The sequence below is a fragment of the Mobula hypostoma genome, chromosome 1, assembly GCF_963921235.1.
Source record: "Mobula hypostoma chromosome 1, sMobHyp1.1, whole genome shotgun sequence".
In the NCBI taxonomy this organism is placed as follows: Eukaryota; Metazoa; Chordata; class Chondrichthyes; order Myliobatiformes; family Myliobatidae; genus Mobula; species Mobula hypostoma.
Genome location: NC_086097.1, coordinates 4628162 through 4772340, shown reverse-complemented (window position 1 = coordinate 4772340; position 144179 = coordinate 4628162). Strand labels below are relative to the sequence as shown.

The following is a 144179-nucleotide window of genomic DNA, read 5'->3' as shown; positions in this document are numbered from 1 at the left end:
CACCTGAACTTGACGGAGTGGGACCCAGGACTCGTGCTCCTCCCACCCAACGTCAGCAGTGAGAAGAGAGGGAAACCGATCAAACGCAGGCAGATGGCACTGAACCACTCTCGGCCTCAATGATTCCAATCTTGCTCAATGGTTTAATCAGTGCCAAGTATTGGAGCTGAGCTGGGGTTTGTCTTCCGCTGTCAGGCCTCAGTGCAGTGACTGCCCCCAGCGACGGCCACCCCGGCCATACCTGCGTTCTTGAGAATTAACCTTGCCAAATCCCTCTGGAGTTCACGTTCCAATGATTCAAAAGTATGTGCATCACTTAAAAGGAAATTACAAGCTGCAGACAGCAGCGTTTGTGGTTCAGAAGAAGTATGTCAAGTGGAGAAGCTAGTAGTTTGCATTGTGTATTGTGTAGTTTACCACTTTGAACTGTACCTGCCATATTCTTGCCTATTCACTCAGCTACCCAACATTCGAGGTGGTGGGGTGGAGATACGTCTCTACCAAAGGAGGTGTACACTGCTCCTTCCTTCTGCCGGCCTGCAGTCACCCTTGGGCAAGGTGTCGCACCTGCTTAGCCCGCCCCCCACGGTCAGGGTCATGTGAAGCTGTAGGAGCAAGTGGAGAAACCCCTTCCCACTCTCAGTCCACAACAGAGACCCCTATCAGAATCAGGTTTATCATCACTCACATAGGTCATGAAATTTGTGTTTTTTTTTGTGGCAGCTGTACAGTGCAATACGTAAAATTACTACAGCAGTGTGCAAAAATCTTAGCCACCCTAGCTACATATATGTGCCTAAGGCTTTTGCACAGTACAGTATGGACTCACTTTCAGGAACCCTTCATCCTTATGTTCACAATATTTGTTGCTTATTTATCTATTATTGTGACTTCGCTTGTGAAAATGAATCACAGGGTTGCATATGGTGAGATATACTGTATGTACTTGGATAATAAACTTAGGTTGAATACTGAGTTTGTATGTTCTCCCCGTGGCCGGGTGCTCAGTATCCTCCCACATGTCAAAGGTGTATGGGTCAATGTGTTAACTGGTCTCATGGGTGTGACTGGCCAGTGTGGGCTCATTGGACCGGAAGGCCCATTACTTTGCTGTAACTAGAAGTAAAATAATGCTCACATTTCTGTAACACAGTTTTGTATTACTCTCACAAACAACCATATCCTTGTGCCAAGGCCAGTGTGGTGCCTGTGGGTTTATTGTCGCAACCACTATAACTGAGATAACTGAGCACCAGATAACAATAAGTCATCGTTTAATGCAGGAAAACCTTCTGAAACCAAACAGCAGAGCCTTGTTTGACAATGTATGAAGATCACCGCAGTGGAGTGGTGGTTACAGCAACTCGGTTACAGCACAGCGCACTCTGAAATTCCAGCACCATTTCTAAGCAACTTGTATGTTCTACCCATGAAACGCATGGGTGTCCCACGGATGGTCTGGTTCTCCCCCACGGTCCAAGGACATACCGGTTATTAGATTAATTGTTCATTGTGAACTTTACTGCGATTAGGCTAGGTTTGAATAGATGGGTTGCTGGTGGGGTGGCTTGTTGGGCTGGAAGGGCACTGTATTGCTAAATAAATAAATGAACACTCTTCTGAAGAAGGCTCTCAGTCCAAAACATCCGCTGCTAATCCTTTTCCTTTGATGTCGTCTGGTCTGCGGAATTCCTCCAGCATTTTGCGTGTGTGCTTCTGCAGGCTTTCTTGTGTTAATAACTGAAATCATATAATTTTATGCAGTCACGTCTTAAAGACGTATCTATAATCTGGAAAAGTCAAAGAATACTTACAAGAATGTTGCTAGGACTCGAGGTCCTGAGTTATAGGAAAAGTAACAGTTTTTGAGTCTGGTGACTCTGGCGTGGATGTTACGTAGCCTCCTTCCTGACGGAAGTGCGACAAGCAGTCCATGAGCCGGGTGGGTGGGGTTCTTTATGATGTTATTGGCCGGGTGGGTGGGGTCCTTTATGATGTTATTGGCCGGGTGGGTGGGGTCCTTTATGATGTTATTGGCCGGGTGAGTGGGGTCCTTTATGATGTTATTGGCCTTTTTCTGGCAGCTTTCTGTAGACATGTCCTGATCGATGTGTGATGAATTCAACAGAGAAAGCAAACACCTCAACACCTGATCGCTAACAGAGATTCCTGGCTTTAACCTCCCCAAAGACAGTGGCCAGGACTCAATGGGATTGGCAGAGGCCATTTGTTCGACATGTGGAACATGTAAGATTGTCCATATTGTCGCCATCCGTGCCAGACCACAGAACAAATCACAGCAAATTTCACAACTTCACAATAAGATTCCTCTCAGAGATGTTATATTTTTCATCACGCACAACCACTTATACATATTCTACACACCAACACCTCTGCTTTCTGAGCAGGCTGAAGAGAGCTGGACTACGCTCAAAGTCTTTCTACAGATGTGCGGTAGAGAGTACCCTAACGTGCAGCGTCACTGCGCGGTATGGAAACTGCACTGCAGCGGACAGGAAGGCTCCACAGTGGGTAGTCAAAACTACTCAACGCATCACCCGCTCAAACCTACCCACCATCAAGGACATATACACAGAAATATGTCAGAAAAGGGCCAGTAACTTCATGAAGGATGGTGTTACTCCCACTCTCATCAGGGAGGAGGTTACGTAGCATCCATCCAGGACCACCAGACTCAAAAACAGTTATTTTCCCCAAGCAGCAAGGCTGATCAACAGCTCCACCCGCTAACCTACCCACCACATTCCCAATCACCACTACTTTATCATTTCCTGTCAGAGTCACCTTATGTACAGACACTCCTGCGTCTAGAGTCACTTTATGGAATACAATAAATCTAAGTATATAAGCTATCTGATATATTTATGTTTATTGTGTTTTTTTATTATTATGTTCTTTATCTTATTGCTTTTTTTTGTGCTGCATCAGATCCAGTAAACAATTATTTGTTCTCCTTTACTCTTGACATTAAACAATCTTGAATCTTGAATCACAAACAAAAGAAAATCTGCAGGTACTGGAAATCGGAGCAACACACAAAAATGCAGAGTCCCACCGAAGGATTTCGGCCTGAAATGTCCACTGTACACTTTGCCTAGATGCTGCCTGGCCTACTGAGTTCCTCTAGCATTTTGTATGTGCTGCTTGAATCTTGAATCTTTCTTTATACTTACATGAAAGAAGAAGACAAAATCTGAATGTAATCGGAAGTAGTTTATTAAAGTTCTTTCTGGGTGTTTCTTCACTCCTTTAGATTCACTTGATAAGATTTGGCGGTAGAAAAGTCAAGTATAAATTGTGTTCTGTTTTCTGAAGCATCAATCCATGAAGTGCAATGCAGAAAATCAGCAAAATGGATTGTGAGGTTTCCAGGTTTCAGGATACAATAAATGAATCTTCATTCTGGATCCACCAAGAATTTATTTCTAAATCATTGTCTGTGACATTAAACTAATGGCTTGCCAGATGCGAATAGATTAACATAATTACCGCACCCTGCCGCTGAGGAGTCATCTCCATTTCTGTCAGCTGTAGTAGTTTCCTTATAACCACTGATTAGATCCTTACCAAATGAGCCTTTAATAGAAACTGAGAAACACGCGAGATAAACTGAAACGCTGATTTTGTAATTTTCAAACTTAACGCCAAAAGTACTTCATTGCAGTAAACCAAACCTGCATGTTCCTGATGAAGGGTCTCAGCCCAAAACATCAACTAGTTACTCTTTTCCATACATGCTGCCTGGCCTGCTGAGTTCCTCCAGCATTTTGTCTGTTTTGCTTTGGATTTCCAGTACCTGCAAAATTTCCTGTGTTTGTGACATGCACCTCGATGGGACACTATGGTGGCGTTGTAGCTAGCCCAATGCTACAGAGTTCAGAGTTCAATTCTGGCTCCATCTGTATGGAGCTTGTATGCCCCTCCCTGTGACCGCGTGGGTTTCCTTCCACAGTCCAAAGCTGTACCAGTATGCAGGTTAATGGGTCATTGTAAATTGTCCCGAGATTAGGCCAGGGGTGAGTAAGTGGACTGCTGGGCGGGGCGGTCCATTGGTCTGGAAGAGCCTGTTCCACACTGTATCTCTTATAAACATACATAAAGTTTGCAAACTTTCAACTGTTGCAATTTACACTGAAGTTGTAACACATTTGTTGCTATAAATGAAAGAAAAATATAGGCTGAATTTTCATTAAAAGTTTCTCATAAAAAACTGGTACAATAATATTTTGAATCTGTGTATATGATGAGGTTTCGTTCCAATCAAATTCATTACCATATTGAGCCATCTGCAATCTTGGTCAGTATTTTAAAATTTAGAAATAGTAATTCCAAACCTGGTTCTTCATAGTGCCCTCAAATGAGGGCGATAGGGTAAATGCAAGAAGGCCTTTTCCTCCGAGATTGGGTGAAACTACAACTAGAGGTTATGGCATAAGGGTGAAAGGTGAAATGTTTAAGGAGAACCTGAAGGGAAACTTCTTCACTCAGATGGCGGTGAGAGTGTGGAATGAGCTGCCAGCACAAATGGTGGATGTGGGTTCAATTTCAACATTTAAGAGAAATTTTGATAGGTGCATGGAGGGCTGTTGTCCATGTGCAGGTGAATGGGACTAGGCTGAGTAATAGTTTGGCATGGACTAGATGGGTCGAAGGGCCTGTTTCTATGCTGCGGTAGTCTCTGACATCTCTTGTCAGTGTAAATTATCATTCAGTTATGTTTCTACTCTGAGAAATTTGTCACTATCAGGGATGCTGATCTTTCTCATTGGCATGGGACTGATTCCTATTACACCTTCAAACATTAGTAACACAATTATTTTCAACCTTTCTTCACTAAGATGGTCTAAATATACTCCATTGGGTGTACCTGATATCACTACCTCCTTTTCATAAGAATAGGCTACAAAATTACTACTAAATAAATAATTCAAGATATATATTTGCTTGGTATAACCAAATTATTTGTTGTTAATGTTATCTGGGTTAGATCCAACAGAGCACTAGAAGCAACTGGCTGCTGTAAAACTTTCAGGAAATTACCAAATTATGCATACATTTAACAAAAGCAGTTAGAACACTGTTCTTTCTGACAATAGCTAGGGGCAACATAGAAACTCGTAGGGAAATCTGTCATTCATTTCATGTAGAAACAACAGTGCGCCCTTCCTGTCTTCAGTCACTTCATCCACATGAGGACAATAACTGTACAGGTTTATAGCACAGATTTCCCAGGAGCAAAATAGATTATATTTAATTACCGTTTCTGCAGTATTATTTTCATTTATTTAAATTTGGTCATTAATGCAGAAAATTAAAAGCCAAAGAAGAGTGGTTAAACCAGGAATGTGAGCAAAGAGAAAGAATCCCTATTACTCATCTAAAAAGGTTGCATCAAGAAATCAAGAATATCACAGGTAAAAAGCTCCTCTGTTCTTCAAGCAACACACATCAAAGTTGCTGGTAAACGCAGCAGGCCAAGCAGCATCTATAGGAAGAGGTGCAGTCGACGTTTCAGGCCGAGACCCTTCATCAGGTCACCTCTGTTCTTCAGGTGGATGTTTGAAAGCAAAGGACGGTACCATTATTATGGAAAAAGTTGACATTAGATTATGAAGACACGTAGTCCCCTTTTATTGTCATTTAGTTATGCATGCATTAAGAAATGATACATTATTTCCTCTGGTGTGATATCACAAAACACAGGACAGACCAAGACTGAAAAAACTAATAAAACCACATAATTACATATATAGTTATAACAGTGCACAATACCATAACTTGATGAAGAAAGTCTGTGAGCACAGTAAAGTTCAAAGTTTCTCAAATGTCCCACATCTCACGCAGACGAGAGAGGGAAGAAAAACTCTCCGTGCCATACCGACCACAATCCGATTCTGAGTCATCCGAAAACTTCGAGCTCCGATCAGCCCTCCGACACCGAGTACTGAGCGCAATCTCTGTCCGAGCGATTCGACCTCTTTCTTGGTCGCCAAAAGCTGGCAAGGCCGGGGATTTTGAGGCCTACCCTCCAAAGATTCCCGACCACACAGTAACGACAGCAGCGAACGGGCATTTCAGAGATTTCTCCAGATGTTCCTCTGTGGTTTCACATCCATTCTCCATCAAATCAGAATTGTCCACGGCCCCTATTTAACTGATACAATATCATTTTCACCGGAGAGCTGCGCACGCGCAGGCATGCCGCCATCTTCTCCTCCCATTGTGAACAGATGGACTGAGTATATTCAGGAATTGTTTGAAGACGACCGAGGTGAAAAACCAGCAATTAAGAAAAACATTGAAGGTCTAAGTATCTTAAAATCTGAAGTTTGTAATGCAATAATTAAGATGAAGAAAGGAAAGGAAGCAGGTCCTGATGAATTAGTAATAGAACAAATTATCGCCCTTGAAGATTATGGAATTGAAAAACTTACTGATTTAATCAATGACATTTATGGGACTGGAATAATACCAGAAGAGATGAAAAAATCAGTATTTATCACTCTTCCTAAGAAACCTGGAGTAATAGAATGTGAATTACATAGGACCATAAGTTTAATGAGACATATCACCAAGATACTTCTAAGAATTTTGATGACAAGAGCTAAAAGTAAGATACAAGCTGAAATAGGTAAAGAACAATGTGGATTTGTGAAAGACAAAGGTACAAGAAACGTAATATTGATGTTAAGGATACTATCAGAACGAGCTATTCAAGTGCAAAAAGATTTGTTTGTTTGTTTTATCGATTACACAAAAGAATTTAATAAAGTGAAGCACAATAAGTTATTTGAAATATTACAGAAAACTCTAGATCTAGATTCAAAAGACCTCCACCTAATCAGAAATCTGTACTGGGAACAAACTGCCGCTGTAAGTATAGATAGAGAAGTGAGTCAGTTTACAAAAATCAAGAGAGGCGTTAGACAAGGGTGTGTTTTCTCCCCTGATTTGTTTAATGTGTACAGTGAAACAATATTACAAAAAATAAGAGACATCTTGGGAATCAAAGTTGGCGGTGAAACCATCAATAATTTCAGATATGCAGATGACACTGTGTTAATTGTAAGTATGGAGGAAGAACTGCAAAACTTAATTGATATAATTGTTCAAGAAAGTGCAAAAATGGGTCTATCTATCAACTGCAAAAAGACAGAATGTATGGTGATATCCAAAAAGAAGGAGAATCCTATCTGCAGGCTAAGCATAAATGGGGAAGACATAAAACAAGTACAGAACTTCTGCTACTTAGGAAGCTGGGTGACATCAGATGGCAGGTGCGACGCAGACATTAAAAGAAGAATAGGGATGGCAAAAGACACCTTTACGAGAATGAAGAGTATACTGACCAATACTAAACTAGGCATGACAACCCGCCTCAGAGTACTGAAATGTTATGCAAACACAAGGAATTCTGTAGATGCTGGAAATTCAAGCAACACACATCAAAGTTGCTGGTGAATGCAGCAGGCCAGACAGCATCTCTAGGAATTGGTGCACCCTTCGTTAGTCCTGACGAAAGGTCTCGGCCCGAAATGTCGACGGTACCTCTTCCTAGAGATGCTGCCTGGCTTGCTGCATTCACCAGCAACTTTGATGTGTGTTACTGAAATGTTACGTTTATCCAGTTATGTTATATGGCTCAGAATGTTGGACAATATCTAATAACATGAGGAATTGAATTGAAGCAGCAGAGACATGGTTTTTGAGGAGGATACAAAGAATATCATGGACGAAACAAATATCTAATGAGGATGTCATGAACAGAGCAAACACAAAAAGAGAAATAATGTATGAGATCATGAAAAGGCAACGTAACTTCATTGGACATGTGATTAGGAAAGAGGAGGTTAGAATGCACAGTAATTATGGGAAAGATTGAAGGGAAGAAAGCAAGAGGAAGATAAAGACAAATGATGATGGAGACAGCAGCCAGAGAACTGGAAATGAATACCAATGAATTGATCCACTTGACCCGAAACAGGAGTGTGTGGGCCATGGCATTCAAAGCTCAAACTGGGCACGGCACCTGACTATGATGATGATGAATGCAGAAGAGATATTGTGTATTGACTTTGGTTTTCCTTGAAATTTTCATTGAGAAATAGAGTTTTGGTTTTGCTATTGCATTACTTTTATTTAAATAATCTATTTATGTGTAAGAAATTCCCTTCTGGGACAGTGAAATCATCATCTTCCCACCACGGTCTGTGTACGTTCTCCTTGTGACTGTGTGGGTTTCCTCCCACAGTCCAAAGACGGATGGTTTACTGGGTGAATTTGTCACAAGGGTATAATTGGTGACGCAGTCTCGTTGGGCCTGAAGGGCTCGTTACTGTGTTGTATCTATAGAACATAAGTGAATGATGTCTCACTTGATGTTACATCCCATCTACACAATTAAATACCATCTTCCCTGTTCATCGACACAAGGTAGAGGTAACTTCAATCCTGCTTTGCAAATATTGATATCCATACATATTTTTCTTTTTCTGGAGTCTGAAGAATGCGAGGAGCTCCAAGACAACTTCCCATACACCATCAATCTACCGGCCATGCCACTCAGGGACTTGGATACTATTATTTTTTTGTGATTGTATGTATTTTTCTGCCATCATAACTATATGTGCTGTGTGTGGTGTGTGACTGTAGGTGTTTAGCAGCCTGACTCCAGGGGAATGCTGTTTCATTTGGCTCTACTCATCTACGTGGTTGAATGACAATTAAAGGTGAACTTGAAGCTGAACTACAAATTAAAAATGAGAATGACCTCAGTGCATAACTTATAGCACTGTCACATTTCAGGTCTTCTGTTAACTCCTCCATAGGCCATACACTGTTACATCTCAATTCTCCGAAACATGTCAAAGTGATCAATGAAGCTGATTTGGAGTCCATTGATCCTCAGGGATATTCTCTCCACAGCAGGACCATAATCGATCCATTGATCCTGAGAGATACTCTCTCCACAGCAGGACCATAATCGATCCATTGATCCTGAGGGATACTCTCTCCACTGCAGGAAAATGATGGCCCATCACTTCAGCTGGAATAATGACCCCCATTTATATCTGAACTGTTTACCAGAGTGTCAACTTTGCCATAAAATCAATCTGGAGTTGCTACACTTCACTTATCACCTTCTAGCTTGTCCCCCCCACCCCCCCCAGCTTTTTATTCTGGCATCATCCCCCCTCCTTTCCAGTTCCGATAAAGGGTCTCAGCTCGAAACGCTGACTCTTTATTCATTTCTATTTAAAACAGCACACACAAAGTGCTGGAGGAAATCAGCATGTCAGGCAGCATCAGTGAAAACGAACAAACAGCGGGTATGTTGCCCGACATGCTGAGCTCCTCCAGCATTTTGAGTGTTGCTATGGTTGTAATGTGGCATCACAGTGTAAGTTCTAATGCAGGCCTTAACTGTGAGAAAACACTGTGTTTTCGCCAAGACATCTTGACATACAACCTGACAGCAATCAGCCAGCAATAAATACAACAGAAATTCACCAGGTATAATTCAATACATAATGAATTAGATGTAAATAAAGTATTAGAGGACGACTCACTATAAATGGACTAAGGCAATGCCTCAACAAATAAAGACAAGCGTGCCTACACCTTCTCAACCACCCGATCGACCTGTGCAACCACTTTCAGGAACCTATGAACTTGGACCCCAAGGTCTGTCTGCTCATCAACATTGTTAAAGGTCTTATTCCTAACAGTGCATTTTCTCTTTACACTTGACCCACCAAGGTGCAACACTTCACATTTGGCCAGGTTAAACGCCATCTGCCATTTCTCTGTTCATATCTGCAACTGATCTATATCCCATTGTATCCTTTGCCAGTTATCCATAGTATCCACAATACCACCAATCCTTATGTCATCTGCAAACTTATTAACTCACCCACTTATTAGCCCTCTCAACTCATTCCGCTGGCTTCTCCTTGTAATCTTTGACACCCTGACTAATCAAGTACCCATCCACCTCTGCCTTAATTATGCCCAGTGACTTGGCCTCCACAGCCGTCTGTGGCAATGATTTCCACAGATTCACAGCCCTCTGGCTAAAGAAATTCTTCCTCATTCCTCCTCCAAATTCCAACAGAGAGAGAAACAGTCAGTTTCAGGTGTGTAACCGTTCATGAAATGTTGAGTCTTTCTAGAATTTTCTGTTTTTATTTCAATCCAGTCAGTTTCCTTGCAGTATTCTTCCCCATAATCCTAAAGTTTATTTTTCTCTTAAGTATCATGAACATCATATGTATCCTTTCCTGACTGGCTGAATATCAATTAATTTATTTTCCATTCACCATTTCTTGGATGCTTGATGATTGGCCATGCACCAGAGACATAAATAACAAAGAAGAGTAAGTAATTTTTGAAAGAGTAAAGTTAAAACACTCAAAGCTTGAAATATTCAGTAAGTCAGACAGCATCGCAAGGGAGAAAAATAGGTTATAGTTCAGACCCATGGCGTTTCTTCAGAAGATGTGAATGAAAGATACATCAGAACTAATTTGAAGATGAGTTCAAATTCAAGTTCAATTGTCATTCAATCACAACCTTGAATACAGCCAAATTAAATAGTATTCTTCTGGGGCCAAGGTACAAAACACATCACACAAACACAAAACACACAGCACACAACAGACAGCACAAATAGTTACAGTAGCAGAAAAATATGCAGTCACAAAAAAATATATATAGCCCAAGTCCCTGAGTGGCATGCTACATCTGGTATAATCAGAATGTCAGTTTGCAAACCATAAATGTCATCATAAAACTTAAATCTCGTTTGAAATGTATCGTAGCAATGGTAAACATAAATACGCGCCCTTGTGATACTTACCATAATTTCTAAGATGGCTATTCCTGGCTGCTGAAATAATGGCCTGCAACATCTGAAAAGGAATAGGCATCACAATCTACCAAAGTAAAACCTTCTTATTCTGGCTTCTTGTTGGGTGCTGTTCCCTGCATTTCACTTGGAGTTTTCATGTGTAATGATCATGTCTACTGTGCCTCTGTATGGGTGGATTTACTCTCTGTGTCAGGGACAGGATCACTGACAGGAGACAGATAAGGAAATTCCTTCTATCAGATTCCTAGTCTCCAATCAGATTCCTTCTTCTCTAGCCTTTTACCTTTTCCAACTATCACCTCCCAGCTTCATACTTCATCCCCCCCTACCCTACCCACCTGGCTTCACCAATCACCTTCTAGCTTGTATTTCTCCCACCCACCCACCTTCTTTTCCAGTCCCGATAAAGGGTCTCAGCCTGAAATATCGACTGTTATTCATTTCCATGGATGCTGCCTGACCTGCTGCATTTTGTGTGTATTGCTCTGGATTTCCAGCATTTGCAGAATCTCTTGTGTTTTCAATCTGCAAGGTATTTCTGTTAAAAATAATGTCTACATTAAATAGAGCAAGTCAGCTCCTTCAATATAGTACAGCAACACGAAGCATTTATGAAAGAAATCGTCAGACAGATTTGACAGGGAGCCAAAAATGAAATTATGAGGATAGGTTTTCTTTTTTAAAAAAAATTATGGAGAGGCCACTGCAGAGGATCGGAAAAAGCTGCAGAAAGTCGTAAACTCTGGCAGCTCCATCGTGGGCACCAGTCTCCCCAGCATCCAGGACATCTTCAAAAGGTGATGCCTCAGAAAGGTGGCATCTATCACTAAGGACCCCTTTCACCCAGGACACGTCCACCTCTCATTGCTACCATCACGAAGGAAATATAGGAGCCTGAAGACACACCCTTTGTGTCTTAGGAACAGCTTCTTCCCCATCACCATCGGATTTCTGAATGGACAATAAACCCATGAACACTACCACACTATTTCTTTTTTTAGCTCCCTTTTTGCTCTACATATTTATTTTTGAGAATATATTTCTTATTGTAATTTATAGTTTTAAAAAGTTATCATGTATTGTACTGTACTGCTGTTGCAAAACAACAAATTTCATGGCCTCTGCCAGTGATATTAAAACTGATTCTAATTCTGATTGATTTTTCAGGATGTGGATACCATTGGTCAGGCTGACATTCATTACCTATTCCCTACTGCCTTCCAAAAGTTATTGCCTTCTTAAGCCTCTGCAGTCTGTCTGGTGCAGTTACCCTTTCAAAGCTGTTGTACAGGGAGCTCGAGAATATAGATCCTGCAAAGAAGATGTGCCTGTGATTCAAGGTCAGGATGGTGTGTGACCAGGAGAGAAATTCAGATTCACATTCATTTATTCATTTCATGTACATCAAAATATACTGTAAAAACCTATCAAATAGTGAAAGGCCTAGACAGAGTGGATGTGGAGAGGATGTTTCCAATAGTGTAGGGGTCTTAGATCAGAGGGCACAGCCTCTGAATAGAAGGACCTCCCTTTAAAACAGAGGTGGGGATCAATTTCTTTAGCCAGAGGATGGTGAATCTGTTGAATTCATTGCCACAGAGAAGGTTCTGGATTAGTTAATAAATCAGGCTCGATGGACTGAAATTCCACAGTCCAGGATGTAGGTTAATTGGCCATTGTGAATTGTCCTGTGGTTAGACTGGGAGTAAATAGGTGGGTTGCTGGGAGGGGGCCACTCATTGGTCCAGAAGGGCCTGTTCCACACAGTGCCTCTAAATCCACAGACATCTGGGTTAATGGTAAGGCTCATTGGCATAAAATTGTTTCAGAACCCCTGATCTAAACAAGATAAAAACAGCCTCGTGTGTGTGTTGCTGAGATAAAAACAATGTTGGGAATTAGTGCGGGAAGATTCTTTAAGGCTTGCACACCAGACCAATTTGAGGCAAGATCCTGTATTTTGCAAAGAGAGTTATAAATCCATGCAGAGGACAAGAGATTGAAAAGAGGGATTGGCCGGAGCCCAGCATTCTTCCACTCTTCTGCTCTTCATTTCCATTGATTAGCTAATGATAGATCAGAGAGCAAAGTAATTTCTTGTACTAATCCACCTTTCCAAGAAAGTGATAGACTTCAGCAGCTGGTTGACAGATGCTGCCACTTGTCATTTCAAGGTTTAAAAGATTCCAGAGACATAAAAAGTGAGAGTGAAAATGACCTTTAATGTAATCTTCAGTGCACAATTTGTGGCACTGTCAAATTCCTAATCTTCTTTAAACTCTTTCTATAGGTCATGCAGTACATCAACGGTTTGTTAAATCTAAATTCTCCAAAACATGTCAGATGAATCAATAAATATCATTCGGAGGCTGGAGGCCCTTGAGGGTGATTTTTTTTCCTTAGCGCAAGCTCTTCACGCCTCTCACTATTATTCAGCCTCACCAACTGCACACATCTCAGCAGCTCTGTGTGTTATTGCAGTCACTGGGGACCAAGCCAGAATGAAGCAGTGGTAAAGCCATGAGCTGCATAAATCTTACATTGACTGATAGTTTTAGAGCATTTTATTCTGCTCTGAGTATTGTGGTAACAGCAGTGCTGTCTATGTCAGCCTTAATCAAGTCAAGTTTATTGTCATTTAACTATATACATGTATACCATCAAACGAGACAACATCTCTCCGGACCAGCATATTAAGCACAGTTGTACACATAACACACAATAATATAACACACAATAACTCAGGAAAGTAAGAATTAAATCTACAAATGAATTACACATAAACACATAAATTAAATATTGTAGACTACAGTGCAAATTATCTGGTGACACTTTGAATGTGATGCGGCAGGCAGTTCAGAAGCCTATTGGCCTGAGGGAAGAAACTACTTCCCATCCTGACCATTCTAGTCTTTATGCATCAGAGTCTCCTGCCTGATGGTAGAAAGTCAAAGAGGATGCTGGATGGATGGGTGGGATCCTTGCTAATAATAAGGCCCCTGTGTACACAGCGCTCTTGATAAATGTCCTCGATGGATGATAGGGAGACCCCTATAGTCCTCCCAACCGTGGTCCGATGCTCTGCTGCTCCCATACCAAATGGAGATGCAACTTGTCAGGACCTCTCAATGGCCATTCAGATTTTCCAGAAAATTGGAATGAAACCCTTGCTTCACATCAAACTGACTTAGGTAATTGACAGGAGAGAATTATGAGGTAAGCCATCATTTGCTTTAAAGTCCCTTACAACCAATGATCAAGCCCAGCATTGTAACTATTCTATGGTTTCAGAATCACATCCTGTAACAGAAGTTTTGAAATCTGACAGTCAAATTGTACACAGCAAGCTCCCACCAATGCAACACCATAGTGATCAAAGCAATATGCAAAATATGCTGGAAGAACTCAGCAGGTCAGGCAGCATCAGTGGGACTGAATGAACAGTCAACGTTTCAGGCTGAGACCCTTTTTCAGGACTGGAAAGGGAAGGGGGAAGATGCCAGAATAAAAAGATGGGGGGAAGGGATAGAGGGCAGCTAGAAGATGATAGGTGCAGTCAGGTGGGAGGGAAAGGTCAAGGGCTAGAGAGAAAGGAATCTGATAGGAGAGGAGAGTGGACCATAGTAGAAAGGGAAGGAGGAGGGGATCCAGGGGGAAGTGGTAGGCAGCTGAGAAGAAGTAAGAGGCCAGAGTGGGGAAGAGAAGAGGATTTTTATTTACTGGAAAGAGAAATCAATACTCATGCCATCAGTCTACACAGACGGAATATAAAGTGTTGCTCCTCCATCCTGTGGGTGGCCTCATCTTGGCACAAGAGGAAGCCATTTTCTGACAGGTTGGAACGGGAATGGGAATGGGTATTAAAGTGTTTGACCACTGGGTAGTTACACTTTTGGTGGATGGAGTAGAGGTGCTAGACAAACGGGTCCCCCAATTTATGATGGGGTTCATTCTCACTGCTTTTATAGAGTTATAAACTTACTACTGTCTGTTTTCACATCTCCCAATAACTTATTCTCATAATCTATTTTCTCCCTCTATTTTTTATTTTAAAATTTTTGAAGATTCCCAGTTTCTGGTCTGCCACGATTCAGTGCCCCGTGACGCCAGCATGCTCCATCTCGAAATGCACCACAGTTGCTCAGCAGGAGATTTCCAATAGCACTTGTCAAACCTGCGAGATCTGTCTTCAAAATGGAAAGGGCAGCAGATACATGGGTACACGCCGGAATTACTCCAAGTCACAAACTGGAAAAAAAAATCATTGTCCCTTCATCACTGAGAATGCAGCAAGGCTGATTTTGCATGATGCACGAAATCCTGGTCACTCCATCGCATGAAGGAAGTTCAAAGTAAATCTACTAATATATTGTATGCCACCATTTACAACCCTGAGATTCATTTTCTTGTGGGCATTCACAGTAGACAGAGAATCACCATAGAATCAGTGAAAAGCCACACACAACAGGACGGACAAACAACCCATGTGAAAAAGACAACTAAGTGGGCAAATATGCAAAGGAAAAATAATAATATTAAATAAATAAGCCTCAAATATCAACCTGAGAAGAGGAGTCCTTGAAAGTGAGTCAACAGGTTGTGGGGGCTTTTCAATGATGGAGTGAGTGGAGTGAAGTTATCCCCTCTGGTTGAGGGATAAAATCTGTTCCTGAGCCTGGTGGTACGGGTCATGTGGGTACTTTATTCCAGCTGGCAGCAGTGAGAAGAGAGCATGGCCTCAGGGACATTAGGACCACGTGTGTCCTTTGTTTCATGGTATCCTGCTTAACCCATTCAGTACCAGATGCAGCGATTCAGATCGATGGGTTTACTATACACCATCAGGATAGATCTATAGAGTCTCTCAAAAGCAGAGATGGAGGAGTTTGCCTCATGATCAACTCTTCTTGGTGCACAGTAAGCTACTAGGACTTGATGTTTCAATCCCTATGGTAAGTCAGTACTCTCGATGTTGGCAGTGGACTTGGAGTGGTGACAAGGAGGGAGGGTAGGTACATCATCGGGGTCATCAGGTGGGCACCCCCCTTCTTTGACATTTCGTTGATAAGCCCACAATGTCTCCAGAGGGCTCAATGGTGCTACCTGGCATCCCAGATACACCCCCTCAGTTCCATACCCTCCTGTCTTCATCTTGCAGCCCAGTTGTTGTCTTTCCTTTTAATCCAAATCCAATTGCTGCTTTCTTCTGCTGCGTTTGACAAGGATTTGATTGCTTTTTGGAGGGAGTGACCCCTCACCCCCATCTTCTTCAATAGACTGGTCGTAGATGTAGCAACGAATCCCCTGCATCCCACTTCTACAGGGAAAATCTTGGTCTTCCAGTGCTGTCCCAATTCTGCTCACCAGGCCTGGAATATCTAGCAGTCAAATGTCATCTGTTTTACCTACCACGGGAGTTCTCCGGGGTTATTTTGGTAGCAGTTTACATTCCACCTCAGGCCAATGTCAAGCAGGTTTTAGATGATCTGAGCAATGGAATCAACATGCACGAAACAGCACACCCTAATGCCTTCACCATCGTTTTGGGAGATTTTAACCAGGCCAGTCTGAAAAAAATTACAAAGCATTTACCATCAACAGATCACTTGCAATACCAGAGGTAACAACACACTGGACCGTTGCTATACCACCATCAAGAATGCCTACCGTGCTATCCCACATCCTCACTTCAGGAAGTCTGATCACCTGTCTGTACTTCCACTCTCTGAGCAGAGATTGAAGACTGCAGCACCAGCAGTGAGGACCAAGAAGGTATGGACAAGGGAAACACAGGAGCACCTACAGGACTGCTTTCAATCGGTGGACTGGACTGTATTCAGGGATTCATCTTCGAACCTGGATAAATATGCTACAGTTGTTACTGATTTCATTACAACCTGTGTGGATGAGTGTGTGCCTACAAAGACTTACTGCACATTCCCAAACCAAAAGCCATGGATGAACCAGGAGGTATGTTATCTGCTGAAGGCTAGATCTGGGGCATTCAAGTCTGGCGACCCAGGCCTGTACCAGAAAACCAGGTATGATTTGCAGAGGGCTATTTCAAGGGCAAAGAGACAACTTCAAACAAGTTTGGAGGCAACATCAGATGTATGGCAACTCTGCAGGGTTTGTAAGACATTATTTTCTACAAAGTGAAACCCAGTAGCATGAATGGCAGCGATGCTTCACTACCAGATGAACTCAACAGCTTCTATGCCCGCTTTGAAAGGGAGAACACAGCTGCAGCTGTGAAGATCCCTGCTGCATCTGATGACCCTGTGATCTCTGTCTTGGAGGCAGATGTTAGGCTGTCATTAAAGAGAGTGAACCCTCGCAAGGCAGAAGATGCTGACAGAGTACCTGGTAAGGCTCTGAAAACCTATGCCAACTAACTAGTGGGAGTATTCAAAGACATTTTCAAACTCGCACTGCTACGGTTGGAAGTTCTCACTTGCTTCAAAAAGGCAACAATTATACCAGTGACTAAGAAGAATAATGTGAGCTGCCTTAATGACAATCACCCAGTAGCACTCACATCTACAGTGATGAAATGCTTTGAGAGGTTGGTCATGACTAGACTGAACTCCTGCCTCAGCAAGGACCTGGACCCACTGCAATTTGCCTATCGCCACAATAGGTCAACGGTAGATGCAATCTCAATGGCTCTCCACACGGCTTTAGACCACCTGGACAACACAAACACCTATGTCAGGATGCTGTTCATCGACTATAGCTCAGCATTTAATACCATCATTCCCACAATCCTGATTGAGAAGCTGCAGAACCTGGGCCTCTGTATCTCCCTCTGCAATTGGATCCTCGACTTCCTAACCGGAAGACCACAGTCTGTGCGGATTGGTGATAACATCTCCTCCTCACTGACAATCAACACTGGTGCACCTCAGGGGTGTGTGCTTTGCCCACTGCTCTACTCTCTATATACACATGACTGTGTGGCTAGGCATAGCTCAAATACCATCTATAAATTTGCTGATGATACAACCATTGTTGGTAGAATCTCAGGTGGTGATGAGAGGGCGTACAGGAGTGAGATATGCCAACTAGTGGAACGATACCGCAGCAACAACCTGGCACTCAACGTCAGTAAGACGAAAGAGCTGATTGTGGACTTCAGGAAGGGTAAGACGAAGGAACACATACCAATCCTCACAGAGGGATCAGAAGTGGAGAGAGTGAGCAGTTTCAAGTTCTTGGGTGTCAAGATCTCTGAGGATCTAACCTGGTCCCAACATATCGATGTAGTTATAAAGGAGGCAAGACAGAGGCTATACATTATGAGAAGTTTGAAGAGATTTGGCATGTTAACAAATACACTCAAAAACTTCTATAGTTGTACCATGGAGAGCATTCTGACGGGCTGCATCACTGTCTGGTATGGAGGGGCTACTGCACAGGACCGAAAGAAGCTGCAGAAGGTTGTAAATTTAGTCAGTTCCATCGTGGGTACTAGCCTACAAAGTATCCAGGACGTCTTTAGGGAGCGGTGTCTCAGAAAGGCAGCGTCCATTATTAAGGACCTCCAGCACCCAGGGCATGGCCTTTTCTCACTGTTACCAGCAGGTAGAGGTACAGAAGCCTGAAGACACACACTCAGCGATTCAGGAACAGCTTCTTCCCCTCTGCCATCTGATTCCTAAATGGACACTGAACCCTTGGAAACCTCACTTTTATTTAACATACAGCATTTCTGTCTTTGCACGTTTTTAATCTATTCAATATACGTAATTGATTTACTTGTTTATTTTTTCTCTCTCTCTGCTAGATTATGTATTGCATTGAATTACTGCTACCAAGTTAACAAATTTCACGTCACCAGCTGGTGATAATAAACCTGATTCTGATTCTGAGATAAAGATAAAACTAAGTGGGCATGCGCCGGTCGTGCACGCAGCCTGTTACGGCCGTTCCGATCAGTATTCTTACTTTTTTCTTCTTACTTTTTAACTTACGTTATTTTTTTGTATTTTTTTTTCATGGTAACACGTCGAAGCTGCACCCTCTCTAACATGCTGGTAGAGAGAGTTTTATTTGGTTTTTAGCGCTGGAAATAGTTACATCCCAACATGCGGGACAGAAGCAAGGTCGCATTGTTCATTCCAGGGACCAGCTGCTTGCGCTAATGCCGGCCGGTTTAGCGAGCAGAGCGGTGGACACCCCTGCTGAAAACTGGAGGAAAACACACAGAGGATGCAGAGGGGGATCACAAAGTCGGGTTGAGACAACAGAGACTTATGGAGAAGAGACGTTGGGTGGGTAATAAAATGGACGAGTTCATGGCGCTAGCCAGGAGTCAGAGAACATTTCGGGAGTGCAGTGTTATGTGTTTTACTGGAACGGGGCTGCTCGAGGACATACCCGATCAAAACTTCTCCATGGACGGCTTCCAGACCGTTCTGGCTGACCGGAAGTGCACTGAGAGTGGTAAGCGTAAAGGAGTTAGGTGCTTACTGTTCTGGTTAACAATGGATGGTGCAATGCGGGTCATATTACGATCGAGGAACGTGTTTGTAGACCGAATATTGAACTTCGGCCGTATTCCACCGAGATACAACACTGGGGGGCACGGGAGGTTGTTCCTACCTGTGGCCCTCGAACTTGCAGCTCCTCCCGTTGAGGGTCAGACACCCTGAGCCAATAGACTGGTCCTGGACTTATTTTCCATCTGGCATAGTTTGCATTTTGTTGTTTGATTGTTTGTGGTTTTTGTATTGCTATATTTATGCTCTATTCTTGGTTGGTGTGGCTGTAACGAAACCCAATTTGCCTCGGGATCAATAACGTATATCTATCTATCTATCTATCTAACCTAATGCACACCTGTACTCACATCATTCTGCAGGTGTGCAGTGCAGAACATCCGAACAAGCAGCATCGCTGCATGGTATGGAAATTGCACTGCAGCAGCAGAAAAGCTCAAAACAGGTAGTCAGAACTGCCCAAAGCATCACCTGCACCAGCCTACCCACCGTCAAGGGCATACATACAGAAAGAGGCCAGAAAAAGGCCAGTAACATCATGAAGAACCCCACCTACTCTGCTCACGGACTGTTTCTCCCACTCCCATAAGGGAGGAGACTACGTAGCATCCACACCAGGACCACCAGACTCAAAAATGTTTATTTTCCCCAAGCAGTAAGTCTGATCAAACCTTCCACCCACTAACCCACCCCTCCACACCCCCAACCACCAGTACCATTTCCTGTCAGTCACCTTGTGTGAGGATACTCGTGTGCCTATTGTCACTTTATGGACTAAAATCATCCCATGTATATAAACTACCTTATGTATTTATATTTGTTGTGTTTTTTATTATTGCGATCTTTATCTTATTGTGATTTCTTTGTGCTGCATCGTATCCTGAATAACAATTATTTTGTTCCCGATTAGACCCGTGTACTAGAAATGACATTAAACAATTTGTGTGTGTTGCTTGGATTTCTAGCATCTGCAGATGTCCTCTTGTTTGTGATAAAACAAACCTGAAGTGTGTGGAGCATGATGAAATTTCTTAGAATCATGCTCTTGGTAGAGTGGTCTCCAAATTTCAATTTCGGAGCAGTGTACAGGACTAGACAAGTGCAGGAATCAAGTATCTTAATTTGATAGGATCTTATAACTCCTTCAGAAAGGCTGCAAATGGATGTCTTCTGGCTTGCAATTTGACCTTTTAACAAATACATAGGGTATTTACAATAACTTGTTGATTATGAACAGGCTGTTGCCTAACTAATTAGCAAGTAATGGGAGACATTTAACAGATGGTTGATGCTCTTATTTTGAGGAGGGAAAACCTATAAGTGACATACCCTTGATTTTATATTTAACTGACAACTGTGTTTTATTTTGTCATACTTCAAAGATTACTTGAATTATTTCTATGGTCCTAAAGGATCTTCTCATTCAATTCCTCAGTGTGTACATGAAACAGATATATGTGCTTACTGCATAAGAAATTAACTATTTAAGATTGAAATGGTGGGATCTCAATTCTCATATTTATCCTGATGTAGGGGAAAACCATTCAGCCCACTGAGTCTAAACTACATCTCATACAGTCATAGAGTCATAGAGTCATGGAATGCTACAACACAGCAACAGACCTTTCGGCCCATCGAATCGATACCAAACTCTTCGAGCAACCCCATATATTTCCTTCAAAAGTATCACAAAACCCTTCACTTCAAATTGATTCACCTACCACCAGAAATAAATGACATAAGATGTAGCCAATTAACCCATTTCCTAGCAAGTTGGAATGTGAGAAGTATCAAAAATTCCCTAAGAGAAGACATGGCCACCAGGAGAACGGGCAAGCTCCATGCACACACAGCGCCAGAAGTTAGGATGCAGCCTGAATTGCTGATTGGTATAGTGGAGGTAGTTATGAGAGTCTGACTCCTCTACAAGCCCACTGACTCTCATAACTACCTCGACTATACCTCTTCCCACCCTGCCACATGCAGAAATGCCATTCCTTATTCCCAGTTCCTCCGTCTCCGCCGCATCTGCTCCTAGGATGAGGCTTTCCGTTCCAGGACATCGCAAATGTCCTCTTTCTTTAAGGATCGTGGTTTCCCTTCTGCCGTCATCAATGATGCCCTCAACTGCATCTCCTCCATTTCCCGCACTTCGGCCCTCACCCCATCCTCCTGCCACCACAACAGGGACAGAGTTCCCCTTGTCCTCACCTACCACCCACCAGCCTCCGGATCCAACACATTATCCTTCGCAACTTCCGCCACCTTCAACAGGACCCCACCACTAAGCACATCTTTCCCTCTCCACCCCTCTCTGCTTTCCGCAGGGATCGGTCCCTCCATGACTCCCTGATCCACACATCTCTCCCCATGGATCTCCCACCCGGCACTTATCCCTGTAAGCGTAAGTGCTACACCTGTCCCTACACCTTCTCTCTTGCCACCATTCAGGGCCCCAAACAGTCCTTCCAGGTGAGGCAACACTTCACTTGTGAGTCTGTTGGGATCATCTATTGCATCCGGTGCTCCCGATGCGGCCTCCTCTACATCGGTGAAACCCGACGCAGATTGGGGGACCACTTCGTTAAGCACCTCCGCTCCGTCCACCACAATAGACAGGATCTCCCGGTAGCCACCCACTTCAACTCTGCTTCCCACTCCCATTCAGATATGCCCATACATGGCCTCCTCTACTGCCATGATGAGGCTAAACTCAGGTTGGAGGAGCAACACCTCATATACCGTCTAGGTAGTCTCCAGCCCCTTGGTATGAACATTGAATTCTCCAACTTCCGGTAATTCCCTCCCCCTCCCTTCCCCTATCCCTATTTCACTCTGCCCCCTCCCCCAGCTGCCGACCACCTCCCTCATGGTTCCGCCTCCTTCTACTACCCATTGTGTTTTCCCTTATTCCTTCTTCACCTTTCCTGCCTATCCCCTCCCTGCCTCCCTTCCCCACCCCTTTATCTTTCCCCTTACTGGTTTTTCACCTGGAACCTACCAGCCTTCACCTTCCCACCCTCCCCCCACCTTCTTTATAGGGCCTCTGCCCCCTCCCTCTTCAGTCCTGACGAAGGGTTCTGGCCTGAAACGTCGACTGATCTTTTCCACGGATGCTGCCCGACCTGCTGAGTTCCTCCAGCGTGTTGCGAGTGTTGTTTTGACCCCAGCATCTGCAGAGTATTTTGTGTTGACTGTGTTGTGTACTCTTTTCCATCAATGCTGCCTACTCTGCTGCGTTCCTCCAGCGTTTTGGGTGTGTTGTTTAGATCTCCAGCATCTGCAGATTTTCTCATCTCTGGCATATTTTGTATAGTCTGGTCCACGAGCCTGAGAAAATGTGTTCCTGTCATAAGATCACAGAAACAGAGCTGTACCGAACAGAAACAGAAGAAGGGCTTTGGACCAATCGTGATGCCTCTCCATACTAACCCCATTTCCTCACATTAGCCCTGTGTAGCTCTTCCACTTCCTATCCACGAATATCTCTAAATACCTTCTAAATGCTGTAATTGAACAGCACCATGCAAAACTCTTAGGCACACACTTATAGATAGCACCTACTCTAAATTGGTTCAATAGGAAGGTGGTTGGGAAATAGAAATAAGAGTATTTAGCTTTGTATTAGCTCAGTAATATTAAGTGTTATTTGGTAACTGGAAAGACATAATATACAGTAACATGCAAAAGTCTCAGCCACCCTCGCTAAAACTTTTGAACAATACTATAACCCTTCCTCTGGCAGCTCATTCTGTATAACCATCGCAATCTGCCCTTTAAATGTCTCACCCTCACCTTAAACCTCTTATTTCCCACATAATTCAAAGATTCAAAGTATATTTACTATCAAAGTATTCAAGCGAATTATTTGCTGATGGAGTGGTATAGTGGGTGAGAATCAGACACATGAGAGTTTCTCAGAGTGTACAGATTTCAGAAAATTCTCTCAGTTCAAGGCAATTTTCAATCTGAGGTCACAAAGAATATGTCATTACATTCCTGTAGACCATTAGATCATAAGACTGTAAGATTTTGGAGCACAATTAAGCCATTTGGCCCATTGAGTCTGCTCCACCATTTCATCATGGCTGATCCATTTTCCCTCTCAGCCCCAGTCCCCTGCCTTCTCCCCGTATCCCTTCACACCCTGACTAGTCAAGGATCTATCAACCTCTGTCTTAAACATACATAAAGACTTGGCCAGCAGAGCTGCCTGTGGCAATGAATTCCACAGATTCACCACTCTCTGGTTAAAGAAATTCCTCCTCACCTCCACTGTGTCAGAGAGAAGTCATTTCTGACACAATGATATCAAGAAAACAACCTCTCCCTGGCTACATCACTGCCTGGTATGGGAACTGTACCTCCCTTAATCGCATGATTCTGCAGAGAGTGGTGCAGACAGCCCAGCACATCTGTAGATATGAACTTCCCGCTATTCAGGACATTTGCAAAGACAACTATGAGAAAACAGCCCAAAGGATCATTGGGGACCTGAATGACCCCAACCACAATCTATTCCAGCTGCTACCATCTGGGAAACGGTACCACAGCATAAAAGCCAGGACCAACCAGGGGACAGCTTCTTCGCCAGACCATCAGACTGATTAACTCACACTGATTTGAGAGTATTTTTATGTTACATTGACTTTTCTATTTATTATAAATTATTATAAATTACAATGATCACACATTGCACATTTAGACAGAGACGTAACATGAAGAGTTTTATTCCTCATGTATGCGAAGGATGTAAGAAATAAAGTCAATTCAATTCTAAAAGAACATCACTCTATTCTGAGACCGTGTCCTCTCGTCTTAGGCTCTCCTACCTTAGAAAACATCCTCTCCTCATCCACTCTATCAAGGCCTTTCAACAATCAATAGGTTTTAATGAGGTAACCCCTCATTCATCTGAATTATCGTGAATACAGTCCCAGAGCCGTCAATTGTTCTTCATATGACAAGCCATTCAATCCTGAAAACATTTTTGTGAACCTCCTTTGAACCCTGTCCAATTTCAGCCTTTCTAAGATAAGGGGCCCAAACCTGTTCACAATACTTCAAGTGAGGCCTCACCAGTACTTCATAAAGTCTTTATGTATTCTATATATAGCTTTTATATTCTAGTCCTCCTGAAATGAATACTAACATCCCAAGTCCCTTTGTGCCTTGGATTTTTGAATTTTCTCTGCATTTAGAAAATAGTCAACCCTTTCATTTCTTCTACTAAAGTGCATGACCGTACACTTCCCAACACTGTATTTCATCTGCCACTTCTTTGCCCTTTCTCCTAATCTGTCTACGTCCTTCTGTAGCCTCTCTACTTCATCAAAAAAAGCCAACCCTCCACCAGTCTTTGAATCATCTGCAAACTTTGCAACAAAGCCATTAATTCCATCATCCAAATCATTGACATATAATGTATAAAGAATTGGTCCCAACACAGACTCCAGCAAAACACCATACTCTCCCTCTATTCCCATTCTTTGCCTCCTGCCAATCAGCCACTGCTTTATCCATGCTAATTTCTTTCCTGTAATACCATCGGCTCGTAGCTTGTTAAGCAGCCTCATGTGTGGCACTTTCAGGAAATCCAAGCACACAACACCAACTGATTCTCCTTTGTCTGTCCTACTTGCTATTTTTTCAAAGAATTCCAACAGATTTGTAAGACAAGATTTTCTTGAGGAAACCATGCTGACTACAGCCTATTTTATCATATACCTCCAAGCACTCTGAGACCTCATCCTTAACAATTGACTCCAACATCTTTCCAACCATTAAGGTCAGTCTAACTGGCCCTTTCTTCTGCCTCTCTCCCTTTTTGAGTGGAATGAGTGATTCCTGAAAGATCATTACTAATGCCTCCACAATCTCTTTAGCTACCTTGCCAAGAACCCTGGGATGTACACCATCTGGTCCAGGTGACTTATTAACCTTACAATCTTTCAGTTTCCCAAAGTTACTTAAGATAACTTCAGACACTTCATGGCCCCTGACATGTGGAACTTCTACCATACTGCTCATGTTTTTCACAGCGAAGACTCTTGCCAAATACTTATTCAGTTCATCCACCATTACTACCTCTCCAGCATTTTAGTGCTCAAATATTCACTCTTGCCTCTCTTTTACACTTCACGTATCTGAAGAAACTCTTGGTATCCTCTTTAATATTATTGGCTAGCTAACGTTTGTATTCCATCTTTACCTTCTTAATGACATTTTAGTTGTCTTCTGTTGGCTTTTAAAATCTTCCCAATCTTCTAACTTCCCATTATTTTTTGCTCTATTATATGCCCTCTCTGTGGCTTTCATGTAGGCTTTGACTTCTCTTGTTAGCCATGATTGTTTAATCTTGCCATTAAAATACTTCATCCTCTTTGGGATGTATATATCCTGTGTCTTCCGAATTGCTCCAGAAATTCCAGCCATAGCTGCTCTGCCATCATCCCTGCCAGTGTTCTTTTCCAATCAATTCTGCCCATCTCCTCTCTCATCCTTCTGTAATTCTCTTTACTCCACTGTAATACTGATACATCTGACTTTAGCTTCTCCTTCGCAAATTTCAGGGTGAATTCAATCACATGATGATCACTTTCCCCTAAGGGTTCCTGTACCTTAAGCTCGCGAATCAGTTCCAATTTATTGCACAACACCCAATCCCTTAGTGGGCTCAACGATGAGCTGCTCTAAAAAGCCATCTCGTAGACATTCTAGAAACTCCCCCTCTTGAGATCCAGCACGTGATTTTCCCAATCTACCTGCATATTGATATCCCCTTTAACTATTGTAGCATTGTCCTTTTGGCATGTATTTTCTATCCCACATTGTAATTTGTAGACCATGTCCTTACTACTGTTTGGGGGTTTGTAAATAATTCCCACCAGGGTCTTCTTATCCTTGCATTTCCTTTGCTCTATCCACAATGATTCAACACCTTCCGATCCTACGTCGCCTCTTTCTAATGACTTGATTTCATTTTTTACCAACAAAGCAACGCCGCCCCCTCTATGTCTGCCTGATATGAAAGATTAGCATCCTCCTGATTCATAAATTATTTGATAGCGGTCTTGCTTTTAGCCAGAAGGTGAAAGTTCAAGTCCATCCCTTGACTAACACATTTTTTAGACCGAAAATACTATAGTCCTGAGGGAATTAATCAAAATCTGAGATATCAATCTTCAGATAAGAGATTAAGCTGAAGTTCCATTTGCCTGCTCCAATAACATTTAGATTTAGATTTAAGATTTAAGTTTCAAGATTCTTTAATGTCATTTCCAGTACATAAGTGCAAAGGGAAACAAGGGCACCACAGTACCATAACAGTTATCACAACGCTAATACAGCTCCAGCGTTTGAATGTTCAGAGTTCACTTCTGGTGCCATGTGTAAAGGGACCTCCCCATTTCCTCCCACAGTCCAACGACGTGCTGGTTAGTAGGTTAATTGGGCATTGTAAGGTGACTTGTGATTAGGCTGGGTTTAAATCAGTGGTTACTGGGAGTTATGGGTCATTGGGCCTAAAGGGCTTATTCTGCATTGTATCTCTAAATAAAATGAAATGAAAATTAAGTTCATCTTAAGAACGGTCTGAGTCCAAAACTTCAACAGTTTATCCTTCTCAAGAGAATGAGGGGGGAATCTCATAGAAACATTCCAAATGTTAAAAGGCCTGAACAGATTAGATATGGTAAAGTTATTTCCCAAAGTAGGGGAGTCTAGGACAAGAGGGCATGACTTCAGGATTGAAGGATGTCTATTTAGAACAGAGATGCGAAGAAATTACTTTAGTCAGAGGGTGGTAAATCTGTGGAATTTGTTGCCACAAGTGGCTCTGGGGGCCAAGTCATTGGGTGCATTTGAGGCAGAGATAGATATGTTCTTGATTATCCAGGGCATCAAAGAGTATGGGGAGAAGGCAAGGGAGTGGGGATGACCGGAAGAATTGGATCAACCCATGATTGAATGGGGGAGCAGACTCGATGGACCGAATAGCCTGCTTCAGCTCTTATATCTTATGGTCTTATAGATGCAGCCTGACCTGCTGAGTTCCTCCAACATTTGACTGTGTTGCTCTGGATTTCCAGCATCTACAGAAATTCTTGTGTTTATGAGGGGGCTCCAAAAAAGGATGAACATAATATGATAGTTTCCAATTATTTGAAAGAGTTTCCGCATATATAGGTGAGACACAAAAAAAACTCAATTAGATAAAGAACACAACAATAATAAAAACACAATAAATCTAAATATGTAAGATGGTTTATATACATCAATTAATTATGTAAAGTTACACTAGGCACTAGAGTGTCTGTACATGAGGTGACTGACAGGAAATGATAAAGTAATGGTGGTTGGGGGTGTGGAGAGATGGGTTAGTGGTTGGAGGCATTGATCAGCCTTACTGCTTGAGGAAAGTAACTATTTTTGAGTCTGGTGGGTGCTGCATAGCCTTCCCCTGATGGGAGTGGGAGTAACAGTCCATGAGCAGGGTGGATAGGATCCTTCATGGTGATACTGGCCCTTCCCGCCACCTTTCTGATGGTTCCAGCGTTGCAAAGGGCAGTGCTGATGACCCGTTGTACAGCCTTCCTGTCTGCCGCAGTGCAGTTTCTGTACCATGTCGTGATACAGCTTGTTAGGATGCTCTCTACGGCACATCTGTAGAAAGACGACCAGAGATGTACACAGTCCAGCTCTCTTCAGCATCCTCGGGAAGTAGAGGCCTTGCTGAGATTTCCCGGCTGTATAGAATGTGTCTGGGACCATGAGAGGTTTTGCGAGATGTGTACTCCCAGGAGTTTGAAATTGATGTTTTCTCTTCAGATTTCCTGCTTTGGCAGGTTTTATGAGTATCATTTATTTGTTGATTGTGTGTCCATACATCTTTGAGGAATTCTGAATAGCTCTTTGTGCTTCATAATTTTTTTTTCAGTGAGGTATCTATAGTTGTATAAGACTGTCATAGCCATGATACAGTAGTCCTGCTCAAAGTTCAAAGTTCAAATTACAAAGTAAATTTATTTTCAAGAGTACACCAGATACAACCCTGCGATTCAATTGTTGTGGGCATTCACAGTAAATACTAAGAAACATAATAGAATCAGTGAAAGACCCCTCCCAACAAGACAGACAAACAACCAACATGCTAAAGACAGCAAACTGTGCAAATATGAAAGAAAAAAGTAATACTAATAATACATAAATAAGCAATTAATTTCCAGAACTTGAAATGAAGAGTCCTTGAAAGTGAGTCCATAGGTGGTGGGAACATTTCAATGATGGTGTGAGTGAAGTTGAGCAAAGTCATCCCTTTGATTCAAGAGCCAGATAGTCATGGGGTAATAACTATTCCTGAACATAGAAATACAGAGCGGTGTATCCTTTAGTCTAGACACATTATGCATTGATACAGGAGTGTCCCTGAAAGAAAATATGTTCATTAATACTTTGATAAAGGCCAATGCAGAATACATTACTGTAATCCCTCTGTGATATGTTGACCATCCAGCAATTCCCTGCTCATATTAGTATAGATTATATCTCCTTGCATATCTTTGGCTTTATGAAGCCACATTATTCTGCTGGAGATGTAACAATGGTGAGGATCGCAATACAAACACAAGATTAATAAAGGCTTATTGAATTACAAATATCCTTTTTATCATTGCTAAAGGTCAGCAGCTCATGAGTGATGAAAGCACTAATGAAAAATGACAGGAGATGATTGGTTAAAATGGAGATTCTTGGACCTCAAAATCCCTTCAAATGCAATAACAACGCTGGTCATAGAAATACGTATTATATATGATTAACATTCTGTACAAGGTGCTTGTATGAAGACATATGGTGCTTCACTTACCAACCAAAGACAATCAAAGCTGCAAATAGTTGTAAACTCAGCCAACTCCATTATGGGCACTCGCCTCCCCAACATCGAGGACATCTTCAAAAGGCATTGATTCAAAAAGGTGGCATTCATCATTAAGGACCCTCATCACCCAAGATATGCCCTCTTCTCATTGCTACCATCAAGGAGGAGGTACAAAAACCACAAGACACACACTCAATGTTTCAGGAACAGCTTCTTCCCCTCCGCCATCAGATTTCTGAATAGACAATGAACTCATGTACACTGCCTCACTATTTATTTGGCTCTCTTTTTGCTCAACTTATATATTTCTTATTGTAATTCATTTGTTTTTCAATTATTATATATAGCAATGTACAATAAAAAGATTGAAAAAGAAAGCAATGTACTGCTACCACAAAACAACAACTTTCATTATATTTCAATCCAGATTCTGATTCATCCACGTAAATTGATAACCTGCAGATTTTATCACAATACCTGATATTGTACTTAAAGTTTCCTTACTGCTAATCCATTTCATTTCCTTTAGTTTACATCCAGTTAATTGTGTACCAATATATTTAAATAAGGTTGCCCTTATCGTAGCTTGTAGTTCACAGCCTTGTCCAAGCAATGAATTAATCTGATGGGTCTTTTCTCCAATTGCAAAGACAACAGTGAAAGGCTTTCCCTGACTTCGGGGTCTTGAGTTAAAAATGAGCTCAATTTCTCAAACTAGGTCTCTATAAATCTTTCAGCTATACCTACACCATTACTTCAGACCAATCTTTGACCTGCTCCATCACTCACTGCCTCACGTTTAATCTTTTACACGACCTCTGTCCAAATCTGCAACATTCATAGACTCAGGGTCTTGAATTATTTCTTTACGTGTGACTGCATTTTACTGATACCTTACATGTGCTTGCTATCTTATGTGTGCCTTGTGCTGTGTGTTAGAACTTATTTCAAAAATGGGAAGGAAGTATTAATTGCATTGCCCCGAAATACTAGTTTTGCAAGCTATTTCTTCAGTGAATCCTAAGAGATTGCCACTGAAGAAAGTAATTGGGATGAGTTTAGAATCGAAAGTACAACATAACCATTACAACGTATTAGTTTCCCGTGATGAATTAGTAACTTGGAAGCTCATTAGTACCCAACTGTCTGAACAAGTGATAAACATTTACAATAAGCAAAAATCACAATAACCAAACAGTTCTTTAAAATTGCTTACTAAACTCTATGAGAATATTTATTTTATTTCTAAAGCTTTTTACTAAATCAACATTATCAAAAAGATAATAATTGAAAGCAAAGCAATGCTATTATGAAGTACAGAATTAAAGGACCCATGGAAGGATGCCTCACAAACACAAGAAAATCTGCTGATGCTGGAAACACACACAAAATGCTGGAGGAACTCAGCAGGTCAGGCATCATCTATGGAAATGAATGAACAGTCACCATTTCAGACTGAGACCCTCCATAAGGATTAGAAAGGAAGAGAAATGAGAGTAAGAAGGTAAGAGGAGGGGAGGAAGGAGTACAAGGTGGTAGGTGATAGGTGGAACTGGGAGAGAGGGAGGGGGTGAAGTGCAGAGCTGGGAAGTTGATTGGCGGACATGCACACCAATGGAGCATGAACATTGATTTCCTGAACTTCCGGTAATTGCTCCCACCCTTCACCATTCCCCAACCCTGATTCCCTCTCACACCTTCTTTTCTTCCCTCCCCATCACCTCCCTCTGGACCACTTTCTCCCACGGGCTTCTATCCCCTCCTATCAGATTCTCCCTTTTCCAGCTCTTTAAATCCTTCATTAATCAACTTCCGAGCTCTCTACTTCACCCTTCCCTCTCTCCCAGTTTCTCCTACCACCATATCTTTCTTCCTCCTCTCCCCCACCTTCTTACTCTGACTTTTCCTCTTTCTTTCCAGTCCTGATGAGGGGTCTCAGCCTGAAACATCGACTGTTTACTCTTTTCCACAGATACTGCCTGACCTACTGAGTTCATCCTGCATTTTGTGATAAAAGGATGTCTATTAGACCAAACAGATAAACGTATACAGACATTGATTGTTAGTAAGAAGGAAAGAAAAATATAGATTTAAAGTATTCTATGTGATTTGTTCATCACATCTACCCACATAAAGGCAGCAGTGAAATATTACCAAAAACTACATTTCCATATATTGTAAATTATACAAGCTCAAGTTTAATTGTCATTCAACCATGCATGGATATCCATGAACACAGCCAAACAAAACAGTGTTACTCCGGGGGCCAAGGTGTAAAACACGGTACCAACAGCACACAGCACAAGGCACACATATCAAATATATAATTACATTACCAGTAAATATACACTCTCACAAAATTATAATATAGCCAAGTCCTGAGAGGCATGTCCTGTATATTGATGGTGCACGGGATGTCTGTCAGCAAGAACAAGCCCATGACAGTCCGATCATCACGTGCCAGTGAAGCCGCAAACGAACGCAAACCAGCTTGTAAATTTCCTGTATGCAATTGTTATTTTATTTATTTCAAAGTAAGGGGAGCCATGGTAACATAATGGTTAGCACAGCACTATTACAGTTCGGAGTTCAATTCTGCCATTCTCTGTAGGTTCGTCCTGTGAGCGTGTGGATTTCCTCCGGGTGCTCTGGTTCCTCCCATAGTCCAAAAACATACCGGTTACTAAGTTAATTATAAATGGTCCTGCGATTAAGCTAGGGTTATATAGGTGGGTTGCTGGGTGACACAGACTGCTGGGCCAGAAGCACCGGAACCCTAATGCACTGTATCTCTAAATAAATAGATAGATAGAGAGGGACTTAGACTGATAAAAGCCTGTAATGCACGAGACATTCACTATATCAAAGCATCAGTATCAGACAACCAAAGAGAAGTTACATTGCCAGCCATCCCACAGTTTTACTGACATACAGTGATTTATATAACACCAATTAATTTCAGCTGAGATACCTTAAAATAGTCATGTGACATATATGTTGTTCAAATCCCTAAAGTCTCTGTATGCAACCTATATCTAACCCTACATGAATAATGCATTGAAATGCTTCAAAATATGCATATGTAAGAATGCATAATGAAACTCACCCAGTGGAAAGAGATTTGTATGCTTAATTTTCCAACCACTTGCCAAAGACTTCACATATCACTGGTATACTTAAGCAGATTAAATTCTAAGTAAATACAATAAGGTAAATCTATTAGTTCTTATAATGATAAATATAAATAATATTTTTCCATGAAAATTGCACACTGCTATCATCTGTTGATCATTAGAAGCAATACCTTGATGCTGTATTTTTCCACTATATAGTTATCACAAACTGGTGCACAGTGCCCCCTAGTGTAATCATTGGGAATTGAACAACCAATATTATATTCTAGTGCGAACATTGCAAGTTCCTTAAAATCAAAGTTCAAAGTAAATCAATTGTCAATGTACATATATGTCACTATATACAACCCTGAGGTTCATTTTCTTGTGCACGTTCACAGTAAATATGAAGAAACACAATAGAATCAATGAAAGACCACACCCAACATGATGAACAACCAGTGCCCAAAAGACAGTAAACTGAAAGTACCAAATTAATAAAATCAACAAAACAATAATAAGTAAGCAATAAATATTGAGAGCTTGAGATGAAGAGTCCTTGGAAGTGAGTCCATAGGTTGTGAGAACAGTCCAAGTGAAGCTGAGTGAAGATATCTCTGCGTGCAATTGCAATGTCTCCATGCTAAACACTGTGCACTGTGGCTCCTGATGCTTGAGGGGCAATAACCTGATAGTATGGGTCCTGAGACTCCTCTATCTTATTCCTGATGGTTGAGGGGTGATAACTGTTCCTGAACCTGCTGGTGTGGGTCCTGAGGCTCCTGTACCTTCTTTCTGATGTTGAGGGGAAATAACTGTTCCTGAACTGGTGGTGTGGGTCCTGAGGTTCCTGTACCTTCTTCCTAATGCTTGAGGGGTAATAATGTGGTGGTGTGGGTCCTGAGGTTCCTGTACCTTCTTCCTAATGCTTGACGGTTAATAACGTGGTGGTGTGGGTCCTGAGACTCCCATACCTTATTCCATATGGCAGCAGTGAGAAGAGAGCATGTCCTGGGTGGTGGGGATCCCTGACAAATGAAGCTGCTTTCCTCTGACAGTGCTCCATGTAGACGCGCTCAGAGGTGGGGAGGGCTTTACCCATGACGGGCTGGGTTGTATCTGCTACTTTTGTAGGATATTCAGTGCAAGGGCATTGATGTTTCCATACCAGGGCATGATGCAAATAGACAACACATATTCCTTCTGAAGACAATCATGTAAAAGCGTATGTTCCAGGTTTCCTGCCAGGCTGACACTGCGTTTTGTCCAGCGTGAGGAGGCACGGTGACACAGTTTGGGCAGCTCAGTGCCACACTTGTAGGGATGTGTTCACTGGGGTGCTGAGCTCCTGTCAGAATGGACATTGAACCCATGATCACTACCTCATTACTCTTTTATTTCTGTTTCTGCTCTGCTTATTTATTTTAATAATTTGATATATAAATAAATACTTATTTTAATTCAATTGTTTTCTATATTATTATGTATTGCATAGTGCTTCTGCTGCAAAGTTAACAAATTTCACAACATATGCCAGTGATATTAGACCTGATTCTGATTGACAATGAAAATTTCATTTCTTGATGAATTACTTTAGTTAATTTAAATGCATTCAATATTCAACTTATATACATACAGTTAAATGATTTAATTGTGTATTTTTATGTGATTTAATTTTCAGATAATTTCATTCACCTGGTTCTCTTGAATTAATTTTGGACCATTCCTCCATGATCTGACAAGTGATAACAGCTACAGCAGACAAGGCAATGCCTGCTATTTATGGCAAAATGGTTCTGCCCTCGTGAGTCTTGCCAATCTAGAGCCGGTCTGGGAACTTACTCCAGAAGAGCAAGCACAGAGCGCAAGGAGGTTGGATAACTGGCCATTCAATAGACTTTGGAGCACATACATCACAGTCATTATTATACACGTCACCAGCAAATGGCAATGTCCAGAGACATGTGAGAGGGAAATGTGTTGATATATTGTGATATTTTCTGCTCTAATTTATCAAATTGCAATGGTTTCATGTTTCAGTCTAGCAAACTAAGGCATATGATTTGCCTAGAAGTTTCCAGCTGGTCCTCTGCATGCATTACACAGCAGTGAGTGCAGGCCATTCAGCATGTAGAGGGTAAACATTCTCGTTACTGCTCAACGCCTGCAGCGTTACACCAGACCTTGGTTCTTTGATTTAAAACATTACAAAGAAAGCAAAGGAACTGGTTTCTTATAGTGTTTTGTAGAGATAGGCTGCACTAGTTAAAAGCTCATTCGAACACTTCACTGAGGAATACATTAGGTGCAATAACGACAGGCAAACTGAAGAATGCTGGAGGAGTCAGAATTGGAGGAACACACTGTACTGCTTGCAAAAAAAAACTCAATGAATCAGAACAGTCCATTTTACATATATCTACAAATGTGAGGGTTTTTTTTTACAAATGAGCTTGACAAAACTCTTTCTGTCACCATATCCATTGTCTAGTTACAAATATTCCAACCCACCAGCTCTAGAAATTTTAGTCATTTTCAAGTTTATTGTCATCAGACTGTACGTACATGACCAACATTCCTCCCGAGCACGGTGCTTCCATAATACATTTCTCCCAACACAGCACATAAAGCAAAACATTACCACAAATCAGTTTGTTGTTTATTCTGACCACAGTTTGTTTGAAGCACATTTTTTGACAATGGTTTAACGATATGGGAGTCATGGAAGACTACAGCACAGAAGCTGAAGTAACACACACACAAGATGCTGCAGGCAGTATTTATGGAAATGAACAGATGGTCAACATTTCGGTCTGAGATCCTTCATCAGGACAGGAGATGAAGAAGAGGGAAGACGCCAGTATAAGAAGCAGGAGGGAGGGGAAGGAGGACAAGGACAAGCCAGAAGGTGAAAGGTCAAGGGTTGGAGAGGAAGGAATCTGATGGGAGAGGAGCATGACCCATAGAAGAAAGGGAAGGAGGAGGAGAGCCAGGGGAAATGCTAGGCAGATGAAGAGAGTTAAAGGTCGGAACGGAAAGGAACTTACCGGAATTAAACTCCGAACCCTGACACCCTGAGCTATGATAACATTGCTCTAACAGCTACATTACCATGGTGTTCCAGGGTTTCCATAGATCGTGCTTGACCTGTTGACTTCAACCAGCATTTTGTGTGTGTTGCTCTGGTCATTATGTGAAAGCTGCCATGGTTAGCAGCATTCGAAGGTGAAAAGTCACCAGCCCAATTCTCTCCTTCCAGATGCCGACTGACTTGCCGAAAATTTCCAATGGCTTCTGCTTTTGAATTGAGTTCCCAAGTTCATGACAGGCATCAGAATTTTTATTATAAAGAGAGACAGATTGTAGCATGACACTGATAATGAATATCAACACTGCTGTAAGGCAGGTATTTTCAATTCTACATCCGTCTCTGGGTTATCATCAGATAGATTTCTCAATACCTGGCCAGCTTACCGCAATGAGGTTGTTATTGTCAAAATGAATTGACCTCAATCCCAGCCACTGGGGTTTTGGCTGCACGTCAGTCATGATCAGTGAAGTGTGATAAAGATCATGTCAATGAAGACCAGGTGCTTGCAGACTGTATCAAACTAATTATACACTAAAGGAGTGCTAAGCGATGAAATTTAACTGTTAAATACTGTGTTCAAAGAGCTTAGAGTCCCAAAATATAATCCCATGAATTTGTAAGTATCTTCAGAATGATTAAGGAAATGCTATATGGAATAGCATATGTAGTATATATAAGACTATAAGACATAGGAACAGAGTTAGGCCACTCGGCCCATCGAGTCTGCTCTGCCATTCCATCATGGCTAATTTATTATCCCTCTCAACACCATTCTCCCCGTAACCTTTGACATCCTGACTAATCAGTAATCTATCAGCCTCTGCTTTAACTATACTCAGTCTGTGACAATAAATTCTACAGATTCACCACCCTCTGGCTAAACAAATCCCTTCTCATCTCAGTTCTATATGGACATCGTTCTGTTCTGAGGCTGTGCCTTCTGGTTCCAGACTCTCCCACATCCGCTCTATCTACACCATCCAATATTCGATGGGTTTCAAAGCGATCTCCCATCATTCTCCTGAACACCAGCGAGTACAGGCCCAAAGTCATCAAATGCCCCTCACACTACATTAACTCCGTCATTCCAGGAATTATCCTTGTGAACCTCCTCTGGACCCCCTCCAATGCCAGTACATCTTTTCTTAGATAAGGAGCCCAAGACTGGTCACAATACTCCAAGTGTGGTCTGACCAATGAGTTATAAAGCCTCAGCATCCCGTCCTTGCACTTAGATTCCAGTCCTCTCAAAATGAATACTAACATTGTATTTGCCTTCCTCGCCACCAACTCAACCTAAAGGTTAACCTTTATGGAATCCTGGAAAGGTCCTTCAAGTCCTTTTGAACCTCTGAATTTTGAATCTTCTCCCCACTTAGAAACTAGTCTTTACCTTTACACTGTATCGATATGGAGTGTTACAGACACGTACTACCTTGGATAATACCTGCTGTGAGAGTAATCATTGGTATGTACAGGTGCACGATGATTCAGTATTGAATTTAATACTTATTCTACTTAACTCTCAGCAGTTTTACAATAAGGAGATTTCATTAAAAACCCTGAAAAAAAGCTTGCATCTTGGATGATTTTTGAGAAGTTGTTCAGCTCAATGCAGAGCTGTGTCCATGTGTACAGTGAGGGCAGTTGAGGATTGCCAAGGCCATCAGTCATATGTTGACAGTGAAATTTTGAAAGGAAGGAATTGTCAAAGTGTTCTGTATTGGGTTTACAAAACCTGCACTCGAGGGTTAATGTGACCATCACTGTGACGGATACCAAAGCAAGCCAAGTATTTGGAAACAAGAATCGAAAGCTCTGGAAATTATTCAGGATGCCAGTCAGCATCTATAGAGAGTGAAGCACATGGCGATAAACACAAAAGATTCTGCAGACACTGGAAATTCAGAGCAACACACACAACATGCTGGAGGAACTCAGCAGGTCAGGCAGCTTCAATAGAGAAGAATAAACAGTTGATGTTTCAGGCTGAGACCCTTCATCAGGGCTGGAAAGGAAGAGGAAGAAATCAGAATGTAGGAGAGTGGAAGAGTTGGAGAGCATTATCATTGAAGGCTAGGAACATAGGCTGTTCCACACAGCCAATGAAAAGACGGGCATAGTTGGGGCACACGTGAGAACCCATGGCAACACCTTGAGCTTGGAGGAAGTGAGAGGAGAAAAAGGAGAAGATGTTGAGTGTGAGGACCAGTTCTGCCAGATAGCGGAGGGTGGTGGGGAGGGGAAGTGCTTGAGTCTGTTGTCAAGAAAGAAGTGGAAAACCTTAAGGCATTCTTGATGGTGCAAGAAAGAAGCAGAGAGCTCTAATCGATTCTTGATGGGGTTGACAAAAAAGCAAAGAGCTTTAAGTCCTTTAAACATAGTGAGTTGTTTCAGCTTGCTTCTCTTCATCCCAATTGATCAGTGTGGTTGAACAACATATTTTATACATTAAGTTGACGTTAGCAAATGTAGAAAGACCATAGTTCCTGTGTGATCTTTAACTAGGACTATAAATAAAAATAATTATCCCATTGAAGCAAATCGTGAGATTTGTAGTGACAAATATACCAAAGCAAACTACTCATTCTGAATAAAAGGAGAATTAAAATCATACTCCGTCAAAAAAAATCACTTCTGTATAAAGTCTCACTTGCAGACTTATGAAATCATCTGACAAGCTCTCATTCCTGTGGCATGAAATATGACAACTGAGGCTTTCATCAATTAAAACCAACGTCCCCCCTCAGGCACTGGTCTCCCAAAGTTTTATTTTAATTGAGGAGCTGTGACTTGCAGGAGGATTAGTGAAACACAATTTAATCATAGTTGTATCTGACCCATTACTGCATTAGCAGACGTGTCTGCTGTAATACTTTTACTCACAGAATTCACATTGGCTGAGATTTAAATGCTAATCTGCTGCGAGGATTCATTTAATGGTTTGAACCTTTGGGGACATGGATTATACCCTATTAAGAATGCGGTTTAATATTGTCTGAATGGCACTTTCAGGCTCCTGAAGGATGACAGACTATCAGTGCTGCAGTTTAAATGGGTTGATTCAAATACCATCAGCCAACACAACTATTATTGGCAAAAGGGTCACAATAGTATAGTGTACTGAAATTATAATCTCATTCTGTAATGATATTACAATGGGACAATTCAGTGAGAACACAGACCCGCTATAGATTGATATTATCCTTGGTATGAGTAATGCACGAGTTGAATGTGGAATGAGCGCCCTCCAGTGTTCGATCTGTGGAAGAGCAAGCTGGACCAGGACAATCTACAGTCATGCCACTCAGAATCATGTTTAGCATTACTGGCGTATATCATGAGATTTGTTACCTTTGCGGTAGCAGTAAAATGCAATACATAATAGAGAAATAAAACTGAATTACAATAAATATATATAGTTACATTAAATAAGTAGTGTAAAATTAGAAACAAAAATGTAGTGTGGTAGTGTTCATGGGTTCAATGTCCATTCAGAAATCCGATGGCAGAGGGGAAGAAGCTGTTCTTAAATCACTCAGTGTGTGTCTTCAGGCTTTTTCACCTCCATTCTGATGGTAGCAATGAGAAAAGGGCATGTCCTGGGTGATAGGGGTGCTTAATAATTGATGCCACCTTTTTGAGGCATCGCTCCTTGAAGCATGTCCTGGGTACTACAGTGGGTGGTGCCCATGATGGAGCTGACTGAGTTTACAATTCTCTGCAGATTATTTTCATTCTGTGCAGTAGCCTATCCCACCCCCACCCCCCTCATTCCACAGTGATGCAGCTCAGGAACGTGGGCAGTATTCATTATTTTTCTTCATGACCATATCATTTTCTGATATTCGTAGCCATATATGCTATCTGTACTATGTGCTCTTTGCAGTGTGCTGTCTGCTGTTGGTAATGTGCCTTGCACCTTGGCTCCAGAGGAATACTGTTTTGTTTGGCTGTATTCACGTATGGTTGAATGATAATTAAACTTGAACTTTGAACTTTGAACTATGTTCATGTCATGAACAGTATGGATATGAGTCTCCTCGGGACTGAAATATGAGCAGTATGCCATCTTGATATCACCAGCCCAATAAGAAAGATCAAACCAAAGAAGCATCTTTGATGAATGTAGGAGTCACTACCACGGACCCCCATCGTCAATTCCATGCTCTCTTCCTGCTGCTGGATCAGGAAGAAGGTACAAGACCCTCAGGATCCACCCTACCAGGCTCAGGAACAGTTATTACTCTTCAACCATCTGGCTCTTGAACCAGAGGGGATAACTTCACTCACCTCAACACTGAATTGATTCCACAACTTATAGACTCACCTTTAAGAATCCTCATCTCATGTTCTCAATATTTCATGTTTATTTGTTTATAATTATAATTATAATAATTATTATTATTATTATTATTATTATTTATTTTTAAATATTTTTATATTTGCACAATCTGTTGCTTTTGCAAAATGGTTATTTGTCCATCCTGTTGGGTGCAGTCTCTCATTGATTCTATTGTGTTTCTTGTAGTTACTGTGAATGCCAGCAAGCAGATAAACCTCAGGGTCGAACTATATCTGCTGACATATACGCACTTCGATAACTAATTTACTTTCAACTTTGAACTTTCAGCGGACATCTGCTATTTTTGCTAGGATTCTCACTACGAATAGCAAATTAAATAAACAAAATATTAACTTAAATTGAACTACTTGTTAGGAGACTAAAACATACATATTGATCTTGTGTCATCTCAGAATGAAAGTGGTGGTATTTCTGTGAGAATACACATCAAATGCTGGAGGAACTCAGCAAGTAAGGCAGCATCTAAGGAAAGGAGTAAACAGTCTCCACTCCCGGCCAAGACCATTCATGGGTGAATCAGTGGAATTCATTATCACAGACAGCTGTGGAGGCCAAATCATTGCATATAAATTAAACTAAGTTTGATAGTTTCTGGATTAGTCAGGGTGTCAAAGGTCACAGGGAGAAAGCAGGGGAATAGGTTTGAAAGTGATAATAAATCAGCTATGTTGGAATGGTGCGGCAGACTTGACAAGCCAAAAGGCCTAATTCTGCTCCTGTTTCTTATCGTCTTAAGAAGGCATTTCTCAGTGATATACCTGTGTATTTCCACAGTTGGCTTTTATCGAGCTTTTATCGAGTGCATACTGACATACAGAATGACAGTATTCAACTGCAGAAAGACAGATCACAAGGCACTCCAATGGGTGATTAGGATTGCTCAGCACAACGTTGGGACTCAACTCCCGGACCTGGAGACAATCTACTAATCTTGATCCCTAAGGCGCACTCGTAACATCATTAAAGACCCAGTCCATCCCGGACATTGTCTGCACAATCTCCTGTGAATAGGAATAAAAGGATCCTTGTCTAGTTGGCTGCCAGTGACTAGTGGTGTTCCACAGGGGTCGGTGTCGGGACTACTTCTTTTTATGCTGTATATCAATGATTTAGATGATGGAATAGATTGTTTTGTTGTCAAGTTTGCAGATGATATCGAGATTGGTGGAGGTAGTGTTGAGGAAACAGGTAGGCTGCAGAAGGACTTGGACAGTTTAGGAGAATGGGCAAGAAAGTGGCAAATGAAATATAATCTCGGAAAATGCATGGTCATGCACTTTGGTAGTAGAAATAAATGTGAAAACTATTTTCTAAGTGGGGAGAAAATCCAATATTCTGAGATGCAAGGGGACTTGAGAGTCCTTGTGCAAAATACCCAGAAGGTTAACTTGCAGGCTGGGTCGGTGGTGAGGAAGGCAAATTTAATGTTAGTATTCATTTCAAGCGGTCTTGAATACAAGATCAGGGATGTGAGTCTTAGGCTTTATAATGCACAGGTGAAGCCTCACCTTGAATATTGTGAACAATTTTGGGCTCCATATCTAAAAACAGATGTTCTGGCATTGGAGAGGGTCCAAAGGAGGTTTACAAGGATGATTCCAGGAATGAAAGGGTTATCATACAAGGAACATTTGATGGCTCTGGGTCTGTACTCGCTGGAATTTAGAAAGATGAGGGGGGATCTCATTGAAACCTTTTGAATGTTGAAAAGTCTAGACAGAGTAGATGTGGAAAGTATGTTTCCCTTGGTGAGGGGAGTCTAGGATAAGAGGGCACAGCCTCAGAATGGAGGGATGTCCATTCAAAACAGAGATGCAGAGGAATTTCGTTAGCCAAGGAGTGGTGAATTTGTGGGATGTGTTACATGTGCAGCTCTGAAGGCCAGGTCATCGGGTGCATTTAAGGCAGAGCTCAATAGGTTCTTGTTTGGACATGGCATCAAAGGTTACAGGAAGAAGGCCGGAGAATGGTATTGAGGAGGGGATAAAAGAATCAGCCATGATGAAATGGTGGAGCAGACTCGATGGGCCAAATGACCTAATTCTGCTCCTATGTCTTACAGTCTTATGGTCTTAAAAACAAATTCCTTTTTATTTAGAATCAGTGAGATTCATTAGAATAAACCTTTATTACTCCAATTTCTCTAACTAATTAGATCTAGTGTAATTCCCTGTTTAAGGTTTACGGACTAACATTTGCATTTTTATTTATCCCTAGTTAGTTAGAATCTGATTGAATTCCTATTCTTTGGTATTATAGTTAACTTCAGTTTCAGTTTCAGGTCAGTATGCCTACAAAATATATATATACACAGCTGAACTACAAAGTAGTTTCACGACAAATTCTCCAACAACTCAACTTTTAAACAAAGTAAATCTCATTTGGTCACTTATCAAAGTCCTTGCAAAAGTAATCAGTTCTTGCAGAAAATCAACTTCAGATCCTTCAAATGAGAAATAAGTTGTATATTGAACTGCATTGAATCCTCTACATCGTGAAACGTTCTGTTCTCACATTGGTTATTCGATCTTGGGTGGCTCACCATCTTGTTTCTTGGTTTGTTGGAAGAAATGGTGGGTCCTCCATGGAAAGTCTATTCACAATACTTATACAAATAAACCCCTACCAAATCCCTTGGTATGACTTAGCAGAACTAATTCCCAGTTTCACAGTAGAGATCTTGGACGCTTCTCTCTGCCGATATCATCTCGCTATAGCTGGTGCTTGCTATAGCCGTAGCTTCAATAATCTTTTATCGATATCGTCTCTCTTCCAGGGGTTTCACCCTGAGCATTTCCAATAAGTAGGGTAGAAATACTACTAATTTCACTTTTAAAAGTTTATGTCTTTTGCAAATTTCTCTAGCTTGCTGCGTTTCTGTCCATACCTGCATCAGCCACGCCTCGTTCTCACATAGCTATTTTTTTCAAGTTCTCAGTTTTTTAAAATTTGGTAAATCTTGTTTTCATCCCTCCACAGGTGGCACTTTCTACCATTACATCTTTGGGTTTAATTAACCTGGGTAACACCCTCCTCCTTTGAATTTATGCAAGTCCCTTTGCATATTGCCAAGAAGGCCCACCAGCGCCTTTACTTCCTGAGAAAACTAAAGAAATTTGGCCTGTCTCCTAAAACCCTCACTAATTTTTATAGATGCACCGGAGAAAGCATTATTCTAGGGTGCATCACAACCTGGTATGGAAGTTGTCCTGTCCAAGACTGAAAGAAGCTGCAGAAGATCGTGAACATGGCACAGCACATCACATAACCAATCTTCCATCCGTGGACTCACTTTACACCGCACGCTGTCGGAGCAGTGCTGCCAGGATAATCAAGGACACGACCCACCCAGCCAACACACTTTTCGTCCCTCTTCCCTCCGGGAGAAGGCTCAGGAGGTTGAAGACTCATACGGCCAGATTTGGGAACAGCGTCTTTCCAACTGTGATAAGACTGCTGAACGGATCCTGACCCGGATCTGAGCCGTACCCTCCAAATATCCAGACCTGCCTCTCGGCTTTTTTGCACTACCTTACTTTCCATTTTTCTATTTTCTATTTATGATTTAAAATTTAAATTTTTAATATTTACTATCAATTTGTAATCCAGGGAGCGAGAAGCGCAGAATCAAATATTGCTATGATGATTGTATGTTCTAGAATCAATTGTTTGGCGACAATAAAGTATAAAGTATATTGTTACAGGTTGCGCTGTAATGGGTTTGGGGTGGGAAATCTGGAAGAGACTCTACGATAGCTGAACTCAGACCTTAGAAAAAGGACTGAACTACCGTCACTAAAGGATTTCCTAGTTCGGGATATGTTAGAGCTCTAGATTTTTATCTGTGTCTAGGAAACCTCCTGAGTTCAGGCTCTTCTCTGTGAGAATTTTTATTTGTCATGCATTTTCTTGACAACACTTCATCACGTGTCTCTTTTTCTCAACTAATTTCGGATTCTTCTGGAATTGGCGAAGGTTTCAGACTTCTTTCATCAGGTGGGATACCCTGATTCCCCATTTCCTCATTCGTTGTTTCTTCCGCTGGGTTTTCTTCAGGACTGACAGGTAAGTTACTTTCTACAGTGGATTCCTCTACATCAGGTGAGTAACTTGCATTTCTTTGGGATTCCAGCACTGGGTTTGCCACCAGAGTGGTTGTAATTGGCTAGATTGTGCTTGGGGTGGAGCCTCAGTACTTATGTGTAACTGTTCACAAGTTTCTCGACTTTTGGAAGGTTCATCTACATTGTCAAATCTTGGTCTGAAGTAATAAACCTCATCCTCATCCTCTTCAGAGTCAATTGGATTTTCTTCCTCTTCAATCGAGTATTCATTCTTAGTACTCTGGTGAGTTCTGTACTTGCAAACAGGGACTGGAGAAAGTTGTTCATCTTCTTGAAAATGAAGAAATCCACAGGAGAGCAATAGATCCCTATGTAATGTCCGTATGAGCCCAGACTGGTTCCCAGGATGTACCTTGTAAACAGGCAGATCACCAGCTTGGCTCACCACTACACAGACCATTTCTTCCCATTTATCGGCAAGTTTGGTTTTACCTCATGGGCACACATTCCTTACTAGCACTTGGTCTCCTTCTTTCAGCTCTGAAGCTGTCACGTTTGTCATATCTGGTCAGGTTCTTATCTGCTATTTTCCGGGAGTTCCCCTCTGCAATATTGAAACTTGCCTCAAGATGTGATTTTAAATTTTGTACATACAGAGAGTGTGATGTACCATGTTTGTCTTTCAGGGGCAGTCCAAAAGCTAAGTCAACTGGGAGTCTGGGTTGCCATCTGAACATCAATTCATACAGACTGAAGCCAGTCGTCTCATTCCTAGTACAATTATAAGCACAGTCTAGGGGTTTCACAAATTGTCACCAGTGACTTTTACTTCTCACTTCCAGGGTTCTTGACATATATAAGAGGGCCCTGTTAAACCTCTCGGCAAGCTTTCCTCTGGGATGATATGGTGTAGTTCTCACTTTTTGAATTCCAGCTAACTCACACAATCCTTTAATCGTTGGATTCAAAGTCTATCACTGTGTAGGCACTCAGGATTATCAAATACGAGATGAAATGCTCCCATAGGCACTTTGCAACTGTATTGGCTTTTTGGTTAGATCTAGGAATAGCCAAAGCATATCTAGTGAAATGATCAGTTATTACTAACACGTCCTTTGTGTTTCTTTGATCGGGTTCTAATGTAAGAAAATCCATGACAGACCAGCTGCAAGGTTCGAGTAGTCAGAACGTTCACTAACAGAGCAGCTTTCTCAGCCAAGGTCTTCCTCCATCCGCACTGACTGCATGTTATCTTGTGTTCCAGCAGCCATCTTGGGCCAATAGAACCGGCTTCTGACTAAATCCAGGCTACGATCAGTACCCATGTGACCAAAGTCATCGTGAAGATTCTTAAGTACCTCAGATTGAAACTTTTCAGGTAAAACAAGCTGATAAATTATTTTATCTCCGGTTAATCTTTTCTGTCTTTTAGCTCTAGATGATCCCATTCTCTGAGAAGGTAGGGTAGTCTGAGGACTGTGCTCCTCACTGAAAGGGATGGTTTTTCTCCAGTTTCCATCTGCTTAATGGCTTCCCTAGTACAAGGATCTGCTCACTGGGAGTCTGTAATCTCAGCATCAAAGAGGTGAGAAATGACTGGTAATCCCCCTCACTGATCTCCTTGTGCGTAACTGTCAGGTATAGCACTTGAATGCATCATTAAGGACCCAACAAATGCAATAAATGCAATGGCGACAACTGCGGCAAGTGTCACCCGAGTTCACCAGGTGACTTTCAGAGAACTTCAAGGTGCATTCCTGCTCTGACTGGGATGAGAGAACATCTGATAGTCTTCCATGTGGTTGTTGGGACAACCTGTCAGCATCACTGTTCAGCTTCCTGGACCAATACTGCAGCTTAAAATTATCAGTTGACAGAGCAGCTAGACATTTGTAACTGATTGTATCCAATCTAGCAGTGGAAAACACACATGTCATGGTCCAGTCCGTGAAATCCACATTCCGGTTTATGGTCCAGTCCGTGGACTCAGTACTCCGGGTCTTCCAGCTGTCCCTTGTTTTGGTTGAGTTAATCATAGGCACCTGATTCCCATCTTGTGGCTTGGAATATGAGTAGCCTTGGGGTTGAGTGTGAGCTGCTGGTTTGTCTTGTTGAGATCCCCTGGGAGCAACCTGCTGAAGGAAGGCTAGAGTGGCCACTTACCGTCTTTAGGCTGTGTTAGAAAACCATTGATTCATGGAGCCTTGCTGTCAGTAGTTGGAGCTGTCTTTGTGGTATGGATTTGGCTGTTTCCTGGGCCAGCTGAGTGGCTGTCAGCCACTCTGAGCTAAGTGGGGATCCGGCTGTTTCCATAGCCAGCCTAGGTTGCTGGCTGTAACTGTGACTTGGAGCAACCCTGATGCAGAGATGGAACTGTCTGTTGTTCTTTGGTGTTTGTCTCTTTTTGTCCTTGCCTCCATGGGGTAAGTCAGGCTGTTCTACTGTTGCCCTGTGGGGGGGATCTGTCTTGTCTTGTCCTCGCCTCTGTTGGGTAAGTCCAGCTGTTCTGCCATTACCTGACAGAGGGACCTGTCCCACCTTGGTGTGGAGATGAAGTTGAGTCCCAGCTTGTCTAAGGATAAGTCCCAGCTCTATGTCTATGTACTGTCTAGTCTCATGTTAGTATCATGTTAAAGATGAGTCCTGGCTTTTCAAAGGGTAAGTCCTGGCTCTATGTTGATGTACAGTTCCCAGTCTGTGTCTGAGCTCCAGCCTCTGAGTTATCATCCTCTGCATTCCAAGACCCCAGCCTGCAACCTCAAGCCTCAAGCCTCTAGACCCCAGCCATGTCCTGTCCTGTAGTTATGTCCTGTCCTTGCCTTGTTCTGGGTCCTTGCCCAGTCTCTGGCTTGGAGTCCATATCCAAGCCTTGAAGATCCCTAGCCTTGAAGAACCCAAGCTTCATCATGTCTTCGCCTGGTTCCAGGGTCTGAGCTTGAATCAAGACCCAGGCTCTGGGTCCTTGTCCAGTCTCTGGTTCAGAGCCCAAGCCCAGGCTCCTAGTGCATAGTTCCTTGTCCGGGTTCCCCGTCTTGTCCATGTCCTAGCCCAAGTATGCGTTCTTGTCCCTGCTACTTGTCTGTATCCTGTCACGTACCTACTCTCATCAAGTCCTGTTCCTTGTACTTTAGTGTCTGTGTCTTGTGTTTGGGTCTGTTCCCAATGCCCCCCCCCACCCTATTATGACAATGCAAGGTGGGGTTACTGTGTGTTATCACAGCAAATAAACTACCATAAAGATAATCATGAATTTTTTCAGTGACTGTCCATTTTAGGGCTGGGAACACTAATTTATGGGCAGGGTATCTTGATTTGTTTTAGCAGTCCCCTACTGTCAAAAGTGATGTCCCTAAGGTGGCCATCTTGCTCTTGGTAGAGGGCAGCCCCTAAGCCAGTCGTGCTGGCATCTGTGTGTAAGATGTATGGCAGCTGAAGATTAGCAAACACCAACACTGGAGCAGATGGAAGTTCCTCCCTGATTTGGTTGAATGCTTCTTGACATGTGTTAGTCCTACAGCCTCCAAGTGGGTCTTTCAGATTATGATACTGGCTATAGTACTTCACCTTGCAGTTCTTCCTGGTCAGTGGGCACCCTGATGTCAAATCACTGAGTGGCTTAAATTTGAGAAAAATCCTTGACAAATCGGTGGTAATATCCGATAAATCCAAGGAGGGACTCCAATTCCTTCAGATTTCGGGGAATTGGCCAGGTTTTGGCGGTGGATATCTTGTCAGAATCAAATGAACTCCTTGATGAGGCACAATATGTCCGACATATTTGACAGAGGTCTACGCAAAAACACACTTTCCTGCAGCTAGCTTTAGACCGTCCTCTCTGAGTCAATTCAGGTCTCTCACAAGTCATGCTCATCCAAGACTTTAGAGAACACAATGATGTTGTCGATGAAGACAAAGACTTCTCTCAGATTCATCTTAGCCATATATTTCTCCATGAGTTGCTGAAATGTGCTTGGCATGTTTGTAATTCCCTGTGACATCCGGCTGAATTCATAGAATCCATGAGGACACACAAAAGCAGTTTAAGGCTTGTTGGCTTCTTCAACCTCTATCAGGTAACGACCAGATTTTAGGTCAAAGACTGAAAAGCATTTGGAACCGGTCAAGGCATATTAGTGTCTTCCAGCTTCGAAAGTGCAGAGGCATCTCTGATAATCTATACACAAACAGACATCCCCATTTCTCTTTCTCACCACAACTGGAGAAGAAATAGGAGATTCTGGCTGTCTGCTCACTCCCGTGTTTAACAGTTCTTGGAGATGCTTCTGGTCAGCTTCCCTATCTTCTGGGTGAATTGGTCGAGGTCGGTGTTTGAACCATGTTTCATCAATAAGGTTAATTCGATGTTTCACTTTGCCAGTAGATCCTAAATCTAGGTGCTGATGGCAGAAAATATCAGGGATGCTTCGTAATTTCTGCATAGTGGCTAGAGTTATTTCTGGCTGGCTAGTATCAGAGGAGTCTGCTCTGAAATGAGCAGTTGTGTCTAATTACTCACACCTTCAGTGTTTCAATAGTGACTGTTTCCCTGCTCTGGATAGTAAGGGCTTCACTGATTCATGTTAACCACTCTTTCAGGATTTCATACATAATCTTTCCCGCTGAACTTCGCGAAGGTTCTCAACTTGCCCAGGTGAGTTTGAGTGGAGGCTTTTCCAACCTTCTGAGCATAAACACTGGCTAAAGTAATGGCATGGTAGGAAACTTATTGGCCACCGCTTGCCTGTTGAGTGTGCAGTAGAAAGAGCTGAAGATCTTGCACTGCAGAGCCAAAATTGTACTCTAATATGAAGGACTTGGGAGACTCTGCACTGGGGCCAGTTACAGGAATAACTCCGGCAACTGAGCCATATTCTTTTAGAAAGTCCAGTAGTTCCTCATTTTTCCTGTTTCTGTTATGCCACTGACTGAAAAACAGCATTTGGGATTTTGACACCCTTTTCCTCTATGACTTCCGTTTTCTTTTACTGCAGGTTTTAATTGAATAAAAGTGAGTTTGAACAATAAGATTCTTTTAGTGCTTTGTATACCAGTCGGAGTGTTAATGTGTATTTAATAAACCGCCAACTGGCTGGCTCACCAGGTTTTATGTAACACCTGTGCAGCACTGGTCTGGTCTTGGTGACTAGTGGCTGCACTTTATGAGAAAATCTACGTACATAGTACTACACTAGTTGCTAGTGGGCTCTAGATATCAAAAGGAGGCAGTAAATAAAAAAAAACACACTTCTGGAGGTAAGACACATAAAAGTTGCTGGTGAACGCAGCAGGCCAGGCAGCATCCATAGGAAGAGGTACAGTCGACGTTTCAGGCCGAGACCCTTCGTCAGGACCTTCTGGAGGTAAGATTTCTTTATAAAAATAGCAATATGTACAAAATATTTACTTGAGTAAGAACAACTCAAAACTCAAGCACTCTGTTTTAGGTTCCAAATCTCAAATTTCAAATGAAAACCAAATTCCTTTTTAGTTACAATCATCATCTTTATTACTCCAATTTCTCTAACTAATTAGATCCAGTGTTATTCCCTACTTAAGTTTTACAGATTAACATTTGCCTTTTTACTTATCCCTAGTTAGTTAGGGAACTTACTGAATTCCTGCTGTTAAGTATAATGGTTAACACCACTTTCGGTCTCAGGTCAGTATATTTACAAATTCAAATTCAACACAAAATATATAAACAGCTTAACTACTTTCACAACAAATTCTCCAACATCACAACTTTTAAACAAAGTAAATCTCATTCGGTCACTTATCAAAAGGCTTTGCAAAAATAATCAGTTCTTCCAGATAATCAGATTCAGATTCTTTGAATGAGAAATAAACTTGTACATCCAACCGTACTAAATCCCCTACATCTTGAAACGTTCTGTTCCCACTTGGTTCTTCGATCTTGGGTGGCTCAGCATCTTGTCTCTTGGTTCGTTAAATGAAATGGTAGGTCATCCACGGAAAGTTGATTCACAATACCTACACAAAAAAAACTTGACCAAATCCCTTGGTATAATTTAACAGAGTTAATTCCTGGTTCTACGACAGAAATCTTGGACCCCAGTCTCTGCTGATATTGTCTCATTATAGCTGGTGCTCGTTATAGCAGTGGCTTCCATAATCTTTTATCGATATCGTCTCTGCTCCAGGGGTTTCCCCCTGAGCATTTCCAATAAGTAGGATACTACTTACGAACTACTAATTCCACTTTTAACAGTGTATATCTTTTGTTAATTTCTATAGCTTGCTGCATTTCATAGAAACATAGAAAATAGGTGCAGGAGTAGGCCATTCGGCCCTTCGAGCCTGCACCGCCATTTATTATGATCATGGCTGATCATCCAACTCAGAACCCCGCCCCAGCCTTCCCTCCATACCCCCTGATCCCCGTAGCCACAAGGGCCATATCTAACTCCCTCTTAAATATAGCCAATGAACTGGCCTCAACAGTTTGCTGTGGCAGAGAATTCCACAGATTCACCACTCTCTGTGTGAAGAAGTTTTTCCTAATCTCGGTCCTAAAAGGCTTCCCCTCTATCCTCAAACTGTGACCCCTCGTTCTGGACTTCCCCAACATCGGGAACAATCTTCCTGCATCTAGCCTGTCCAATCCCTTTAGGATCTTATACGTTTCAATCAGATCCCCCCTCAATCTTCTAAATTCCAACGAGTACAAGCCCAGTTCATCCAGTCTTTCATCATATGAAAGTCCTGCCATCCCAGGAATCAATCTGGTGAACCTTCTTTGTACTCCCTCTATGGCAAAGATGTCTTTCCTCAGATTAGGGGACCAAAACTGCACACCATACTCCAGGTGTGGTCTCACCAAGGCCTTGTACAACTGCAGTAGTACCTCCCTGCTCCTGTACTCGAATCCTCTCGCTATAAATGCCAGCATACCATTCGCCTTTTTCACCGCCTGCTGTACCTGCATGCCCACTGTCAATGACTGGTGTATAATGACACTCAGGTCTCGTTGCACCTCCCCTTTTCCTAATCGGCCACCATTCAGATAATAATCTGTTTTCCTATTTTTGCCACCAAAGTGGATAACTTCACATTTATCCACATTAAATTGCATCTGCCATGAATTTGCCCACTCACCCAACCTATCCAAGTCACCCTGCATCCTCTTAGAATCCTCCTCACAGCTAACACTGCCACCCAGCTTCGTGTCATCCGCAAACTTGGAGATGCTGCATTTAATTCCCTCATCCTAGTCATTAATATACATTGTAAACAACTGGGGTCCCAGCACTGAGCCTTGCGGTACCCCACTAGTCACCGCCTGCCATTCTGAAAAGGTCCCGTTTATTCCCACTCTTTGCTTCCTGTCTGCTAACCAATTCTCCACCCACACCAATACCTTACCCCCAATACCGTGTGCTTTAAGTTTGCACACTAATCTCCTGTGTGGGACCTTGTCAAAAGCCTTTTGAAAATCCAAATATACCACATCCACTGGTTCTCCCCTATCCACTCTACTAGTTACATCCTCAAAAAATTCTATGAGATTCGTCAGACATGATTTTCCTTTCACAAATCCATGCTGACTTTGTCCGATCATTTCACCGCTTTCCAAATGTGCTGTTATCACATCCTTGATAACTGACTCCAGCAGTTTCCCCACCACCGACGTTAGGCTAACCGGTCTATAATTCCCCGGTTTCTCTCTCCCTCCTTTTTTAAAAAGTGGGGTTACATTAGCCACCCTCCAATCCTCAGGAACTAGTCCAGAATCTAACGAGTTTTGAAAAATTATCACTAATGCATCCACTATTTCTTGGGTTACTTCCTTAAGCACTCTAGGATGCAGACCATCTGGCCCTGGGGATTTATCTGCCTTCAATCCCTTCAATTTACCTAACACCACTTCCCTACTAACATGTATTTCGCTCAGTTCCTCCATCTCACTGGACCCTCTGTCCCTTACTATTTCTGGGAGATTATTTATGTCCTCCTTAGTGAAGACAGAACCAAAGTAATTATTCAATTGGTCTGCCATGTCCTTGCTCCCCATAATCAATTCACCTGTTTCTGTCTGCAGGGGACCTACATTTGTCTTTACCAGTCTTTTCCTTTTTACATATCTATAAAAGCTTTTACAGTCCGTTTTTATGTTCCCTGCCAGTTTTCTCTCATAATCTTTTTTCCCCTTCCTAATTAAGCCCTTTGTCCTCCTCTGCTGAACTCTGAATTTCTCCCAGTCCTCAGGTGAGCCACTTTCTCTGGCTAATTTGTATGCTTCTTCTTTGGAATTGATACTATCCCTAATTTCTCTTGTCAGCCACAGGTGCACTACCTTCCTTGATTTATTCTTTTGCCAAACTGGGATGAACAATTGTTGTAGTTCATCCATGCAACCTTTAAATGCTTGCCATTGCATATCCACCGTCAATCCTTTAAGTGTCATTTGCCAGTCTATCTTAGCTAATTCACGTCTCATACCTTCAAAGTTACCCCTCTTTAAGTTCAGAACCTTTGTTTCTGAATTAACTATGTCACTCTCCATCTTAATGAAGAATTCCACCATATTATGGTCACTCTTACCCAAGGGGCCTCTCACGACAAGATCGCTAATTAACCCTTCCTCATTGCTCAAAACCCAGTCCAGAATAGCCTGCTCTCTAGTTGGTTCCTCGACATGTTGGTTCAAAAAACCATCTTGCATACATTCCAAGAAATCCTCTTCCTCAGCACCTTTACCAATTTGGTTCACCCAGTCTACATGTAGATTGAAGTCACCCATTATAACTGCTGTTCCTTTATTGCACACATTTCTAATTTCCTGTTTAATACCATCTCCGACCTCACTACTACTGTTAGGTGGCCTGTACACAACTCCCACCAGCGTCTTCTGCCCCTTAGTGTTACGCAGCTCTACCCATATCGATTCCACATCTTCCCAGCTTATGTCTTTCCTTTCTATTGCGTTAATCTCTTCTTTAACCAGCAACGCCACCCCACCTCCCCTTCCTTCATGTCTATCCCTCCTGAATATTGAATATCCCTGAACGTTGAGCTCCCATCCCTGGTCACCCTGGAGCCATGTCTCTGTGATCCCAACCATATCATAATCATTAATAACAATCTGCACTTTCAATTCATCCACCTTGTTACGAATGCTCCTTGCATTGACACACAAAGCCTTCAGGCGCTCTTTTACAACTCTCTTAGCCCTTATACAATTATGTTGAAAAGTGGCCCTTTTTAATGCTTGCCCTGGATTTGTCGGCCTGCCACTTTTACTTTTCTCCTTTGTACTTTTTGCTTCTACCCTCACTTTACACCCCTCCGTCTCTCTGCACTGGTTCCCATCCCTCTGTTGTGAACTAACCTCCTCACGCCTAGCCTCTTTAATTTGATTCCCACCCCCCAACCATTCTAGTTTAAAGTCACCTCAGTAGCCCCCGCTAATCTCCCTGCCAGGATATTGGTCCCCCTACGATTCAAGTGTAACCCGTCCTTTTTGTACAGGTCACGCCTGCGCCAAAAGAGGTCCCAATGATCCAAAAACTTGAATCCCTGCCCCCTGCTCCAATCCCTCAGCCACGCATTTATCCTCCACCTCATCGCATTCCTACTCTCACTGTCGCGTGGCACAGGCAGTAATCCCGAGATTACTACCTTTGCAGTCCTTTTTCTCAACTCCCTTCCTAGCTCCCTATATTCTCCTTTCAGGACCTCTTCCCTTTTCCTACCCATGTCATTGGTACCTATATGTACCACGACCTCTGGCTCCTCACCCTCCCACTTCAGGATATTTTGGACACGATCAGAGATATCCCGGACCCTCGCATCAGGGAGGCAAACTACCATCCGGGTCTCTGGACTGCGTCCACAGAATCGCCTATCTGACCCCCTTACTATCGAGTCCCCTATCACAACTGCCCTCCTCTTCCTTGCCCTACTCTTCTGAGCTACAGGGCCAGACTCTGTGCCGGAGGCATGGCCACTGTCGCTTCCCCCGGGTAAGCTGTCCCCCCCCCCCAACAGTACTCAAACAGAAGTACCTGTTGTTAAGGGGCACAACCACCGGGGTACTCCCCATCACCTGTCTTTTCCCCTTCCCCCTCCTAACCGTGACCCACTTGTCTGCCTCCCATGGCCCCGGCGTGACCACCTGCCTTCAACTCCTCTCTATCACTTCCTCACTCTCCCTGACCAGACGGAGGTCATTGAGCTGCAGCTCCAGTTCCGTAACGCGGTCCCTTAGGAGCTGCATCTCGATGCACTTGGCGCAGATGTGGACGTCCGGGAGGCTTGGAGACTCCAGGGCCTCCCACATCCGACACTGAGAACAGCAAACTGCCCTCACAGTCATAATGCTCCTCTCCTCAAATAACAACAGAAAATGACTGTCAAACCTTCCTCGCCTCGCCCGCTTCCGCCTAAGCCCGATGAGCCGAAGCCCTTGGGTCTTCACTCTGCTCCCGGCTCACTCCGCCGCCCGCAAACTACGCTGCCCGCTCTATGAGGCTTTGTTCCTTTTAAATCTGCCGTGCTGCACTGCCCGACGTCACACGCCTGCGCAGTCCCGCCTCTCAGAAAGCCGTTGGAGAAAAAAAATAACGAAAATTTCAAAAATGTCTTTCTCGGCACTCCCACTCAGACACTCAGACTCTCAGACTCCTTCTTCGAATCTGTGGCTTGTCCATGCCTGCGTCAGCCACGACTCATTCTCGCATTACATTTTTTTTCCAAGTTCTCTTTTTTTTTAATGCAGTAAACCTCAATTTCATCCCTCCACAGGTGGAACTTTCTAACATTACACCTTTGGGTTTAATTACCCAGGGTTACACTACCGTGTATTGTCCTAGTGAATTAAATTCCATCTGCCATTTCAGCCCAATTTACCATCCAGTTGAAGATATTTGTCTTTGTTTTGATGTGCAATTATGTTTGAAATTAACCAAAGATTTCCTTTTAATCAAGCTTTTTTCATTTTAGTAACTTTAATATTTTATGTATGTTAATCAGTATTACCCTTGTTAATGTCTGATTATCAGAGTTATTCAAAAACACTGGAACTAAAGTTGGAGGACACCAGTGTGGGTCCTCAGGATGCACCAGTTAGTCACAGTCATACCTTACTGATCCCGAGGGAAATTGGGTTTTGTTACAGTTGCACCAACCAAGAATAGAGTATAAATATAGCAATATAAAACTATAAATAATTAAATAATAATATGTAAATTATGCTAGATGGAAATAAGTCCAGGACCAGCCTATCGGCTCAGGGTGTCTGACCCTCCAAGGGAGGAGTTGTAAAGTTTGATGGCCACAGGCAGGAATGACTTCCTATGACGCTCTGTGTTGCATCTCGGTGGAATGAGTCTCTGGCTGAATGTACTCCTGTGCCCAACCAGTACATTATGTAGTGGATGGGAGACATTGTCCAAGATGGCATGCAACTTAGACAGCATCCTCTTTTCACACACCACCGTCAGAGAGTCCAGTTCCATCCCCACAACATCGCTGGCCTTACGAGTGAGTTTGTTGATTCTGTTGGTGTCTGCTACCCTCAGCCTGCTGCTCCAGCACACAACAGCAAACATGATCGCACTGGCCACCACAGACTCGTAGAACATCCTCAGCGTCGTCCGGCAGATGTTAAAGGACCTCAGTCTCCTCAGGATTTAGGAGCCTGCCTGACAACGCTGAGATTCATAAATCCAAGAACCACAATAGAATCAAGGAAAGACTGCAAAATCGTGGGTGGACAACCAGTGTACAAAAGACAACAAACTGTGCAAATACAAAGAGGAAGAATAAGTAGTAAAAATAAGAAAGCATAAATAGTGAGAACGTAAGATGTAGAGTCTTTGAAAGTGAATCCATAGGCTGTGGGAATACTTCAGTGATGGGGCCAAGTGAAGTTGAGTGAAGTTATCCCCTCTGGTTGAAGACCCTGATGGTTGAGGGGAACTAACTGTTCCTGAACCTGGTGGTGTGAGTCCTGAGGCCCCTGTGTGGTGAGAAGGGAATATGTTCTGGGTGATGGGGATTCTTGATGATTGATGCTGCTTTCCTGCAACAGCAATCCTTGTAGATGGGCTCAGTGGTTGGGCAGGCGTTACCCATGATGTCCTGTGCTGTATCTGCAACATTTTGTGGTCTTTTCTGTTCAAGGGAGTGCACTTGTCAAGAAACGGTACAGCATAAGACTGACTATAAGACATAGGAGCAGAATTAGGTCATTCAGCTCATTGAGTCTGCTCCACCATTCCATCATGACTGATCCCAAATCCCACTCCACCCCATACATCGGCTTCTTGATGCCCTGATTGTTCAGAAGACTATCAACTTCTGCTTTAAATATACCCATGGACTTGGCTTTCACCGCAGTCTGTGACAGAGCATTCCACAGATTCACTACTCTCTGGCTAAAAAAATCCCTCCTTACCTGTGTTCTGAAAGGTCACCCCTCAACTTTGAGGCGCTGCCCTCTAGTTCTGGAAACACCCACCATAGGAAACATCCTCCCCACAATCAACTTATCTACACCTGTCAACATTCGGTAGGTTTCAATGAGAAACCTACATGTATTGTTTAAATGTAGTTCTGAGAGATCTTTGGGACAGGCACAATTTAACGTGAAAAGTTTCCTAAGATATCACTGCCAGCATATTGTATAAAGGTGTGTATATGACTTCCTGTAAAGCATTAGACTGTTTAATGATTTTAATATTTTTGAGGGGAGCGGGTGTATCTTTGCTCCACGCTCCATCTCGATAGGCAGCGGTAACACACAAAAAGCTGGAGGAACTCAGCAGGCCAGGCAGCGTCTATGGAAATGAGTGCAGTGGAAGTTTCAGGCGCAGACCCTTCGGCAGGACTGGGGATAAAAGGCTGACGAGTAGATTTAGACGGGGAGTGGGAGAGGAGAGAGAAGCTCAGGGAGATGCAGTATGTGAAACCTGGAGGGGCGGGATGAAGCTCAGAGCTGGGAAGTGATTAGTGAAAGAGACAGAAGGCCGTGGAAGAAAGGAAAAAGAAAATGCTCTCCCGTTGGTCTGCCCACGACATGCGGAAGTGCTGCTTCTTCGGGAAGTTGGTGACGCCGCCGCTCCCTCCCTTGTGACGGCTCTGTTCGGGTCAGCTGAGCGCGGCTTGTCCCTGCGGTGGTGTACGGTTCGAATGAACCGAGCCTGCCCCTTTTGGGACGGTTCTGTTCGGGTCAGCTGAGCCGAGCCTGCTCCCTTCGGGACGGTGACAATGGCCGGGCTGGCCCGGATCTCGGCTGCCGGGCTCGCCCTCCTGTGCTGCGCCGTGTTGCTGCTGCCGATGCCGGGGGCTGCCGGCTACGTGCTGGACGATCAGGCAGGTCTCGGCCCGGAGTTTGACGGCATCGGCGGCCTGAGCGGCGGAGGGGTGAGTCGTACTGGGAGGGTTAACTTGCTGCAAAGTTTTCAAGGTGCATAAGTACAGTTTTGGTGAGAATGTCTATATTACGCAGTTGCTGCAAATCTGTATCAGAATCAAGTTTAATATCATTGGCGTGTGTCGTGAAATTAACTGTTTTGCGGAAGCAGTACACTGCAAGTGAAATTATAAATTGCAATAAGAAGAAATTATATATATGTAAAATTTAAGTTGAAGTTCTTCAAAAGAGCGGGGAAGTAGTTATGTACGTACATCTACTGATGCCTCTGGACACATCTTCAGTGATGCTCCTGGAATCATCGGGTGTTTCGGGTCTTTCAACATCATACAACCTCCTCCAGGTGACCCAGCCGGGGCTGATCAGACCCCAGCTTGTGTCCAGATGGCTAGCTACTTATGACTCCATGGCTCCCCTCTTTTGAGCCACAGCCATCTTGAGGCCCTCTCTGCCGCATTGGTGGTACCGTGGATGGCTCTCCTCTTCCTCTCCCCCTCGATGCCCAAAATGCTGAAGGCTCTAACTAAAGAACAGGCTACGAATCCCCTACAACCAACCTCCACTGGGAGACACCTCGCTCTCCATCCAGCCTGTTGACAGTTGCTGACCAGTCCTGCATACTTGGAGAGCTTCCTTTCAAAGGCCTCCTCCAAGCTATCGTCCCATGGGACTGTCGGCTCCAGCAGCACCACTTGCTTAGTAGACTCAGACACTAGGACAATGTCTGGTCGCAGGGTGGTGGCTGTGATATGGTTGGGGAACTTCAGCTGCCCTTCAAGATCCACCAACAGCTGCCAGTCCCTTGCAGAGGTCAGAATGCCTGCAGATGTTCTTTTGGCAGGTATTGGCTGCTCCCCAGCTCTGACAAAGGCAATGATCTGCTTGGAGGGTCGGGACTGCTTCGCCCACTCAACTCCTGCGCTGATGGCTTCAGCGATGGTCTTCAGGACCTGATCATGCCTCCACCTGTACCGTCCCTCACCAAGTGCCCTTGCACAGCCACTGAGGATGTGCTCCAGGGTTCCTCGCTTGGAGCACAGTGGGCACGCAGATGACTCTGCCTTGCCCCATGTGTGCAGGTTTGATGGGCTTGGAAGCACATCGTACACTGCCTGGATGAGAAATTGAATGCGGTGTGGTTCGGCTTTCCAAAGATCAGCCCAGGTCACTTTCCTCTCAACTGCATTCTCCCATCTTGTCCAAGCTCCCTGTTGCTTCATTCCCACCGCCTTGCAGGCTCTCATCTCCTCCACTACTGCTCTCACCTCCTCCTGAACTAGACGACGCCTTTCCTTCCCTCTGGTGTCCATTTGGGGAGTTGAAAAGGATCCTAGCCCAGCTCGGCCTCGTGTGACCGCTGCCACCAGCCTCCTGTGACGCAGCCTCGCCTCTGCTTCCTGAACAGCATTACTACCTTACCTAGTGAGGTAGTATAGATGGGTTCAATGTCCATTCAGAAATCAGATGGCGAAGGGGAAAAAGCTGTTTCTGAATCATTGCGTGTTAAATTGAGTCATTTTGAGATGATTAAGGAGAATGCTACATGATTTTTTAATGTATTTGTTTATGGGATGTGGGAATCGCCAGCATTTATTTCCCATCCCTAGTTGCCCTTGAGAAGGTGGCGATGAGCTGCCGCCTTGAACCGCTGCAGTCCCTGAGGTGTAGGTACACCCACAGTGCTGTTAGGGAGGGAATTCCATGACTTTAACCCAGTGACAATGGGAATGGTGATATATTTCCAAGATAATAAGAGGAAGAGATAGAGTGGATAGCCAGTGCCTCTTCCCCAGGGCACCACTGCTCAATACAAGAGGACATGACTTTAAGGTAAGGGGTGGGAAGTTCAAGGGGGATATTAGAGGAAGGTTTTTAACTCAGTGTTCGGTGCGTGGAATGCACTGCCTGAGTCAGTGGTGGAGGCAGATACACTAGTGAAGTTTCAGAGACTACTAGACAGGTATATGCAGGAATTTAAGGTGGGGGGTTATATAGGAGGCAGGGTTTGAGGGCCAGCACAACATTGTGGGCCGAAGGGCCTGTACTGTGCTATACTATTCTATGTTCAGGATGGTGAGTGACTTGGAGCGGGAGTTCCAATTGGTGGTGTTCACAGGTATCTTCTCTTCTCTTTCCAGATGGTAGTGGTCATGGGTCTGGAAGGTGTATTTAAAATAAATAATATAAAATTAATTGAATTCTCGTTCACAAATAGCAATATGCTCTAAGATTTGAGATTGTTTAATGTAATTTCCAGTACACAAGAGTAAAAGAGAACAAAGTAATTGTTACTCCGGATCTGATGTAGCAGCAAAAGAGCACAATAAGATAAAGAACACAATGATAAAAATACACAATAAATATAAATATAGCTTATATACATTGATTGTCTGTCCACAAAGTGACACTTGGCACAGGGGTGTCTGTGCATGAGTCGACTCTGACAGGAAATGATAAAGTAGTGGTGGTTGGGGGTGTGGAGAGATGGGTTAGTGGGTGGAGGTGTTGATCAGCCTTACTGCTTGGGGCAAGGAACTGTTTTTGAGTCTGGTGGTCCTGGAGTGGATGCTATATAGCCTCCTCTCTGGTGGGAGGGCACTCCATGAGCAGGGTGGGTGGGATCCTTCATGAAACTTCTGGTCTTTTTCCGGCACCTTCCAATTTAGACAGTTGAATTGATCAATGATGGTCTAATTGCAGTCAGTTGGAAATTAAGTGATCTACCAAGCAAATCATTGCCGTTTCCATTTCAGTTAATGACTAAGAAATACATAATAATTTTGTTGTAGGCAACTTCCCGACTTCTTGTCAACTACCAAGAGCCGTATCGCAGCCAGATATTGGACTACTTGTTCAAGGTAGGGTTGATATTCAAGTCAATACAGTAGTGCACTTTATGATTGATACTGAGGATATGGGGAAGTTTGCAATATCGGACTATCTGAAAAGATGGTAATGCTGCGGATAACCTTTTGTTTGTGTAAAATAAGGGTGTAATTATGTTCTGATTTGGTGTCAAATTAAATAGACGAGTTACAGAACAGTACAACACAGGAACGCGCCCTTTGGCCCACTGTGTTGTGCTAAACCAGTTGCATTAGTAATGAAATGGCCAGCTAAACTCATCTCTTCTACCTGCACCATGTTCAGAAACTGGAGCCGAGATCGTCTTCTAACCATAAATTGCTGTGGCAGACTGGCACCAAAGTGGCAATGTGCCAGCTCTCAGCTCTAATTTGTTGTATTCCATTGTGAATGTGCTTTCAGATCTGATGTTGCTTCCCAGCAGAGAAAAGACTTCATCTCGAACATTGAACATGGAAGAGTACAACACAGCAACAGATCCTTCAGCCCACAATGTAGTGTTGAACCAAATAAATTAGTAATCAAATAACCAACTAAACTAATCCCTTATGCCTACACAATGCCCATATCCTTCCTTTTCCCTCACATTCATGTGCCTATCTAAACATTTCTTAAAAGTCCCCAATATATCTGCCTCGACCACCACCCTAGGCAGCACATTCCAGGCATCCACCACTCGGTGTGAAAACGAAAAAAACAACTTGCCCCTTATATCTCCTATGAACTTACCACAGCTCACCTTAAATGCATGCCATCTGGTGTCAGACATTTCTGAAATCTTCCACGAATCGGAACTTAAGATCCGAAAAATCAATGAAACCTTTAGATCGAGCGAATCGAAACAGTCTCTCCTTATCTTGAAAATAATGAAAACGTAAAATAACATGCCTAGGTCTATCTGACCTAGACGAGTATGATGGGATTCTGTGAACACGATCCAGTAGCGGTGGTTGGTCAGGAAATACAGTAGGGAATGCATCTTTTAAAAGTTGAGAGAAATATTTCATGGGGTTGTTAGCTTCAACAGCTTCCCTCACGCCAATCATTCGTAAATTCTGCCGTCGCATTCTAGATTCCAAGTCAGAGTTTTTAAAAGTCAGAAAGTCAAGTTTCTTCTTCATTACATTAATTGTTTCTTCGATTTTCCCCATCTTAAGCTCACTTTGTTGCGCGAATTTTTGAAGATCAGATATAGCCGACTGATGTTCCGCAATACATGTTTGCATCTTATCAATTAAATCGGCAATTTTCTGGAAATTAGTTGAGATTTCCGTATGAATCAGGTCTTTAACAGAGCCTGCAATTTCCGTACGAATCATCTCCCTAACAGAGGTTGAAATTTCCCTCTGAATTAACTCCGATATCGCTTTCAAAGTCACTGGTGATTCAGTCGGGGGGAGATCCGTAGCTTTCGGTTTAACCGGAGGTTTACCATCCTTGCCGTCTTTCCCGTTCTTAGACATAGCAGATCTAAGTATCATCCAATTGTCAGAGAATTCAGTTTAATTCAAAGTATTGTAAAAATTGATGCCTTAATGGTTAATTAAAGTATAGCTGACCATAGAGGAAAAAAAACTCAGAGGTAATGGAGCGAGTCAAGAACGCGACTTCACTCCATGAGCGCTACCGGAAGTCTCCAGACATTTCAACTGTGGGGGAAAAAGATACTCCCTGTCTACTCTGTCTATGCCACTCATAATCTTATAAACCTCTATCAGATCTCCCCTCAGCCTCCAGCACGTCAGAATAAACAGCCCTCTCATTATAGGACATGCTCTCTAACCCAGGCAGCATCCTGGTAAACCTGCTCTGCACTCTCTCCAAAGCCTCAACGTCTGTCCTATAATGGGGTAATCAGAACTGCATGCAGTACTCCAGATGTGGCCTCACTAGAGTTTATAAAGCCGCAACATAACTTCCTGACTTTTGGACTCAGTGCCTTGACTAATAAAGACAAGCATGTCACATGCCTTCTTAACCACCCTATCAACCCGGCAATATAACCATTGGGAACCTTGCACTTGTGGGTTGACGCATGCACGGATATCTCTCGGCTAAGAGCAATGAGTTTAAAATTTTGTGTGTGAATTCCTTGAACACATTGACAAATTGCTATGTAGAGAATCATTGTTTACTAGTTCACAAAAACACAAAATTGTAGCGCGAGGAGTTCTCTGTTGCAAGATGCTTGAAGTATAAAATAACCCAGCGTGCATTTTGAGATTTCTGTGAGTTCATGCCTGTAGTTCTCTGCATTTGAATTCTCCTTATTTAACAAAATGTGCTATTGTATGACGAGGTGTTGCGTCCAATTGGCCAAAGTAAATAGAGAATAGAAGGATGAGAGACGATTTCATTAAACTGTGAGATTGTGGGAGGATTTGATGGTGGAATTGCTAAGAAGCCATTTTATCTCATTGGAGATTATAGAACTATTACCATTGTTTCAAGGTAGCATAGTGGTTAGCACGACGCTTTACAGGACAGGCGACACAAGTTCAATTCCTGCTGTCGACTGTAAGGAGTCTGTATGCTCTCCTCGTGCAGTGTGAGGGTGTGGCTTATTTGCCAGTCGAATGCCACCCATAACTGTGTGCATTTCCTCTCACTGTCCAAAAATGTACTGGTTGGTAGGTTAATTGGTCATTGTAAATTGTCCTGTGATTCGCGTAGGGGAATTGCTATGCGGGCTGGAAGGGGTGATTCCATGCTGTAATAATAAGAAAAATCAATAATAAAAAGATCAAGTCCCTACTGCTCAGGAAATAGTTTAGAAGAAACTTCTTTCTGCAAAGAATTGTGAAACTTTAGAATTGTCTGTTCTATGAATCAATGGTGCCTGAATATTTGGTACATTTAAACCTGAAATTAATAACCTTTTTGCTACTCAGAAACCGGGAAATTGGACCTGGGTTAGTCAAGTAACTTTGATATTACTGGATAATGGAGCAGCCATAAGGGGCCTTTTGTCTAACCTAACTTCTTGCATTCTTATTAAACATGGTACTGCCTGATTGAAGTTAATATTGTGGCAGCCATCGACATTAGTTTAATGCTGAACACTGCACGGTAATATTGTTCTTTAGGGTACATTTTCATTGCCTAAAATTTCCTGATCAATGATTGAGCATTGAGACACTTGCATCTGGTATTAAAGTAGCAACTATTGTGTTAATTGTACAGGGGGAAACTAAGGTGTAGAAATGAAGTGCATTATAGAAACATAGAAAACTTACAGCACAATACAGGCCCTTCAGCCCACAAAGTTGTGCTGAACATGTCCCTACCTTAGAAATTACTAGGGTTACCCATAGCCCTCTATTTTTCTAAGCTCCATGTACCTGTTCAAAAGTTTCTTAAAAGACCTTGTCATATCTGCCTCCACCACCATTGCTGGCAGCCCATTCCATGCACTCACCACTCTCTGCGTTTTTATATAAAAAAACAACTTACCCCTGATATTTCCTCTGTACCTACTCCCAAGCAGCTTAAACGTGGCAGCCACTTCAGCCCTGGGGAAAAAGCCTCTGACTATCCTTGTATTAGAACTTTAAAAATTAAAATAAAATTTGCTTTGTTGTTTGCCTTGGTGAGCTCGCAATTTTGAATTGCTTGCAATTTTGGCTGAGAAAGCATTTAATAATCATAATACACAAAATGCTGGAAGAACTCTGCAGCCCAGGCAGCATCTGTGGAAAAGAATAAACAGTTGACGTTTTAAGCCAAGACCTGATGAAGGGTCTCGACTCGAAATGTTGACTGCACTCTTTTCCATAGATGCTGCCTGACCTGAATTCCTCCAGCATTTTGTGTGTGTTGTTCTGGATTTCCAGTATCTGCAGATTTTCTCGTGTTGGTAATAATCTCAATGATTTATTTACAGAGCACATCCCATACAGACAATGTAGTTCAAAGCGCTTTACAATGGGATAAAGTGCAAACATGAAAATAAAAGACAAAAAGATGTTGGTTAAATAAATAGGTTTTGAGCTGGTGTTTAAAAGTGTCATCTGAGTCTACATCCCTTAGTTTCAGGTATTGAGTTTTACAGTTTAAGAGCGTAGCTCAAAAAGATGACCTGCCAGTGCATTACCTTTTGAGGGAAGTTGTTTAAATTCAGTGGACCACCGGAAGACCAGAGAGCTCAAGCAGGATTATAAAGTTAAAGTTTGAAATGTATTCCAGTGCACTTGATTATAACCATTGTTCTACATTGATATTCACTGATTATTTTGTGAACTGAATAGATGCAGCTTTGTGTGTAACTGTGTGACATTTTTTGTTTTTGTTTTAGGAATTGCCTTTCTTGATTTGTTTCAATGTTCTATAGAAAAAGCAGTGATACCTTGGTGGTGAATCTTATATAAATATCTGTTATTTTTGTAACAAATTTTTATCAGTAAAACATTTAGTTAACAGATACTGCCTGACCTGTTGAGTGTTTTGATGTTAATTCGTGTTTGCAGATTCTGTAGTGTATTTTTCCTTAATGTGGTTAATTTGCAAGAGTGAGTAAAATTATTTCCTTTATTTTGTTTCTGATTGAGCAAATAGACGTGTTTTGACTGATTCCATTTCCTCAATAACTAAGCCTTTGTTCCAGGTCAGAATCAGAATCAGTTTTAATATCATTGGCATATGTTGTGAAATTTTTCGTTTTGTGGCAGCAGTACATTGAAATACATAATAAAAAATGCTATAAATTATAGTGAGAATTCATACAGTCCTGATTGATAAACTACAGAACATGGGCCTCGCTACCTTCCTCTGCAACTGGATTCTCGACTTCCTTATGGTAGACCACAGTCTGTGCGGATTGGTGATAACATCTCCACCTCCCTGGCAGTCTTCACTGGTGCACCTCAGGGGTGTGGGCTTAGCCCACTGCTCTACTCTCTATACCCATGACTCTGTGGCTAGGCATAGCTCACATACCGTCTACAGATTTGCTGATGATGCATTGCCTGCAGAATCTCAGATGGTGATGAGAGTGTATACAGGAGTGAGATATGCCAAGTGGAGTGGTGTCATAGCAACAACCTGGCACTCAGTATCTGTAAGACGAAAGAGCTGATTGTGGACTTCAGGAAGGGTAAGATGAAGGAACACATACCAATCCTCATAGAGGGATCAGAAGTGGAGAGAGTGAGCAGTTTCGTGTTCCTGGGTGTCAAGATCTCTGAGGATCTAATTTGGTCTCAGTATATCGATACAGTTATAAAGAAGACAAGACATCGGCCATACTTCATCAGTAGTTTGAAGAGAATTGGAATTTCACCTAAAATACAAACTTCTACAGATGTACCATGGAGAGCATTCAGACTGGCTGCATCACTGTCTGGTATGGGGAAGGGTGGGGGGTGTGCCTACTGCACAGGACGGAAGTGCACTGCAGATAGTGGTAAAATTAGTCAGCTCTATCTTGGATACTAGCCTCCATAGTATCCAAAACATCATCAAGGAACGGTGCCTCAGAAAGGCAGTGCCCATCATTACGGACCCCCACCACCCAGGCCATGCCCTCTTCTGTATCAGTGGAGATACAGAAGCCTGGAGGCACACGCTCGGCAATTCAGGAACAGCTTTTTTCTCTGCCAACCTATTCCTAAATGGACATTGAGCCCACTTATTAAAATTTCTATTGATGTGCTACTTACGTAATTTTAAATAAATCCTCTGTTCCCCACCTCCCTCCCATGATGGATGCCACCTTTTTGAGGCATCGCGTCTTGAAGGTACCCTGGGTGCTGGGGAGGCTCGTGCTCACACTCGTGTTGGAGCTGGCTGAGTTTACAACTTGCTGCAGCTTATTTTGTCCCATGCTGTGGCATCCTGTTCCCCTAAACGAAGTGATATGGATATTTTAAAACGCAAACAACAGGAATTCTGCAGATGCTGGAAATTCAAGCCACACACATCAAAGTTGCTGGTGAACGCAGCAGGCCAGACAGCATCTCTAGGAAGAGGTACAGTTGACGTTTCAAGCCTGACGAAGGGTCTCGGCCTGAAACGTCGACTGTACCTCTTCCTAGAGATGCTGCCTGGCCTGCTGCGTTCACCAGCAACTTTGATGTGTGTTGCTTGATATGGATATTGTGTGGGCAGAAGAGATTAGTTGGCCATTTGATTACTAATTTAATTGGTTGAACACAACATTGTGGGCCACAGGGCCTGTTCTTGTGCTGTACGATTCTATGTTTAGATAAATGTTTATTTGACTGTTTAACTTTGCTTATCTCTTTGCAGATGCCACACTGTAATTTCAATATTTTGTACATAAATTGTTTGTGTTCAACATCCAACCATTAAGTAGACTATGGCATGGTGAATGCAAATACTGTTATAGGCATTTATAACCTAATCATGTCGACCTGTTAATAATTATTTATTATCTATTGTCAGCCAAATTTTGGTGCTTCTTTGCATATCTTGAAAGTTGAGATTGGAGGTGATGCCCAAACGACAGGTAAGAATTCTTTCTTTTAAAGTCCAGCTACAGAATGCTGATCTTCGCTGATTAAGTTGATATTCTGGCTACCCTTGTGTCTGTGTTTTCCCAATTGGGTGAAAGAGTTGCCGAGAAGTGGTGCTTCCAACTTTTCTGTAAGATTTCTTTCAATCAGAAATTAAAGTTACGTTTTTTTCTTTTTGTATTTGCTGAGCTTGTTGTCTGTTGCATGTTGGTTGTTTGCATTAAATTCCATCTGTCATTTTTCAGCCCATTATTCCAGCTGATGCAGATCCCTCTGCAAGCCATGATAAACTTCCTCACTGTCCACTACACCGCCAGTCTTGGTGTCACCCGCAAATTTGCTGATCCGGTTAACCACATTATCATCCAGATCACTGATATAGATGACAAACAACAACAGACCCAGCACCGATCCCCGAGGCACGCCACTAGTCACAGGCCTCCAGTCAGAGAGGCAACCCTCTACTACCAGTCTCTGGCTTCTCCCACAAAGCCAATGTCTAAACCAGTTTACAAGCTCATCCTGAATGCAGAGCGACTGAACCTTTTTTTTTGGTCGTATCCTTAAATGGACTGCCCAGTCCCTTTTTACCTCTTTCTGTTTTTTTTCCGTATAGTGTAGTGGGTTTTTTCTCTTCATTTTAAACTCAATGTTTTTTCAACTCTCTTTATAAACTGATAAGAGGAGAATTGCTATTTTACTTTTTTATTATATATTTTGTATTTAACAATATGATTTTGATAATGTTTGTCTTAATCTCGCTTTAAATTGTGTATATATATAAAACAGTAACAATTTAAACCAAGATTAAGACAAACATTATCAAAATCATATTGTTAAATATAAAATTTGAGATAATTCTCCTCTTGATTGTATTTATGCTCCTTTTAAATCAATAAACAGATTAATAAAGAAAAGAACCTTCTTGATCAGCCTCCCATGCGACCTTGTCAAATGCCTTACTAAAGTCCATCTACCGCCTTGCCTTCAAACTTCCTTGAAAAAAAAACTCTAAGATTGGTTAGACATGATCTACCATGCACAACGCCATACTGACTATCCTTAATCAGTCCATGTCTTTTGGAATTCTTATATATCCGGTCCCTTAGAATACCTTCCAGTAGCTTTCCCACAACTGATGTCAGACTCACCAGCCTATAACTTCCTGGTTTCTGTTTAGAGCCTTTTTTAAACAGCAGAACCACATTGGCTATCCTCAAATCCTCTGGTACTTCTTCCGTCACTAAGAATGTTTTAAATATCTCTGTTAGGCCCCTGCCAATTCCTGCACTTGCCTCCCATTGAGTCAGAGGGAACACCTTGTTAGGCCCTGGGGATTTACCCACCCTGATTTGACTCAGGGTAGAAAACGCCTCCTCCTAATCTGTGCAGGGTCCATGAGGTTGATGTCGCTTTGCCTCGCTTCTATAGACACTGTATCGATTTGCCTCACTTCTGTAGACCCTGTATCCATTTCCCTAGTAAATACAGATGCAAAGAATTTGGTTAAGACCTTCCACATCTATTTTGGCTCACACATGGATTACCATTCTGATCTTCCAGAGGACCAATTTTGTCCCTTGCAATCCTTTTGCTCTTAAAATATCTGTAGATTCCTTTGGATTCTCCTTCATCTCCTTCACCTTGTCTGCTAGAGCAACTTCATGCCTTCTTTTAGCCCTCCTGATTTTCTTAAGTGTTCCCTTGCATTTCTTGTACTCCATAAGCACCTCATTTGTTCCTAGTTGTCTATACCTCCTATGTATCCCTTTTTTCCCCTCTTAACAAGGGTCTCAATCTCCATTGAAGAACCAAGCTGAAGGAAGCTTTCCTGAACACATTTGACAAACTGTAATCCATCTGGTCCTTTAACAGTTTGGGATTCTCAGTTGATTGGTGGAAAGTTAAACTCACCGACTCAAACAACCTTATGTTTCCTGCAACAGTCTGCGATCTCTTTTCAAATTTGGTCCTCTCAATCCCTAGGACTGTTGGGTGATCTGTAATATAGCTCCACCAATGTGGTCATAGCTTCTTTCTTGTTTCTCAGTTCCACCTATAACTCCTCACTGGTTGAGTTCTCCAGTCTGTCCTGATGGAGCACTGCCGTGACATTTTCCCTGACTAGTACTGCCACCCCTCCTCCTTAAATCCCTCCCGCTAAGAGTGAATGGAAGAGTGTTCCATTATTATCTGTTTTACTCAAGTTCAGCATGTTTGCTCATGGTTTTTGCTGGGGTCTGTTAGCAAGATTTAACTGGTATTCAGTTGTTTTAATTCTTTCTGCTGCGGTTTGTCATCAGTGGGTGCTTATACCTCTCACAGCTTGGGACAACTGATAGATGGATACTTGCATCTTGGGACAAAAACTGTTGGGATTGGAAACAGTTTCTTCCCCCAGGCCATGAAATGACCTAACTCCCTGTCGCCACCCAGGTCTCATCACGTGTGAAGCACCAGCAGTGCTATACTGTTTACTAAACTTGTGTGATCAGTGCATCTTATAATTTGTGGTAATATTTGTTGTTTTGTGTGTGTAAGTTATATGTACTGTGCAGAGGAACGTTTCATTTAGTGGTACATGCGTATGGTTGAATGACAGCGAACTTGAACTTGATCCATTTATAAATCAATTGAGAAGTGATAATGAGAGAGGTTTCTTTTCTTTGTAGATGGGACAGAACCTTCGCATATGCACTATGAAGATGATGAGAATTATTTCCGAGGATATGAGTGGTGGCTGATGAAAGAAGCAAAGAAGAGGAATCCTAATATTAAATTAATAGGTATATATGATAACCGCGTGCAAGTGCGGCAGAAAGCCATAGGACGTAACTAGGAATTGGGATCTGGTCCATCTCAGCACATTAATGATAATTTAGTTGGAGCTTTGAAGTTTATATGAAGCCAAGTTTCTTTCAAGTGATTAATACTTTATTTATACAACTCCTGGCACAATTGTGATAGCAAACTTTATGAACATCTATGTTTATTTCTAGAACATACATAGAACACAGGACTACAATGCATGATGCCCGTATCCTTCCATTCTCCTCACATTCATGTGCCTATCTAAATGTCTAATGTATCTGCCACTATCACCACTCCAGGAAGCACATTCCAGGCACTGACCTTTTTCTGTTTGTAAAAAAAAAAACAACACACCTTGCCCCTCACATCTCCTTTGAAATTACCCACTCTTATTACATAGAACATAGAAATCTGCACCACATTACAGGCCTTTGGCCCGCAATGTTATGGCAACCATGTAACCTACTCTAGAAACTTCCTAGAATTTCCCTATCATATAGCCCTATATTTTTCTAAGCTCCATGTGCCCATCTTAAAAGACCCTATTGTATCTGCCTCCACCACTGGCAGGGCATTCCACGCGCCCACCACTCTGTGGGGAAAAACTTACCTCTGACTTCCCCCTTGTACCTACTTCCCAGCTCCTTAAACCTATGCCCCCTCATGTTAGCCATTTCAGCCCTGGGAAAAAGCCTCTGACTATCCACACAATCAATGCCTGTCATCATCTTGTACACCTCTATCAGGTCACCTCTCATCCTCTATCACACCAAGGAGAAAAGGTCAAGTTCACCCAACCTATTCTCATAAGGCACACTCTCCAATTCAGGCAACAGCCTTATAAATCTCCTCTGCACTCTCTCTATAGTATCTATATCCTTCCTGTAGTGAGATGACCAGAACTGAGCACAGTACTCCAAGTAGGGTCTAACTAATGTATAGCAGTAACATTACCTCATGGCTCTTGAACTCAATCCCACAGTTAAGGAAGACCAACACAGCAAATGCCTTCTTAACAACACTGTCAACCTGCGCAGCAGCTTTGAGTGTCCTATGTATTTGGATAGACAGGGATGGTCACCATCGCATTGTGTATGGTAGGTAATGCCTAACCAATCTTATGGAGTGTTTTGAGGACGTTACCAGGAAAGTTGAGAAGGCAAGGCAGTGGATGTAGCAAGGCATTTGATAAGGTCCCACATGGGAGGCTAGTCAAGAAGGTTCAGTCACTCAGCATTTAAGATGAGGTAGTAAATTGGTTGAGACGTTGGCTTTGTTGGAGAAGCCAGAGAGTGGTAGTAGAGGGTTGCCTCTGTGACTAGCAGAGTGCCTCAGGGATCAGTGCTAGGTCTGTTGTTGCTTGTCATCCATTTCAATACTCTGGATAATAATGTGGTGAGCTGGATCAGCAAATTTGCAGATGACACCAAGATTGGGGGTGTCGTGGACCGTGAGGAAGACTCGGGTTGCAGTGGGATCTGGACCAGCTGAAAAAATGGCCGATGGAATTTAATGCAGACGAGTGTGAGGTGTTGCACTTTGGGAAGATCCACTAGGATAGGTCTCACACAGTGAACATTAGGGCACTGAGGAGTGTGGTAGAGCAAAGGGATCTGGGAATACAGGTCCTTAATTCATTGCAAGTGGTGTCACAGGTAGATAGGGTTGTAAGGATTGCTTTTGGCACATTGGCTTCATAATTCAAAGTACTGAGTACTCAGAGGTTTTGTTGAAGTTGTATAAGATGTTGTTGAGGTCTTATTTGGACTACAATGAGCAGTTTTGGTCACCTACTCACAGGAAAAATGTAAGTAACGTTGAAAGAGTTCAGAGAAAATTTACGAGGATATTGTATGACTTGAAGGCCTGAATAATAAGGAAAGATTGAGCAGGTTAGGACTTTATTCTTTGGACCAGAGAAGACTGAGCAGAGATTTGAGAGAGAGAGAGAGATGTACAAAATTATGAGTGATATAGATAGGGTAACTGCAGGTTGGGTGGGAATACAACTAGAGGTCGTGGGTTAAGGGTGTAAAGTTTAAGGGGAAACTTCTTCACTCAGTGGGTCATGAGAATGGAATGAGCTGCCAGCACAAGTGGTGGATGCGAGGTCGATTTCAACATCTAAGAGAAGTTTGGATAGGAACATGGACAGTAGGGTTATGGAAGGCTGTGGTACAGGTGCAGGTTGATGGGACCAGGCAGATTACTGATTCGGCAGAGACTCAATGGGCCAAAGGGCCATTTTCTATATACTGTGGTGTTCTGACTCTGAGCCTCAGATGTAGGAGTGGCCTCTTGTGTCTGCTCTGCTATTCCATTATGTTTGATTACTATCCCTCTCAATAAGCTTTCACACCCTGATGAATCAAGACTGGTGGATAGTGTCTGGTGCTGCTTCACTATTCCCCATTTCCATTTCCCTCTCTCACCTTATCTCCTTACCTTCCCATCACCTCCCTCTGGTGCTCCTCCTTCTCTCCTTTCTTCCATGTGTTACGTACCCCGTAACTGGGTTGCCAAACCAGCAGAAATGGATCACTCAGTTGGAGTCTGGAGTACTAGAACTAAGAAAGTTTTATTAAAGAAACAAGCAACACAGTAATCGAAAGGATAATAAATGCAACAGTTCAGCAATGATAACCACACATGTGCACAGAATTAAGATAACAGCATCAATCAAGCTCTATCGTTGTCTAGGGGTAAATGACCAAATTTAAAAGTGACTCAAAGTTCAGTCCAGTTAGTAGTTCAGTTCGCAGTAATCGTTGCCATGGTGATGGACAACGTGGGGGAAGAGAGACAGAGAACAGGAACAACTGATCATTCAGCACAGCTTCACTCACAGACCGGCGAGATGGCTCACAAGCAGCTTTCAGGCGGGTCCTTGGTGATGTCACCTGAGGTCACCGACTGTGACCCCTCCTCCAGATGCGGTCGATCCTCTGCAGTGAACCCGGCACCCAGGCAAGGGCGGACACACACCGGGTTCCCGCTGATCGTACCTTTCCACCCTGGCCGTTGTCTGGTACTTCTCACCCACTCGTGAGAGGCGCACCGCTTCCAGGGTCTCATTACCTCGGGTGGCGTGTGTCCTGCCTTAGCGAACCTGTCCCTTTTTATCCCCCTGCTGGGGTATCGCCTGTCCATCACTTCAAACAGTTCAAGGTTCAAAGGGGGGAGCCGCTCTAGACAGCTGTCTCTCCCACGTCCCTTCATTACACATCTCCAGACGCTGCTCCATTGTTCCTTATCTCTCCTTCCCCTGAGGGCAGGTGGCAGACCAACTGCTGATGCCACTGATGTTAGCCCAGGCCAGCAAACATCTTAATTTTATGTGTATTCTCGTCACACATGCCTTTTGCCCTCTCCTATCAGATAACCCCTTCTCCTGCCCTGTATCTCTTTCAGCAAGCAACTTCCCAGCTCTCTACTTCACCTCTTCCCCCTCTCCCGGTTTCACCTGTCACCTTCTTCCCCCACCCCCCAACACCACCCCCTTCTTACTCTGATTTCTGATCTTTTTTTCTCCACTCCTGATGAAGGGTCTGAAATGTTGACTGTTAGCTTTTTTCTGAAGATGCTGTCTGACCTGCTGAGTTCTTCCAGCATTTTGTGGGTGCTGTTTAATCAGGAACTCTGCTTTGACATACCCAATGACTTGGCCACCACAGCCATGTGTGGCAATGAATTCCACAGATTCACCACCCTCTGGCTAAAGAAATTCCTCCTCATCTTTGTTCTAAAGGGACGTCCTTGCATTCTGATGCTGTGTCCTCTGGTCCTAGACTCCCCAGTAAAGGCAACATCCTCTTCACATCCATTCTATACAGGCCTTTTGACATTCACTGAGATTCTCCACACTCACTCTCTTAACGTAAGGTCTATTACACGCCTCTCCCCACCCCCACCCCCATCGTTTATCCTATTTCCTCGAGCAAAGACGTCCATTTGGCCTTTCAAGTCTCTGCTTGTGGTCAGATCAATCTACTTTCCTTTATTACGTTCATTCACATGCCCACTAACTGCCCCTAATTCTCCTATCACTCACATACACTGCAGGTGTTTCATAGTGAGCAATTCACTGATCAACCGTCAAGCCATGGGTTGTGGGAGGAAAATGGAAAACCCATGGGCATTCTTCACATCCACAAGGAGAAGATTTGCACTCCAGAGAACACCAAAGTTCAGAACCAATCCTGAACCACTGGAGCTATGAGACAGCACAACCTACAATATCATGGTCCATTCCCCTCTCACCACTTCTCTTCCCACCTGCCCTTCACCTACCTTCTGGATACCCTCCTAATCCTGTCCATGGTCCTCTCTTATTACACTCCACTTTCAGCCCATTCCCCCTTCTGCCTGTCACCTCCCAGCTTCTTCCTTCATCCCCATTCCCCACCCACCCACCTAACCCCTCCCCTACCACCTGTCAGCTTGTACTTCCTTCCCTTCCCCTCCCTCCCCCCCCCCCCATCAACTTATTCTGGTTTCTGTCCTCTTTCCAGTCGTGATGAAGGGTCTCGGCTTGAAACATTGGCTGTCTATTCCCCTCCATAGATGCTACCTGACTGCTGTGTTCCTCCCACTTTGTGTGTGTGTGTTGCTGAAGCATTACTGTGCTGCCTTTTTAATACAGAATTTTATATTTTCCCTTGTAATATCACAATTCAGTTGTCGTTTCTACAAGCACAGGTGATTGCAATTGAAGTGGTGAACCTGAAACCTCTTCAGTAATGTTTGCTGAAGGTTGATATAACTAGAGCAAGGGGTTCAGATGGGGTCGAGTTTGTTAGGTGTGTTCAGGAAGGTTTCTTGACACAATATGTAGAGGAGAGGCTGTACTTGATTTGGTATTGGGAAATGAACCTGGCCAGGTGTCAGATCTCTCAGTGGGAGAGCGTTTTTGAGATAGTGAGCATAATTCTATCTCCTTTACAATAGCGTTGGAGAGAGATAGGAACAGACAATTTAGAAAAGCGTTTAATTGGAGTAAGGGGAATCATGAGGCTATCAGGCAGGAAATTGGAAGCTTAGATTGGTAACAGATGTTCTCAGGGAAAAGTACGGAAGAAATGTGGCAAATGTTCGATGTTTGTGTGGAGTACGTTCCAATGAGCCAGGGGCGTTATGGTAGGGTACAGGAACTGTGGTGTACAAAGGCTGTAATAAATCTAGTCAAGAAGAAAAGAAAAGCTTACAAAAGGTTCAGAGAGCTGGATAACCATATAACCAGATCTAGAAGATTATAAGGCTAATAGGAAGGAGCTTAAGAAGGAAATTAGGAGAGCCAGAAGGGGCTATGAGAAGGCCTTGGCGGGCAGGATTAAGGAAAACCCCAAGGCATTCTACAAGTATGTGAAGAGCAAGAGGATAAGATGTGAAAGAATAGGATCTATCAAATATGACAGTGGGGAAGTGTGTATGGAACCAGAGGAAATAGCAGAGGTACTTAATGAATACTTCAGTATTCACTATGGAAAAGGATCTTGGTGATTGTAGTGATGACTTGCAGCAGACTGAAAAGATGGAGCATGTAGATATTAAGAAAGAGGATGTGCTGGAGCTTTTGGAAAGCATCCAGTTGGATAAGTCACTGGGACCGGATGAGATGTACCCCAGGGTACTGTGGGAGGTGAGGGAGGAGATTGCTGAGCCTCTGGCGATGATCTTTGCATCATCAATGGGGACGGGAGAGGTTCCGGAGGATTGGAGGGTTGCGGATGTTGTTCCTTTATTCAAGAAATGGAGTAGAGATAGCCCAGGAAATTGTAGACCAGTGAGTCTTACCTCAGTAGTTGGTAAGTTGATGGAGAGGATCCTGAGGGGCAGGATTTATGAACATTTGGAGAGGTATAATATGATTAGGAATAGTCAGCATGGCTTTGTTAAGGGCAGGTCGTGCCTTACAATCATGATTGAATTTTTTGAGGATGTGACTAAACACATTGATGAAGGCAGTAGATGTAGTGTATATGGATTTCAGCAAGGCATTTAAAAAGGTACCACATGCAAGGCTTATTGAGAAAGTAAGGAGGCATGGGATCCAAGGGGACATTGCTTTGTGGATCCAGAACTGGCTTGCCCACAGAAGGCAGAGTGGTTGTAGATAGGTCTTATTCTGCATGGAGGTCGGTCAGCAGTGATGTGCCTCAGGGATCTGTTCTGATACCCCTACTCTTCGTGATTTTTATAAATGACCTGGATGAGGAGGTGGGGGGAGGGGTTAGTAAGTTTGCTGATGACACAAAGGTTGGGGTGTTGTGGATAGTGTGGAGGGCTGTCAGAGATTACAGCGGGACATTGATAGGATGAAAAACTGGGCTGAGAAGTGGCAGATGGAGTTCAACCCAGGTAAGTGGGAAGTGGTTCATTTTGGTAGGTCAAATATGATGGCAGAATATAGTATTAATGATGAGACTCTTGGCAGTGTGGAGGATCAGAGGGATCTTGGGGTCTGAGTCCATAGGACACTCAAAGCTGCTGTGCAGGTTGAATCTGTTGACTCTGTGGTTAAGAAGGCATATGGTGCATTGGCCTTCATTAATCGTGGAATTGAATTTAGGAACCAAGAGGTAATGTTGCAGCTGTATAGGACCCTGGTCAGACCCCACTTGGAGTACTGTGCTCAGTTCTGTTCACCTCACTACAGGAAGGATGTGGAAGCCATAGAAAGGGTGCAGAAGAGATTGACAAGGATGTTGCCAGGATTGGGGAGCATGCCTTATGAGAATAGGTTGCGTGAACTCGGCCTTTTCTCCTTGGAGGATGAGAGGTGACCTGATAGAGGTGTATAAGATGATGAGAGGCATTGATCGTGTGGATAGTCAGAGGCTTTTTCTCAGAGCTGAAATGGTTGCCACAAGAGGACACAGGTTTAAGGTGCTTGGGAGTGGGTACAGAGGAGATACCAGGGGTAAGTTTTTTATTCAGAGTGGTGATTGCGTGGAATGGGCTGCCAGCAACGGTGGTGGAGGCGGATACGATAGGGTCTTTTAAGAGACTTTTGGATAGGTACATGGAGCTTAGAAAAATAGAGGGCTACGGGTAAGTCTAGTAATTTCTAAAGTACGGATGTTTGGCACAACTTTGTGGGCCGAAGGCCCTGTATTGTGCTGTAGGTTTTCTGTTTCTATGTTTAATAGTTCACTATCCAGTTGAATGGGAATTTTGATGGTTCAGCTTTAGACCTTAAGACACAGGAGCAGAATTAGGCCACTCAGCCCATCGAGTCTGCTTTGTCATTCTATCATGGCTGATCCCAGATCCCACTCAACCCCATATACTTTCTTGCCCTGACTGATCATCAAGTGATTAACTTCCCTCTTGAATATACCCACGTGTTTAGCATCCACCACAGTCTGTGGCAGAGCATTCCACAGATTTCCTACTCTCTGGCTAAAAGAATTCCTCCGTACCTCTTCTAAAGGGTCATGCCCTCAGTTTTGAGGCTATACCCTCTAGTTCTGGATACCCCCACCATTGGAAACATCCTTTCCACATCCACCCTACCTAGTCCTTTCAACATTTGATAGGTTTCAATGAGATCCCCACCCCACATTCTTCTAAATTCCATTGAGTACGTGCCCAAAGCTGCCAAACGCTCCTCATATGTTAACCCCTTCATTCCCGGGATCATCTTCATGAACCTCCTGGACTCTGTCCAATGACAACACATCCTTTCTGAAATATTGGGCCTCAAACTGTGGCAGTGCTCCCAAGTGCGGCCTGACTAGAGTCTTCTAAATGCCAATTTTGCATTCGCCCTCTTTATCACAGACTCAACCTGTAAATTAATCTTGCACAAGGAATCCTAAGTCCCTCTGCACCTCTGATGTTTGAACCTTCTCCCCATTTAGATAATAGTCTACACGATTGTTCCTTTTACCAAAGTGTATTTATCATACATTTCCCAATCATGTACTCCATCTGCCACTTTTTTGCCCATTCTTTCAATTTGTCGATTGCATTGCTTCCTCAGCATTACCTGCCCCTCCACCTATCTTCATATTATCCACAAACTTTGCCACAAGGCCATCAATTTCATTAACCAAATCGTTGACAAAAAATGTGAAAAGTAGCAGTCTAAATACTGGCCCCTGAGGAACACTGGCAACCAGCCAGAAAAGGTCCCTTTTATTCCCACTCGCTGCCTCCTGCCTGTCAGCCATTCCTCTATCCATACCAGTACCATCCCTGTAACACCACAGGATTTTATCTTGTTAAGCAGCCTCATGTAGCACCTTATTAAACGCCTTCTGAAAATCCAAGTAAATGACATCCACTGACTCTCCTTTGTCCATCCTACTTGTTACTTCCTTGAGGAACTCTAACAGATTTGTCAGGCAAGATTTCCCTTGACACAAACCATGCTGATTTTTGACTTATCATTAGTCTCCAAGTACCTCAAAACCTCATCCACTCAGTGGCACCCACTCCTGCTCCCTGACACTCACGGACCTCTGGCACACTGCGAGTGTCTTTCACGGTGAAGACAGACGCAAAGTTCCCATTAAGTTCATCTGCCATTTCTTCATCCCCCATTACTACCTCACCAGTATCATTTTCCAGTGGTCCAGAATCAACTCTTGCCTCCCTTTTACTCTTTATATAACTGAAAAAACTTCTGGTATCCCGCTTTATATTACTAGCTAGTCTGCCCTCATATTTCATCTTTTCCCTTGTAGCTTTCTTCGTTGACTTCTGTTGGAATTTAAAAGCTTTCCAATCATGGAACTTCCCACTCACTTTTTTTTTTACCTTGTATGCCAATTCCTTGGCTTTTATGCAGTCCCTAACTTCCTTTGTCGGCCATGGCTGCCTACCACTGCCATTTGAGAACTTCTTCCTCTGCGAGACATATCTATCCTGTGCCTTGTGAATTATTCCCAGAAACTTCAGCCACCTCTGCCCTGCCATCATCCCTGCCAGTATCCTCCTCCAACCCACCTGGGCAAGCTCCTCTCCCATGCCTCTATAATTCTCCTTATTCCATTGTGATACTGATACAGTTGAAATTGGAAGTTTACATACTGTCACGTGACCAGCAACAATGAATATAGAATTGAGTCAGGTTTTTAAAACAAACATTTATTAAACTCTGCTCAGCAATAGCGAAAAGTATTCAAACAACTAACTTAACCGGAAGTTACCTGCTATACGGCAACTCTGGAACAGTTCTTAAAGTGGTAATCGAACAGTTTTAAAGTGGTAAATTCAAACACAGTCTTAAGGTGGTAAATTCAAACGCAGTCTTAAAATGGGAAATTCAGAAGTCCAAGTGATTTACACAGTCAATAAGGAGAGACTTCTCTGGAAATGGATTTCTTCGAATACGTGACGTTACTGCTGATTCTCCAAAGGATTCACGACGAAGGAAATAAAACGGCTTGAAGGAACTGATCTTTTCCTGGTGAATGAACACTGCCCAAACCTTCCTGATATTACAGGTGTTATCTTAGATGCAGGTCACTATTTCCGAACGAAGAATCAATAAGGTCAATCCTGTATTAAACCGCCGAACGAAACCAACTTTACTCAATCCTTCAGGTTCCCGTACTTTACTAAGGTCCTCACTCTCCAATACTAGACTGTAAAGGTAAATCAAAGTACACCAAACAAAACTGGCAGCGATTGGCAAAACTACCGGCACAACAGTTTTACCTTACACTAGAAAGTAAAACTCCACGTTAAAACAAAACTGCGTCAGGAGATGAATACGCACCATAATGGAGTAACTGACGAACTAAACAACGAATCCCCTGCATAACTACAGGCGTTTCCCGTTATATACCTGTTTAGAACATGTCATCACGTGACCTCACACTGGTGGGAAGATTACATCACCCCACCATCACAAGACAATTACATCATACTCACAAGGTACTCAATTACATCATGGTCATAAGACGGTCATAAGATACCCACGAGGTAGGTAACAATACACCTTGGCCAAATACATTTAAACTCAGTTTTTCACAATTCCTGACATGTAATTGTAGAAAACATTCCCTGTCTTAAGTCAGTTAGGATCACTACTTTATTTTAAGAATGTGAAATGTCAGAATAGTAGTAGAGAGAATGATTTATTTCAGCTTTTATTTCTTTCATCACTTTCCCAGTAGGTCAGAAGTTTACATACACTTTGTTAGTATTTGGTAGCGTTGCCTTTAAATTGTTTAACTTGGGTCAAACATTTTGGGTAGCTTCTCGCAGTAAGTTGCTGGAATTTTGTTCCATTCCTCCAGACAGAACTGGTGTAACTGAGTCAGGTTTGTAGGCCTCCTTGCTCACACACGTTTTTTCAGTTCTGCCCACAAATTTTCTATCAGATTGAGCTCAGAAAATGATGTCAAGTCTGGTTCATCCTTGGGAGCAATTTCCAAACACCTGAAGGTACCACGTTCATCTGTACAAACAATAGTACGCAAGTATAAACACCATGGGACCACGCAGCCATCTTACCACTCAGGAAAGCGACGTATTCTGTCTCCTAGACATGAACGTACTCTGGCGCAAAAAGTGCAAATTAATCCCAGAACAATAGCAAAGGATCTTGTGAAGATGCTGGAAGAAATGGGTAGTCAATTGTCTATATCCACAGTAAAACGAGTCCTATATCGACATAACCTGAAATGCTGCTCAGCAAGGAAGAAGCCACTGCTCCAAAACCGCCATAAAAAAGCGAAACTACAGTTTGCAAGTGCACATGGGGACAAAGATCTTACTTTCTGGAAAAATGTCCTCTGGTCTGATGAAACAAAAATTGAACTGTTTGGCCATAATGACCATCGTAATGTTTGGAGGAAAAAGGGTGAGGCTTGCAAACTGAAGAACACCATCCCAACCGTGAAGCATGGGGGTGGCAGCATCATGTTGTGGGGGTGCTTTGCTGCAGGAGGGACGGGTGCACTTCACAAAATAGATGGCATCATGAGGAAGGAAAATTATGTGGATATATTGAAGCAACATCTCAAGACATCAGCCGGGAAGTTAAAGCTCGGTTGCAAATGTGTCTTCCAAATGGACAATGACCCTAAGGATACCTCCAAAGTTGTGGCAAAATTGCTTAAGGACAACAAAGTCAAGGTATTGGAGTGGCCATCACAAAGCTCTGACCTCAGTCCGATAGAAAATTTGTGGGCAGAACTGAAAAGCATATGCGAGCAAGGAGGTCTACAAACCTGACTCATATACATCAGTTCTGTCTGGAGGAATGGAACAAAATTCCAGCAACTTACTGTGAGAAGCTTGTGGAAGGCTACCCAAAACATTTGACCCAAGTTAAACAATTTAAAGGCAACGCAACCAAATACTAACAAAGTGTATGTAAACTTCTGACCTACTGGGAAAGTGATGAAAGAAATAAAAGCTGAAATAAATCATTCTCTCTACTATTATTCTGACATTTCGCATTCTTAAAATAAAGTAGTGATCCTAACTGACCTAAGATGGGGAATGTCTTTCAGGGTTAAATGTCAGGAATTATGAAAAACTGAGTTTAAATGTATTTGGCTGAGGTGTATGTAAACTTCTGACTTCAACTGTACATGTGAGTTATGCTTCTGCCTCTCAAATTGCAGTATGAATTCAATCATATTATGATCATTGCTTCCTAAGCATACCTTTATGTTAAGCTCCCTCATAAGATCTGGATTATTACACAACATCCAATCTAAGACAGTCTTTCACCGAGTAGGCTCAAACACAAGCTGCTCTAAAAAGCCACCTTGTAGGCATTAAACAAATGCCCCCTCTCGCGATCCAACACCAACCTGATTTTCCCAATCCCCTTGCATATTGAAGTCCCTCATTACAATTGTGACATTACTCTTATTACTTGTCCTCTCCAGCTCCCTTTGCAATCTCAACCCTACATCTTGGCTACTATTTGGAGGCCTGTATATGATTCCCATGATGTTTTTTTATTGATACTGTTTCTTAACTCCACCCACAAAGATTCAAGGTTCTCTGACCCTATGTCACTTCTTTCTAAAGATGTAATCCCATCTCTTACCAACAGAGCCACACCACTGCCTATGCCTTCCTGCCTGTCTGTTTGATACCAAGTATATCCTTTGATGTTAAGCTCTCAACAGTGGCCGCCTTTCAGCCACGGCTCAGTGATGCCCGCAACGCCATACCCACCAACCTCTAATTGTGCCACGAGTTCGTCCACCTTTGGTTCACTAAGTTGAAGTTCAAGTTTAATGATCATCCAACCATACCCATGAATACAGCCCAAATGAAACGGGATTCTTCTGGGGCCAAGGTGCAACACACAGTACTCATAGTTCATACAATAACAGAAAAACATACAATCACAAAGATAAATATACCCCTTGTATAGCATAGCCTATATATTGATGGCACGTAGAATGTTGTCGTGGTCCAGCTTGTCTCCCATCGAGCAAACACTGGAGGGCAGCAGCAGCCCCCAACCCAGTGTGCACACACAGAGACCTCTGCCTTCTCCCACACCTCCTCCAGCGTCTCCTCTCCTGGGCAGCTGCAATAGGTGACCTGAAGCTAGTTGCTGTTTCTGTGCTCCCGTTAACACACCAAGGCCATAGCTGACCTTGCTACACTTAAATCTACTAAGTTCACTAGAAAATTTATGAGACTACTATATCACATCTAAATAAGAAATGACAAAGTGTGTTCAAGTCTGGAACTCTGATAATCCAGCTCCACTCAAGTCCCAAGCATGCTAGGTTAATAGTTTGATTGTGTACATTAACCGTAAGCTAGTGTACAGCTAAGTCATTTCTATCAAGGAGAATGGTACTGAAGGGAGGTACTTAAAAACCTTTTAAATTTCCCTGGAAATTTAACTCAATTCAAGAGAATCAGAATCAATTTATTACCAGTCCCGTATGTGAAACATACCAGAATTGATTGTGGTTCGATGCCAAACACAGGACAATACCGTACAGACAACACAAAAGCAACCAACAATTTACAAGGCAATTGTGCAAAGAGCCATGAGCAATCAACAATTAGCAGAACGGTCACATGTGCAAACATCAATAATCAAACTTAAATGTGAACAATATGAACAGAGTTAATAATTCTCAACAGAACAAGGAGAGCAGGAAAGACCATTTAACGGATGTTGTTTGGGGACAGTCAGGGTATCACAGCTGAGTGAGTTCTGTTGAGCTGGGTAGCTACTGGAGTGTAGCTTTGGAGATGACGTGATGTCCTGGTGGTGATGGACTTGAATTCTAAACATGAAACCATTTTAATATTGTTCTAATTGTAGTTTGCTTTTTAAGAGAATCCTTTATTTATTTCTCAGGGTTGCCCTGGGCCTTTCCTGCTTGGATTGGTTATGGAGAGATGTCGCCTTACTCTTACCCACACAGAACAGCCTATTATATTTCTTCATGGATTCATGGTGCTAAATTCTATCATAATCTTGATATTGACTATGTTGGGGTTAGTAAAATAAAACATACTTGTTGCTTATGGTAATATTGTAGAATGGTAACTAACATCTGATGTTGAATGTAAATAACTAAACTAATTTTACAAGGTGCCATGACAGTATCATGTGTAGCATGATGCTATTACAGTGCGGGGTGCTCTGGAGTGCGGAGTTCAATTCCAGCTCCATCTGTAAGGAGATTGTATGTTTTCCCTGTAACCAAGTGGGTTTCCTCCCTTGGTCCAAAGACGTCTGGTTGGTAGATTAATTAGTCATTGTAAATTGCCCCATGTTAAATAGATTGAATTTCCCCGTTCAGTTGGATAGTGGATTACCAACGTTATATTCTCAAATAGGCTCGGGTTAAAATAGGTGGCTTGCTGGGTGGCACAAGCGCGTTGGGCCGAAGGGCCTGTTCCACACTGTATCTCTAAATACAAAGTAAAAAAACAGCAGAATGTAGGATTGAACATTTTAAACCTATATTTAATTATCTTTAAACCGATCATTAGGTAGCAACTTAAATAATTATTCTGTCTTGTGCATGTAGTTTGCAATTAAGGAGAATATGTTATTGAACGTACAATGGGGTGGGGGGGATCTCATTGAAACCTGTTGAATGGTCCTGACGAAGGGTTTCGGCCCGAAACTTTGACTGTACCTCTATCGATGCTGCCTGGCCTGCTGCGTTCACCAGCATTTTTTGTGTGTGTTGCTTGAATTTCCAGCATCTGCAGATTTCCTTGTGAATGGTGAAAGGCCTTGATAGATTGGATGTGGAGAGGATGTTTTCTATGGTAGGACAGTCTAAGACTAGAGGACACAGCCTCAGAATAGAGAGGCATCCTTTTAGAATGGAGATGAGAAGGTATTAGCCAGAGAGTGGTGAATCTGTGGAATTCATTGCCATAAGCAACTGTGGAGTCGAAGTCTTTATGTATGTATAAAACAGAGGTTGATAGATTCTTGATTAGTCAGGGCGTGAAGGGATACAGGGAGAAGGCAGGAGATTGGGGCTGAAAGGGAAAATGGATCAGCAATGATGAAATGGTGGAGCAGACTCCAGGCCAAATGGCCTAATTCTACTCCAATATCTTTTGATCTTATGAAAGGAAAATAAACTTAAGGCTGTTTTTTTTCAGCTGTCCATTCAAATTCATAACAATTACCTAAGAGATTTCGAATAGATCAGTGACTACAGATTTTAGTGCCAAATCAAGTGCAAATGTAGTGGCGTTTGAACTTGTATTTTATTCACATTAATCAGTCTAGTAAACATTTTACATGACTTTCAAACGCACTTGATAAAATACCACTGTTCAGAAAATGTCAGTAAAAGGCAGCGAAGGGGCACTTGAAATGTATTTTGCATCAAGCAATTCCAAGCAATGTGGAACAGCAGCGATGAATGCATGTTCTTTGTCCTCTCTCTCCTCAGAGACAGTTATGCAGTGAGATCTCCCGGGGTTAATACAAGGACAGTTGTTTGTCAGATTAAGTACGAAATGACATGGATGGGTACAGCAAGAACAATTTTGAAGACTACAAGATAAAAGGAGCAGATTAGGCCATTCGGCCCTTTGACTTTGCTCTGCCATTCCATCATGGCTGATTTATTGCCCTTTCAACCCCATTCCCCTGCCTTCTCCTGTAACCTTTGACACCCTTACTAATCGAGAACGTGTTAGCTTCCACTTTAAATATACTCAATCACTTGTCCTCCACAGCTGTTTGTGGGAATGAATTCCACAGATTCACCAACCTCTAGCTAAAGAAATTCCTCATCTTCTCTGTTGTAAATGGATGTCCCATTATTCTTAGGTTGTGCCCTCTGGTCCTAGACCAGAAACATTCTGGAATGTTGGAAACATTTGCTCTACATCCACTCTATCTAGCCCTTTCAATATTCGATAGGTTTCAATGAGATCCCCCTCATTCTTCTAAACTCCTGAAGTTTGTGAATGATACATAACTAAGAAGCAAAGCAAAGACTGAACAAGATATTAGCAAACGTTAGCAAAGAGTAGCTTTCTGTAAAGTTATACCCATTCAAGCAAAGCAACATAGGGAGTTGATGTAATCTAAATCACACTTTAATGAAAAGTGGCCTTTGAGGGAATTTCCTTGCACACTAATTCTTAAAGGTGGTCGGAGAAGTTGACAAGGCAAGTAATGTGGTTCTTAAGGAGACTGAAGGTGAACACAAATTTGAGCTGGTATACTAAACCTATCAACAGTTACATCCGAGCTGATGAGAAACAGCTTCCTCTGGCAAGTGAGCCAGTATTGGAATTCATCGGTTAATTGGCGGAATCATTAGAAAGGTGATTTTAAGTTTTTATTTTTACAAAGCTCATATGTAATCCAGACCACACCACAAGAAAGGTTTGTGAAATCAACTTCAATGTGAACTTAAAATGCAGTTGGATACGAAAATTTTAAAGGAAGTTTATTTGCTGAGTTTGAGGAAAATCTCGGGTGCATGTCATAAGTTCACAGATCCTTCAGGGTCAGCCCAAGTAAACTTACCAAATGATTCCTTTCTCTACCATGCAGTTTCAAAACAAGAAGCAGGAGGGATGGGCCATTCAGATGTTTGAGTCTCGGGTCAGAATCAGGGTTAATATCACTAGCATATATTGTGAAATTTGTTGTTTTGCAGCAGTACTGCAAACAAACCAAAGACTAAGCACGGGGGTGGGTGGGGGTGTTGACACTGTATGATTTGATGCACTCAAATTTAATGAAGTTCCAAAGTTCAAAGAATATGTTTGACCCTTTATTAAGAATCCAGCAAGGATGAATGATCTTGTTATGATTTTTTAAAAAAACTAATTAAAGTAAAACTTGCAATATAACAAAATAATGATGTCAGTGGTACTAAGCATTCTTAAGATTATTTAAACGGTCACCCAAAAAAAAAATCAGCCCCCCCATGGCTTACATTCTGGATCTACCTGGACAAAACTGACCCAAGATAGAGCACACGTTTGTAACCATACTGTTTGCTTCTATCATGCCCAACCCACATGAAAAATTACCCATAATAAACATACAACACGAAATACAATACAGACGGAAAATAGGTACAGGCTCGTACAAGTACATTGCAATACATAATAAAGTTATAAATTACAATAAGTGCATAAATATGAAAAATAAGTCATCCAAAAAGAGAGGGAAAATAGTGAGGTTGTGTTCATTGGTATTTTGCCCATAAATTAGCCTTTTTGTTTAGGTATTTATGTTGAATATTGGTGTCAGTGCTGAAAGTACCATAATCTGGAATAAATAGTCTTCTACTAAAATGTGTTTTTTTTTGTTGTTAATTAGCCCTATAATTCAGATTTGTGTTTCATTTCTCAAATCCTACTCATGGAAGGAAAGTAATTTAGTGTTCATAATTGTAAATATGTTTTGTTTCTAATGGTAAATAATTGGCAGCAAAATTAATGTCGCTGGTATAGTTGGCACTAATCTCTATTTAAAGATATATATTTTGTGCAAAATCAAAATGATGTTCATAAATTAATTGGATTAATTTATGTTTCTCTCCAAGATTTGGAATGAAAGACACTTTGACAAGAAGTACATCATGGTATGTTTCACATAGTTTTTATCTCCTATTTTCTTATGACACAGAAGGCTGTTCAGCCCATTAAGTCATTTGGCTATGGGTGCTCCTATCAGTCCCGTTTTCCCACGTATTGTCTTGTAACCTGCTCTCTCCCACAGAAGACATGGGAGCAGAATTAGGCCATTCTATCTATTGACTGCTCCGCCATTCTATCATGGCTGATCCATTCCTCTCTCAACCCCGTTCTCCTGCCTATTCTCCTTAAGCATTGACTGCCTGACTAATCAAGAACCTACCACTCTCAGCTTTAGATATACCCAATGACTTGGCCTCTACAGCCGTATGTGGCGATGAATTCCATGAATTAACCACCCTCTGGCTAAAGAAATTTCTCCTCATCTCTGTTCTAAATGGACGTTCCTCTATTCTGAGGTTGTGTCCTCTGGTCCTGGACTCTCCCACCATGGGAAGCAACGTCATATCCAGCAGCTCACCCTGACTTCCCATGCCATCAGCTACACTACTAACGCACCTTGTGCGTATGGGGAAGAAATTAAAGCACTAAGGAGAGTTGGGGAGGGCCTTCCAAGAATAACTTCTGCCGAAAAATATTTTGAACATATTTCCAATTTAATTTTTATATGTAACATTTTTAAAAAAAAACAAATTTAAATTCACATGGTAAACATTTTTGAATGATTTCATTACATGGTGAGGCAAGAACATAAGGTTTTTATCAACGTCAGTATGATAAAACATTAAAATGCTAGTGTTTCTAAATAAGCAACATCTTTAAACTAATTATATGAAATCAATAACCCAATTTTATATTTTAGGATAGTACAATGTGGTAACATTAAGTCCAGCACTATACTCACTTTCTCCTATACTTAAGAAAGTGACCACTGAGTCTACATACGCGGTCTTCAAAAGCATGTGTTCATGATGTTCTTTTGCAATTGCCCATAACTTCAAGGTTCAACGTGTTGTGCATTCAAAGACACTCTCCTGCACACCACTGTTGTAACACGTGGTTATCTGAATTACTGTCACCTTCCTGTCGGCTTGAGCCAGTCAGGTTATTTTCCTCTGACCTCTTTCATCAACAAGGTGTTTTTGCCCACAGAACTGCCGCTCACTGGATGTTTTTTTGTTTCTCGCACCATTCTCTATAAACAATACAGATTGTTGTGTGTGTGTGTGAGAGAGAGAGAGCGTGCGCATGCGCGCGGTCAATAAATCAATCAATCAATCAATCCCTGGAGATCAGGAGTTGCTGAGCTACTTAAACCACCCCGTCTGGCACGAGCAATCATTCCACGGTCAAAGTCACTTTTCCTCCCCATTCTGATGTTTGTTCTGAACAACAACTGAACCTCTTCAATGCTTTTATGCATTCAGTTGCTGCCACGTGATTGTCTAATTAGATATTTGCATTAATGAGCAGGCATACCTAATGAAGTGGCTGCTGAGTGTATCTTCATTCAGTTTCCTTTGGGAAATTATAAGAGCTCTTGATGCTTTTGTTCCTACTTCATCTTTAACATGTGTCCCTGGTTTTTGTTGAAGTCAGGTATTACAGAAGTGTGCGTTATGTATTCCAATGTTAATTTTTGCCTCATTGAATTATATGAGAAGAAGTTTCATTCATTTGGAAAGATGTGTGCCTGAAATTTCAAACCCAGTGAACTGTCCGTGTAATAACATCCCTGTGTTGTACTTTGCCTCTGCGTTCATTCTCCACAGAGCTGAAATACAGAGAGTTTGGCATAGAATACCAAATAATGCTGAGTTTATGGTCAGCAATGCTTTTATGTGTGAAGAGTGAAGAAAGTGGATTTTCTTTGACCTGAATACATTGATTTGCTATAATTTGACGTAATTCAAGATCCAGAGTTGGTTCACGAGAATGATTCTGGGAATGAAAAGGTTAACATATGAGGAGTGTTTGATGGCTCTGGGCCTGTACTCATCGGAGTTTAGAAGAATGAGAGGGGATCTTATTGAAACCTATCAAATGCTGGAAGTCCTAGATAGAGTGGATGTGGAGAGGATGTTTCCTATAATGAGAGAGTCCAGGACCAGAGGGCACAGCCTCAGAACAGAACAATATTGCCTTAGAGCTGAGTGCAGAGTAGCCCTGTAGCCATCCCCCTCAACAACAGGTATATCACTTTGGATACTGCTGGGGGGGAGGGGTGTGGGATGACCTAACAGAGGAAAGTCACTCTGTTCAGATCTCTGGCACTGAGCCTGCTTCTGTGACTCAGAAGGGAAGGTGGAAGACGAGGCTCTGGAGATAGGATACGTTAGTTAGAGGAATGGACAGGAGGTTCTGTGGGCAAGAACAAGATTCCCTGGTGGTATGTTGCCTCCCGCGAGCCAGGGTCCGGGATATCTCGGATCGAGTCCTCAGCAACTTCAAATAGGAAGATGAATGGCCAGAAGTTGTGGTCAATGTAGGTACCGGTGACATGGGTAGGATGTGCGGTAAGGTTCTGCATAGGGAGTTCAGGGAGATAGATTGGTGGAGGGGCAGGTAGTGTTGGGGAAACAGGTAGGCTGCAGAAGGACTTAGACAGATTAGGAGAATGGGCAAGAGGATGGCAAATGAAATCCAATGTTGGAAAATGCATTGTCATGCACTTTGGTAGTAGAATTAAATTTGCAGATTTGAAGAAAATCCAAAAATCTAAAATGCATAGGGACTTGGGAGTCCTTGTGCAGAACACACTAAAGGTTAACTTGCAGGTAGAGTTGGTGAGGAAGGCAAATGCAATGTAGCACTCATGTCAAGAGATCTGGAATACAAGAGCAGGAATGTGATGCTGAGGCTTTATAAGGCACTGGTGAGGCCTCACCTTGGGTATTATGAACAGTTTTGGGCTTCTTCATCTAAGAAAAGATGTAATGGTATTGGAAAGGGTTCAGAGGAGCTTCACAAGGATGATTCTGGGAATGAAAGGGCTATCATACGAGGAGCATTTGATGACTCTGTGTCTGTACTCGCTGGAATTTAGAAGAATGAAGGGGGGATCTTTTTGAAACCTTTTGAATGTTGAAAGACCCAGGCAGAGTCGATGTGGAAAGGATGTGTCCCATGCTGGGGGAGTGTAGGACAAGAGGGCACAGCCTAGGATAGAGGGGAGTCATTTAAAACAATAAATGTGGAGAAATTTCTTTCACCCGAGAGTGGTGAATTTATGGAATTTATTACCACAGGCAGCTGTGGAGGCCAGGTTGTTGGGGACTTGATAGGTTCTTGATTGGACACGGCATCAAAGGTTATGGGGAGAAGGCTGGGGAGTGGGGCTGAGGAGGGGGAAAAGGCAGGATCAGCCATGACTGAATGGCGGAGCAGATGTGATGGTCCAATTGTACTAATTCTGCTTCTATGTTCTATGGTCCAAGGGAAAATCTTGCCTGAAAAATCTGTTAGAATTCTTTGACGAAATAACAAGCAGGATAGACAAAGGAGAATTGGTTGATGTTGTGTACTTGGATTTTCAGAAGGCCTTTGACAAAGTGGCTGCTTTAAAAGCTATGAGCCCATGGTATTACGGGAAAGATTCTAGCATGGAGAAAGCAGAGGCTGATTGGCAGGAGGCAAAGAGTGGGAATAAGGGAATCCTTTACTGGCTGGCTGCTGTTGACTAGTGGTGTTCCACAGGGGTCTGTGTTGGGACTGATCCTTTTTACGTTATGTGTCAGTGACTTGAATCATGGAATTGGCTTTGTGGCAAAGTTTGCAGACGATATGAAGATAGATGGAGGGGCAGGCAGTTTTGAAGAAGTAGAGAGGCTACAGAAGAACTTAGCCCAATTGAGAGAATAGGCAAAGAAGTGGGAGATGGAATCTTGTGTAGGGAAATGCATGATACAAAGTTGTAGTCTATTTTCTAAATGGAGAAAATTCAAGAAACAACTGCAAAGTTTAACTTGCAGGTTGAGTCAGTGGTAATAAATGCAAATATGATGTTAGTATTCATTTGGAGAGGCCTAGAATATAAGAGCAAGGGTACTTTATAAGGCATTGGAGCATTGTGAGCAGTTTTGAGCCTCTTATTAATGAAAAGCTGTGCTGGCATTGGAGAGTGTCCAGAGGTGTTTGACGAGAATGATTGCAGGAATGAAAGGGTTAATGCATGAGGAGCATTTGATGGCTCTAGGACCGTACCACTGGAGTTTAGAAGAATGAGATTGTATCTCATTGAAATGTATCAAATATTGAAAGGCCTAGATAGAGTGGATGTGGGGACGATGTTTCCTATAGTGGGTGAGTTTAGGACCAGAGGGCACAGCTTCAAACTAGAGAGACGTCCATTTAGAACAGAGATGAGGAGGAGTTTCTTTAGGCAGAAGGTAGAGACTCTCTGGAATTTATTGCCACAGGCAGCTATGGAGGGCAAGTCATTGAGTATATTTAAAGCGGAGGTTGATAGTTCCTTGCTTAGTCAGGGTGTCAAAGGTTACAGGGAGAAGGCATGAAAATGAAAATGTTGGTGCAGACTCAATGGACTGAATGGACTAACCCTGTTCCTGCAGCTTATGGTCTAATGAATTCTGGTCTTTAAAAAGAAAAAGAAGTATTTAATTAACACAAGATATACTGCAGATGCTGGAAGTCTTTAGCAGCTCACATAAGATGTTGGAGGAACTCGGGCACCATCTATGGAGGGGAATTTTTGATGTTTCGGGCTGAGATCCTTCATCTGTACTGGAAAGGACGGGGGACGAAGCCAGAATAAGAAGGGGTGAGGCAAACGAGGGGACAGTTGAGACCAGGTGAGGGGGAAGGTTGGAGAGAGGGGATGAGTAAGAAGCTGGGAGGTGATAGGGCGAAGAGGTAATGGGCTGAAGAAGGAAACTAATAGATGAGGATAATCATGCACTGATGTCCTTCAGAAGAGGAAAGATGTCATGGCCAACTAATCTGGTCAGTAAGTGACTCAAATCCATCATCAATGTGACAGCTAAATCAATGTGAAAAATAGCAAGTGATGAGGGGGAGAGTGGATGTAACAAAGAGTAATTACCTGGATTGGATTCATCCTGTGAAGGCAACAGGACATGTTGGAGGGTCTCAGCAGGTCAAGCAGCATCAATGGAAATTGTACTTTTCCTCCACTACATTGGTGCTACTTCCTTCACCTGTGCTGAGCTCATCAAATTAATCAACTTTGTCTCCACCTTCCAACCTGCCATTGAATTCACTTGGTCCGTTTCTGACATCTCCCTCCCTTTCTCCATCTCTGGAGACAAACTGATATCTCTTATAAATTCCAATTGCTTTAAAAATGTGTTGCTCTGGATTTCCACCATCTGCTGAGAACACAGGGCATGTTGGGAAAATTGCCAAGTTATAGGATGGTAGCTGGCAACAGATAAAGTGTGGCCGTTCATATCAGACAGCTCCATAAGAACATAAGAGCTTAAGAAGTAGGAGTCAGCCATCTGACCCGTCGAGCCTGCTCCGCCACTCAGTAAGGTTATGGCTGATCTGGCCATGGACTCATCTCCTGCCTTTTCCCCATAACCCTTAATTCCCCTTACCACACTTGCTATGGTAACTTTGGTCTGAAATGCCCTTGTTTTTTCTAAGTTTTTGAAGTATTGGTTTATCTTCATCTCCATTGCATTGATAAAAATGTTCATTAAAATCTTTAGCCTTTTAGGGTACCTTGTGTGACTTAATTCCTTCTTCCCAAGTAGCCCTGGTTTTCCTTTGCCTCTATCTGTGGTGATCTCCCTTCAAGTTCAAGTTTATTGTCACTCAATCATACACATGTATCCATTAGTCTCGCGAGACCATGGATCTGCACCTGGAAAGTCTTGCTTCAGTCTCTCCAGGGCGCAGGCCTGGGCAACATTGTATGGAAGACCAGCAGTTGCTCAAGCAGCAAGTCTCCCGTCTCCACGCCACCGATGCTGTCCAAGAGACGGGGGCAAGGGCTGATACAGCTTGGCACCAGTGACATCACAGGAGTTGCTAGAATGAGGTTGAAGGCAACGTCGGGTTGCCTTAGGGACTCCAGCTCCGGATTTGTCCTCAGGGTTTACTCCTGAAGCCTCTCCCATGAGTGGGTATGGCCGCAAGGCAGCGGAGGTTTGAATTCAGAGTTTCCCTCTCTTAGATGGACTGCCTTCCCAGGCTGACAAGCTCCATCTACCCGAAGCACTGGTTTTAAGGCACCAGGACCCGCCTTCGCCCCTTCTCCCGTCAGTAGAAACAGTTCCGCCCGGCTTAGAGGCTAAGCCACACGAGAAGGCCAGGAGTTGGACTTGGTTGTCAGAGGCTATTTGAGGCGCGTGCCGTGAGGAGCACTTTTAGGTAGTGGGAGCTTGTCCCCACTACCACTCCTCGGCTTGACAGCCTTGGAACCATACACATGTATACTGACAAATGAAACAACGTTCCTCTGGACCAAGGTGCACAACACAGTATTTAAAACTCACAAATAGACAGGCAGACACTTGGACACTCAACAGATAAGTAATATTACTGCAATTAAATTAACGAATAATGAGGTGTATTTACAACACAAGTCAAAAAGTAAATAGTGTAACAATACTGGTGCTTCATACGTGATGAGACCTGGGTGGTGGCAGGGAGTTCAGTAGTCTCACGATCTGAGGGAAGAAGTTGTTCTCCATCCTAACACTTCTGGTCCTAATGCTATGGTACCTCCTGCCTGGCGGTAGGGGGTCAAGTAGATTGTTGATAGATGGGAGGAATGAATAACAATGCTAAGGGCTTTGTTTATACAGCGCTGCTGATAAATATCTCTGTGTGTAAGGGATCCCAATGATCCTCTTTGCCTTGAACTAAGTTTTGAAGTTTTGTCCCCTCCCACTGTCTGCCCATGTATCAGGCCTTATTAAAGAGAGCTTTCAGGGGTTTTATTTCATTACTATTCCATTTTTAGTCGAGTGATGTTTGTCTTTATCTATTGCCAAGGTACTGCGCCAGTTACTGGATAAAGTTGGTGTAAAGGATGTTGGTATTATTGCTGCAGATGGAAACTGGGGGATCGCAGATGATTTAATAGTTGACCCATACTTAAGTGACGCAGTTGAAATTATAGGGTAAGTTTTTGGGACTAAATTGCACTATAGAATCCAGCTCTTCCTAAAAGTTCTTTGCTTGCTGTCCAGAGTAGAGTTTTAATTAGAAAATGATTTCAAAATGATGAAGGATCTTAATAAGAACTATTATGTATTGTGGGTATTTGCTATCTTGCTTTATTGAAAATCTTGCACAGATTGATTTTGGTTTCATTTTCTGTATTACGATGTTTTACCTTTATTATAAAAGTATTTCTGGTTCCTAAATGTTATCATGGGGTGGTAGTGAGGATAAGCTCCAATTATCTGTGAAATGCTCCCAAGTGCATCCATAAGATGTAGGAGCAGAATTAGGCTGTTTGGCCAATTGATCATCATGGCTGATCCATTTTTCCTCTCAGCCCCAATTCCAGCCTCCTACTCATATCCTTCATCCCCTGACCAGTCAAGAATCTATATACCTCTGCCTTAATGGTACCCAATAGCTTGGCTGCCACAGCCACCGATGGCAACAAATTCCACAGATATACCACTCTCTAGCTAAAGAAATTCCTCCTTATCTCCATTCTAAATGGATGCCCCTCTATTCTGAGTCTTAGACTCCCCTACCAAAGGAAACATCCTTTCCACATCTACTCTGTCAAGGCCTTTCACTATTTGATAGGTTTCAATAAGGTCAACCCTCATTCTTCTGAATTCCAGTGAATGGAGGCCCAGAGCTATCAAATGATCCTCATATGGCAAGCCTTTTAATCCTGGAATCATTTTCATGAGCCTCCTTTGAACCCTCTCAAATAGCCTCTGAAAACCAAGTCCGGTTCCTGGCTTTCACGAGTGATTTGGCTATTAAGCCCAGCTCAACTATTTCTGCTGACAGAAGGGGTAAAGACAGGATACTGGTGCCTTATAACCAGTTGCTTCAAGCAAATGGGCCTGTCAGCCATGGTTGACAGCTCATCTGGAGAAAGAAAACTCTGATCCCAAGTGTCTCCTGCCTAGTAACTATACCCACGCATGGGGAAAGCTTCAGGAGTAAACCCCAAGGAAAATTCCAGAACTGGAGTCCCTAAAACAGTTCTGTGTTGAGTTCCACACTGATTGGCAACTCCTGTGATACTGCTGGTGCCAAATTGTGTTAGTCTCTGCTGTTCCTTTGGGTTTATCAGCTGTGTGGAGAAGGGTATTTCAGATTTACGTTTATTTTTGTGGGGAGAGGAGGGACTATGTTGATGGATGAACAGTTGAAAAATCATGTTGATTGTTAAAGAAAACAATCATAGGGAGTGTCTCAGTGGTGTGTCTTTGAATTAAAAAACCTTTCACCTCCCTCTATAGACAATCTAGTTAAACGCTTGGTGTGTAGAGTGAACTGAGTTGAATATAGCCATCAGACCAGTTTAAGTTTAGAATGTGCCTGTGAATGTAGTGCCTTTTAATCTGCACTTGGAAATACTCCTGAAATGGGATCTGGCTACAGAATGGTTAGACGCAACACACATGAACGTCCCCAGCAGCATAGCGGTTGGCGCCACGCTATTACAGCTAGTGGTGTCAGAGTTCAGAGTTCAGAGTTCAGTTCCGGCATCCTCTGTAAAAGGTTTGTACTCCCTCTCCGGGAGTGCATGTTTTCCCTCTGGGAGCTCCAGTTTCTTCCCACAGTTCAAAGACGTACAGGTTAGTAGTTTAATTGGGCATTGTAAATTGTCCTGTGATTAGGCTGGGGTTAAATCGGTGAGTTGCTGGGTGGTGTGGCTCATTAGGGACTGTGCCACACTGTATCTCTAAATAAAATGAAAACCAATGTGGTATAAAAGCCTGATTCTGGAAGATGAGAAAGAAGTCACATTTTTAAATGCTGGGTTGTCAAAGTATAACACAGTTTTACAGATAATTAAGTCAAGTAAATTGCTCTTCTCCTTTAATCTTTTGTTTCCTTTACTCTTTCCTTGAAACAACCTATAAACCTTCTTAACTAGTCCTGACATGCTTCTTCAGTTTCCTAGTCCATCAAAAATGTGTAGCTTTCAGCCTGTGGATGCACAAATATCAGAGGCAACATTACGGCTTGCAATTTGAGCTGAATCATATATATGTTGCTCCTATTCAAAACAAGATACTTGGCCAAAGAGATAGTTGCTGATTTATACTTATAGGCTAAATTCCTTCTCAACATGTACTGTATGTATGAAAAGAACAAAAGCTAATTGAGAAATTTGCCATTTATTTCTTTGGGATGCTTCATTTATTTGGAATACTACGCCGCTTAATTGGGACAAAAGACTGCTTCAAACTAGCGTCAGTCGTGTGTGCTTGTGTAGCTGTTTCACGCTATACTTTGCTTAGAGAGAACAGTTTTAAACAGCATCAGTTGCATGTGTTTGTGTTCAAAAAGCAGTGATTTTTGTCACTGATAGTTGGCGAGAAATAAGCAGTAAGACAATTCTGAACTGTTTTGCTCACTACGGTTTCAAACATTCCGGCTTGGAGGTGGCAGAAAATGGATGGGAGTGAAAATGAAACAATTTCACTACTTGAAGTTAGGAACTATGAAAAATTTAAAGGTATTGAATCACCTTGAATGTTACAATGAAAATGAGGAATTGGAAGATGCAATCATCCAGAGCACTATCTGAGGCATTATATTGTATAGACATTGTGTGAAGGCAGTCTGTTATCTGCACTAGGTGTCTGCGCTGATTTTGTTCATTTAAATTTAATCAAAAGAACACAGCATACATTGGATGAACTCTGCCATCGATAACTATTAGGAACTAGCCGGTTTGATATTTGTTCATCCTTCAAAGTTCAGTCAAACTTTGCTGAATCCACCAGCTCAGGTTCACCTTTGAATGGAGCATAAAAATGATCAGAGGAAGAACAAAGATATAGCCAGCTGATCAGAGAGGAAACGGGGGAATACGTTGGAAGGAGCCTGGTACTAGGTCTGGCTGCTTTTTGAAGGTGGGTAGGATTTGGAGGATGATCACTGGGGTGGTCACAGTCACAGCCAGTTAACAGACAGTCCCACAATATTGCTGGCTTGAAGCTGAATTGAAGTGGCCGATCAGAAGTGAGGCAGAGTCTGGGGCTGGGCCGGAGAATGAGGAAGGAGCTGGTGCTTGGCCGATTTAAGCTCAGGAGCCAGAGAATAGAGTTGATGGGTGTTCACCTCACAGCGCGATGATGTGTACACTCATTTCTACAGTGAACCGAGGCTGTGGGTGGCCTGCAACTAATGGACTCCTGGGCGGGCTTTGTGGCTGTGAACTCTCTTTTATGAACTTTAGTTCTGAATGTTATTTGTTTTTTTTTGTGATTTGCACAATTTGTTTTTTGTGTACATTGGGTGTTTGACAGTCTCCTTTAATGGGTTCTGTTGAGTTTCTTTGTCTCATGGCTGCCTGTAAGGAGGGGAATCTCGAGACTGTATACAGTATACGTACTTTGTACTTTGTACTTTGTTATTGCGTGCACTGAACTTTAGAAATAAAAACTGATTTCTATTTTAACTGTGACCTGTCACCCTCTGCATCTGACAGTAAACTCAGTAATTTTGGATTTGACATGAGAGGGTTGCCAATTGGGATAAGGTCAGGCAGCATCTGTGGAGAGAAGAGCGGAGTTAATGACTCAGATCGATGCCCTGTTATCAATACAAGGAAAGGTTAGCAATCACATATGTTAAAGACGAGAGAAAATCTGCAGATGCTGGAAATCCAAGCAACACGCACAAAATGCTGGAGGAACTCAGCAGGCCAGGTAAGGGAAATTTGGATAGGTACATGGATTGGAGGGGTATGGGCCAAGTGCAGGTTGATGGGAGTAGGCAGATTAATAGTTTGGCATGTTTCTGTGCTGTACTCTATAAAAGGGCATGTTTCTGTGCTGTACTCTATAAATGATCTCCTGGTAAATAAGGATGATTGCAAAATGCTTTGAGAGACAGGATTTCAGATGTGATAGAACCAATCTGCCCACTACCCTGGACCCCCATCAATTTGTCTATCGCACCAACAGGTCAACAGAGGACGCCATCTCCACGGCACTTCACGCTGCCCTGACCCACCTGGACAGCCCCAACTCTTACGTCAGAATGCTGTTCATTGACTTTAGTTCGGCATTCAATACTGTGATCCCCTCCAAGCTGATCACCAAACTTCGCCAGCTTGGTATCAACTCATCCCTCTGCAGTCGGACCTTGGACTTTCTGACTAACAGACCCCAATCAGTTAAGTTAGACAACCTCTCCTCCTCCACTCTCACCCTGAACACCGGCGTGCCTCAAGGCTGTGTGCTGAGCCCTCTTCTGTATTCCCTTTTCACCTATGACTGCGTTCCTGTACATGGTTCTAACTCCATAATCAAGTTCACAGACAACACCACAGTGGTTGGCCTGATCAGAGGGGACAATGAGATGGCCTACAGGGACGAGGTCCAGCACCTGGCCGCGTGGTATGCCGACAACAACCTGGCCCTTAGCACCCAGAAGACCAAGGAGATCATTGTGGACTTCAGGCATGCTAGGAGCCACACTCATGTCTCCATCTACATCAATGGAGCTGTACTGAAACGTGTATCAAGCTTCAAATTCCTTGGTATCCACATTTCCGAGGATCTCACCTGCTCCCTGAACTCCTCCATCCTGATCAAAAAGGCGCAACAGCGTCTTTATTTCCTGCGGAGCATCAAGAAAGCTCACCTCTGTCCCAGGATACTGACGGACTTTTACCGCTGTACCATTGAGAGCATACTCACCAACTGCATCTCTAGTGTGGTATGGCAATTGTCCCGTATCAGACCGTGAAGCACTCCAGCATGTGATGAAAACTGCCCAGCGGATTATCGACACCCAATTGCCCACCATTGAGAACATCTACCATATACGCTGCCTGGGCAGAGCGAAAAGCATTATCAAGGATGCATCTCACCCTAACCATGGACTTTTTACTCTCCTCCCATCCGGTAGGTGCTACAGGAGCCTCCGCTCCCGCACCAGCAGGCACAGGAAGAGCTTCTTCCCTGAGGCTGTGATGCTGCTGAACCTCATGTCACAGCGCTAAGCAGTATTGCACCCATATTGTACTGTCTCAGTACTTTTATATTTGTGTGCTATAGCACTTTTTATTCGCAGATATTTTGTAAATAACACTATTCTTTGTATTTCTGGTCAGATGCGAACTGCATTTCATTGGCTTTGCATCTGTACTCGGCCCAATGACAATAAAGTTGAATCTTATCTAATCTATTGAAGTAGACAGAAATGAGGAATTGAAGTTACAGTCAGATTAATGATGACCTTATTAAATGCAGTGTAGCAGTAAAACTGATCCAAAATCAAAACACATTGCTACCAGCCTGCAACCCCACATGGAGTTGTTACCCCTTGACTCACCCCTAGCTCTAATGATTGCTCCAAAAGACAAGCCCTTTATTCAATCCTTTATTAGCAATTAGCAAACATACAACTGAGCTTTATTGAGCTTTATCTCAGCGGTCAGCAAAGATGTGACCTTCACTGGCCCCAAGCTACAAACTGCCTTGAAAGAAGCGTGAATACGTAACTTATTCCCTTCGCTTTTACCCCCCCCCCCGCACACTCAAGTGACGTCCCCATAATAAGTGGACAGCACACAATACTGTACATGGCTTTGACATGCAGAGTGGGGGCAAAGGGACCATTCCTTTTGCTAAGACATATGTTTCCATGCTGTACTACATTATAATTGTTTCACCAATTCCATTCAGCAAAGTTTAGTCCAGTTTAAACTCAAATGTTATAAACCACTAAGTTTGGCAACTCCACTTACAGCGGCCACTCTGGCCTCTCACCTGCCTATCACCTCCTCCTGGTGCCCCTCCTCATTTCATTTCCTTCATGGTCCACTCTCTTCTCCTGCCAGATTCCTCCTTTTTCAGTCCTTTGCCTATTCCACCTATCACCTCCCAGCTTTTTACTTCATTCCCATTCTCCGTCTCCCACCCACCTGGCTTCAGCCATCCCCTTCTAGCTTGTCCTCTCTCTCCCCCCCCCCACCTTCTTAATCTGGTATCTTCCCCCTTCCATTCCAGTCCTGAGGAGGGGTCTTGGCCTGAAATGTTGACTGTTAACTCATTTCCATAGATGCTGCCTGACCTGCTGAGTTTCTCCAGCATTTTATATGTGTTCCGGATTTCCTGCATCTGCAGAATCTTGTGTTTTTATGTGTAAAGATAGATAGTTCTGTGATCACCATTTTTGACAAGTAGCTCCAAATTCAAGATTTGCACCAATTTCTTGGTATGATTTATTTTTAGAGATACAGCACGGAGCACGCCTTTCTGGCCCAATGAGCCTAAAACCCAGGAACCCACCTAGCCTAATCACAAAACAATTTACAATCACCAATTAACCTAACCGGTACATCTTAGAAAAGGGTCTCGGCCCAAAACGTCGACTGTTTATTCTTTTCCATTGATGGTGCTTGACCTGCTGAGTTTCTCCAGCATTTTGTGTGTATTGCTCCATATACAGGAAGGTTCTTTTTAATGCCATAAATTGTTGCTAAGGCATTGCATTTGGAATTATTTTTCAGTAAATGAAAACTTGTCCTTTCTCTTCCTTTCGTTTTCATGTTGATGTTGCGAAATGGTCGCTTGTGAAATGTGAGCTTGCTAATTTTTTTCGCTTGAACATTAGGAACTGTCTTCACTGTCACCCACATTTAAACCTCAATTTATTTGAAGCAATTTATTGTTTCTGTCGTCTGTATTCTGTTGTATGAAAGCGTGGCTTGACCTGTATTCATTCTCCCATTAAATGTATCAGCAAGCAATTTTCTTTGAAATTTGGAGTAGGAAATCCAGATGTCAATGCAGGACGGATTACAGAGTGCCATGCACTGAAGAAAATTTTTACACCACCAAGCAGTCTTTAGTTTTATTTGTCACATTTTTAAAAGTGTTTCCAATATCTGAAACATTGTCTTCAGGTACCCTCAATTCTGTCTTGGAGACCATATGACATGGGAGAAAATTAGACCATTCGGCCCATCGGGTGTACTCTGCTGTCCCAACATGGTTATTTATTATTCCTCTCAACCCCATTAGAACATAGAAAAACTACAGGCCCTTCAGCCCACAATGCTATGTCTTCTCTTGTCTTCTCCCTGTAACCTTTGACACACTGACTAATCAAGAACCTACCAGCCTCTACTTAAAATGTACTCAATGACTTGGCCTCCACAGCCATCCATGGCAACAAATTTCACAGGTTACCCACCCTCTGGCTGAAGAAAGTCTTCCTCATCTCTGTTCTCAATGGACACCCTCTACTCTGAGGAAATTCCTCCTCATCTCTGTCCTCAATGGACACCCCTCTACTGTGAGGAAATTCCTCCTCATCTCTGTTCTGAATGGACATCCCCTGCATTCTGAGGATGTCTGCTCTGGTCCTCGACTCCCTCACTATTGGAAGCCTCCTTTCAACATCCATTCTATATAGGCCTTGTGACACATTTTCTTCACTCTTAATTTTAATTGCAAATGCACATTGATGTTTAAAATGCTAATATTTTCTCTAATTTTGTATTTTTTTATGCCAAGCTGCTGAGAGATACCCTGGACAAAATGGGTCTAGAGCAGGTGAAAATCATAGCCAGCGATAATCTTTGGGAACCGATATCTTGGTATGTGCTTCATACTGAGCTCAGTGATGTGGTCGACATCATAGGGTAGGCATTTCTTCCTGCCATTCATTCTCAAACTCATTCAGAACGTCGCTGCTAGACTCTTATCTCAGACCAGGTTGAGGGAACCTATCACTCCCAACCTAGCAACTCTGATGTGGCTTCCTGTATCTTTCAGAATTGAATTTAAAGTTCTTTTACTTGATTTTAAAGCTCTCAATGAACTGGGACCGAGTACATCACAGAATCATTTTTGTTTTATAATCCTGCTCAAACTCTCAGGTCGTCTTCTGCCCTTCTCTTAAATTGAAAGATAACTGGCAGGTCTGCTTTATGAAACTACGCTCCTAAACTGTGGAACTCAATACCTAAAACTATAAGGGATGCAGACTCAGTTAATGCTTTTAAGCACCATCTCAAAACCAATTTATACTGCCTTGTAAAAGTATGCAGCCCCTAACCCTTTGTTCACATAAATAAGTATTACAACCAGAGATTTTGGTCAATTTAACTGAGAATTTTTATTTGTGAAATAAAGTTACTCACGTGCTCCTTTTTTCACTGTAGAGTCCAAGAAAACGGAAAATTGTAAAGCATGAAAAACTAAAAAACTGAAATGTCAGCAGTTCAAAAGTTTTCAACTGTGAAGCATATGCACAGCTCAGTACTTAGTTGACCCACTTCTCACAGTTGTTAAAATCAGTAGTCTTTTGGATAAGAATCTATTAGCTTTGCCAAAAACACGACACGTACCGCTTGGTGTTGAGGACAAGAAGTTCCGCTTTAGTCTCATTTGATCACAATTCCTCCTTCCACATCTTTACAGTGTCTTCTAAGTTATGCTTTGCAAAGTCTTTATGGGCAAGGATATGCTTTTTTTTTGTGGTAAATGTGGCGTAAATCTAACATTGCATCAGCTCAGTTACACCATCACTACCGTAAAGTATGGCGGAGGCCACCTCAGGCCGTAGTGATGCTGTTTAGCAGCAGGGACTGAAAATCTGGTCAGGATTGATGGGAAGATGCTAAATACAGAGAGATCCTGGATAAAAATCCTGCTCGCCTCTGGCTGAAAGCTTAAACTGGGGAGGAAGATCGTCTTTCAGCAGAACAACAACCCAAGAGAACGCTGCTAGAGCAGTCCTTTAGTGGCTTCAAATGATGAAAAGTGATGTCTTTGAGTGGCCCATTCGGGGTCCTGACATTAATCTGATTGAACGTCTTTGGCAAGACCTCGGATTGTTGGCCACCACTGCTCTCCTACTAACCTGGCACAACTCGAGCAATTTTACAAGGAGGAATGGGCAAATCTTGCTCCATCATATTGTGTAAAGCTGATAGAGACTTGTCCAAAAGGACTACTGGCTGTAATAGCTGTGAGGGTGGTTTATCAAAGTACTGAGCAAAGGGGGATGAATACTTTTAAACTGCTGATGTTTCAGGTTTTGAATTTTTAGTTTTTCATGCTTTACAATTTTCCTTGTTTTTTTTGGCTCTACTCTTGGTGGTGGTGTTGGTGGGGAAGAGCATGTGATTCTCAAATAAAGATTCTCAGTTAAATTGACCAAAATTCCTGGTTGTAAGACTCATTTGGCGGGGGGAATGGTTTGGGGTTTGAATACTTTTACACGACACTGTATTTAACCTTTTAACTAACTCTTTTTGTCTTTTATTTACATTTTTATTTTCACATTTGTACTTTTATCCCATTGTAAAGCTATTTGAACTACTTCATCTAAATGAAAAATGTTCTGTAAGTAAAGTTGCTCTTGGATAGTATCGAAAAACATAAAATTTGCATTGTTCATTTTTTTTCCAGAGATGAAAGTAATTTTTACAGAGGGGCCTTAGTTAATTTAAAAAATAAAATTGAATTCAAGTATTTAAGAATTTTTTGAAAACGTAGCAAATGCAGGGGATATTCAGCAGATCAGGACATTAGTGTAATATGTAAATACTGCTGATTGATGGTTTTATCTAAACAGAAGAAAAAACAATCAGAGGTACTCATGTTGAAATAACAACATGTAAGAACTGTAGTTACAATTGTACAAACAGTTTTATGGCAAGGTCAGAAATGTACTCCTGTAATTTATTCCTTACCATCAGTAGAAGGTAAGGCTCCATGGCATAAAACAGATCGGTAGCCCCTGCTTGAAAGTCTATTCAGGAACATAGAACAGTACCACACAGAACAGGCTCTTCAGCTCACAGTGTTGTACTGAACAGATTAAATTAGTAATCAAATGGCAAAGTAAACTAATCCCTTTTGCCTACATTATGTCTATATCCCTCTATTTTCCTCACATTCACCTGCCTATCTAAACGTCTCTTAAAAGTCCCGAATGTATCTGCATCTACCACCACCCCAGGCAGTGTATTCCAGGGACTGATGCAGATAAATTGGGATGGGGAGAATAGAAATGATAGCATGGTTCTGTTATTCCCATACTTGTCACTTAACACCATCTTTTACTTCTTCATTTGTTCCATTACTATTCCCTTTTGCTTTGCAACTCAGATGCACCAATTAGTAAGTTAATTGGTCATTGTAAGTTATCCCGTGATTAAGCTCAGGTTAAAACCATAAGGCCATAAAGCAGAAATAGGCCATTTGGCTATTTCATCATGGCTGATCCAATTTTCTGCTCAGCCCCAATCTCCTGGTCTTCTCCCTGTATCCCTTCATGCCCGGAACAATCACAAATCTATCAACTTCTGCCTTAAATATATATAAAGATTTGGCCTCCACAGATTCTGTGGCAAAGAATTCCACAGATTCACCACTCTCTGGCTAAAGAAATTCCTCCTCATCTCCATTCTAAAAGGATGCCCCTCTATTCTGAGGGTGTGTTCCTCTGGTCTTAGACTGTCCCACAATAGGAAACATCCTCTCCACATCCCCTCTATCAAGGCCATTCACCATTCAATAGGTTTCGATGTCACCCCCTCATTCTTCTGAATTCTAGTGAATACAGGCCCATCCTTGGACTGTGGGAGGAAAGCAGAGCACCCAGTGTAAACCCACACGGTCACGGGAAGAGCATCCAAACTCCTTACAGACAGTGGGAATTGAACCCTGGGTCTCTGGTATTGCTGACCACCGTGCTACTGTGCTGCCCCAATGATGCTTTCTTTTAAGATGTGTCACCATTGAATCCCAGAGCAGCAATGGTTCACCTTAAACATGCGAGATTCTGCAGATACTGTAAATCCAGAGTAATGCATACAGAATGCCGGGGGAACTCAGGTGGTCAGGCAAGATCTATGGAAAGAAATAAACAGTCAACATTTCAGCCAAGAGAAAGGTTCTCATCCTAAAATGTTGGCTCTTTATTTCTTTCCATAGATGCTGCCTGACTTGCTGAGTTCCTCAGAATTTTGTGTATGTTACAGTGGCTACATCATCTTCATCTGAAAGACTAGGCATAGCAATAGCTGTTTCAATGTTGAGATTTGAAATAATTAATTAATTGGAAATACATACACGTCAACTAACCTGTGAACGCAACACACACAACACGCTGGAGGAACTCAGCAGGTCGGGCAGCATCCATGGAAACGATCAGTCAACGTTTAGGGCTGAGACCCTTCATCAGAACTGGAGAGTGAGGGGGCAGGGGACCTCTAAAGAAAGTGGGGGAGGGTGGGAAGGAGAAGGCAGGTAGGTGACACGTTCCCAGGAAGGAGATGTGGCTGTGGTAGCGGGTCTGGGTCAGGATGTGGTCGAAGAGCCGTATGACATGGGTGATCATAGCTTTTCTGTGACCATGAATGGTCGTGGCAAATTTTTTCTACAGAAGTGGTTTGCTATTGCCTTCTTCTGGGCAGTGTCTTTAGAAGACGGGTGACCCCAGCCATTATCAATACTCTTCAGAGATTGTCTGCCTGGTGTCAGTGATCACATAATCAGGGCTTATGATATGAACCAGCTGCTCCCATGGCTTCACATGACCCTGATCGGGGTGGGGGCGGGTGGTGTGGGTAAGCAGATGCGACACCTCGCCCAAGAGTGACCTGCAGGCTAGCGGAGGGAAGGAGCGCCTTAAACCTCCTTTGGTAGAGATGTATCTTCACCCTGCTACCCGGCTCGTCTGTAAATGAACAAAATCAGCGCAGACACCTTTGCGCAGATAATGGACTAACTTCATACAATATTTTTGATGATTGCATCTTCCAAAATTCATTGTCATTGTAACATTCAGGATTATTGTCAATCCCTTCATAGTTCCTAACTTGTTGAGGTAATGAAGCCATTTCATTTTCACTCCCAGCCATTTCTGGCATCTCCAAGCCTGGATGCTTTAAACCGTTTTGAGCAAAACCGTTCTGAATTGTCTTACTGCTTATTTCTCACCGACTACCAGTGACAAAAATCACTGCTTTTTGAGCACAACACATGCAACTGACGCTATTGGAAAAAATTGATTGCTCCAAGCACATTGTGGTGTCCACACAAATGCGTATGACTAACGGTTCAGAAACTCTCCCGTCCTAAATGAGTGGCATTGTGTCCCAAATAAATGAAGGGAATCCCATCTGTTTTTCTCAATTTTGTTTTTGTTCTTTAACAGTGGTCCCAAACAAACAGCTGCCCTGAATAACTGTTGGCCCAATTAACCAGAATCCACTGTATGTAATTCACAAATTTGAATTGTTTAGCTGCTGTCTCCATGAATGGATTTGTGTTCTGGATCATTACCCCAAACATCTTGTTTGTCTCGTTTATGTGCCTGCTTTGCCTCTCCCTACCTGTCATAACTGCCACTTTCACATAATTTCCTTGTAGCATTATCTGTGCATATTCCTCTTTCTTCCTCTATATCACTCGTTCCTTGTCATTTGCTATTGCAGTTACCAATTTGCAACCATCTAGCTTTTTCTGTAACTTAGTGACGTTTCTGTAAAATTACTAAATCTCACAACTGTGATATCATTGTCTCAATGGTGCCACATTAGCATAGCGGTTAGTGTGACATCGTTACAGCTCGAGGCATCAGAGTTCAGAGCTCAATTCTAACATCATAGAGTCATAGAAAAATGCAGCTCAGAAGCAGCTTTTCGGCCCATCGAGTCAATCCTGAACCATTTAAACTGCCTCCTCTCATCAACTTACACCCAGACCATAGCCCTCCATACCCCTACCATTCACGTACCTACCCAAATATCTCATAAACATTGAAATTCAGCTTGAATGTGACACTTGCGCGGGCAGCTCATCCCATACTTTCACGATCCTCTGAGTGAAGAAGTCTTTTGTAAGCAGTGTGTATGTCATCTCTGTCAACATGTCAGTTTCCTCCGGGTGCTTGGGTTTCATCCCACGGTTCAAAGATGTACCGATTAGTAGGTTAATTGGTCATTGTAAATTACCCTGTGATTAGGTTAGGGTTAGATAGGTGGGTTGCTGGGCAGAGCAGCTCAAAGGGCCTGTTCTAACTCTTATCTCTAAATAAAATAAAATTAAAACAAATAAATAAAATCATATTGCAGTCTCTCTGCCTGAATCATTGAGTTTGTGCCTTTTCGCTTCTGTATCTCCTCCCTGATGTCAAAATATGCATTTTTTTTATTTCTTTTTATTATCAGTTGGTGATCTTTTGCTGTATTAAATGTATGATATAAATGCACGTTGTTTAAAAAATGAAATGCATTTTGTATTTATTATGAACATCCTGTTTCATTCCATAGAGCCCATTATCCTGGAACTATTTCAAGCAGCAATGCTAGGAAGACAGGCAAGAAGCTATGGTCATCTGAGGACTACAGTACTGTCAATAATAACGTAGGAGGAGGGTGTTGGGCTCGAATACTCAACCAGAACTACGTTAATGGCAATATGACGTCGTAAGTACAAACATAGATAAGACACATGGGGACCAATACATTTTGGTCTAATTAAGTGGCTGTCCCAATTAGGCAAAGTTTCTTAGATATTGTTAAAATGGTATAAAAAAGATAAACTACCATATAACTGAGTAACAAATTATGTATTTAAATGAAATACAGAACAAATTGGAACACCATCAATACTACTACAGTACTATAAAGTTGTGTATTAGTTTCTAATAGTTATCGACAGGTGTATTAATTCAGTGTTCCTGCCGTGTTCTTTTGATTGTAAAAGAACAAAATCAGTGCAGATGCCTAGTGTAGATAATAGAGTGCCTTTATAAAGGCTTTGGGCAATTACATCCTGCAAGTCTTCATTTTCATTATAACATTCAAGATGATTGTCGATACCTTCAAATTCTTGGCACTTCCTAACCTGTTGATGTAGTGAAACTGCAGTGAGCAAAACCGTTCTGAATTGTCTTACTACTTATTTCTCACCAACTATCAGAGACAAAAATCACTGCTTTTTGAGCACAAGTACACACAACTGACACTATTAAAAAAGCTGATGGCTGCAAGCATGCTGTAGTGTCTAATGGCCACACAAATGCACGCATCTGATGCTAGTTAGAAACTGTTCAACAAAAGTATCCTGTCCCAATTAAGCTATAGTGTTCCAAATAAACAAAGGAAATCACAGCAATTTCCTCAATTAGTTTATGTTCTTTAAGAGTTGTCCCAAATAAGCAGCTAAGTATGTGTCTTACCCTAAATTTGTGATGTTTGTGATGCTTAATGGTCTGCTCCACAATAAATACATACAAGTAGTACCCATTTAAGAGTTAGCCCATCTCCCATGGCTCCACAAGTAGACAACCAATCTCATCTTTATGGGGACCCATCCCATAAGTAGACAATTGCACTGATCCTTATGGGCACCCATCCCATAAGTAGACAATCTCATTGATCTTTATGGGGACCCATCCTACAAGTAGGCAACCACACTAATCTTCATGTACTTACAGAATCTCCCAGGATTCCTCTTTACCTTATCTGTGAATGCTATCTCACACCCTAATCTTGCCTCCCTGATTTATTCCTTTTGTGTACTCCTATATCCCTTATACATACGAGATCTATTTGTTTGATACCCACTACTTATCTGTACCCCGCGCGCAACAGGGCCAACGAGTCTCACCACCCAGCAGCTCACCTATTTAATACTAACTGAATTGCAGGACAATTTATGGTGACCATTTAATCTCGTTGGCTTGAGTTCCTCTCTAATCTTGGCAATTTACTTGCAAACGTTTCATCACCATATGAGGAGACATCATCAGCGCATTGCTAGTTGTGGTGTGTCCTCCGAATGCTTGGCCTTTATATACCTATAGTTTCTGAAATGGCAACCGATCAAGTGATTGAAAAGTATACAAAGGCCAAGCATTCGGAGGACACACCACAATCAACAGCGCACTGATGGTGTCTCCTTGTATGGTGACAAAATCATTTGTAAGTAAATTGCCAAGATTGGAGAACAACTGAACCGAACCATCAACTAGCTGAGCTACACGTATTCCCAATTATTTCCACCAATTAACAAACCGGAGCACCCAAAGGGAACCTATATGGCGGGGGTCCCCAACCTTTTTTGCACTGCGGACTGGTTTAATATTGACAATAGAATAGTACAGCACAGTACGGGCCCTTCGGCCCACAATGTTGTGCCAACCCTCAAACCCTGCCTCCCATATAAGCCCCCACCTTAGATTCCTCCATATACCTGTCTAGTAGTCTCTTAAACTTCACTAGTGTATCTGCCTCCACCACTGACTCAGGCAGTGCATTCCACGCACCAACCACTCTCTGAGTAAAAAACCTTCCTCTAATATCCCCCTTGAACTTCCCACCCCTCACCTTAAAGCCATGTCCTCTTGTATTGAGCAGTGGTGCCCTGGGGAAGAGGTGCTGGCTATCCACTCTATCTATTCCTCTTAATATCTTGTATACCTCTATCATGTCTCCTCTCATCCTCTTTCTCTCCAAAGAGTAAAGCCCTAGCTCCCTTAATCTTGTGGACTGGCCGACCCGGGGTGGGGGGTGGGGGGTGGTTGTTCAATTAGGGTTGCCAGCTTTCTCACTCCCAAATAAGGGACAAAAGTAGCAGTCAAATACGGGACACTTGTGTTTACCCCGAGAAAGACTGCCATGACCATGAAGCCTTGCGCGGGCACCAGTGTGCTCATGCGTGATGTGCCAATTTTTTTTTCTACAAATCGGTTTTGGCTTAATCTTCCCAATTCTGTTAAGTGAAACTACACTGTACATACATTATTTCTACTTTATATAGGCTGTGTATTTATCATATCATTCCTGCTTTTACTATATGTTAGTGTTATTTTAGGTTTTATGTGTCATTTGGTAGGTTATTTCAAGTTCAACAGTGTGTGACAGGGAATGAGGAAAGGTACAGCTGACTCATATCGTTCCATATCGCCAAATCATCGTTTCCTCGCGGCCCGGTAGCACATGCTTTGCGGCCCAGTACCAGTCCGCAGCCCGGTGGTTGGGGACCACTGCTATATGGTTACGTGGAGAATGTACAAACTCCTTAGAGACAGTGGCAGAATTGAACTCCAAACTTTTCAATGCCCTGAGCTGTAATAGTGTCCTGCCAATTCCTACACTACCATGACACACTAACATTAACCGTGGTTGTGAAGATGCTTGAATCATAAAATGAAAAGATCAGGACTCTCAAGGTTAAAATGTTTTTGATGTTTATTGTGATGTTAAATCACATTTCAGTGCTTTTCTTTTTCTGTGTTAGTACAATCGCATGGAATCTGTTGGCAAGTTACTATAATGAGCTACCGTTTGGTTTGGATGGGCTGATGACAGCAGAGGAACCATGGAGTGGGCACTATGAAGTCCAGTCGCCTATTTGGATTACAGGTGAACATTAATGCACACTTCTATCATCATAGGATCTAAAAATTCCACATTTCTCACATCATGCTAAACTGAAGTGAGTTGTCATAGATCATTTTCAACCCAGGTGCATTTTCTACACAGGGGGCTGAAGACAGTCTGACCTGGGGTGGAGGGCTGTGTGGGCAGGAGGGAGGAATATGGGGCTTGTTTTGTTGTTCATTGTGTTCTGTGTTGCTTTGCCAAGGTTTATGGGGATGCTATGATGGCGCCAGAATTTGTGGTACTACTTGCAGGCTGCCCCCAGCACATCGTCTGGTCTGCTGGTTAATGCAAATGGCGCATTTCACTGTATGTTTCAGTGTACCTGTGATAAATAAACTTGAATTTTGAATTGGTACGTTGAACAATAAGTTAAACTTTCAAAGTAAATCACTCTTGCTTTCTTATTGAAATTACTTCAGTACCATTTATTGGCCTGACTCTAACTCGGAGAACATCATATCAAATGGGGAGGTTGGGTGGTGTAGCTTTGTGTATTATGTAAAAACTCTTCTTCAAGGACTCTTGTTGAGTTAAAAATTACATTGGAGATGATTAAAATTAGGTACCTCAGATTTCAGCTGACATGCTTGGTTCTGTAGCTTGGATTATCAAAGGTGAAGATAGATGAGATGAGATCAAATCAAATCAAGCTTAATTATCATTCAGGTCATACATGGATACAGTTAAGTGAGGCAGATTCCTCTGGGGCCAGGTGCAAAACAAACAAACACACACACACACACACACTCACACACTCACTCTCATTCTGCAGGAAAACGATATAATCCAAGTCCCTGAGTGACATGCAAATTGATGGAGCAGCTCCCAGCAATCCAGCCTGTCATTCTGCTTGTCAAATACTGGAGGGCAGCACAGACAGGAGAGGCCAGCTCCCAACCGAGCACAGACTGCATGCTAAACCAGCTCCAGTGTCGTCTCACCTGGACTGCTGCAGCAGGCAAGCCCGCTTGAGGCCGAGTCCTTGCTACAACCAGGCCACGATGCTGCCTCATCACCTGTCTCACCACTCAACAAGGGAAACAGGCCTGAGGCACCTCACATCACCAATGTACAACAGGGTCTTGAGATTGCGAGAGAAACATCTAAGACAGTCATGGTTACACTGCAAGCTGCTTTCGCTCACCAACTCCGATGTCTTCGAGTAGCAGGCAACAACATGGTCTGCACCCAGATCGGTTCCTTCTCCACCGGCTTCAACTTTTCCAGCCTGCCCACCGGCTTCCCCTTCTCCTGGCCGAGCACAAACATTTACCTAGCTAGTTCCCTGTGTTAACAGGCATGGTAGCAAATAACAATAAGATTACGCATGTGCAGGTTCCTTAATATTGTTGTAGTCAGGGAGTGGGGAGTTAGTGGGGATAAGTTTCCACTATCTATTAAATTCCCTGAGTAGTGTACACCTGAATTAGAAAAATCATCCAGCTCCTGGCCTTCGCATGTGACTTATCTACTCAGCCCAATGGAGCCATTTCTACTGACAGGAGAAGAGACAAAGGTGGGTTACTGGTGCTTTAAAACCAGCGCTTTTGGCTGATGGAGTTCGTCAGCCTTGGTTGGCAGCTCATCAAGGAGAAGGAAAACTCTGATCTCAAACCTCTGCTGCCTTGTGGCTACACCCACTCATGGGGAAGGCTTCAGGATTAAACCCTGAGGAAAAATCTGAAGCTGGTGTCTCTAAGGCGGTTCTACATTGAGTTCAATGCTGACTGGCAACCCCTGTGATGCTGATAGTGCTGAACCATATCGGTCTCTGCCATTCCTATGGATTCATCAGCTGTGTGGAGAGGGGGAGCCTGCTGCCTGAGCAACAGCTTGCTCTCCATATCGTACTGCCCTGGCATGGGGATGACAGCCAGAGTCTAACCTCCATGGTCAACCCCAACTAACAGAGGGCTTCTGTACTGTGCCTAAGATGTTTTCACGGTACTGTTTAAAGTAAAATTCTACTGTTGTGGATGCCAATATTATTTAATTTTCCTGACATCCTCTCTGTTCATGCTTCAAACAATTCAAGCAACGCGCTGAAAGTAGAATTTTTTTCTAATCAAAGAAAAGAATCAGAATCAGGTTTAATATCACCAGCATATGTCGTGAAATTTGTCATTTTGTGGCAGCAGTACAATGCAATATATAATACTAAAACTGTGAATTACGGTCAAAATATTTTTGTTAAATTAAGTAAGTAGTGCAAAAACAAAGTAGGGAGGTAGTCTTCATGGGTTCAACGTCCATTCAGAAATCGGATGGCAGAGGGGAAGAAGCTGTTCCTGAATCATAGAAACATAGAAAACCTACAGCACAATACAGGCCCCTCGGCCCACAAAGTTGTGCCGAACACGTCCCTACCTTAGAAATTACTAGGCTTACCTATAGCTCCCTATTTTTCTAAGCTCCATGTACCTATCCAAAAGTCTCTTAAAAGACCCTATCGTATCCACCTCTACCATCGTTGCCGGCAGCCCATTCCACGTACTCACCACTCACTGTGTAAAAAAACTTACCCCTGACATTTCTGTACCTACTCCCCAGCACCTTAAACCTGTGTCCTCTTGTGGCAACCATTTCAGCCCTGGGAAAAAGCCTCTGACTATACACATGATCAATGCTTCTCATCATCTTATACACCTCTATCAGGTCACCTCTCATCCTCCGTCACTTCAAAGAGAAAAGGCTGAGTTTACTCAACCTATTCTCATAAGGCATGCTCCCCAATTCAGGCAACATCCTTGTAACACACATCAAAGTTGCTGGTGAACGCAGCAGGCCAGGCAGCATCTATAGGAAGAGGCGCAGTCGACGTTTCAGGCCGAGACCCTTCGTCAGGACTAACTGCAGTTAGTCCTGACGAAGGGTCTCGGCCTGAAACGTCGACTGCGCCTCTTCCTATAGATGCTGCCTGGCCTGCTGCGTTCACCAGCAACTTTGATGTGTGTTGCTTGAATTTCCAGCATCTGCAGAATTCTTGTTGTTAACATCCTTGTAAATCTCCTCTGCACCCTTTCTATGGTTTCCACATCCTTCCTGTAGTGAGGCGATCAGAACTGAGCACAGTACTCCAAGTGGGGTCTGACCAGGGTCCTATATAGCTGCAACATTACCTCTCGGCTCCTAAATTCAATTCCACGATTGATAAAGGCCAATACACCTTCTTAACCACAGAGTCAACCTGCGCAGCTGCTTTGAGTGTCCTATGGACTCGGACCCCAATATCCCTCTGATCCTCCACAGTGCCAAGAGTCTGACCATTAATTCCTCCTTCAATGTGTTTAATCATGTCCTCAAAAAATTTAATCAGGCTCGTAAGGCACGACCTGCCCTAGACAAAGCCATGCTGACTATTACTAATCATATTATACCTCTCCAAATGTTCAGAAATCCTGCCTCTCAGGATCTTCTCCGTCAGCTTATCAACCTCTGAGGTAAGACTCACTGGTCTATAATTTCCTGGGCTATCTCTACTCCCTTTCTTGAATAAGGAAACAACATCTGCAACCCTCCAATCCTCCGGAACCTCTCCCGTCCCCATTGGTGATACAAAGATCATCGCCAGAGGCTCAGCAATCTCCTCCCTCGCCTCCCACAGTACCCTGGGGTACATCTCATCCGGTCCCAGTGACTTATCCAACTGGATGCTTTCCAAAAGCTCCAGCACATCCTCTTTCTTAATACCTACATGCTCAAGTTTTTCAGTCTGCTGCAAGTCATCACTACGATCACCAAGATCCTTTTCCCATAGTGAATACTGAAGTAAAGTATTCATTAAGTACCTCTGCTATTTCCTCCGGTTCCATACACACTTTCCCACTGTCACACTTGATAGGTCCTATTCTTTCACGTCTTATCCTCTTGCTCTTCACATACTTGTGGAATGCCTTGGGGTTTTCCTTAATCCTGCCCACCAAGGCCTTCTCATGGCCCCTTCTGGCTCTCCTAATTTCCTGCTTAAGCTCCTTCCTATTAGCCTTATAATTTTCTAGATCTCTAACATTACCTAGCTCTCTGAACCTTTTGTAAGCTTTTCTTTTCTTCTTGACTAGATTTATTACAGCCTTTGTACACCACGGTTCCTGTACCCTACCATAACATCCCTGTCTTATTGGAACGTACCTATGCAGGACTCCACACAAATATCCCCTGAACATTTGCCACATTTCTTCCATACTTTTCCCTGAGAACATCTGTGTCCAATTTAAGCTTCCAATTTCCTGCCTGATAGCCTCATGATTCCCTTTACTCCAATTAAACGCTTTTCTAACTTGTCTGTTCCTATCTCTCACCAATGCTATTGTAAAGGAGATAGAATTATGATCACTATCTCCAAAATGCTCTCCCACCGAGAGATCTGACACCTGACCAGGTTTATTTCCCAATAGCAAATTAAGTACAGCCTCTCCTCTTGTAGGCTTATCTACATATTGTGTCAAGAAACCTTCCTGAACACAGCTAACAAACTCCGCCCCATTTAAACCCCTCATTCTAGGGAGATGCCAGTCGATATTTGGGACATTAAAATCTCCCATCACAACAACTCTGTTATTATTACGCCTTTCCAGGATCTGTTTCCCTATCTGCTCCTCGATAACCCTGTTACTATTGGGCGGCCTATAAAAAACACCCAGTAAAGTTATTGACCCCTTCCTGTCCCTAACCTCCACCCACAGAGACTCCGTAGACAATCACTCCATGGCGTCCACCTTCTCTGCAGCCGTGACACTATCTCTGATCAATAGTGCCATGCCCTCACCTCTTTTGCCTCCCTCCCTGTCCTTTCTGAAACATTTAAAACCTGGCACTTGAAGTAACCATTCCTGCCCCTGAGCCATCGGGCCTGAATGACTTCTGCCCAGTTGCACTCACCCCCATCATTGCAAAGTGCTTTAAGAGACTTATTTTATTACATCTGAAATCCTGTCTGCCCACAGCACTGGACCCCCAACAGGTCAACAGAGGACGCCATCTCCACAGCACTTCACTCTGCCCTGATCCACCTGGACAGCCCCAACTCTTACGTGGGAATGCTGTTCATTAACTTTAGTTCGGCATTCAATACTGTGATCCCCTCCAAACTGATCGCTAAACTTCGCCAGTTTGGTATCAGCTCATCCCTCTGCAATTGGACCTTGGACTTTCTGACTACCAGACCCCAATCAGTTAAGTTATACAACCTCTCCTCCTCCACTCTCACCCTGAACACCGGTGTGCCTCAAGGCTGTGTGCTGAGCCCTCTTCTGTATTCCCTTTTCACCTATGACTGCATTCCTGTGCATGGTTCAAACTCCATAATCAAGTTCTCAGACGACACCACGGTGGTTGGCCTGATCAGAGGGGACAACAAGACTGCCTACAGGGATGAGGTCCAGCACCTGGCCACGCAGTGTGCCGACAACAACCTGGCCCTTCACACCCAGAAGACCAAGGAGATCATTGTGGACTTCTGGCATGCTAGGAGCCATACTCACGTCCCCATCTACATCAATGGAGCTGTAGTGGAGCATGTATCAAGCTTCAAGTTCCTTGATGTCCACATTTCTGAGGATCTCACCTGGTCTCTGAACTCCTCCATCCTGATCCACGCTCTAAGCTCATCCGCTTTGTTCACAACACTCCTTGCGTTAAAATAGACGTATCTCAAACCTTCCGTCTGAGCGTGTCCCTTCTCTATCACCTGACTATCTTCCCTCTCGCACTGTCTACAAGCTTTCTCTGTTTGTGTGCCAACCTCCTCTTCCCCAGTCTCTTCAGTTCAGTTTCCACCCCCCAACAATTCTAGTTTAAGCTCTCCCCAGTAGCCTTATCAAACCTCCCCACCAGGATATTGGTCCTCCTGGGATTCAAGTGCAACCCGTCCTTTTTGTACAGGTCACACCTGCCACAAAAGAGTTCCCAATGATCCAGAAATCTGAATCACTGCCCCCTGCTCCAATCTCTCAGCCACGTACATATCCTCCACCTCATCCTATTCCTATACTCACTGTCGCGTGGCACTGGCAGTAATCCCGAGATTACTACCTTTGTGGTCCTGCTTCTCAATTTCCTTCCTAACTCCCTGTACTCTGTTTTCAGGACCTCTTCCCTTTTCCTACCTATGTCATTAGTACCAAATGTACCACGACCTCTGGCTGTTCTCCTTCCCACTGCAGGATATCTTGGACGCGATCTGAAACATCCTGGACCCTGGCATCTGGGAGGCAAACAACCATACGAGTGTCTTTCCTGCATCCACAGAATTGCCTGTCTGACCCCCTAACTATAGAGTCCCCTATCACTACTGCCTTCCTCTTCCTTTCCCTACCCTCTAAGCCACAGGGCTGGACTCTGTGCCAGAGGCACGGCCACTGTTGCTTCCCCCAGGTAGGCTGTCTCCCCCTCCCAACAGTACTCAAACAGGAGTACTTATTGTCAAGGGGTACAGCCAGGGGTACTCTCTAGTACCTGACTCTTCCCCTTCTCTCTCCTGACTGTGACCCACTTGTCTGTCTCCTGTGGCCCCGGTGTGACCACCTGCCTATAACTCCTTTCTGTCACCTCCTCTGTCTCCCTGACCAGGCGAAGGTCATCAAGCTGCATCTCCAGTTCCCTAATTCGGTCCCTCAGGGGCTGCAGCTTGACACACCGGGCGCAGATACGGCCGTCCGGGAGGCTGGGAGACTCCAGGACTTCCCACATCTGACACTGAGCACAGAGAATTGGCCTCACACTCATACTTTCTCCTTTCTGCAAATAACACCGGTAAACGCCTTGTCCCATTACTGCCTAAGCCCATTGAGCCAAAGCCCTATCACTGCTGCCCGCTCGAAACGCTACCCGCTGGATATGGCCGTCTTCTTTTTAAACCTTTCGCGCTCTACTGGCTGACGTCACGCGCCTGCGCAGTCTTGCCTCTCTTTTATCCTGAGTGGTAAAAACTGCCTTGGCTCTGAAAATCAGCCGTTCACTCGCAGCCTTCTTGCTCCGAATGTGTGCCTTCAGGATTCTGTACCACTTCCCTCATGGTAGCAATGAGAAGAGGGCATGAGTTGGGTGGTGAAGGTCCTTAATTATAGATGCAGTCTTTTTGAGGCATCGCTCCTTGAAGATGTCCTGGGTACTACGGAGGCTCGTGCCCGTGATGGAGCTGACTGAGTTTACAACTTCCTGCAGCTTTGTGCAATAGAACTGCACCCCCCATACCAGACGGTGATGCAACTGGTTAGAATGCTCTCCACGGTACAGGTGTAGAAATTTGCATGTGTCTATGTGTTGACGCATCAAATCTTCTCAAAATCCTAAGGAAATGTAGCCACTGTTGTGCCTTCTTTGTAACTGCGTTGATACGTTGGGCCCAGGAAAGATCCTCAGAGATGTTGACCCTCAGGAATGTGAAATTGCTCACTCTTTCCAATTCTGAACCCTCTATGAGGACTGGAATGTGTTCCGTCACCTTACCCTATCTGGTCCTCAGCAATTCTTTGGTCTTACTGATGTTGAGTGCAAGGTTATTGCTGTGACACCACTCAACCAGCTGATCTGTCTCACTCCTGTACACCTTCCTGACACCATCTGAAAATCTGCCAGCAATAATTGTATCATTGGCAAATTTATAGCTGGCATTTGAGCTGTGCCCAGCCACACAGTCATTGGTATAGAGGGAAAAGAGCAGTGGGCAAAGCACACATCCACACACAAAATGCTGGAAGAGCTCAGCAGGTCAGGCAGCATCGAAAGAAATGAATAAGCAGTCAACGTTTTGGGCTGAGACCCTTTATCAGGATAATATGATTACAAGCAATTGAGTGAAAAACATAAGCAATGATTTTAATACAGTAATTATTTAAAAAATAGAGCCAGTAGCATCATGAAGGATCCCAGCCACCCTGCTCATGCACTGTTTGTCCCACTCCCAACAGGGAGGAGGCTACGTAACATCCACACCAGGACCATCAAACTCAAAAACAGCCTACTTTCTTTCCCCAAGCAGCACAGCTGATCAACTCCTCCACCCAGTAACCCACCCCTCCACATCCCCCACCATCACTACTTCATTTCCTGTCAGACACCTTATGTACAGACACCCCTGTGCGTAGCGTCACCGTATGGGCATGCAATCAATCTATGTGTATAAGCTATCTTAAGTATATATTTATTGTCTTTTTTAAAATCTTTTTTTGTGTTTTTTCTATGCTGCATCGTAACCTGGAATAACAATTATTTTGCTCTCCTTTACTCTTGTGTACTGGAAATGACATTAAACAATCTTGAATGCTTGAAATTCATTTTAAAATGGCAAGACGATAACTTGAAATTATTTGATTATGTGTGAATGGTGGTTGAAATGATTTGTTCAGTTGTATTGCAGTACATTAGATGAAATGAGTTGGTACTGCTAGGATTTTGTATGTAATACAAAAGATAATGTGCACTTTGCGAACAGTAATTTTGTTAGCAATATAAACTTATTTGTATCTTTTCTGAGTTACAACATATACGTGCTTGCTTAAACGAACTTTTTATCTTTTTCCAGCGCACACTACACAGTTCACTCGGCCGGGGTGGCATTATCTGAAGACTGTTGGTCATTTGGAAAAGGGTGGGAGCTATGTGGCCCTGACAGATGGGAAAGGAAATCTCACCATTATCATAGAGACCATGGTATCTAGCTTTCATTATATCACATCTTATCTTGTTTTGGCTCTTCATGGTAAACATCCACTAAACCTGCCAGTCCTGTCGACGGGTTTCGGCCCTAAATGTCAACTGTACTCTTTTCCATTGATGCTGCCTGGCCTGCTGGGTTCCTCCAGCATTTTGTGTGTGTTGCTCGGATTTCCAGCTTCTGCAGATTTTCTCTCATTTGCTTAATACTCAGTCATTTGAAAATTAATAATTTAGGGAGCAGCGTAGATTCTATTGTACTGGGCACAACAGATGGCTGAAGGAGCTGATTCTGTGATATAATGATCTGTAACTACTGGAGGATCATCCTGAAACAGGAAGTGTAAATGCATACTTATTCTAAAGCAATCTGCTGTACCCGCCATATTCACCTGCTATAGTAATCTAATAGATGGTTTGGAAATGTAAGAGGTATCCCCTCTAACCATGGCCCTATGCTTCATTTCTAAGCCTTGAAAGTACCAGGATTATCTTTAACCCCACTACCCCGTAAGTTAATTAATCACCATGCCTTTAGTACCTGTCTTCTCCTAACTCTTCTACATCTCTGCACAATAGGCTACAGCCAAGCTAATGTGTGGTTGTTTGTTTGTAATGACAGCTAGCAGCTAGTCATGAAGGATGGACATGTTGATGCAGGCCTCAGTGAAAGGATGGAGATCTCTGTTCAGGGTCAGTGTAATGATGGAGATCTCCGTTCAGGTCTCAGTGAAAGGATGAAGATCTCTGTTCAGGGTCAGTGAAAAGATGAAAATCTCTGTTCAGGTCTCAGTGAAAGGATGGAGATCTCTGTTCAGGGTCAGTGTAATGATGGAGATCTCCGTTCAGGTCTCAGTGAAAGGATGAGGATCTCTGTTCAGGGTCAGTGTAAGGATGAAGATCTCTGTTCAGGGTCAGTGAAAAGATGAAAATCTCTGTTCAGGTCTCAGTGAAAGGATGGAGATCTCCGTTCAGGTCTCAGTGAAAGGATGAAGATCTCTGTTCAGGGTCAGTGAAAAGATGAAAATCTCTGTTCAGGGTCTGTGTAAGGATGATGATCTCTGTTCAGGGTCAGTGAAAAGATGAAAATCTCTGTTCAGGGTCTATGAAAGGATGGAGATCTCCCTGGACCAATATAGCATGTTGTCAGATAGCACCATCTTGAGTAGCAGGGCAGGTATGTGAATGATGTTATTGTACAGAAGCGCTAATCGCCCCTCTGGAGAAAGCAGCGACAATCTCAGTGACTGGGTGGCAAGGGAGTGATGGCCCGCGAGACCAATGCAACAGTGGAGGGTGGGAGCCTGGGCTCAAATGGCAGAGCTCAGAGCTTCCACTGCAGTTGGTCACTGAGTGACTTTTGGCTGCACTCCACTGGTAGCGAGAGTTTGGCATCTGCTGTTTGCAAAGTAGTAAGGTTATAGGTGCTGACATTGAGCTCTGTCTCAGTGTTTGCATCATCTATAGGCCTCAAGCAAGATGACATGTTGCCACTTCAGCGTGTTGTGTTTGGGTTGAATGACCTTTACCCCTCAGAGTCCAAAGACAACACAAGAGCCAAAGAATCTGTGTGTGCAGATAATGACTAGATTAGTAATGCAAGTTATTTTTAAGAAACGCAGTGCATTGAATTTATTTCCAAAGAAAAGAATTGAAAGGAAGAGGTTTTATTAAATGTAAAGAAACTTGTTTAGAATATTGTTAGCATTTCAGCCCTGCAGATAATTTAAAGGACGTAGAAACATTGACTTAGAGCAGTGGTTTACATCTACCAGAGAGTATTCAACTGACTGGCGCTCCTGGAATGTTTAGAGTGCGCAACATGGGGCAACTTCATGTCATTTATTAAAGGAGATTTTAGATAAATGAGAGGTCAAAATAGTACAATAGATAAGAGGTATGATTTAGATAAGGACACCTATACACAGAACATACAACAGTCGAGCACAGAAACAGGCCCTTTGGCCCACAATATAAGACCATAAGACAAAGGAGCAGAAGTCAGCCGTTCGGCCCATCGAGTCTGCTCCGCCATTTTGTTATGAGCTGATCCATTCTCCCATTTAGTCCCATTCCCCCGCCTTCTCACCATAACCTTTGATGCCCTGGCTACTCAGATACCTATCAATCTCTGCCTTAAATACACCCAATGACTTGGCCTCCACTGCTGCCCGTGGCAACAAATTCCAGAGTTTCACCACCCCCTGGCTAAAAAAGTTTCCTCGCATCTCTGTTCTGAATGGGCGTCCTTCAATCCTTAAGTCGTGCCCTCTCGTACTAGCCTCCCCCATCATGGGTATATTGTGCTGAACCGAGTAAATTAGTAATCTAATAGCGAGCTGAGCCAAACTCTTCTGCCTACACAGTGCCCATATCCCTCCATTTTCCTTGCTTTCATGTGCCTATCTAAACGTCTCTCAAAAGTCCCTCTACCACCAGCCCAGATGGCACATTCCAGGCACCCACCACTCTCTGTGTAAAGGGAAAAAACTCCTTTGAAATGATCCCCTCTTACCTTCAATGCATGCTCTCTGGTATTAGACATTTCAACCCTGGGATAAAGCAACTGTCTCTCTACTCTATCTATGCCTCTCATAATCTACAAAAGTTTGTCGTAAGCCTCTATCTGATCTCCCCTCGGCCTCCGTCGCTCTAGAGAAACAACCCAAGTTTGTCCAGTCTCTCATAGCACGTGCCCTCTAATCCAGATGGCATCCCGGTAAACCTCCTCTGCACCTCTCTGTCCGTAATTAGAGTGACAGCTAACTGTTTTGTTCCCATGCTGTTGGAACTTGGCCATTTGAAAACGTCCACTTGGACTCCTTGATTCCGATGCAACCTTAGAATTGCTGTGTATCTGCCATTAAATAGTGTTTCATCTTGTATATTTGAATACTGACTAACATTTTAAATATGCTGCTCTTAAATTTAGACTCATAATCATTCGATATGTGTACGGCCTCCACTGCCATCTTTCAAGGTCTTCCCACAAGTTGTAACTTTTTACCTCCGAGGATCATTTGTAAGTATCACAATCCGTAGCAATTGTTTGAATAGAGGATGTTTGAATTCCTTGAAAGCGGAGTCACAGCAGATAGCGTCGTAGAGAGCTTTTGGCACGTTGGCTTTCATAAATCAATCTAGTGAGTAGAGAAGCTGAGATGTTATGTTGAAGTTGTAGAAGACATTGGTGAGGCCTAATTTGGAGTATTGTGTGCAGTTTTGGTCTCCTACCTACGGGAAAGATGTCGGTAAGGTTGAAAGAGTACAGAGAAAATTTACGAGGATGTTGCCGGGAGTGAAAGACTAAGTTATAACAAAAGTTTGATTAGAATTAAGACTTTAATCCCTGTGAACGTAGGAGAGATTTGATAGAGGTATAGAATTCTTTGAATTTATTTACTGAAATATAGCGTGGCACTGCCTAGCAACCCCCAGTTTAATCCCAGCCTATTCATGGGACAATTTACAGCGATCAATTACCCTATCAACCGGTATGTCTTTGGGAGGAAACCAGAACACCCGGAGGAAACCCACACCGTCTTGGGTCATACAGACTCCTTATAGACAGCAGTGGGATTGTGCTGACCACTACGCCACCGTGTGGCACCATTATGAGGGGTATAAATGGGTAAATACAAGCAGGCTTCTTCCACTGAAGTTCGGTGAGATAACAACTGGAGATTGTTGTTTAAGGGTGAATGGTGAACTGTTTAAGGGAAACATGAGGAACTTCACTCAGAGGGTGGTGAGAGTGTGGAATGAGCTGCCAGCGGAAGTGGTGGATTTGGGTTTGATTTCAGTGTTTAAGAGAAATTCGGATAGGTACGTGGATGAGAGGGGAATGGAAGGCTGTGGTCTGGATGCAGGTCGAGGGGGGCTGGCAAATTAATAGTCTGACACAGACTAGATGGGCTGAGGGGTCTATTTCTATGCTGTAGTGTTCTATGAGTCTATATCTGTTATGCTAGGTTTGTGAATGTTTGTAATCGGGCCTATATTTCCATGTTTAAACATGCCTCCAGTCCTTGAACTTCTGTGTGAGGTATTTCAGTTAAACAGGGTTTAATGTTTGTTCTCTTTTTAGAAAAAGATTGACACCTTAAAGGTATGGCATACAAAACTTGACTTCTACAAGAATTCCTCCAAATTTTTCACTCAACATTCCGACATCAAGGTAATCCACAATTTTTTCTCTTGTCCAGTTAAGATTAAACTTCTAACTTCTGTTCTTTGAATATTTCAGACTGGAAAGATTGCCGGAAATGCATTAAACTACAGGTGGATTTTGACCCCAGTTCAGTTTTTATGACTCACTGTGCAATTCTGAACAGGTCATTAGTCATAGAGAAATGCCTCTAGCTTTCTGGTTAGTGTTTCTTTTAAGAGGTACAGCACCATAATACGCCATTTCTGCCCCAACCCAATGAGCCCACGTGGCCCAATTACACCCATGCGACCATTATCCTACTTGCCGGTATGAGTTTGGTATGTGGGAGGAAACCTGAGCACCCAGAGGAAACCCATGGGGAGAATATATAAACTCCTTAAAGACAGCAGCAGAAATTGAACCCCCGTGGCTAGATTAATAAAACGTTGCACTAACACTACATCGCTGTGTTGCCCAGTGCTTTTGCCATTGTTATTTTCCCCTCTTTATCCGTGTCTAGATTACCAGTCCCCAAATCTTTACTATTGCTATTTTTGATGATTTCTGGAATTATGTGAAGAATACATTGCATTAGCTTTATAAGTTTGCTTAAAATGAAAGATTTGTGTGATACACCTGCAGTTAGAATATTGTACCATCAATCCATGAGTTAACATTGTGCCATAGCACCTAGTGGAATGAAAGATAGTAAACTATGATATTTTATGTGCTGACACCACCAAAATAAAGGCTGTGGATGGAGGTTGTGATTTTAGATCAATATGCTACAGAAAGGTCCCAGTACCCTCACAAAATCCAAAGATGTACAATAAATTATGAACACAGGAGATTCTGCAGATACTGGAAATCCAGAGCAACACACACAAAATGCTGGAGGAACTCAGCAGGTCAGGCAGCATCTATGGAAATGAGTAAACAGCCAACATTTCAGGCTGAGACCCTTCATCAGGACTGGAAAGGAGGGGGGAAGCCAGCAGGATAAGAAAATGGTAAGAGGAGAATGAGGACACGTTAGAAAGTGATAGGTGAAACCAGGTGGGTCGGAGAGGGGGTATGAAGTGAGAAGCTGGGAGATGAAATGTGGAAAAGGTAAAGGGCTGGAGAAGAAGAAATCAATAAGTGTTGTGTTATTAATCTCTAGGAAGAGGTACAGTCGATGTTTCAGGCCGAGACCTTTCATCAGGACTAATGAAGGTTAGTCCTGACGAAGGGTCTCGGCCTGAAACGTCGACTGTACCTCTTCCTAGAGATGCTGCCTGGCCTGCTGCGTTCACCAGCAACTTTGATGTGTGTTGCTTGAATTTCCAGCATCTGCAGAATTCCTCGGGTTTGTGTTATTAATGTTGCCCGCACCTCAAGAAAAAGTATAGAAGAATAATTATATGCTCTTGTAGAAACTTGCAGCATATTTTATTTCAAAGATGCCTGTTTAGATGGGCCATCCAGTTGGGTCCAATCATGGTCTCATGGTTGGTCTCAATCTTTCTTTCTCAATCTTCCTTCCTGATTTTTCTCTCTATTTCCAGTCAGAATCTGCACATTAGTGTTGAATCTTTCTCCACTACAGCCATTTATTTAGAACAACTCTTAAAGAACAAAAACAAATCAAGAAAATAACTAGGATTCCCTTCATTTATTTGGGACATTATGCTGCCTAATCGGGACATTTGACCAAAATGTACAGGTTCCAAGAAGCTGTTCCTAAAACACTGTGTGTGTGTGTCTTCAGGCTCCTGTACTTCCTCCTTGACGGTAGCAATGAGAAGGGGGCATGTCCTGAGTGATGGGTCCCTGTGCTTTTGCTAATTATGATAAATCTGTGTTCTTTGACTCACTCATCAATGAAGATGGGTTTGCCTTATTAACATTATCAAAGCCCATAAGAATATTGCAAACCCCTATTTAAATTAACACAATATGCAGATTGTGAAAATGTCAGTCATAGCAGGTATCTCATTGAGATACGTGGCCTGTTAGACTACTCTCAGGTTGGATGAGAAACACCTTGTATTCTATCTGGGAAGCCTCCAACCTGATGGCATGAAAATCAATTTCTCCAACGTACTGTAGTTTTTCCCATCCCCATTCGCTCTTCTATTTCTCACTCTGGCCCACTCTAACCTCCTCTCACCAGCCTATCACCTCCCCCTGGTGCCTCTCCTCCTTCCCTTTCTCCCATGGTCCACTCTCCTCTCCTGTCAGATTCCTCCTTCTTCAGCCATTTGCCTTTTCCACCATCACCTCCCTGTTTTTTAACTTCATCCCCCTCCCCCCACCTGGCTTCACCTATTACCTTCCAGTTTGTACTCCTTCCCCTCCCCCACCTTTTTATTCTGGCATCTTTCCCCTTCCTTTCCAGTCCTGAAGAAGGGTCTCAGCCCGAAAACGTTGACTTTTTATTCATTTCCACGGATGCAGTGTGGCCTACTGAGTTCCTCCAGCCTTTTGGCATGTTGCTCTAGATCTCCAGCATCTGCAGGATCTCTTGTGTGTCTCACTGATGTTAGTTTCTAACCAATAAAGATTCAATATTTTGGTCATGACATTCCAATACATATTTACAATGATGTGGTTAACTGGGTCAATAAATTTGGGATGACGCCAAGACTGGGGGTGGGGGTAGTTAAAAGTGAGGAAGGCTATCATGGCTTGCAGCGGGATCTGCGTCAGCTAGAAAATGGCAGATGGAACCTAATGCAGACAAGTGCGAGGTTTTGCACTTCAGTTGGACCAACAAAGGTAGGTCTTACACAGTGAGCAGTAGGGCATTAAGGAGTATGATGGAACAAAGGGATCTGGGAATACAGGTCCATCATTCATTGAAAATGATGTCACATAGGGTCATAAAGAAAGCTTTTGGCACATTGGCCTTTATAGATCAACGTATTGTACAGAAGATGGGATGTTATGTTGAAGTTGTATAAGATGTTGGTGAGGCCTAATTTGGAGTATTGTGTGCAGTTTTGTCACCTACCTACTGGACTCTCTGACAGTGGTGTCTGAAAAGAGAATGCTGTCTAAGTTGCATGCCATCTTGGTCAATGTCTCCCATCCACTACATAATGTACTGGGTGGGCACAGGAGTACATTCAGCCAGAGACTCATTCCACCGAGATGCAGCACAGAGCGTCATAGGAAGTCATTCCTGCCTGTGGCCATCAAACATTACAACTCCTCCCTTGGAGGGTCAGACACCCTGAGCCAATAGGCTGGTCCTGGACTTATTTCATAATTTCCTGGCATAATTTACATATTACTATTTAACTATTTATGGTTCTATTATTTATTATTTATGGTGCAGCTGTAATGAAAACCAATTTCCCCCGGGTCAATAAAGTATGACTATGACTATGAAAAATGTGAACAAGGTTGAAGGATCATAGAGAAAATTTACAAGAATGTTGCCGGGTCTGGAGGACATGACTTATGAGGGATGATTAAATAGGTTAGGATTTTGTTCCTTAGAACGTCGAAGAATGAGTGGAGATTTGATATATAAAATTACGAGGGGTATGGATAGGAATATGCAAGTAGGCTTTCTCCACTGAGGTTGGATGAGATTCGACTAAAGTTCATAGGTTAAGAGTGAAAGGTGAAATGTTTAACGAGAAGATGAGGGGAAACTACTTCACTCAGAGGGTGGTGAAAGTGTGGAACCAGCTGCCAATGCAAGTGGTGCATGGGAACCTGATTTCAATATTTAAAGAAGTTTGGATAGGTACATGACTGGTAGGGGTGTGGAGGGCTATGATCCTGGTGCAGGTCGATGGGAGTAGGTTGTTTATATGGTTAGATCGACTAGATGGGATGAAGGGCCTGTTTCTGTGCTGTAGTTTCCTATGACTTGACTCTACATAGTTTCTCATATTTGTAATGACCGGCGGTTACTGGTAACGGAAGTATGAAATGTGGAAGTGGTAAGCAACAGTTTGACTTGCTAGTACGCAATCCGAACAATTGTACGTTATTACATATCTGTGACTTGTTTTGAGTCAGGGTGCATGAGAGAAGTGTGATGGTCCTTAAGGTTACCTTTATGTAAACGGCAGAGATATCGTAGTCTGTGCAGTGAATTGAGCTAAAAGTAATCTGGCGGGCATGGGATTCTGATACAACAAATTTGTTGGATTAGATCAAACATCTTTAGAACTATTGTGCATCCATGTATTTAAAAGAAAGCTCAAGTTTTCACTGGATTTCATTTTATTAGAATGTTTTACAGTTGGCTGATGGAAGTTGGGACGGGAAACAGCTGTGACATACTGAGATAGGCTTCCTCGTCCTGCCTTGTAAATTGAAGGTGTATTTGATTTCAATTCTACAGCTCGTGAATGGATCATTCTCCATGCCCCTGGAGGTAGATGAAATATGGACCATGACCACCATTAGCACGGGGAGACATGGCAGTTTTGCTGAGCCGCCTCCCTCTAGCGCGTTTCCGAAGGACTATACGGATGATTTCAATATTAGTAAGTAACTCATTAAAAATAAACACAAAATAATCTACAGATGCTGGGGTCAAAGCAACACTCACAACACGCTGGAGGAACTCAGCAGGACGGGCAGCATCCATGGAATCCATGCTGTCCAAGTTGCATGCCATCTTGGACAATGTCTCCCAGCCACTACATAATGTACTGGTTGGGCACAAGGGTACATTCAGCCAGAGACTCATTCCACCGAGATGCAGCACAGAGCGTCATAGGAAGTCATTCCTGCCTGTGGCCATCAAACTTTACAACTCCTCCCTTGGAGGGTCAGACACCCTGAACCAATAGGCTGGTCCTGGACTTATTTCCTGGCATAATTTGCATATTACTATTTAACTATTTATGGTTTTATTACTATTTATTATTTATGGTGCAACTGTAACGAAAACCAGTTTCCACCGGGATCAATAAAGTATGACTATGACTATGAGGAAACGATGAGTTGACGTTTCCACGGATGCTGCCCGACCTGCTGAGTTCCTCGTTAAAAATAACTTAGGCCACTACATCGATCATGCCCGAGAAGATGTACTAAGATGCACTCAGTGACCAATTACATACCGGAGTGGAACACAGTGTGGTCTCTGATGCTGTAGCCTGTCCTCTTCAAGGATCACGGTTTGGTGTCTCTCAGCCCCCCAGTGGTTATGCATGGTTATTTAAATTACTGTCACCTTGACTGTGTTCGGCCATTCTCTGACCTCTCTCATTAACGAAGCATTTTTGCCCACAGAACTGCCACTCACTGGATGTTGTTTTTTGTTTTTCACACCGTTCTCTGTAAACTCTAGAAACTTGTGGTGAAAATTCCAGAAGATCGGCATTTTTTGGAGATGCTCAAATTACCCAGTAAGGCACAACAATCATTCCACAGTCAAAGTCACTTAGATCACGTTTCTTCCCTATTCTGATATTCGGTCTGAACAACAACTGAACCTCATGAACGTGTATGCGTGCTCTTGTCTGCCTCATGATTGGTTGATTAAATGTTTGCATTATCGCAGCGTACATGTGTACCGCATAAAGTGGCCACCGAAGCAGAATCAGGTTTAATTGCATTGGTGTATGTTGTTTTGTGGCAGCAGTTCAGTGCAATACTAATAACAAACCTATAAATTACAATAAGAAACCTATTTTAAAAGTTAAATAAGCAGTGCAAAAAGAAAATAAAAAATGCAGCAGATGGACAGGTGTACCGAATAAAGGGGGCACTGACTGTAAATGTAGGTGGCAAAATTTCATATTTTGTATTCTGAATACTTTATGAATAAAGGATAATTTAGCTGATACAAAGGAAACAGAAGTTATAAAGGCATATGTTTATTCATGCACTTTCCATGAAGCTGCGAAACTTTTACGCCCGACAATACTTTCCCCAACAAGTTAGAATATTGAAATTTTCATTGCCAAAATTTCCAGCGGCGTCTCCAGTGACAGGGATTTATGTACACAGTAATGTACACTTTTAATATTTCAACCGTAAATGCCAGTGGTCTGAAACATTTATGAAGAAGCCGTGCGTGATTAATTGATACACATTTTTTATTTGCCCACAACTTCTACAGATTCAGTACTCAAACATATACAGTAATGGAGTTAAATATTCAGATTTTACATATATGATTCAATATTAAAGTTTGAGAAATAAGATTTAGATTTGAATTGTAATAATAGATTTGCATAGAATATAACTGATGTACAATTCTGAAGCGTGGGTTCTTAAATAATATTTCATTTGCAGTGTTTTATGCCATACGTCATAGGAGCAGACTCGGCCCATCAAGTCTGCTCCACCATTCCATCATGGCTGATCTATTATCTCTCTCAACCCCATTCCCCTGCCTTCTCCCATAACCTTTGATGCCCTGACTAATCAAGAACCCATCAACCTCTGCTTTAAATACACCCAATGATTTGGCCTCTACTGTTATCCATGGTAGTGAATTCCACAGATTCACCACTCTCTGGCTAAAGAAATTCTATCTCATCTCTGTTCCAAATGGACATCCATCTAGTCTGATCTATACCCTCTAGTCTTGGACTCCCTCACTACAGGAAACATCCTCTCCATAACTGCATAATCTAGGCCTTTAAATATTCAGTAAGTTTTGGTCAGGTGCCTCCTCATTCTTCTGAACTCCAGCGAGTACAGCGACAGAGCTATCAAACACGACTCATGTGTTAACCCTTTCATTCCTGGGATCATGCTCATGAACCTCCTCTGGACACTCTCCAATGCCAGTTTTCTATTTTCTTAGATAAGGGGCCTAAAACTGCTCACAATACTCCAAGTGTGGGCTGACCAATGCCTTATAAAGCTTCAGCGTTATATTTGCCTTCCTCACCACCAATTCAAATCCAATATTGGATTTTCATGGAACTAGGTTAAGGGAGCTTAATTAACTATTGCAAGTAGAAACTCAAGGTTCCACATAAATTTATCAAAGTATATATATGTCACAATATACTACAGTGAGATTTGTTTTCTTGTGGGCATTCACAGTAGATAACCAATAAACAACAGAATCAATGAAGAACTGCAGACAAAGATGAACAAACAACCAATTGTACCTATTTGTATTTAAGCATCTTCAAGGAAATTTATTATAGAAGTATGTATGTGTCACCATATACAACCCTGAGATTTATTTTCTTGGGACATTTTCAATAACTGCAAGAAACAGAGTAGAATCTTTGAAAGACCAGACCCAACAGGATGAACAACAACTAATGTGCAGAAAAAACTGTTCAAATACTAAAAGGAAAAAAAAGAAATAATAATAAACAAAAATAAACAATAAGTATTGAGAACATGAGATGAAGACTTCTTGGAAATGAGTCCAGTACAGTGGAAACATTTCAGTGATGGGGAGAGTGAAGTTCTGTTCAGGAGTCTGATGGTTTAGGGGTAATGACTGTTCCTGCACCTGGTGGTGTGGGTCCTGAGCCTCCAGTACCACCTTCCTGATGACAGCAGGAATATTTAATCAGTAAGCTCATTGATTTAGATTCTGTAGACTTGGAATCTATCACTATATTTTACCACTGCAGACGTTTCTTATTCAAGTGTGAAAACATGGCATTCTGATTTGAATTAGGAAGATTACTATTTAAAAAGGCCTTTTTTTTTAAAGAAGAGTTTTTACTTTAGGATGTAACAACAAATTTTCCAATTTCCAGCTGCAAGTTCTGAATTCCTAGAACCAAACAAGATGGATGTTGATCTCCTCATTGAAATAGGTGTTGACATATTGATAATGGGGGAACATATTCAATGTTATTTGATTACTGAAAAAGTTATATCTGGAATTTATGCTCAGTAATGACTATGGAACAATGTCATTCCGTTTTTTCTCTTCTTGAAGCATTTGGAATATTCTTTTAGGACCAGTGTGTGTTAATGGGATTTTGGATTGATAGCTGTTAATGTGGTTGGAATTTCATAAATTAATTCAGTCTGTTTTTTCTGTGACTTAGAGACTCCACCATTCAGTGAGGCACCTAATTTTGCTGACCAGACCGGAGTGTTTGAATATTTTGTAAACTACTACAATCCTGGTGAACATATGTATACTCTGCGACAGGTGGTAAAACAGCGACCTATAACCTGGGCAAGTGATGCTGACCAAACAATTAGTGTTATTGGTGATTACATGTGGTAAGAATTTGGTTTATTAATTTTAAAAAATAGAAACACAACCTGCTTTGGATGCACTATCTTTTGATTTGTAAATTCACTGATGTTGCCACTTGATCTTTTCATTGCATTTAGAACACAGACAGTACAGCACAGGAAAAGGCCATTCAGCCCACAATGATGTGCTGAGCCAATTATATTAGTAATCAAATAACCAACCAAACTAATCTCCTCTGCCTACACAATGTCCATACCCTTTCATTTTCCTCACATTCATCTGCCTCTCTAAACGGCTCTTGAAGTCCCTAATGTATCTGCCTCTACCACCACCCGAGGCAGCACATTCCACCGACCACTCTCTATGTAAAAAAACAAAAAACACTTACCCCTCACATCTCCTTTGAAATTAACCCCTCTCACCTTAAATGCATGTCCTCTGATAGTAAACATTTCAGCCCTGGGAAAAAGAAACTATCTGTCTACTCTATCTTTGTCTCTCATAAATTTATAAACCTCTATCAGATCTCCCTTCAACCTCCACCGCTCCAGAGAAAACCAGCCTAGTTTGTCCAACCTCTCGTCATAGCACTGCGTTCTAATCCAGGCAGCATCCTGGTAAACCTCTGCTGTCCCCTCTCCAAAGCCTAAGCGTCATTCCTGTAGTGGGGGTGACAGATTGAATGCAAAACTCCAGAAGTGGCCTAACTAAGAGTTTTATAAAGCTACAACTTAAGTTCCTTTCTCATGAACTCAATGCCTGGACTTCAATTTTGTGAAGTGAATTTCTATCACTTTACAAAATGCCTCAGCTGACTTTTCACAGTCAGTAAAACCTCAGACTTTTTAACATTTTATGATCACCTGCCATTGTGTTAGTTCGTTCATTATGTGCCATGCCATATGACGTGGGCGATTATGATCTTTCCATGACCATGATTATTCTTGGCAAATTTTCCTGAAGAAGTAGTTTGTCATTGCCTTCTTCTAGGTAGTGTCTTTATGAGACAGGTGACCCTAGTCATTATCAATAGTCTTCAGAGATTGTCTGCATGGAGACAGTGGTCGCGTAACCAGGACTTGTGATATGCACCAGCTGCCCATGCGACCATTCACTACCTGCTCCAGTGGCTTCACACATCACCGTCACCAGCCTACCCACCATCAAGGACGTATATACAGAAAGGTGCTGGAACAGGGCACGTAACATCATGGAGGATCCCACCCACCTGGCTCATGGACTGTTTATCCCTCTCCCATTGGAGGGGGAGGCTACATAACATAAGGATCCAAAGTAGTAATTACTTTGTTCCCCTTTACACTCTTGTATTGGAAATGACATTAAACTATACATTTATTTTAGTGATGCAACATGCCACAGGTCATTCCAACCCAACGAGTCACAGCACCCCAGCAACCCACCAATTGAACAATGACCAATTAACCTACTAATCGGTACATCTGCACTGTGGCAGGAAACCGGAGTACCTGGAGGAAGCCCACTCACTCACAAGGAGAATGTACAAACTCCTTCCAGACAGCATTGAAATTGAACTCTGAACTCCGAAGCCCCAAGCTCGTGCTAACTGCGGTGCTACTGTGGCACCCCGTGGTTATGGATTTAGAGCATTTAGAGAAGTAGATTCAAAGATATGCTCAATATTCTCCTGAAAGAATGCAACATCCCAAATGTCTCTTGGAACTTGTGGCTCATAAAAACTCAGGGTAGACAAACGAGCACTCAGGATGGTATGAATATAACAAGGATGTTGCCAGGACATGAGGATCTGAGGTATAGAGGAAGATTCAGTAGTTTAGGACTTCACTCCCTGGAGCAAAGGAAATGAGGGGAGATTTGATAGAAGTATACAAAATTATGAGGGGTAAAGATTGGGTAAATGTAAGTAGGCTTCTTCTGCTGAGGTTGGGTGGAACTACAGCTGGAGGTCATGTGTTAAGGGTGAAAGGTGAAAAGTTTAAAGGGAACATGAAGGAACTACTTCACTCAGAGGGCGGTGAGAGTGTGGAATGAGCTGCCAGTGAAAGTGGTGGATGCGGGGTCGATTTCAACATTTAAAAGAAATTTAGGCAGATATATGGATGGGAAGGGTATGGAGGGCTATGGTCCATGAGACTTGGCAGGTTTATAGCTCAGCACAAGCGAGATGGGCTGAAGGGGCTGTTTCTGTGCTGTAGTGTTCTATGACTCTAAATAACCCAATGAGACAACACATTATGAGGTGATCTCTGCTTGCTTACTGTCAGACTTTGAGACTGAATTTTTTTTCCTCAGGCAAGATTTCAATATAACTTGCGATGTACTCATTGAGACGCCCAATACTGGAGGTGTGTTCATTGCTGGAAGGGTGAATAAAGGAGGGGAACTTATTCGACATGCAGAAGGATTATACTACTGGATCTTTGCCGATGGGACGTACAAAGTTACTAATGACTTGCGTAAGTGTTAGTTATTACAACTTCATTGCCTGTTTTGAAGAGAATTGTCATTTCAGTGGTTATTTAGGTTAATTACTGCTTCTAAATCTAGGCCCCTTGCAATTAGCAAATGCTGTTTTTGTTTCACCGATCTTGGTACCTTTTAGCTGTCACGTACAATCTTCACTCAGGTTGGAGTTAGTGTGTCACCCTCTCTGTCTGGCTGATCAACCAGATCTTTGAGGAAAAAATACACTCAAGGTGTTTGCGAAATGCCTTAAGGTTTTAAAGCGGATTGTTTTCTGAAATGGAAAATCTCTTGTGATTTCCAAGAAGATGTAGTTTTTCAGAAGTCAAATTCATCTGACTGTACATAGATACAATCAAGCAAAACAATGTTCCTCCAGACCACGGTGTCCCCACAAAATATATCACACATAGTACCTGAAACAAAATATTTCCACAAATAAGTTGATAAAATACAATTAAAAATGCATGTAGTGTGCATCACAGATAAACAGAACAGCTTGCTCTCCTAGTGATGAGACCTCGGTGGTGGCAGGGTATTCATTAGTTTCACAGCCTGAGAGAAGAAGCTGTTACCCAGTCTGGCAGTCCTGGTCCTGATGCTCCTGTACCACCTTCCCGATGGTAGTAGGTCAAAGAGATTGTGGGATGGGTGGTGGGAATCCTCAATAACACTTTGGGCCTTTCATTTGCAAGTAAATATCACAAATAGATGGGGAGGGAGACCCTGGTGATCCTGTCATCAGTTTTTACTGTCCTCTGTAACGGGCTTGCAGACCGATGCCTTGCAGCTTCTGTACCGCACGACGATGCAGCCAGACAGGATACTCTGAATGGTGCTCCTGTAGAAAGTTGTTAAAATTGAGCCAGGAGTGCCTTCTTGACGAATGAGGTGTTGTGGGACAAGATTATGTTTGAAGAACTAAAGTTATACGAGAAATAAATCTCAAACAAAGATGGAGAAGTCTACTTTTGGTCACTATCTCTGAGCACAAAATGATTTTGACTCATTTGTGGTCAGCTCTGAGTAGTCAGTCAGTATGGAAGCTGATGCTTCTAGTACAGACTTCCTGCCCCATCAAGCAAGTGATTTACAATAAGGTGTAGAACAGTACTGTGCTGTAAAGGTCCTTCAGCCCATGATGTTGTGCCAGCATTTTAACATCCTCTAAGGCCATTCTAACCCTTCCCTCCCACATAGGCCTCCATTTTGTTTTCATTGATCTGCCTATCTAAACATCTCTGAAAGGTTCCTAATGTATCTTCCTCCGCCACCCCGAGCAGCATGTTCCACCACTCTCTAGACTTGGAGAGATTAAAAGCTGGCTTTCATGTACTTAAAAGGACACTTTCCAGTTATATTAATGACCAATTCCATTTGCTGGCCTAATTCTTTGGTTATTCAGGGACTTTCCCTTTTCTAGTCAAACAGTTAACCTGCATAATTACTTTAAAATACTTAAACTTAACTTCATTAATGCAACTTGATCCTGGAGGCAAAAACATGTTTCTAAATCTGTAACTTTGTCCTACTGGTTAATTTTAATGACAATAAAGATCAAAAATGCCGGCAATATTCAACACATCGATCTGTATCTGTGAGAAGAGAAACAGTCAGAGAGTCATTGCAAACTACAGCACAGAAACAGGCCCTCAGCACATCCTGTCTGTGCCAAACCAGTTAAATCACCCAGTCCCACTGACCTGCACCACAACCCCCCGCACTTCTTTACTTCAAAGACTGTTGGTGAAATTTTCAAGCAACACACATCAAAGTTGCTGGTGAACGCAGCAGGCCAGGCAGCATCTGTAGGAAGAGGTACAGTCGACGTTTCGGGCCGAGACCCTTCGTCAGGACTAACTGAAGGAAGAGCTAGTAAGAGATTTGAAAGTGGGAGGGGGAGATCCAAAATGATAGGAGAAGACAGGCAAAAGGTATATGAGAGGATCATGGGACAGGAGGTCCGGGGAGAAAGACAAGGGGGGGGAACCAAGAGGATGGGCAAGGGGTATAGTCAGAGGGACAAAAAGGAGAGAGAGAGAAAGAATGTGTGTATAAAAATAAATAATGGATGGGGTACGAGGGGGAGGTGGGGCATTTGAGGAAGTTAGAAAAGTCGATGTTCATGCCATCAGGTTGGAGGCTACCCAGACGGAATATAAGGTGTTGTTCCTCCAACCTGAGTGTGGCTTCATCTTTACAGTAGAGGAGGCCGTGGATAGACATGTCGGAATGGGAATGGGATGTGGAATTAAAATGTGTGGCCGCTGGGAGATCCTGCTATCTCTGGTGGACAGAGCGTTGATGTTCAGCAAAACGATCTCCCAGTCTGCGTCGGGTCTCGCCAATATATAGAAGGCCACATCGGGAGCACCGGACGCAGTATATCACCCCAGCCGACTCACAGGTGAAGTGTCGCCTCACCTGGAAGGACTGTCTGGGGCCCTGAATGGTGGTAAGGGAGGAAGTGTAAGGGCATGTGTAGCACTTGTTCCGCTTACACGGATAAGTGCCGGGCGGGAGATCAGTGGGGAGGGATGGGGGGGACGAATGGACAAGGGAGTTGTGTAGGGAGCGATCCCTGTGGAATGCAGAGAGAGTGGGGGAGGGAAAGATGTGCTTAGTGCTGGGATCTCGTTGGAGGTGGCGGAAGTTACAGAGAATAATATGTTGGACCCGGAGGCTGGTGGGGTGGTAGGTGAGGACCAGGGGAACCCTATTCCTAGTGGGGTGGCGGGAGGATGGAGTGAGAGCAGATGTGGGTGAAATGGGGGAGATGCGTTTGAGAGCAGAGCTGATGGTGGAGGAAGGGAAGCCCCTTTCTTTAAAAAAGGGGCTTCCCTTCCTCCACTATCAACTTCCTGTTGTTTGCGTGGTGAAATTTTCATTTTGGCCAATACAGATGGATGATAGAAACATAGAACTCTGAAAACCTACAGCACAATACAGGCCCTTCGGCCCACAAAGCTGTGCCGAACATGTCCTTACCTCAGAAATTACCCAGGATTACCCATAACCCTCTATTTTTCTAAACTCCATGTACCTATCCAGGAGTCTCTTAAAGGAGTCTCTTAAAATTGTGCCCTGTTGTGCTAGCCATTTCAGCCCTGGGAAAAAGCCTTTGACTATCCACATGATCAATGTCTCTCATCATCTTATACACCTCTATCAGGTCACCTCTCAGCCCCCACCGCTCCAAGGAGAAAAGGCCGCGTTCAATCAACCTATTCTCATAAGGCAAGCTCCCCAATCCAGGCAACATCCTTGTAAATCTCTTCTGCACCCTTTCTATGGTTTCCACATCCTTCCTGTAGTGAGGCGACCAGAACTGAGCACAGTACTCCAAGTGGGGTTTGACCAGGGTCTTGTATAGCTGCAACATTACCTCTAGGCTCCTAAGCTCAATCCCATGATTGAATGTCATTGCCACCTTAACCACAGAGTCAACCTGTGCAACAGCTTTGAGTGTCCTATGGACTCGGACCCCAAGATCCCTCTGATCCTCCAAGCTGCCAAGAGTCTTACCATTAATGATACATTCTGCAATCATATTTGACCTACCAAAATGAACCGCTTCACACTTATCTGTGTTGAACTTCATCTGCCTCTTCTCAGCCGATCGATGTCCCGCTGTAACCTCTGACAGCCCTCCACACTATCCACAACACTTCCAACTATTGTGTCATCAGCAAATTTACTAACCCATCCCTCCACTTCCTCATCCAGGTCATTTATAAAAATCACAATGAGTAAGGGTTCCAAGACAGATCACTGAAGCACACCACTGGTCACCGACCTCCATGCAGAATATGACCTGTCTACAACCACTCTTTGCATTCTGTGGGCAAGCCAGTTCTGGATCCACAAAGCAATGTCCCCTTGGATCCCATGCCTCCTTACTTTCTCAATAAGCCTTGCATGGGGTACCTTATCAAATGCCTTGCTGAAATCCATATACACTACATCTACTGCTCTACCTTCATCAATATGTTTAGTCACATTCTCAAAAAATTCAATCAGGCTCGTAAGGCACGACCTGCCTTTGACAAAGTCATGCTGACTATTCCTAATCATTTTATGCCTCTCCAAATGTTCATAAATCCTGCCTCTCAGGATCTTCTCCATCAACTTACCAACCACTGAGGTAAGAGTCACTGGTTTATAATTTCCTGGGCTATCTCTACTCCCTTTCTTGAATAAGGGAACAACATCTGTAACCCTCTAATCCTCTGGAAGCTCTCCCGTCCCCATTGATAATGCAAAGATCATCGCCAGAGTCTCAGCAATCTCCTCCCTTGCCTCTCACGGTAGCCTGGGGTACATCTCGTTCGGTCCCGGTGACTTATCCAACTTGATGCTTTCCAAAAACTCCTGCACATCTTCTTTCTTAATATCTACATGCTCAAGCTTTTCAGTCTGCTGCAAGTCATCCCTATAATCGCCAAGATCCTTTTCCATAGTGAATACTGAAGCAACCATTCTCTCACGTCTTATCCTCTTGCTCTTCACATACTTGTAGAGTGCCTTGGGGTTTTCCTTAACCCTGTCTGCCAACGTCTTCTCATGGCCCCTTCTGGCTCTCCTAATTTCATTCTTAAGCTCCTTACTGCTAGTTTTATAATCTTGTAGATCTCTATCATTACCGAGTTTTTTTTTGAACCTTTCGTAAGCTGTTCTTCTTGACTAGATTTACAACAGCCTTTGTACACCACGGTTCCTGTACCCTATCATCCTTTCCGTCTCATTGGAATGTACCTATACAGAACTCCACGCAAATATCCCCTAAACATTTGCCACATTGCTTCCATACGTTTCTCTGAGAACATCTGTTCCCAATTTATGCTTCCAAGTTCCTGCATGATAGCCTCATATTTCCCCTTACTCCAATTAATGGCAACAAAGTATTGAATTACAAATTATTACATAAAAATTAATAATGATTATTACATAATCATTAATAATTCACTGACAAACTCATGGCAGTAAAATTACTTTAAAACGTGCCATGAATACTATATGACCGTAAGACATGGCCGGCTGGTGGTGTAACGACATCGGCACTGGACCCGGGAGCAGAGGTTCCCGGGTTCGAAACCAGTCAGGGCCGCTCCCGAGTACGTTTTCCATCCATGCCGGGTTGAGTGTCGAGATCGCAACTCAACCTCGTAAAATAAAGGGACATTACTGCGAAACGTCTGTGTGAGGAGTGGTCTCTCTCTCTTTCTCTCTCTCGCTCTCGCGCTCTCTCTCTCTCTCTCTCGCTCTCTCTCTTGCTCTCGCGCTCTCTCTCTCTCTCTCTCTCGTTATGCGTCTTGTTAAAAAAAAGCCATGAAAAAGACATCATCATGGATGCCCGCACGCAGGCACACGCCAAAAAAAGAATAAGATATAAGAGCAGAATTAGGCCATTTGGCCCATCAAGTCTGCTCTGCCATTAATCATGCATGATTTATTATCCCTCTCAACCCCATTCTTCTGCCTTCTCCCCGTAACCTTTGACAGCCTGTCTAATCAAGAAACTATCAACTGCTGCTTTAAGTATACTCTGACTTGGCCTTCACAGCCACGTATGGCGATGAATTCCACAGATCTACCATTCTCTGGATAGAAAATTCCTCCTCATCTCTGTTCTAAATGGACTTCCTTGTATTGTGAGCCTGTGCCCTCCGGACTTGGATTCCCTCACTATAGGAAGCATCCTCTCCACATCCATTCTCTCTCGGCTTTTCAATAATCGATAGGCAGTACAGGAGTCTAGAAGAAGGAAAGTGGCGCTCCATTTTGAATATCATCCCCATTCTCAAGATATTTCTGAGGGCATTGTTTTTTTTTCTCTAATATAAACTGGAAGTCCGATTTCTCGGAAGAGCACAGCGATAGATGTGCTGCTGGTAATTGCTGGACATGAATGAATGATTTTCCTCTTGCAGCTGGGAACATTGTGTTGGATTCAGGCAAATCCGGAACACGGGCAGGAAAATGGCACACTCTCACTCTCAGGATTCAGGTATGCGTCCCGTCCTTGATGTTCAAATGGTTTGCCCTTTCTGTTGTTTTATGTCAATTACATAATTGAAAATTTTAATTGTTTTTCAAGCTAAATGGGAACCCAGGAGAATACTCAGAGTCTAGTGTCACTGGTATTTTGATGACTTACAAAATTCTTTTAGCTACTCGTGAAGACACCGTGGCAGTGTAGCAGTTAACACAATACCATTACAGCTCGGGGCTTCGGAGTTCTGTTCCAGCGTCTTCTGTAACAAAGTTGGTACATCCTTCCCGTGAGCGTGTGCGTTTCCTCCAGGTGCTCCTGTTCTGTCCCACAGCCCAAAGCCAGACCAGTCAGTAAGTTAACTGGTCACAGTAAACTGTCCGGTGATTAGGGTAGGGTTAAAGAGGTGGGTTGATGGATGGCGGGACTTGTTGGGCCGGAGGGGCCTATTCCACACTGCATCTCTAAACAAAATAAAATAAACAATGAATGGGAAAAATGCCCAATCATATCTGCAGAATCTGACCTTCAGCAGTGTGCTTGGGATTCTGATCTCGGAGGAGGAGGTAGCCTAGAATGCTAGTTTCTGATTTGCATCTCAATCAATAGATACGATAAGCTCTAACAGTTACTTCTCTACTTATTAACTAAAATAGTATGATCTGATACCACAAGACCGTAAGACATAGCAGCAGAATTTAGCTGTCTGGCCCATTGAATCTGCTCCAAATATGGGTGTGAGGAAGATGGAGGGATGTGGACATGGTGTAGGTAGGAGGGATTAGTGTCTGGATGATTTTGATTTGCTTTTCGGCTGGTTTGCCACAGTTAGGCTGAATGGTCTGCTCCCTGTGCTGTACTCTTCTATGTTCTAAATATACCCAATGATTGTACCGGGTTATAGTTGCAAAGGATACGTCAAGTCGTTATCATTGTAATCACTTTTCAGAACTGTGTATCAGTGGCAAGGCCAGCACTCTTGGCCTTGTAGAGGCAGGCAGCCTACAGCTGAGCTGTTCTCTAGGTCACTTCAGAGATCATTCACTGTGAGGCTGATAAATCTCCACCATCAGGGACATTATCACCAATGAACTGGGTGGGTGTAGACTCACCTGTAAGGCTGATAAATTTCCACCATTAGGGGCATTATAAGGGATGTTGCACAGGGCCAAATTAACTTGCAGTCGCTTGTCCAATGTACTAACTTTCATCAGCCTATGATTGTGCATGTTTTCCATAAATCCTATCACCTGTGTGTCACTTCTGGCTTGTTGAATTCTGCTGCACTTTCATCGTCGGTGACTCCCTTATTTGCAGAAAGTGAAAGAGGGAGTGTTAAATAAATTTATCTTGCTTTATTTGTGATATAATTTCCTTTAATAACGTATATCTAAAATCTTTATTTGGGTTTGTTGGTGGAAATGAGTGTTTGCTGCTGCCTTTCCCCTTGTTATTCTCTTCAGATCACAGACATTGTTCATCTTCCAAGAATTTTTCAAACTCTGGCTCTGCAAAGAATGGGGTTTCCCTTCCTCTACCATTGCTGCTGCCCTCAGCCGCACCTCCTCCATTTCCCAGACATCCGCCCTCACACCACCTTCCCTCTGCCTTAACAGTGATAGAGTTCCTCCTGTCCCTGCCTACCACCCCCTGAGGCTCTGTATCCAACTCATTATTCTGAGCAACTTCCTCCATCTTCCAGGTGAGGCAACACTTCACCAAATCTGTTGGATCCAATGCTCCCGATACGTTTTGATACTTGACGTAAAATGGGGGACAACTTCATTGAACACCTCATCTCTATCTACCAAAAGCAGAACTCAGTGGCCAACCATTTTAATTCCCATTCCTGTTCCGACATGTCAATTCACAGCCTCCTCTTGTGCCAGGATGAGGCCACCTTCAGTTTATAGGAGCAACACCTCATATTCAGTCTGGGTAGCTGGCATGAACATTGGTTTTTCCTTCCGGTAATCTTTTTCCCTCCATCTTCACTTTTCTCCCATTCTCCACTCTGGCCTCTTACCTCTTCTCCTCTCCTATCCTATCAGACTCCTCCTTCTACAGCCCTTTACCTTTTCCACCTATCACCTCCTAGCTTCTTACTTCATCCACCACCCATCTGGCTTCATCTATCACCTTCTAGCTTGTCCTCTTTCTCCTCCCCTCACCTTAATCTGGCATCTTCCCCCTTCTAGATTAAACAAAAATAAATACTTGAGGCATTTCGCTCTGGTTATAAATTTGCTATACATATTGATTTTAATATGCTTTATGAAGAGTCAAAATATTATTGATAGTTAATTAGGTTGCTGTGAACTACTTTGAAGAAGCAATTTATTCATTTTAATTTCATTCCCACTTAGGATGACTTAGCAAGTGGATTCTTGAATGGCTACCCACTGTGGAAGGGTGTCTATATAGGTCAACCTCGCAACGGCTGGGCTGCTATTGGAACGTGGAGCTTCGAATTGGCTCAGTTTGATAATTTTCACGTACAAGCTGGTTAAACCCAAGTGAATCCATTCCCGTGTGTCTCAAGCACAATGGTGTATTGCCATGTTTGCAGTCCAAAAGTGCCTCAGAAAGAATAAGAGTACATCTTCCCACTTTTGTGTATTTAGACACTGGTGGTGGCTTCTTCTTCACCCTCTGATTTCCTTTCAAGTGCCATTGCTGTGGTACTAGGCACAAGACTTGCTGCTTCAGCCTAATCGGAAACAACTTATGACATTGCATTTCAACCAAATGTTTTAATTTCAGTATATAACACACACACCTGTTCTCCCTTGTACCCAGAATGAAATACAACAAGGTGAAAGGTATTGTGTGAGTATGAGGAAGGTAAACCACCTGTCTCCTTAACTACAATAGCCAGGTTGTTTATCAATGTCTACTGAATATTAGGAAATTTCCTTAAGAAAAGTACAAACGTTTGTATGTACCAGAAGGGCCAAAGCATTCTGACTACTAATCCTTTTTTTTTGAACAAGAATACTTAAAGTTCAAAGTAAATTTATTCCCAAAGTACATAGTGCATATGAGACTCAGTTTATTGTGGGCACTCTCAATAAATCCAGTAACCATAATGGAAAGACTGCACCAACAGGCAAACAACCAGTGCGTAAAAGACAACCAATTGTGCAAATGCAAAAAGAAAGAAAATAAATGGAATAATGATAAATATTAAATATCAAGAGCATGAGATGAAGAGTCCTTGAAAGTGAATTCATAGGTTATGGGAACAGTTCCAGTGATCAGCTGTTTGGACTTGCTGATACTGAGTAAGATGTTAGCGTTGTGGCACCATTGGCCAGATTTTCATTCTCCGTCCTATATAGTGATTCGTCATCTGATATCAGTCTCATGAAGCTCATCTGTTTCCACGACAACTGACCGAGGCTGACCCTGACTGTTTGAAACCTTACAATGAAATTTGAACCTCTGATAAACATTGGACTAGATACAGTATTGACGTCATTCCTAAGGTTCTTTTTCTACCCTTTGTAATGTTGCATAATTGCAGTCCTGCCCCCGTGCATACACTCACTAACCATCCATCGATTACTGCACCCAGTCTTCCGCCCAGCTGCCTGACATGTTCTACCTTCTCTAAACATCGGGGGCGCCATGGTAGCGTAGTGGTTAGCGTGACGCTATTACACCTCGTAACATTGGATTTCAGAGTTTAATGCCGATGCCGTCTGTAAGGAGTGTGTACACCCTCCCTGTGAATACGTGGGTTTCCTCAAGCTGCTGTCGTTTCCTCTCACTGTCTGTTGTAGCAGTGGTCCCCAACCTCCGGGCCACAAAGAATGCAGCGGTAGTCAGGACGCACCCAGCACATCTTTAAGAAAAATGCCGAAATAAACAAGCTAATTAATTAGGTGCCACCCGGCACGTAAATATCAGCCCAGATCAGAGACGATTGCCAATTGTGTCATCTCTGATCTGGGCTGACATTTACGTGCCAGGTGGCACCTAATTAATTAACTTGTTTACTTCAGCTTTTTACTTAAAAGATGTACTGGGTGCGTTCTGACTACCGCTGCACCACTGCATTCTTCGTGGCAATGTATCAGTCCGCGGCCCGGAGGTTGGAGACCATAGTATTGTAGGATATCCTATAATTAGACTAGGGCTAAATAGGTGTGTTGCTGGTTGAAGCAGCTCATTAGGCTGGAAGAGCCTGTTCCATGCTGTTCGCTAAATAAATAAAACATAAAAATTAAACTGTAGACAACTTAACGAGGGGTGATTGATAAATTTGTGGCCTCAGGTAAAAGGAGACAATTTTAGAAAACCTAGCACATTTATTTTTCAACATAGTCCCCTCTTACATGTACACACTTAGTCCAGCGGTCGTGGAGCATACGGATCCCTTCTTTGTAGAAGTGGTCCACAGCAGGGGTGATTGATAAGTTCGTGGCCTAAAGTAGAAGGAGATGAGTTATACAGCGCTGGTCACATGCATGTGCATTTCAGCTCTCTGAGTGAAAATGCAGAAAGTTTGAAGTTTCTCCTCATCTCCTTCTACCTTAGGCTACGAACTGATCAATCACCCCTGCTGTGGACCACTTACTGGAGGTCCAAGACGCTGACTTCTACAAAGAAGGGATCCGTATCCTCCACGACTGCTGGACTAAGTGTGCAAATGTGGGAAAAATAAATGTGCTAGGTTTTCTAAAATTGACTCCTCCTACCTTGGGCCACGAAATTATCAATCACCCCTGATAGTTCACTTCATGTTTAGAGATGAGCTTGACCTCATTCCTTCCC

General features: G+C 42.8%; 1 protein-coding gene across 2 annotated transcripts; it reads left to right on the top strand.

The window, feature by feature from the left end:
- The first annotated feature begins 56876 nt into the window (after positions 1–56876).
- galcb (galactosylceramidase b) lies at positions 56877–143269 on the top strand. Of its 2 annotated transcripts, none has more exons than XM_063043496.1 (17): positions 56877–57289; positions 60089–60157; positions 66567–66630; positions 69310–69423; positions 82752–82891; positions 86440–86478; positions 101104–101231; positions 106878–107033; positions 109852–109976; positions 118519–118646; positions 121582–121671; positions 122737–122826; positions 127145–127289; positions 130788–130968; positions 133238–133401; positions 139339–139415; positions 141767–143269. In XM_063043496.1, exons 1-17 carry the CDS (start codon positions 57134–57136, stop codon positions 141908–141910), a joined length of 2010 nt encoding a protein of 669 aa, XP_062899566.1. In that variant the 5' UTR covers positions 56877–57133; the 3' UTR covers positions 141911–143269. The 2 variants fall into 2 exon arrangements, with proteins under 2 accessions (XP_062899566.1, XP_062899575.1); XM_063043505.1 differs by lacking the exon at positions 101104–101231 and adding an exon at positions 93416–93543 and having other exon boundaries at positions 56882–57289.
- Positions 143270–144179: the final 910 nt, after the last annotated feature.

Excerpts from the sequence above, each read along its gene's own strand:
- galcb (XM_063043496.1), top strand. The coding sequence starts at position 57,134 with ATGGCCGGGCTGGCCCGGATCTCGGCTGCCGGGCTCGCCCTCCTGTGC. Across the intron at positions 57,290-60,088 it reads GCGGCCTGAGCGGCGGAGGG|GCAACTTCCCGACTTCTTGT; the intron begins GTGAGTCGTACT and ends ATTTTGTTGTAG. Across the intron at positions 101,232-106,877 it reads GATGTGGTCGACATCATAGG|AGCCCATTATCCTGGAACTA; the intron begins GTAGGCATTTCT and ends TTCATTCCATAG.